The sequence below is a fragment of the Osmia bicornis genome, chromosome 9 (genome assembly GCF_907164935.1).
Source record: "Osmia bicornis bicornis chromosome 9, iOsmBic2.1, whole genome shotgun sequence".
NCBI classification, from domain to species: Eukaryota; Metazoa; Arthropoda; class Insecta; order Hymenoptera; family Megachilidae; genus Osmia; species Osmia bicornis.
Window position 1 is genome coordinate 6,026,007 of NC_060224.1, and position 106,449 is coordinate 6,132,455.

General features: G+C 44.7%; 19 protein-coding genes across 20 annotated transcripts; 3 read left to right on the plus strand and 16 right to left on the minus strand.

The window, feature by feature from the left end:
- Window positions 1–423: 423 nt before the first annotated feature.
- Window positions 424–1,396, minus strand: LOC114879340. Its single transcript, XM_029194172.2, has 2 exons — window positions 886–1,396; window positions 424–803 (listed from the first exon to the last, which is right to left on the minus strand). The coding sequence occupies exons 1-2, from the start codon at window positions 1,394–1,396 to the stop codon at window positions 424–426; spliced, it is 891 nt and encodes a 296-aa protein (XP_029050005.1).
- Window positions 1,397–5,599: 4,203 nt separating this feature from the next.
- Window positions 5,600–7,618, minus strand: LOC114879348. Its single transcript, XM_029194180.2, has 2 exons — window positions 7,252–7,618; window positions 5,600–5,934 (listed from the first exon to the last, which is right to left on the minus strand). Exons 1-2 carry the CDS (start codon window positions 7,616–7,618, stop codon window positions 5,600–5,602), a joined length of 702 nt encoding a protein of 233 aa, XP_029050013.1.
- A 1,401-nt stretch (window positions 7,619–9,019) lies between these two features.
- Window positions 9,020–10,595, minus strand: LOC114879341. Its single transcript, XM_029194173.2, has 3 exons — window positions 10,373–10,595; window positions 10,054–10,239; window positions 9,020–9,455 (listed from the first exon to the last, which is right to left on the minus strand). The coding sequence occupies exons 1-3, from the start codon at window positions 10,593–10,595 to the stop codon at window positions 9,061–9,063; spliced, it is 804 nt and encodes a 267-aa protein (XP_029050006.1). The 3' UTR covers window positions 9,020–9,060.
- Window positions 10,596–13,024: 2,429 nt separating this feature from the next.
- Window positions 13,025–14,042, minus strand: LOC114879347. Its single transcript, XM_046287134.1, has 2 exons — window positions 13,856–14,042; window positions 13,025–13,350 (listed from the first exon to the last, which is right to left on the minus strand). Exons 1-2 carry the CDS (start codon window positions 14,040–14,042, stop codon window positions 13,025–13,027), a joined length of 513 nt encoding a protein of 170 aa, XP_046143090.1.
- A 2,515-nt stretch (window positions 14,043–16,557) lies between these two features.
- On the plus strand, window positions 16,558–17,302 carry LOC114879349. Its single transcript, XM_029194181.2, has 2 exons — window positions 16,558–16,819; window positions 17,115–17,302. The coding sequence occupies exons 1-2, from the start codon at window positions 16,567–16,569 to the stop codon at window positions 17,300–17,302; spliced, it is 441 nt and encodes a 146-aa protein (XP_029050014.2). The 5' UTR covers window positions 16,558–16,566.
- A 1,080-nt stretch (window positions 17,303–18,382) lies between these two features.
- LOC114879345 lies at window positions 18,383–19,138 on the minus strand. The gene has a single exon (XM_029194177.2). The coding sequence runs from the start codon at window positions 19,136–19,138 to the stop codon at window positions 18,383–18,385; it is 756 nt and encodes a 251-aa protein (XP_029050010.1).
- Window positions 19,139–22,343: 3,205 nt separating this feature from the next.
- Window positions 22,344–23,498, plus strand: LOC114879350. The gene is made up of 3 exons (XM_029194182.2): window positions 22,344–22,626; window positions 23,081–23,263; window positions 23,353–23,498. Exons 1-3 carry the CDS (start codon window positions 22,344–22,346, stop codon window positions 23,496–23,498), a joined length of 612 nt encoding a protein of 203 aa, XP_029050015.1.
- Window positions 23,499–23,656: 158 nt separating this feature from the next.
- Window positions 23,657–24,863, minus strand: LOC114879335. The gene is made up of 3 exons (XM_029194166.2): window positions 24,411–24,863; window positions 24,276–24,335; window positions 23,657–24,179 (listed from the first exon to the last, which is right to left on the minus strand). Exons 1-3 carry the CDS (start codon window positions 24,775–24,777, stop codon window positions 23,923–23,925), a joined length of 684 nt encoding a protein of 227 aa, XP_029049999.1. The 5' UTR covers window positions 24,778–24,863; the 3' UTR covers window positions 23,657–23,922.
- Window positions 24,864–29,754: 4,891 nt separating this feature from the next.
- On the minus strand, window positions 29,755–30,692 carry LOC114879334. Its single transcript, XM_029194164.2, has 3 exons — window positions 30,427–30,692; window positions 30,151–30,323; window positions 29,755–30,074 (listed from the first exon to the last, which is right to left on the minus strand). The coding sequence occupies exons 1-3, from the start codon at window positions 30,678–30,680 to the stop codon at window positions 29,755–29,757; spliced, it is 747 nt and encodes a 248-aa protein (XP_029049997.2). The 5' UTR covers window positions 30,681–30,692.
- Window positions 30,693–35,580: 4,888 nt separating this feature from the next.
- Window positions 35,581–36,565, minus strand: LOC114879333. The gene is made up of 2 exons (XM_029194163.1): window positions 36,082–36,565; window positions 35,581–35,873 (listed from the first exon to the last, which is right to left on the minus strand). The coding sequence occupies exons 1-2, from the start codon at window positions 36,563–36,565 to the stop codon at window positions 35,581–35,583; spliced, it is 777 nt and encodes a 258-aa protein (XP_029049996.1).
- Window positions 36,566–39,195: 2,630 nt separating this feature from the next.
- LOC114879336 lies at window positions 39,196–41,059 on the minus strand. The gene is made up of 3 exons (XM_029194167.2): window positions 40,803–41,059; window positions 40,503–40,678; window positions 39,196–39,590 (listed from the first exon to the last, which is right to left on the minus strand). The coding sequence occupies exons 1-3, from the start codon at window positions 41,057–41,059 to the stop codon at window positions 39,196–39,198; spliced, it is 828 nt and encodes a 275-aa protein (XP_029050000.1).
- A 5,192-nt stretch (window positions 41,060–46,251) lies between these two features.
- Osi6 (Osiris 6) lies at window positions 46,252–47,203 on the minus strand. Its single transcript, XM_029194178.2, has 3 exons — window positions 46,868–47,203; window positions 46,683–46,785; window positions 46,252–46,598 (listed from the first exon to the last, which is right to left on the minus strand). The coding sequence occupies exons 1-3, from the start codon at window positions 47,201–47,203 to the stop codon at window positions 46,252–46,254; spliced, it is 786 nt and encodes a 261-aa protein (XP_029050011.1).
- Window positions 47,204–52,910: 5,707 nt separating this feature from the next.
- On the minus strand, window positions 52,911–53,971 carry LOC114879352. The gene is made up of 3 exons (XM_046287170.1): window positions 53,537–53,971; window positions 53,351–53,483; window positions 52,911–53,179 (listed from the first exon to the last, which is right to left on the minus strand). Exons 1-3 carry the CDS (start codon window positions 53,969–53,971, stop codon window positions 52,911–52,913), a joined length of 837 nt encoding a protein of 278 aa, XP_046143126.1.
- A 3,891-nt stretch (window positions 53,972–57,862) lies between these two features.
- On the minus strand, window positions 57,863–58,964 carry LOC114879343. Its single transcript, XM_029194175.2, has 2 exons — window positions 58,457–58,964; window positions 57,863–58,224 (listed from the first exon to the last, which is right to left on the minus strand). Exons 1-2 carry the CDS (start codon window positions 58,962–58,964, stop codon window positions 57,863–57,865), a joined length of 870 nt encoding a protein of 289 aa, XP_029050008.1.
- Window positions 58,965–64,257: 5,293 nt separating this feature from the next.
- Window positions 64,258–65,520, minus strand: LOC114879342. The gene is made up of 4 exons (XM_029194174.2): window positions 65,406–65,520; window positions 64,954–65,269; window positions 64,693–64,886; window positions 64,258–64,622 (listed from the first exon to the last, which is right to left on the minus strand). Exons 1-4 carry the CDS (start codon window positions 65,518–65,520, stop codon window positions 64,258–64,260), a joined length of 990 nt encoding a protein of 329 aa, XP_029050007.2.
- Window positions 65,521–68,186: 2,666 nt separating this feature from the next.
- Window positions 68,187–70,947, minus strand: LOC114879344. Its single transcript, XM_029194176.2, has 4 exons — window positions 70,383–70,947; window positions 69,146–69,319; window positions 68,745–69,037; window positions 68,187–68,609 (listed from the first exon to the last, which is right to left on the minus strand). Exons 1-4 carry the CDS (start codon window positions 70,945–70,947, stop codon window positions 68,187–68,189), a joined length of 1,455 nt encoding a protein of 484 aa, XP_029050009.1.
- Window positions 70,948–74,032: 3,085 nt separating this feature from the next.
- On the minus strand, window positions 74,033–76,564 carry LOC114879332. The gene is made up of 4 exons (XM_029194161.2): window positions 76,184–76,564; window positions 75,514–75,781; window positions 75,180–75,434; window positions 74,033–74,830 (listed from the first exon to the last, which is right to left on the minus strand). Exons 1-4 carry the CDS (start codon window positions 76,394–76,396, stop codon window positions 74,751–74,753), a joined length of 816 nt encoding a protein of 271 aa, XP_029049994.2. The 5' UTR covers window positions 76,397–76,564; the 3' UTR covers window positions 74,033–74,750.
- Window positions 76,565–82,141: 5,577 nt separating this feature from the next.
- Window positions 82,142–84,440, plus strand: LOC114879338 (sideroflexin-1). Of its 2 annotated transcripts, XM_029194170.2 has the most exons (5): window positions 82,142–82,321; window positions 82,385–82,605; window positions 82,954–83,130; window positions 83,582–83,970; window positions 84,066–84,440. In XM_029194170.2, exons 2-5 carry the CDS (start codon window positions 82,421–82,423, stop codon window positions 84,308–84,310), a joined length of 996 nt encoding a protein of 331 aa, XP_029050003.2. In that variant the 5' UTR covers window positions 82,142–82,321; window positions 82,385–82,420; the 3' UTR covers window positions 84,311–84,440. The 2 variants fall into 2 exon arrangements, with proteins under 2 accessions (XP_029050003.2, XP_029050002.2); XM_029194169.2 differs by having other exon boundaries at window positions 82,142–82,605.
- A 496-nt stretch (window positions 84,441–84,936) lies between these two features.
- LOC114879339 (39S ribosomal protein L2, mitochondrial) lies at window positions 84,937–86,216 on the minus strand. The gene is made up of 2 exons (XM_029194171.2): window positions 85,952–86,216; window positions 84,937–85,674 (listed from the first exon to the last, which is right to left on the minus strand). The coding sequence occupies exons 1-2, from the start codon at window positions 86,181–86,183 to the stop codon at window positions 84,986–84,988; spliced, it is 921 nt and encodes a 306-aa protein (XP_029050004.2). The 5' UTR covers window positions 86,184–86,216; the 3' UTR covers window positions 84,937–84,985.
- Window positions 86,217–106,449: the final 20,233 nt, after the last annotated feature.

The window sequence follows — 106,449 nt, forward strand, 5'->3', positions numbered from 1 at the left end:
ACATATAAATAACAATAGAAATCATGTACATGATTCAAGGATGATCCTTGTGCAACGACGATCAGCTGGAAATCGTGACTGCGAGAGGGAAGAGAGGATTATGCTTGGCAATAATAAATACCTACGAATCTATGAGCATAACTATAACGGTGATCAAAGGGGGGAGGATGAAATGAGACCAGGTAAGACGACAGAAGTGACAGACCAACAGCACGAGTAATAAGAAAGCGAAACGAAATTACAGTAGGAGAGAGAGAGAGAGAGAGAGGATGTCGAAGAGAGGAGGCTAGATAAAGATCAGAGAAGGAATCGTGAAGTGTGAAGGAAAAGGAAATCGGAAACGAGGTGTAATTCGGTGAGGTAGAGACGTGCTACTAGATGTCTGCTGGTACCAGCGGTGAGCAGCTGGTGCCTCTCGATGAATTAATTTTGCCGAAGCGATCGGCGGTCCCTCGCGTTTCCGTACTTCAATACAGCTTGGTGAACGGAATCTTGAATGGCATCCAAGGATCTACCGTATCCCGAATGGCCGTAACCGTGACCGTGATGTTCTTCGGAGCTGTGCGTGTGAGAGGTCGAGTACACTGGTTTGCTGACGATCTCGTAGGTGGTCTTCTTCTCGCCGCCGCTTGTCAAACTCTTTAATCCAACGATAGCTGACAACATAAGAGCCATCAGACCGGTCATCAAGGCTTTACCGGCTAGCAGAGCAAGAGCACCAAATCCGACAGCACCTAGGGTGCCCTTCATCATCAACAATCCAGCCATCAGTCCACCGTTGCCACCCTTATCCTTCTTCCGTCCTGTGGAAGGATCAATTATAATGAAATGCATAGTAATCTTTCGAATGGATAGTTAATCGCTTGATTAGATTATTTCTCTTACCAGTTCCGACGCTTTGTCCTCCACCCAAACCGAGTTGAGCCAGCGTCTCCTCGTTGAAGTTCCTAGCAGCCTCGAAGGTCCTCGGGTCGAATAGTTTAATGGATATCGAGTGACTGTTCAGATAACTGCCGACTTTATGAACCAAATAAGCGTCCAGCCTTTTCTCCACGTCGTTGGGGAAGTCCCGGGCCAAATTGGCGACCACCTCGGACGCTGGCACGTTGGCCGTGTCATTTTCCTTGATCACGGACACCCCAGGTAAAATGCTGATGTCCGCTTGCTCGGACAACCTGTCCAGGAATGAGACCACGTCTAACTTGAGGCAAGTGGCACTGTAGGACTTGCCGCAGTCTTTGCTCAAAGTCGAGGCCAAACTTTCCGGCGACTCCTCGACCATCTGCTTCGAGGTACGTCTCTCGATCTCGCCGGTGACGCATCCGACGATCAGCAAAAGTGGAAGCACCAGAGCCTGTTGACGGAATAATTGTGCGAGTACCGCGAATCCCTTCATCGTGATGTTATATGCGAGCCTCTTGGATCCGGACGCGAAGAGCTGGTCTTGATCCTGCTGGACGTCCGGCAGCTACGGCACAACGCGGAACAAAGTTGCTCGCGAAGACGATTGGACCTCGTTGAAGCTGACGGACGAGACGCGTACCGTGCACTGGACATACCCTCGGATAGTTGCAGTATATATAGAGCGAGTCACCGGGTAGTCCTTTTTCCTTTTTGCCTTTCGGCCGTTCCATACATTCTCCGTAGTTCGAGAGCAACACGCCGTCGACGTGCTCTCTTCTTTCGCGGCCTAGCAAGAGGAGGCGAGGGGTCCTATCGCGGCCCGGCGGCCACCGCCTCCACCGCCACTGGCTCGCACCAGGCGAGAGGGAGCGTCAAATAGAGCGGAGAATTCGAATCTCTGTCGAATTTGCGGAGAAAAAAGGATATCCGGAGAGACGTCCTAATGAGAGCGAAGCCAGCTCAAAGGTGGGTGGTATCAGACGCACAGGTCCACACAATTCGCCTCTACGCGACCTTCTTCTATATTCATTCCGTTTGCTCCACAAACCTTTAAATAGCCAAAATTTTTCTGCTCTGTTGAAAGATGAATGCTATCGTTAATTGATCAACTATCTCATGAAATAGCTAAGAAGATAATTATTAGGCTGTTGCGTATCAAATGAAGTTTGACGGGATTTCATGAGATAAAAGTATCCTTAAATAATCACAGTTCGATGAGGGGTTGTCAATCGTTTCGATAGCGACCGATAGTCGACCCAGCCGGAACCACTTTCCATCTCGACGACGAAATCGAGGAGGTCGGTGGCCGTCGATCGGACAAAATCGAACCTGAACATCCGGCCGAGGAAATTGTTCATGGACGTTTCAGAAAATCGTTTAAACAAGGAGGAGAAGGACGTATTATTTCCCTCGACTGAGCGAAACGAGACGGAGGCCTACTTTGAATTAGCCCAGTTCGCACTCGGGAGATCGGATTTTCGCGCTCCACGCTCGAACGACGACGCTTCAGACGGATCTGACGGCGAGAAAGTGCGCAAGCAATTTTCACGGACGCCTCTCGCGAGCCGCGTCTAACGCTTTGGAAATCGCGTGAGCAACTCGCTTCATCGCCTGATCGATCGTTTAATGAATTTTATCAACGTTAACAGTTGCATCGCATGATGCATCTCTGATCCACTTTGCCACGCTCGAGAAAGTATTTCGTGTGTTCGCGTAAATCGATGGCCTTCTTCTATCGACTCTCTAATTCGACTTGAAATATCAACTTATCATTTTGTTCAATGAAACGATCTAGGTATTTAGATCTCCTTGTTACCTCATTTTTGTCCACGAATCCGCGCGCAAATTAACGCCACTCGCATTACAGGAATTCTAGACTGCGCATTCCTTTGAAATTACATTTAAGACACGCGTCAAAGGAGCATGTATAGTTTCGAGTGCAATAAACGCGCATCGTGAACGTCGCTTAAGGCAAGGCGGTATTTCACGCGGTCAAAACGATGCGCTCGCATGCTCGGCCGTCGAGTTTGGTCGGAAAAGAGCCGGTTAGCCTTCTTCTACGAGCATCTATTTCGCTACTTGTTACTACCTTTTACCGTAACGCCTTCCTTTCGTTAATAATCGAGCGATCTCCAGCCGGGTGTTCCTGTTTCGCGAAACGATCCGGCACAGAATCGGCCACTCGTTCGAATTCCACGATTCCACGCGCTGAATCGTCATCGAATTAAAACTTTTTCCTCGCGAATCATTTCAATTAAATTTCGAGTTTCGTAGAAGAGATACTGGAAGGGGATCCTCTTTGTTCTGATCGCTAGTTTTTATTATTGAAAATGATAGAAAGTATGGTATTAGTCTGGTTACGGTTTGCAGAAACGTTTCGATAGACTCGGTTTTCATCGATCTATCGAGGCCCGCCTTTCCAATCGCCATCGAGACGATCGATTGCGCGCCAATTGTACCGCAAGTGAAACGTGAATGGGCGCTCCTCACGTTCACCATAACTGTGCCTCGTATACTGTTACTATCCTTCTGGTATATTTGATACGCAACTCGATGGGCATAAACCATAACAATACCTTCAACCAGAACACCCCCACGAATTACCCAAAATTTCAAAGCTACAGAAAAATGCAAATAGGAAACTTGAATGCTACTCTTTTCATTCATTTTCGCAGGCTACTTCTAATCTTATTGCGGCAATAAAAGAGTAAATCATGGTTATCTATGGGAAATCGAAAGCGTCGCGTACATGCAGCAACACTTGCAGAGGTGTGTTAATTCTATGTTGACATTTCTTCAATAAATTCGTCGGCTGCAAATCAACCTGGGTTAAAAGCAAGAAAAATAAGTAAACACGTCTTAGTCATCCATTCAATGATTGAGTTTGATTTTACAAGACTATCCCTGTCTGTCTGGCAATTGGGTCAGTTCGTGTTCCAAGTTGCTCGCTTTTTTACACCTCGACTCGCGATTTTTCTTCTGATTCGTCAATGGTATTACACATTCGAAACGGTGAACGTAATTGCAGGTATTTAGCCTATTTTCCCTCGAAAATTTAGACAAATCTTCGAGAAAGTTGGCGCGAAAGTTTCTTGAACATTAGTCGATGATTCTCAAAGAAAACCTTTCTCCTCAAAGAAAAATCTCATAATCGTCATTAATTTTCTTCTATAAGAAAGTTTAGTCCTTTTAGTACCATGAATCTCATGAAACAGTGCATTGCCATAGAATATTGACATTTTGACAGCTTGCGTTAAATGAAATTCATTTTGCAAATTTAATCAGCAGCACGGCTTTGTAGCTGTTACAGATGCCGCGTATCCAGGTGTTTATAAATGCATTTAAGAACAGTTCCGTGCAAATGTGTTCGCGTTATCGAGGCGTGGGTCCGGTGAAACGCGAAAAAAAAACCAGAGTGCTTCGACAACAACCGATCCCGATTGCTGGCCGAGTGGCTGCGTAGACCTCGTTAATTCGAGAACGAGCATCCGTTATGCGCTCAAAATGCATCCTGCGCATTCATACTTTCGCATTTCCTTTTGCAGGGTCAATCCGGAGCGCGCCAGAATGTTACAAGAACCCCTAAGTAGTATAAATCATCTTCCTGTCGAAAGCTTTTGTTAAATCATCGTAGAGGAGCTTGTGAAAATTTGAAAACCTTAGAACACTCGTATCAGTACATTGCAATTTTTTTACTGACTCAAGTGCACTTCGATTTAGAAAGAAACGACGTCTAAAGAGATAAAAATAAAATAACGATCTATTTGAAGAACACTGAACAGTATCCCAAAGAAGAGTACAAAATATTTAATAAATCTACCCTGTGTCAAAAAATGAAGCTCCAAATCTGCTTAGAATCTTTTCAAAGTTCCTGGTTCGTTTTGAAGTATCTGAAAGGAAATGCCTAATCTCGATCAAATCATCTTGCTCGAGAGATCCTCAAGTTCGGTCTAATCTCATCGAGCGTTCTTCAGCTCGAGTTCCATGCGACTCTTGTCGGTGCTGTCCTCTCGATCGTCTCGTATATACCCGAGGACTCTGCCCTCTCCATGATTGAATCACAACCGATACCGTTGCTCGACGTCTCGCAGCTTCGAGAAGGGGTAGGAAACAGGTGGGAGTCCACGTGGAGGCAGTGACCCACTAACCTTGATCCTGAAGATCCATCAGGTGGGAAAGATGATCGGCCAATCGGCTGCGAGACCAGTTCACCCACCTTTCTCGTCACAGTGACCCCGATTCCTTCCTCTTCCTACTCTCCCACCTGTTCTCTCCCTACCTGAGCGGACGTGCATTCTCTTCGGCATCGCCTTTTATTTAGGTCGTTTGCCTTCTCCTCCGGCTAACCTGCTTACTTACCCGTGATTATAGTCTTCGAATTATTTATTTCATTATTTTCGACACCGAATCTGCCAGGAACGATCCAGGGAAAAGAAAGTGTTCGATCGATGAACGATTGATTTTAACGCAGAAATTCAAATACAAACTTAAAATTTTACTTCGGTAAAAATGGGGCAATCTTTTTTTGCCAATTGAATACTTACGATTGGAAGGTTCAAATGAAAAAAAAATCGAGATCGTAGGAAAAGGAAAGGCGATGTCTTTATTCAATAGCTCGAGCGTAAAAAAAGGTGACAATAAATAAAATGAGGGGATGAGGTGGCGAATGGTGACGAAGGTATGTTAGATCAGAGGATTAAGGGATATCTTGGAAGGGATATTGTTCGGGAGCGAATTCCGGTGCCCAACCCCTGTAGGGTTGATTCACTTCCTCCTGCGATCTGTGCCAGTGTTCGTGATGAATGTCGGGCTTGGCAACCCCGTAAGTGACTCTGGCTGGATACGGGGGCGGTGGTGTCAACAGAGCTTTCAAAGCCACCGCTCCAGAGAGAAGAAGGGACAGGAGCCCTGCGCCGAGACCCTTGATTCCTATTAAACCGATCAGAGTGATGACAATAGGCAGGACGATCATGGCTTTCAGTTTCAGGGCCAACAGGAGCGGCAGCATGATTTTCTTCAATTTAGTTCGCGCTGCAATGAAAGAGAAACAGTGTCGAATGAAAGATTCTGATCAGTTCGATGGTGATTGATTATGGTTGTAATTATGATAAGTAATTTTGTGTCCATTTTCGACGGATCTTTCAATGGATCGAGTGAAATTCATCAGAATGATTGGTTTCGATGCTTGGAGGGGGTTTCTAGGAGCCTCTAATGACCACTTATCGGTGAGTATCTACTTTCTTCGACATGTGGCACTCTCGTTCAAGGTCCTCGGTGGTCGTGCAACCGTCCCAGAAACCCGGAATCCCAACGACGGCCCACTTTGTCCCGATCCCTGCCACGACGATCGGTGTTTTCGCGGATGCGTCGCAAGTGGGACGCGTCTTCTCGGCTTTCTACGCTCGGCTCCGCTACCTTTCCGTCTCGCCTCTCTTCCACATCGCTCTACCACGTCTTCTTCGTCGCTCATCTCGATTCGGGGAGAACGAGAAAAAATCTGGCGGAAGTTGAAGGAAAAGAGGGCAAGGGAAAGAGGAACGAGGTGCCAGTTCGTTGGCGAAGCCAATCGGAAACCCCGTCACCGGAAGTCCTACATTTTGGCCAATCGTTTCTCGAGCTCGTGGCTTACTTTCGTGGTATTGGAGGGACTTTAGAAAGGCGAGGTACTATAAGTTCGCACCCGTCGACCGATCTATTCAAACCGAACCGGCGTCGAAGATCAAGACGTCTTCTCTTGTTCGCGAGATAAACGATCCTGTGGAATTCGTTCTTTGAAGAACGAATAGAATGTTGCTCTTTTGTAGGTTTCAGGTGAAAAGCGACGGGAGAAATGTGTCAGCGTAGAAAGTTCCTTCGAGCTTTTCTTTTAAATGCATTGGTATTTTTTCTTTCAGATTCTATTGGAAGAGAAAGGGATTTTGTGGGTGTTCTTCTTTTTGTTGTTTTAATGTTACATCGTGGAATTTTAATGTTTTTAAAAGATCCCTTTCTCTTTTAATAATGTACCAGTTTTCCCTTTCTGTTTCAATGTTGAAACAATGGACACCATAAAGACAAAACATAGATAAAAAGACAGAAAGCTTCGTATCTATCATACATTATAACAAAAGTAATAATTGAAATACTTCTATCTTTAATCTTAAACTTTCTTAATGAAACTATATTCAAATTCAAGAATTCTATTCAAATATTACATAATAAGCATCTCCATAAATCTCACTTTAAAAGATTAACACGTCAATTATCATTGGTGTCACCTGTAGCTATTATTATAAACTGAATAGAGAAGAAAGGGAAAGGAAATTCTGAATAACATAAAGATTTCAATTTCTCCAGAAATAATCTCACCTTCGGAAGCTCCCTTGGTCAGTCCCTTGAGTTCAACCCCCATGTCTTTTTGTCCCAGGGCACGGCCAAACATGTCAGCCGAAGTGCCATCGTTAGGTAAATGCAGCTGAATTCTTCTGCTCCTGAAAAACTGTTCGATTCTGCTCACTAGAGGATCTTGGCTGGATCTGGCAGTTTCAACTTCCTCATCGACGTGCATCTTCTCCAGGGTAATCATGTCCCCATAGATCTTAATGGTGTCCATTCGATTCAGATTATCCATCGCTCTCGACAGTTTGTTCTCCATTTGTTCCAGGGCTGTGGCGTCCTCTGCGACGACGAACGCCAGCAGGTTCAACGTTAATGCGATCAGCAACTTCGCGTTCATCGTGATGGTGTTCAATCGATATCGCGAGGCAGAAACAAAGATTTTGACTGTTCGCCCCGGGGCAATTTTTCTTTTATACGTCGAATGGTGATCGATGGTGGGGCCAGTTTGAACCATTTGGCAAGCGACGTGCAAGCATCGTGGTGTCAAGAATTTTAATTTCGTCTCTTGCCGATCGCTGCACACCACAGCCCCGTCTCGTGACGTGCCGTCTGCCTAATAGAAACTAATTTTCCTTTTACACGAGATCACTTTCGAACGATCCTCATTTGCTATTTCTTAGATTTTCTACGGCTAGTTTGAGAATGCACAGAGGGTGAAAATTAATCACGTTCTTTATGATTCGTTTATTAACCCGTTCACTGAGAGTGCAACTGCTTCATTCTTTAGTTTAAATTATTATTTACTCCCTTGCGAAATATTTTCTACGAATACCACTTGGAATTTTCATACAATCGCCATGACAATTAAACTGTCAAAAATAGTATAATATATAGCTTGTACGACGACAAAGATGAGTTTGAAAGGCAAATTGAAGGCTTTTGAAACGGTCCTGGACAATCAGACGAGTTTCCACGTTTCTCGTGTACATCATATTCAGAGGACGGTTTTGTTAATAAGTTTCTGGTGAAAATTAGATTTCCGTGTCCGTTCGTGTGACACGGAACGGCATGCAAAACCGGCGTGTCCCGAATGTTGTGGGTCGGAAACAAGAGAAACGGAACGCGCGACGAGCAGGACAAAGACGCACGAATAAGGTGGAAGGAAAAGAAAGGGAAGGAGAACGCGAGAAAAGAGGGTACAATGGCGGTGGGAGTGCAAACGAAGCGTAGGTATGTCCGCATCCGAACGGAATCGCATATGAGCCAGACCGATTGTCGTCGGTCCGCGCCGCGATAAAACATGTCGATATTTCACGTTCCTTCAAACTAATCACGTATTTACCGAGCGTTTTCTATGCACCTTCACGCCTCGGCCAGCCCGAACGCGCATAAATAATCTCAGCGAAGTAGAAATCGTGCTTTCGACTCGCTGTCGATCGAAACGTAGGACTAAATTCATCTCCAATAGAAAAGAAACCTCTCCTAGATGAAATGGATAATCACTATCGCTCTATAATTTATCATAATAACTAAAAATTAGAAGAAGCAATCTTTCCTTTCAATCTTATCTTAATTGCAATGCACAGATTTACTAATTAGATCATGAATTTGACGAAATAATAATATTAAGTGTGGTATGTTTGCAATGATTGTGTCAAAAGGTTCGTTTTGGACATAAATAATTTATTAATCCACAAAATCATCGAATAATTTACGTGATCGATTAGCAATAAATATTAATCTAACAGTCGAGAGGGAGACTGGCGATCATCACGAAACGCACCAGACTTGAATGATAGATTCATTCTTTTTCGTTCATCAGGAAAAAACAGAGTAGCATTAATTGGCCTCGTTGGTGGCGATGGGTGCCTGGGCAGAGTACGCCATCGAATGGGCATCTACTTTTCCATTCTGAACGTCGAAACTCCTCTGGTAGTATCCCTGAGGTTGAACATTGGTTGCTGCACCAGCTGACCAACCTTGGTTGCCATTGTCCAACCATGCGGTTGGTTGAGTATTCTTGCTGAAGAAGTTGCCGACTCCGGAACTGCTGCCGCTACCGAACAACTTCTGGAAGGCGAGAACACCGGCCAAAAGGAGAGCGATTTTGCCGACGAACAAGGCCTTCAGGACTAGTAGACCTAAACTTCCAAGGACCAAGGGTACAAGGGCGAACAACTTTATAGCTGCTGCTGCGATCAGAGGCAGGGCCATTTTCTTGATCTTGGCACGGCCTAAAAATTATACAAATTATTTGAAATGCTTGTCACAAAATTAAAATAGTCAACACTTTCAGATACTTGGAATTAGAATTTATCGGAGCTCCGTTTTTACATCTTTAAATCGAGGAGCCTAATAAAACCTGGAATTTGGGACAACACTGAATAAATTCTAGATCCCAAATGAATTCCTTCGATAGCTCATAGAATTCGGAAACTAGGAACCGAGTAAAAAGTCCGAAATCTAAATTTATCTAGGCGATAAATTCTTGGCAAATATGCGTACATAAAAGCAACTATCCGAAAGCATATATGCGTCTCTGTTAGAGGACGAATCTTAAATACCGCTAATGAATGAACATGAAGCAGAAGATGAACGAGTGTCTTCCCGAAGTAGAGGTACAATTTCAGAAAGAAAGCGAATCGGTGTTGAACGAGGAACGAGTTTATCCGGAACAGGTTGTCGCGGTGAGTATAGATATCATGAAGGTGAAAGGCTTGGTGAACAGTTTATTCGTTCATACCGGTGACGCGTCGGGACATCATCGGGACAAGGGTGGGAAGGATTGCGTAATAGGCGAGGCTTCTATCATAGCTGAAGATAGAAAGTTACCTTCGTTGAGAGCCCGAGAAATTGATCCCTCTTCGGGCATGCTCAGCTTCAGGCTGTGAGACTTCAAGAAGGACATTGCCGATTCGTACAGCATGGTAGCCAACTTGATGGCCCTATCGGACGTGTCTCTAGGTAGCTCGTTCATGATGTCGACCTCTGTTTTCAGGTCCTTTCCATTGCGTTCCACTGAAATTGAAGCTTCGTTTATTTATTTGTCAGGTGCACAGCCATCGTGTTTGGTCCTCGAATCTCCGAAGATGAAGAGAAGAATAAAATGAAGGACTCGAATATCATGAACACCGAAGGGTTTTCAACTCACTCGGCGTTTCCCGGACAAACTTCACACCATCGAGGATCTCGATGTCGCTCGACCTGGCCGCTCTGTCCAGGGTGCCGATGGTCTTCACGAAGACACAGCTGAACAACGCGTTCTCTTGCTCCATGCAATCGAGATTCCTGTTCAGTTGCACGTTATCGGTGTCCGGCATGGGCACAGCCATCGCAGACGCGGCGATAAGTCCCAGAATCACCAACTTGTTCATCTTCGTTTATTAAAGTGTATCCACTTGCACTTGGTACCGCGAAACTACTACCGTTCGATGAGCACGTCCTTCGGAAAATTTTCGGAGCAAAGTGTGATCTGACCCTCCGTAGCTTCTATCTTTATAGGTGTGCACCAACAGGGACCCTCCCCAATATCCCCACTCTAACCGATGACGCGTGTGACGACGACAAACGGCCAACGCACACCCAGCCGTCATCGTTGGTACACGTCTGTTGTCCGCCTCTTCGCGGAAGCAAACTTTCTTCGATAATTTTTTAAACAAACGTCCGACCGACTCTTTCGTCACTCGACTACGACTTGGCGGTAGGGCCCCGATTCGTCTAGGCGGTCCTTCGATATTCATTCACGGATGTGTCGAAATTTGGGTCAGTAGGGGAGGTAGCACGCTTCGAATGATGAAATTTCGATGGTCCAACGATGCATTTTCAGTTTGATGCGTGAGAAACATTGGACTCGGAAACGGGGTCAGATTTAATCAATCCCTGTAACATTAAAATGGTACTTTGATTTATTGAAGTCAAAGAGCTTCCTCGAAATCCTAAGAATCTTGGTGCAAATAACTTTCATGGGACTCCATTGACTTCAGTAATTATCAAACAATTTTCATTTTCAAGCTCAATCAGCTGTGCTTTTAACAAACAGGTAAATGCACTGTTCTAGTGATTGAAAATATTCCTCCTCCAAAAGTAGCTCGTCTCCCATAAGGAATTCAAACGGGACCTAGAATTTAATTCAACCTAATCTCCTTTGGTATTGAGAACGCGGTTGTCCCTTAGAAATGTCTTTGAAGGAAGAGATGCATTCAGGTGTGTCCACGTGCACCTGAGCTGCTCACCTTGACCCAGAGACACGGTCAACTGTCGTCTGACGCTAAGGAATTACATCGTCGACGGGTTTTCTGATATAATACTCATCTAAACAGTTTCCCTTTTGTTTTGTTTCAATGCCTTGGTAATTATCGCAACGAGACCCTTCCTGAAACTCTTCTTAATTACTTGTTCTAACGAAGGAAACGTTAGAACAAATCCAAATAATCTGATCAAGTCGGCCGAAAATTAAGTCTCAAGGGTTTAATCGAGTCAGTCATTTAAGAAAGTATGTCAGAGATCGAATGCCTACGGTTCGAATGCGATTAACCGAGTGGTAGCAAGTAGTATAACATACGAAAGGCGCGACTACCGTTCATTTTTCAATTAAGATTTACCGAATGATTGTAATTCGACGGGCAATCAAAAGTGGCCCAGGTAATGTCATTCGTGAACAATGTACAACAATGCTTCTCTGATCGGGGTCATTTTTGGAACGACGATCGGCTCGGAATGGCGACAGCCTTATTTCGCGAGAACCGCGCTATTGTCTCGGTCCCGAGGCTCTTTAAATATTTAACAGCCGCGCGAAACTTCGTCATCTCTCTGTTAACGGTATCCGTTTACAAAGCAATGAATTTTCGCGATTAATTTTCTAGGTTACGCCTGTGCTCGAAACGTCCACTTCCGATCGTGATACTTGAGAGAATCAGAGGGATGAAGAAGGAGAGTTGAGGATCAGGAATGCTAATAGGAAGTATCGAACGGTGACATTTTTCCATGATTACTCACGTTGCTTTCGACGATGATTCAATTTCTATTGCGTATGAATTACTTTCCTTCGATTGCCGACTCTGTTATTTCGACTTTCCATCGACGGTCACGCGTAGGATATTTAAAGAAACTGACGATAAAAATTGTTTTCTTCGAAGACGTTAATTCCTCCTTTTTATTTTGGAAAAATACCAGAACGTATTGGAACTAGAAGGGTTTAGGTCGATGATCTACTGAGACCGTTCTATTCAACACTGGTCCATTCCACGCTTATCTTTATTATTTCTTGACTTACCTAGACTGCTGAAGCGTTTCTCCGAGCTGCTTTCTTTCTTCCGTGTTTTCTTTGACATGTTCTTGCTTTTGGAAATGTAAACGCAACGTTACGATCATTGCAGTGGAACACTTTTGTCAGTTCGATGATCAGTGTCAAATACTTTCGCAATAATGAAAGAAGTGTACCTTTAATTTAGCAAATATCGCAGTTTTCTTTGTATTATAGAAAAAAAAACATTTTTTTATATTTAAAATAATACGTTTTAGTACTTTCAGTAGTGAGTCACAAAATGAGGGTGATCGAGTGGAAACACTTTCTACGGTCTGCTTCGTTTCTTGTTTGCTCGTGACTCTAGAGCCACTCGTTTCGTGTAACAAAGCAATTAGCAGATTCCGGTGCTGTTAATTCGAGAGGTGTTTTGCAAGAGCAAAGGAAATGAGAAATTACTTCGAGGTTCAAGTTTCTTCAAATAAAACAAGGTTCTGTTGAAAGGTATAGGAACTGGGGTATGAAATATACAATAGACTTTCAATTTTTAACAAGAATTTTTTACTTCCTTTTACGTCGTTCTCTATAATATTTATAAGGCTCCGATTCGATAGCATCCTCCGTCATTTCGAAAAAATCCTGCCTTTTGTATTTATTCGCAGGCAAATTCACCACCTCGTAACCACCCCCGGAATGACTTTGAGCCACCTTCTTCAATCCCACAATGGCTGCCAGAATCAGGCTCATCAGGCTGAGGACCACAGCTTTTCCGCTCAAAATCGCCAGGGTTTTCAACGCGATGGGTAGCAGGATGGATTTAATTAGCATAAATCCGACGATCAGGGGTATGAGGTACTTGTTCAGTTTATGCTTCTTTCTTCTTCGAGCTGCAAAATATATTTCTTTTATTTAAAAAATGACAAATCTTTATATTGAATTTTTCTATTCTATTTTTATGGAGAAACAAAAGATGCAACGAGTAATTGGAGACATTAGAAACAAAAAGAAAACGCTTCTTATTAGTCAGATTTACAAAGTGGACAAGGTAATAGAGTTAACTGGAGTGGAAACAGCTCATGGCTTTGATGCCGACCATCCACGTGCCGTGAACGTATTATGATATGTATTACACGTTGCTAACAAGCCAGTGTAATTACACGGTTATTTAGCATCTCTTGATCGATGCACTACCGTGACGTTCTTCGATCCGGACGACGATTGGTGTGCAATTTTAATTGTTATTTATATGAAACATAAGCTAACGGATAAAATAGACGTCAAACTATGAAATATGATATTTCTTTAAATCCTCTTTTGATGTCATAGACCGCTTTTCGAAATTGCATAATTTTCAAATTTTATCTAATTATTCAAAAGACTCGATTTAAATACCTTCGACAGAGAACCGTCCAACAGGAAGAACATTATCCACCACATTTGAAATCCCATCACCGACCCAGTCCACAGGATCTACCTTGTCCTTCAACTGCAATTTCCATCGTTCCTGCATCATCGTAGGTTGCACGGTTTCTGCTGCAGTTAGAAGAGGCAAGACGAGCAACGGAAACAGCAACAGCATCCTCTTGTAGCATCTGATCGTTCACCAACGATACGATCAAAAAGAAAATTAATCCTTTTGATGAAGAATGAGAATATCCACTCTGTCTCACGAAAGATTAAATATACATCACTTAAAATGAATAACTAAGATATTGCACTTGGCGATCATTAGATTGTCCGAGATTCGAAGTTGAAGAGGCTGAAGCACCAGGGACCGGCCAGCTGGCAAATGAAATGTTAACTGACATTCGTCCTAGACCGGACCATTAGTTTATATAGGAGGAACGTGAAAAGCCAGAAGAAGGAGACCACCATCTAAGTTGGTACTGACGCGTGACGAAGGATTCGCCGTCCATTCCCGTCCACCACCGTCTCTATTCTCACCGATCATTGGACGACGGTGTTCCTGGACGCAGGGGGGCCGATACGGACACCTGAATATTTTTATGGGTATTGTTCATCATCGTTGTTGACTACCGCTGTTCTTGTGGAAAGAGCATGCCTGGTCTCGATAGTTGATCGAGGTTCGTTTCACAGCCGAGTAATTCGTCGAACGAGTTCCTCAGCTGAGCCGGATTATCAGACGGCGCGGCGGCCTGTTTACGGGAACAGAAACCGCGCAGAGGGTGGCAGAAGGAAACGGAAACGATCGGGAATCAATCGCGTGGCATCGTCGAAGGAAACGTTGGATAATCGTGAAAGATGTCGATAATGATTCTGGATCAGTTGTTGCAGTTTTCATTGATTCCTAGAATAACTATTGTTAGCCAATATCGCGAGTCTTAGAGAAATTCTAATAGAGATCAATTGTTTCCTTTCACGCCAGGAACAATGTTTTCACGATTTCTTGGAAAAATCTTTTCCAAGCAACTCCGTGTCCCACGCCAATTAAACAATCAAGATCTAACTGTTATTTTTTTGAAAAAAAAATAAATAAATAAAGCGATGGTGTCGATGATACACCACGACACGCAACATTCGAGCATCGAGAGAAAGAACAAAAAGAGGACCGCAATGATAATAGTGATTCGGTCTAGCTAGGTTTTCGTCCTCTCCTCCTCTCTATTTTCCTTGATCCCTCCCCCTCTCGTTGTTCATTGTCCCGTTTCTCGTGCAATTATTCGTGTCCCTGTGTACGCGCAGGAAGCAGCGAAATTGTCCTTACAATGCTCTTTCAGCTGGCACATGAATAAAACTGTCCCGTCGACATCTAGGTTGCCTCGCTTCATACGCGAGAGACTCGTGTAATGTGACCAACAACGTTTCGTTCGACGATTCTTCCCTTTCGCCAATTTTCTATTCTCTTTTTTGTTCGGCTAACTGCTCGAGAAAAACGGCACGCCGGCTTTGAAGTTGGCGGAAGTTCAAGTTCAAAGTTCTTATTAATGTTCTAAGTAAAATAAGTACCTCCGAAAGATAATGTTCTTCGAAATTCTAGTATAAATTTCTTTAATGAAAAAGAAAATGGTAAAAGTGTGTTTGACAAGAATCTGAAAGAAATTTGAAATTATTTGGATGCTGAAATTCTAAACGATAATTTCAAAATTACCCTCTAAAATCATCCAAATTCTCTCTACAATAAATGGTACCTTCACGATGGTACTTTACATCCGCCCAGATTCGAGGAATCGATCATAATTCGCATTAGCTCGCGATCGGCCCGGTTAGCAGCTTAGCGTAACTCAAAAATCAGCCTGCTTGTCGACAGGTTGCTCTGCACTGTCATTAAGTCCCTCCTCGATGTCGCGGACCCACCCTCGCGAGTTCCTCGAATCCGCTTCCTTTCCTCGGCCACGCGAGCTGTACCGTTTCACAATGTTACCTGACACATATATCGTCGACAATTTGGATCACAGTGCTTACCGCGTTCATATATTGCCCGCTCGTCACGCGGTGCTCATTTTTCACGGACTGTCGATCCTGCTGGCAACTGAAGCGTGCCCGGCGTCGTACCCCGGTCAGCCCCCCTCGGAACGTCGTCGAGGAATCAAGAACGTACCAGTTACCTCGCGGTCGTTCGCTGTTACAGTCCGTTCTAACATTGAACGTCCATTAACATTAGTTGATCCTGAAGATCGCGTCGCGACCAGAATCGGTTCCATCAAGAAAAATCAAAGAATCACTGTAAGTGCAGGTGGACCAGGATCTTCTTCGTCGAGTGCCAAGCTGAAACCTTGTAAGTTCATTTTCTAAGACGGTGTTTTCATTTTGTTGTGTTATGTAAGAAATAATGTCCATGTCTATGAGTTTGGGGTTGCTGTCTCGGATATTATTGACATTAACCCCTGGAAATTGAAATTGGAATATCTGATGGACATTTTAGACTGCACATTTTGAAACTAATGCTTTTTCAGTGATATATTAAAAGAAGATCGATAGAAATAATGACGCTGGAATTATCAAATCTATCAACCCTTTAGTAATCAGCGGAGAAAGAAACGAAACCTACTGTAAGGTGAATATTTTCGGTGCTCATGACCTGGAGAGCTCGCGAACACCTCGAGGATGTAATTGAGAGCCGTGATTGATCGTGGACAGCGAAGATGAGATCGAGAGTGAATCTGCTTGCGATTCTGCTGACCTTAAGCTGCGTGGTCCGCTTGTTGGAAAGTGCGAAGGCAGCGGAGAAGCATACGAGCCACAAGGAGCATCCTGTAGGGAAGAAGGTCATCAAGGAGGTTCACAAAATTGCTCCGCAGAGTGCGGTTCTCGTACGAGGAGAGGAGAAAACGAAGGTAGTGAAGACTTTAACGAAGAACAATGGCCTGGCCGTGTCGAAAGACTTTGATAAACCAGGTAACGTAGAATTTAATTTGAGGAGCATTCAGGATCGGAAGGATAAGAAACCTTGCTAAATAAATTTTGAATTCATTTAACAATTGAGCTCAGAGTAAGAAAAGGAATAACAAGATCTGAAGAATAAGAAGCCTTGCTAAATAAATTTTGAATTCATTTAACAATTCAGTTCAAAATAAGAAAAAGAATAACAACCATTATCATTAAATCTCATTTATTGTATTAAATCTCAACGCAATCGTTACAATCATCCGAAGAAGAAATACCAGTAAACGGAATAAATGATTGCCTTCAGGTCATCCTCGACGAAAGAAACGGAAGATGGACCGTACGATGATGGCGTTGTTGATGGCCTACAAGATGAAGTTCGTCGCGTTGATTCCAACCCTGATCGGAGGCTTGATCCTGTTGAAGGCCACCGCGTTGTTAGCAGGATTCTTCTTCGCGTTATTCGCTGCGGTTCTCGGTCTGAAAGTACACTGATGGAACGGTTCCATCAAAGCGTCGCGACGTTGAAACGACAACAGGAAGCATCGTACGCATCGTGAGACTGACATGACACTTTTATCCCTGGTAGTAGCTTGCGAAGCGGTTGCTTCGACAACAGTCTTCGTCTATCGTTATTCAACGCGTTAACTGTCGTGAATGTTGTTTAATTAAATAAAGAGAAGGTCTACTTTGGATAATGTTATATAAATTAATGTTAGGTATCAAACGAAAATGAATGTTCATTTTCACAGTGGCAGTTAACGCGTTAATCGTAGAAAAATTAACAGTAAGTTCGTGACAATAAATACCATGGCGTTGAACGATAAATACTTTGTGTCTTACTGAACTAAATTACTCGAGCGTGATGAGGAGACGATCAAGAGGTATGCGACGAAAGGACTGTAGGTCTGACTCGCGAGTCGTTTCAGTCGCAAAAATTACTTCGGCTCGGTTCCGCTAGAAACTCGCGTGTTTGGAAACGTTTGACGTCCAGATTATCGCGTCAAATCGTATCCCGGTTGATGAAGATTGAAAATGAGTGGCAGCTGGGGCATTCCGTATACTATCGATGATCGCGTGACTTCTTGCGGACATATTTATCGTCGTTCGTTTTGCTAGTAATTATTGCTCGTTCTCGACACGTATTCTTGACATCCTCTCTACTTTCTATAAACGCGAGATGAGGTCGCGATTTTTCAAAGGAATCCATTTTCAAAAGAATCTGATGATAAATAAATAAATTTCTATTTCCCTTTACAATTGCTTAAGAAATATACATAGAGTTTCGTCTAATAATTATCACCTTTGAAACGAAAAATATTTTCATAGCAATCACGAGACGGTCTATTAACTTCAAAAGAATCAAGAATGAGTACAAGAGATAGAATCCTTAGCAAAAATATCTAGAATCCGCTGATGCTTATTTTTATTAAATAAATTACTATCCCCCGCTCGAGATATGGCGGTCTAATGATTACGTTACAAGTCCCAACATGCACTTTAAAATTGCATCGAACGTGAAACACGGGGGTTCAGAACCGCAAGACCTCCTCAATCGCTCGAATCAATTTCCGATCATTGTTGATGCCGCGCCGAGTAGGCCAAGTTGTGCGCGTAATCCCGGCTCGCCTGTGTCGTTGTAGAGACAGGAAGAATCTTCAGACTCCTGTCCCATCCACCGCCTCCTTGTTGCCAGCCGCCATGATCGTGTCCTTGCTTCTGACTCAGAAGCTTCTTCAGTCCGATGATCAGAGAAAGAACTAGAGCGATCTTGCTGACGATCAGCGCCTTTCCAGCCAGCAAGAAGAGTACACCAAGTGCCAACGGGATCATCATCATCTTCATAGCGAATCCCATCATCATCATGCCCATCATTTTCTTCATCTTACCTCGGCCCTCTTCCATCCCTCTCTTCAGTTCCCCAGGTGTAGTCTTTGGTAAACGAATCTGAATATTGAAGCTGTTCAACAGCGAGGCCACTCTATCCAACAGAATTTCGTTCAGTATTTCATCCTTGCCAGTAACGGTCCTACCCAAACTGGCCTCCAGCTCGTTCACCGAACTCTTCGTGGTTACTTCCGCGGTTCTGATCAGTTCAAAGTTCTCCGATAACGGCAGAATATGCATTCTACCCAGTCTTTCAAAGAACGCTATCGCTTTCTTCTTCAGACACGGCGATATAGCTATATTACGAGTCTGACAGTCCTCGTAGACCCTGTACATCGCTCTGACACCCTTGTCCACGAAGCTGTCCTCGTCCTTCGTCGCCGAGGACGCGCAGCAGACCGCACTGCACGCTAACAAGACGATCACACACTTGGACAGATCCATCGTATTCGTCTTCCTTGGCACGTTAATCCTTAACGAAACTGGAGGACCTCACCGGATATAAGTACGCACTGAAACTTCCGCGGTCTTCAGGATCCTCGACTAGTGAGAACTGGCGACAGGACCAGGTGTACGGACCGATATATACCATCGAGTCATCCTCCATCCTTCGCAAACCAGGGTGAACCGTCTCCCACGTAAAGAAACCATACGGATTGTAATACTCGCAACAACTTTAACGCTCTAAACAAGTTCGTTCGGTCTATCTCTGTTCGTTCAACGGTTACCCCCTTAGCTCGATCCTTTCTCTACGATGCTCTCGTAGAGCGAGCATGCGACCCATCTTGACACACAGACCCACTCAAGCATCGAGATCGAGCTAGAAGGTTGGCCGTGTGCAATTCGCTCGTTAAGTTTCGCTGATGTTTAGCTGGGATTCGCTCGAGCATCGAGGAGAAGGGGGATGATGCACAAAGGAAGTATCCTATTGGAGTAGCTGACACGGTGACCCTGACGACCTTTTCGATTATACTCGTGACGGTTGGAAGTAGTTTTAGGTCGCGGACGGATCGCGGCCTTACTCTCGCGTCTTCCTTCCACGATACTTTGATCCTCCTCCGTTTTCTTCTTCCTTTCGACAGCTAGCTTCTAAACGAAAATCGATTCGATTCCTTTTTTATTTTTCCCTTTCTGCTTATCTTATTTCATCTTCGTCACTTTCTCTTTCGATGCACTGTTAAGAGCGAATCGCTTCGGTTGCACCTTTTTCGCCCATTGCACTGGATTGCAACGTTCACCTTCACTCGTGGTCTTCTTCCTTTTTTCGAAGTTACCCGGCCGTGTGCGCGTCGAGGAAAACAAGTATCCTGGCAACACGATACGCTGTAATAATCCTGTTTCTCGTTAATTCCTTTAATTATCTTTTTCCGTCTTTAGTTCTGCTACCTGAACATTGTTGCAAGGCTATGTTATTAACCGCCCGAGAAATTTATTCTCCCTGCCCTGTTATTTATAAATTTACCACTTTTTATCATTTCACGTTTGGTTTGAGCTGATTTCAATTGCTTTCTTTGCTCGTTCGTTCGAGTCCGTTGTTTAATTTTCATGCGGTTCAGATTACCGATATAGGAATAATTTGAATTTAATTTCGTTATTTATTCGTTGTGTAACGAAATTAAATCAAACCAGGTTGGGGGCAGGATGAAGCAGGTGGAAAATATGAATTTTTTGGAGCGTTAATAATCAAAGGGTCAGCTGATGATTATGGAATCGAACATAACAGAATATGTCACTATGACGATATATCACAGCGACTCTGGCAGCCGTTCGATCGAGGTTAAACGCATCTCTAATGCGACTACGACGCATCCTCGATGCTGGTTTACCTACTTATCGCGATTATCCCATAGCGAGGGCCTCGTGGTTGTACAACGTTAACGCGCGTGCCACATTCGCGGCACGCAGCGGAATTCACACAGGCGCCGCGAGAAACGGATTCCACGATGAACAATAATGACTTGCGTTCGCGGATCGCGACAGAAATTGAATAGTCGGAGACGTAGACGAACGAGCGCGAAGGGACATTTCTCGATGGTTTTGTAGGTTGAATTTAACCAAGTCTAATAACCATTACAATGGTCCAGATGGTAAAATAATCAGGAAATTTTCACATGTATTGTATTATAACCCTACACCGTGGTGGGATATATATTTGCGATTCAAAAGCACACGTCATCTTATTAAAATTAGGTAGCAGCATTCGAGAACGCGGCACGTTCGCCATTGTTATAAAAGAAAGTTCTTCATTTGTTCGCGAACGAGGACAGCAGGGATTAATCCACGAATACATATTGTTGATGGGACATTAGCCTTCGCAATTCTTTTCAAACTCTTCCATGTTCCTTGTAATTCGTTTCCATTCTTTGAGTGCAAAGTGACTTTCAAAAAATTCAAGAAACACCCGATAGCTTTTTTTTTAAATTGAAGAATCTTTCGAACTATCATTTCGTTTTTCAACTAGCGTTGACGGAAAAGTGTTACCCTTGCATAATTAGCGGAAGTACGATTCTCCAGGTTAATAGGAGCAAGGAAAGCGTGGTAATGGCCGAATAAAAAAAAAATGAAAGGGATGTTTGGTAAGAGGTCGTCTTTGTATTTTAATAGATTCGGGTCAACGATTCGCAACAGGTTGTTCTGACCTGGCTCATTAGCGCCGCACGAAAGCCACGAACATCTGAGCATCGTTCCTGGCCTTAACTACTATTCGGTTTCGCTGCCGGCTAATTCTCACCAAGATTTCAGATTATCCGGTCGAAATTGCTCCGACAATCACTTTGGTAAAAAATTCTGTCGGAAGGTATCTTAATTAGCAGCTCGTAAACGAGAAGGTTTATAGATCTATAAAATTGAAAGAGATTTCGATGTCCTTTGCAACGACAGGATGAAAAATTAGAAAACGATGCACGATTGAGATAGTAAAGTACCATAAAGGAAGTCGAAGATGTTGATGAACCATATAGAGAAGCTACCGTATCTCGTTTTCACGATTTCAAATCGCGTGCAACCCGTGACCTTCGGCAAATATATAGTGGAAGAAACGAATCGAGGATGCTCGATCGGCCCAGTGGCATACAAAGCTGTTGCGAGGAAAAAGGCTCAGCCTTTTAGGCCTTATTTTCTACTTCTCAGCGTACGAGGAGGAAGCGGAACTAGCGAAGCATCTTCGGTTCGGTGACAGTGTTTCATTGAATTCTTGACGAACCTTGACTTTCCAACAGTTAATCGATTGTAATAAATTACGTTAATCAATTAAGTGTTACAAGTCTTTGATGTCACTGTTTGGGTAATCCTAGGAATTTTAGAAAGGTAAATTCAATTAAGTCAAATATTCTGAAGAATAATTTTCTTGATTCATGCATAATTATAAGTTCTTAGCCTCGTAGGTTTCAGCCCTTGCAATTAGCCCAATTCCTTTTAGTTTCGATGCAACAGGATATCGTGCGTATAATATCACTTCACAGTAGACGAACACGTTGCAATTAGCGGGGATGCAGCTAACCGTGATGCAGCTCGCGGACCAAGCGTTTCGCAGCTGCATTTCCGAAGCTGATCCACTGAATCGAGCAAAACATAGCAGCTGCGAGAACGATCCGTAGCTGCATTCACGCTCTGTATGTCGTAACCGTTAATTGCAATTGCCTTTATAAAAATGAACACCACTTTGGTCGGCCAGTTTCGCTCGAACATGCATCGACGTACGTTCGTCGTGCTGCAGTTGTGCAGCCTCCTAGCTGCCTGCAGTTGCATCGTTGCTCATCAGAGAGATTACGATAGTGTATCGATATCAACGGATTGCGATCAGCGACAGAATTCCACTGAATGCGCAAAAAAGTCGCGAGAGATTGGAATTAATAATAGTCAGACAAGGGAGAGGGTGACCAGGGAAATTGATGAAAAAACTTTTGAGGGTGAAAATGAAGGAACTGAAGAAGGTACGTTCTAAGATTCTAAGTTGTAATTTAATTAATTAAATTTCAAAGTGAAATTAAATAAAAATCTGATCCTTAATGAGCTAAGGTGGTTCAGTTCTAATTAGAAAATTTTCACTGTGACACTTAACATATTAGAATCATCGATGAATTCTTGAGAAAATACACTTTTTCTCAGGAATATACGTTTCCTGAAAATCTAGAGTACCGTTTCCTGGGATCGATTCCCCATTTTTACTCACGCTGCCGGCTAATTATCCGCTTACTCATCAAATTAACGCAACAATGTGTGTTTCCTTTCAACGTAATCTCTGCGGACGATCTTAGACGTCGCGTGACAAAGCATACTTTTCGTAATTTAACGTTCGTTCCTTGCGGTAAACGGGCGCTCAAGTAAATTAAACGTTACCGTAATTTTGTTAGAACGAACAGTGGACATTACCTTCCCCTTTTCCAGTCACATCTCGCAAAAAGAAAGACAAAGGGTACGGACAGATGTTGTTGTACTTCCTGGGAGCATCGAAGCTGACTATGCTCTATGTGTTGATTAACGTTGTTGCTGCGATTGCTGCAAAAGCACTGGTCGTTGGAAAAGCTGCTCTGGCTATTGCTACTGCTATTGCCTTGAAAAAAGCCTTCGGTAAATGAATAATTTTGATAAATTCATCGATGACGTGTCTGAGAAATTATACGTATGATACTTGGTTGATTTTCTTCTTCTTTTTGCAGAGCACAAGGAAAAGGTGACGTACCAGATAATCAAACACCCTTATCATACTTTCGAAAATACCCATAGTTCAAGCATCGATTATGACCATCATGGTGGCTACGAAGAAAATGAGCTTGGTTATCGGAAACGACGAAGAATTTATTAAAAGAAGAATTAATGATTAAGATTTTGTATTAAATAAAGAGAACTTGCGGCATAAATATAAAACATAACCACCTTTGATTAGTTTCAGTATTAAAAAATCTTATTTAAAACAAAAGGAGAAAAATGTATTCTTCTGATAACCTTTATTACTGTCCATTTTTACAACAATATACAATTCACTGTGCAAACTTCTCACGCTGTTAAGTAGAAAATAAATAACATTAATTTTTGGTACAATTGTCTCTGCTAGCAGCTCTAAATAAATAATTAATCAATCAAAAGCATTAGAACTTTCAATAGATAATTTTCTAAATCACATTTTACTCGTCTATCATAAAGTTTTATTAAAAAGTTCCTCTCCTCGCTCGTAGTAAGAAATAATATATAATGTACATCTATATTAATTATCGCGTGATTAGTTTCATTCAAGTGGGAGGAACACCATCGATGGTTCTCTGCCAGCCGCCACCACCACCACCACCATAGCCACCACCGCCACTGCTGTAGCTTCCATGGTGGTCGCCTCCGGTAGCATAGATCACTTCATGGCCACCACCACCTTGATGCGACACTAATTTCTTCAATCCAATGATCGCGCTTAATACTAACGCTATTTTTGCTGTCAGCAGGGCTGTTCCAGCTATGAAGGCGATTTTCCCATAAGCCAGTTGTGCCATCATTGCTAAAAAAGGAAAAATGGTAAATAAATAATTTTTGCAAATTTTGCATCTATCAGGTTCCTAAATTTTTCATCAATTTGTTGTTGAAGAAGACCTACCTCCTACTGCCAGAGCACCCATCATGACTGCCCCGTATCCTTTGTCCTTCTTCTTTCTACCTGGAAATATAAAAGAAGGAATGTCACCAAATGAATAAACGTTTAATTAAAGAAGCTTTGCCAAAATTCCTCTACCTTGGAAAACATCGCCAGGAATGGTTAACTTTACACTTCTGGAAGATAAGTATTCATGAAACTTGTTATCCAACTTCTGATCCAAGCTTAATTCCGTTCCATTCTCATCTTTAAAGGATCGATCCGTACTTCTCGTCACCACAGCAGGGTCTTTCTCGAGCGACACGTAATCGTTCAGCACGTACACCGAATCGTCCCTGATCGCCGAGTCCAGGATATCAAGTGCTCTCTTCTTCAGACAGTCGAAAGCGTTCTTCTCGCTGGCGCATTTGTCAAACAGCTTGGTGTACTCGTTTTTACTGATCGCCAGATCGAACAACATCAGATGAAGAATCGCAAGAACGCTGATGATTCCGGTCCTTTTCATCCTGAACCTGCGAGATCCTGTTACTATGAACTGGCACGAGCTGCAACTGTCTAACGGCGATCTAATCTATTTTACAACGAACGATCCGCTCGAAAAATGCCACAGACTAATAAGAATCGTTCGGCCGCGGCTCTTTTATAAGAGTATTTCGCGTTCTCCTACCATTCGGTCAGTTCGTCCTTATAACAGGTCGGCTAACACCTGATCCACGCGCTGTTTAACGCCTCCTCCACTGGGAGGAGGGACTCCGGAACCAAAACAATGTCGTACAGCCCCGTAAGTAAGTATCCCTCTGACCTGGTTGCTAAGCGAAGCCGAAACCCTCGCGGAACAACCCAGGAATAGGAATTAAAAGGCTGACTTTAAGCGACAATCGCAGGAAGATCTCTATTGTTTCACTTCTGCTGTTCGAATCGCTTGTTCATCTTAAAAAGATATTGAAGACGGTAGGAACCAATGCTAAAACTAAATGTTCTATTAATTTAATTTGATTGCTAATATCAAGTTTCTGATAGAGATTATTTGAATACCTGCATCGCGAACCCTCGAATGAACAGTGAAAGTTCATTCGCATCGGCGAAGATCGATCTTCACGCGTGAACCTAAAATCACGCACGGTAATGGCGGAAAATCGTCGTCGGTAGTAACGTCGTGAGGATACTGTTAATCCGACACAGATTACGAACCGTGACGGGCCACATCCGACAAATGACTGGAGCAATTACTGCTCACACGAATTTGATTAAAAACGTCCAACGTTTTAAGGAGATTCGAGGGCCGGCTGAAAATCCAGGACACTCTTCTCCGCGTTTATCGTTTCCTCTCAGCTTCATCGGCGCTCCGACCGGCCGGCGATCGCAATTACCCTACTTCCGACAAAGGGGAAGAAGAAACTCCAGCGACACTGAAAAACAACATTCCAGCCTTTCGTTGTGTCCAGTTTTATGGCGATTTTCGGCTATTATAAAAAGAGGAGATCAATCTTTGTCGCGCCGAAGATAAACGCGCGGGTAAATTAAAAAGAAAATGGAAACGCTACCAAAAAGCAAGCAGAAAAATTGATCTCCGTTGCATCGAGATTCGTTCGATGGCTGAATTTCTGAAACTGAATTAATTTTAAAAGAAAACCGAACCGTTACGAAGCAGACGGTCTATCGTCACGCATGTTCGACGAAGCCAGCCGAGTGTTGACGACTCGAATCGAAACACGAACTGGATCGTCTCTATGGGAATCTTCAGCCCGTGAAACAGCGAACTTTTACGGTCGACTGTCCTCTCGCTGGTAATATATGCTCACCTTGCTCGTTACACTTGACATAAACAGTTGCGAGCACGTGGACGCACGATCAGGGGACCATGAACGCTATTACCTTTACGAGCAAACGCATTTCCTGGACGCGTTACCATCGTTCCTCCTTCCTCCAAGGAAGCCGCTTATACAGTTAGACGACCGAAAGAAAGGACGACACGATAATGAACCGAGATTAATTCGTTTGCACAGTGAAAACGATTCGCATCTTTTTACAAGATATTCAACGCGGTTTAAAACGATTCGCACAATGGAAAATGGAAAATCTCGGTTCCGTTACAGCTTTCTGAGAGTAGAATTCCTAAATCATAGAATTCGTAAGAATAACTCTTATTTCAGACCCGTGATTTCTAGAACAGCTCGCTTTCTTGCGATCGAGGCTACTGGTTTACACCTCATTCACTTTTGTCCATCTATCATCCACGAATTTCTCTAATATTCCTAATATGGATGTCATAGTTCATTGACTCAGCCTCGAGCATCTTCTCGAGCTTCACAGGAAGTAGCGTTATTGAGAATTAAATTCAAGATGAATAATATCCTGGTCGCATTTACGGAGGAAAGAGGAAATTAAGGAAAGAGGGAAGGAAAATTCCGCGTAATGGGAATGGAACGTGTGATGAGGTACAAGGGAAGGAAAAAATGGTTGTGCACTGAATAATTCTTCTAATTTTATTCAAAAGCATAAAACATGTCGTTAAAAGTACATTAGCGAATGTAAAATAATACTGCATGAACCATCTTTGGACATTTTATCATTTATGAAATATACAAAATTTTTGTGTCCACTGCATCAGTCTCAAAGCATCCATTTTGAAAGAGTTAATTACACTCTTGGTTCAACTATTTTTCATCCAAACGAAATTCCTTCCACTTCGTTTGTTCTTTCCCTCCTCTTCCCTGTTATCATAAACATCGACGACCTCTCTGATCACGTGCTGTGTGTACGGTTCAAAATCACTGCCGTAGAAACCTTTGTAGGGTCTATGATGAAAATGCTGCTGTTCGTAATGAGGGAATCCTCCAGCTGGTTGCTCCTGTCCATACGTATGAAATCCTGTCCCTGGATAGGGTGCAGAGGCGGTGGAGAACAAGGAGTTCCAACCAAGAAGACCACTAATGAACAGTGCTATCTTGGTCAGCAGCAGCGCCTTCTTTGTGAATAACAATAAAAGACCGAAGAGCAGTGGAATCAGCGAAACCAGATTGAATTTGAATCCTAAGAGAAAGGGTATCAACAAATGTCTCAGCATTTGTCTTCCTGGAACCAAAAAATTCACGTACAATTTGTATTTATCGCAATATTTATGCAAAGTTACATCACGTATATGATTCGATAATAAAAGATCTAGAGTGATCCAGAATCTCAGAGAACGCCTCGATTCTTCAGCATGAATGGCCTTGGCCGTGCTGCCTACTGGAGGTAGTTGCTGAAAGCAGGTGGCGAACGCCGCGTCAGCAAGGATTCAAACCTTGGAGAACGACGGGTTCGTTTCCAAGCTGACAAGGTAAATGGTAAATGGAGGATACCATGACTACTCGAATCGAATCACTTACGCTTATCAAGGTTAAAATACCCTTAAACCCACCTGGACCAGCATGTCTGTCACTAAAGGTCGCTGCCCTTTCATCGATCACAAACTCTAACAACCCATTTCCATTTAACATCGGCCCAGCGCGTAACTGTAGTCCAGGGTACAGGTTATCCAGATTCCATTTCAAACTCCTACGTTCCATTAATCTAGTAGCAGCTTTCGCGATGTTCCCAAAATCCTTGGGATCATAATCCCAGTCTAGAAGCTCTCTGCCATAACCATCGGCTCTCTCCAAATGAACCTCGCCGAAATCAAGATCGTCTTTCTGATTGAGCAACTGAAGGGCGCTCAAAGTGCCTCGATTCACGCACTCGAATGTACCGAATTCTTTTCTCGCCATGCACGAACCAAATGCTTCGTCGAACGTCGCCGGATCGTCGTTGTTCAGAATGGGCACCTCCGTCGGCTCCATGATCACCGTGATCCCCGTCGACACGAAGACCAACAGGCAAAGGCTACGCAACTCGCGTTTCATGCCGATGACGAAGCAGCCTCGGGCGTTTCAAAGCGGATGAAAATAAACTCGGGGAGGATGGCCGGTGAAAGTTGATAAGCTTTTCGTGTGAACCGTCGATGAAAGTTCCACTGCGCGCGGGAAAGAGGAATCAATTAAATCCATTGCTTCGTTCGGGGGGAAAAAGAATCCGCGTGGCAACGGACTCGTCCAGCAAGAAATACTTTGATCATCGATCGTTTGGAATGGAGTCGAGAAAATTAAAAAAAAGAATGGGAAAATTAAACTAAAAAAATTTATAATTTCTCTTGAACTTCATTTCACCGATTTTTATCGATCCTATACTGATTTTCTGTCGATTCTCACCTAACGAAGACGCTCTTCATCCCTCTCATTCCACACCACAAATTGCCACATTATCGACGCCGAGATTACGCGACAGAGGAAACTCAAAACGAAGCAGAAGAAATACGATCGAGTTCCGAAACAATACTGTTGATCCAGCAACCACGATCACCGGGCTATATAGGCGTCAAGGGGGCGTTCACACGCGACGAAACAATAGGTTTCACTCGGTAGATCTCTGCGATCAGCGAAAGTACCTACACTTCCTTCGTCGTATTTCGTATACATGCTCGATACACCGGATGCACCCAGCCAGACCAATTTCCATTGGATCATCCGGTGAATCTTATTAACCCGTCAAAACGTCGAGAAGCAAGAAAGAGAAACTCAGATAAACGACATTTGTGGTCAGAAAAGACCTCCATGGACGATCAATTCGCACGAAGAAAGTACAAACTAGATAGACAAACACCGATGGTGTTAATGCAATTGCGACTAATTAGCATATTTTAGTGATGTCCCCGAGAGACATCAACGCATGGACAGCAGAGGAAGAAGCATTTCGGGTATGGTTTTCGTATAAAATTAAGATTTATTTATAAATAATTTGATAAGTTACATGGCAACCCCTTTGGGGCGGTGTATAAATAATCATTGGATGAAATCTGGTGGCCCTGTGCAGGTACTGACTACGAGTCCGGCCGCGTTGGACCCGGTATCTCCGATCGAGATCGTTCCGAAGCATCGACCTCTGAACGATTACCGCACCGGTTGCTCGAGACTGCGCGACTACCACCATTCACTGTCCTTACAGTCCATTCTGTATTCTGTTTCTGTCCTAACGTCACCGTATTAAAATCCATTCATACTCAACCGTACCGTCATCCCAGTTACCGTTCTCTTCGTGTCCATTCAAAGGATGCGTGTTCACTTTCCTTCAAGGAAAATGAGACATTAAATTGACGATACAATTGAATATAAACGGAGCCCAATAAAAATTATTCGAACGACACCGAGAGTGTCTGATTCGAACAGCCTCTCTCACTGGTGAACAGAGTCTATCGTCACGGTTCGTCACGTTTGGTCACTAGTCACGTAGAGTTCGCGTGTTTCCACGAAACGAATGCCGATCGTACGGTCGTTCCTGGGTCGTTTCCGTACGAATGTCGAGGGACTTAGTCGCGCAGCCGTCGGGTGATCGCCACCGGCTGAACGATCACTTTGGCGAACGAAGGTAGAGAGTTGATGAAACGAAGTGGTGTCACTGCTGAGAGCTATTCAGCTGGTTTGTACGCGTTGTACGCCAGCTCGGATCCAACCGATCTCGCCCAGCCGTGATGATCGTGGTGTTCTTCGTGGCCGTAGGAGTGGACAGGGTGAGCGACGACCTCGTAACTCTGCTGCTTGTTGCCAAGAAGCTTTTGCAGACCGATGATCGCGCTGATGATCAAAGCGATCTTGCCGATCACGAGGGCTTTCAGGGCTAGAAGAGCCAGACCACCCAGGGCGATCGGGATCAGAGCTGCAGCCTTCAGTTTCAAGAGCAGCAGGATCGGCAGAAGGGATTTCACGATCTTCTTCTTCTTTCCACGTGCTGTAGCAGGATCGAGAGGTAATTAGATAAAATGATTTGGATAGATGATTATTTTTGGATTAAGGATAATAAATACCTTCATCGAACGAGCGGGAGACTTCCTCGGGAAGACTCAGTTCCACGGTGTGGGTGGAGAGGAACTTGCCAGCTCTGTCCAAGATAGCTTCATCGATCGCAGCTTCCTTAGCCACGATTTCAGCGGGCAGGGTGCTTTCGATGTCGTTCAAGGACCTCGCGTTGTCTGCCCGACTGGAAGGTAAAATCCTCGATTGAATTGCGAGCGGATCGATTCCGTGAATCTCACTCTACCGCGACCACCGAAGTCGATCACTTTCACCCGCTCGATTCTTACCTGTTCTTAGCCTCGTCGGTCTGCACGATCTTGAATCCGTCGACGACTTCGATGTCGGCCGATCGGGCTGCTCTGTCGACGAAACGCAGCGCCTTCAGCTTCAAGCACACCGTGACATCCTCTTCCCCGGAACAGGAGGAGTAAACGTCCAAAGCTTCCTCGAGGATCGACGGCTGATGGGCGACGTCCTGTCCGGCTGGTGCAGCCGTGACCGAAGCGGCGATCACCGCGGCGATTATCGCGTACTTGAACATTTTAATCACCCGAATGGAGATGAATCGAAGGGGAGCAAAACGTAACCGGAACTTCTCGTTATCGATCCTCCCTTCGCGTGCTGACTGCAACAACAACTCTGCGACGATCGTATCGACACTGACCGAAAGAATCACGATTGCTGCCTTTTATCCTCGTCGCGAAAGGGGCCCGCGTACGTTTTTGAAATTTTGATGGCCCCCACCGGTTGGCCACCGCCTGACGCTGGGTTACAACCCATACGAGCTATTGGTTCTCCTCCAGGCGGTTCGTCCCGTGTTTCTCTGTCGCGCGCGTCTCCCGTTTACGCTCCTCCACACGGTCAGGCGAGCGCGAGCGTTCGCGGTCCTTCTCGCTTCTCTCCTCTCCGAGGAGAGGAGAGGTAAAACGAACCGACTTACTGACCATCGGTGTATTCGAACCAGCCCTGAGTGTGCACGCGCGCACCACGGACCACCGATGGGTCCGATGAGAATGGGAGAGAGGAAAACGCTCGGAAGATGCTTGCCCACTCGTCTCGGCCCTTTTCCAACCGCGGAGATACGACCACCTTCGAGTTGGAAGGTCCAGCGCGGGGCCAAAGGTGGGTTTCATTTTAAGGGGACATCGATGGAACGCGGTTTTCAGCTTTAGGCGTTTCCGGTAAGAGCGGATTCATTATTCAATCATGGTCTGTAGGCAGGGGATCCTGATTAGATTCCTGTTTCAAAGGAATAATCTTTTTAGAGAAATTCTTTTCCAACCGATTGGTATTGATAACTTTCTTCAAATTCACATTGTCCGCGGACAGCAAAGAGAAATAAATTTCCATAGAGTTCGGTTACTTTCTCGTTCCGGGGTACCATATTTGTTCTCAAAGAGAGACTTGGGACGCAAGGTGTATTTAGAAATCGAATATTCAGGGTCAATGATATTCACGGTGCTGGGAACTCGATCGTAATGGATTCTCGCTGCGTTGTCGCAAAATCGTTCTATAAATATCCCGTGGGCTCGTGTTGCTCTCTCATCACTCTAGAGAGAAGACATTAACGCAAAAGTTGTGCGTTTACAGTCCTTTCTCTCGAATCGATTAACACTGGAACTGGAAACTCAAAAGTAAACGTGTCATGAAGATCGCTGAAACGGATGTACGATCGGCTACGAGCACACAGTGTCCCTTTTCGAAAGGTAAGGTGTTAATTACATTCACAGAGAGAAGTCTACTAATTTTGTCGGTCAGTAGCACTCTACGGATCGTTCTACGAACGTGTCGCTGATTCGAGTAACAAGAATATCGCGTTGGTACATTGAATCGATCCATTTCTTGCTTGAAAATCGAAACGAAAATGTGCTAGGACCAAGGACGATAACCGTGTCGCGATTTCCCTTTCAACAGGCCAGCAGAATAAGGCCTCGCGTTGCGTAGAGACGATGCTTCGATCTCACGCCTCCGCAACTTTCTTCGTCGCGGCGGATCGCGACCTCCTATCGAGCGGATTGCACGCTTTCCGCCCGTGTAGCTTCGAAATTCCTATGCCTCATTTGAATTTCATTCAGGACACGTCATATACTGGATTCGTAATCTGAATCTCGATATCCTGGAATTTCTTAACTGTAATTCCACGATTAGATGGACATTTCCATTTGGAAAGGTTCGAAATTACATTACCGATGAAATGGTAAAATTATGATTTTAAAGAAATCATGTACCGCTAGGAATGTTTAATCATCAGACACGATCACCTTCCTCAGTATTCAAATTGTGTTCTAAAAAAGATTTTCGAAATTATTCGATCGTTATATCTGGTGCAGTAATTTGTAATTTTTCAAATTGCCTAAAAATGGCCCCTCCGCATAGAAATACCCCCTCGAACGACGCATTCCCATGCTGTTTCTCTCTCTCCCCCGTCCCCAGCCTCTCATTCATCAGTATCGGGGCGTAGTCGAACACTAAAACCGTCGCTTCCTCTCTTTCTTTGAAATCAATGTATTTGTGCGACACTCGCGAGGAACGTTTAACGGTTTTTCATGGAATGTCCGTGGTGCTTGGTGGACGAGTTGGGTTCGCGCCAGACCTCCTCAAGGGGAACAAACGGCCGCGCCTCGATGTGACCCCGAAGACGTCTCGCCTAGAAAAATGTATATGAAGAAAGAAAAAGATGAGAGGTACGTTATTTTCCCATAAACCGTAGGTACGATTACGAGCGACTTTCTCCCTGTTTAAAAACGTTCAAATTCCTTTGAATCCACATTAACTTAGTGATCTATGTTTTAATTAGATTAGACATTCGTTAAAATCTCACAAGGCATTCGAATAGTATTATTTATACGAGGTGGCAAATGGAAAGCTTAATTTAAGAATGAAACGACTGCAAAATCTCCATTTTCTTTATGACAATCGTGTGTTAAATCGAAAAATGAAATAACATATTCCGAATAATTGGCGAGCAGAAATTTCCATTAGGACAGTCAACGCGTTAATAATTCTCCTTAAAGTGTGCCGCATTATATACGTGTCTTTTCTACTGCAACATCGAACGTCTGAAGAATCGATTGAAATTCTAATACCGCAACTGACCGAAGGAAATCGCTGTCACGAGTGACAGGTACAACTGTCTGCTGTGTAAATCGAAAGTGTCTACGACAGTGTCGGGGTATCAATGAAAAAGAGGATGAAATAAAAGAAGGAGGATACGAACGCAGAATCACCGACGTTACAGAAGACTTTCACTTTATCTCGATCGCTAACGAACGACGATTTCGATTCTTCTTTTTGGCGAGACCGGTGATCGAGAGGATCGAGACAATCGATCGACTGATCGACGAATCGTGTCACGAACGAGCGTGCACCACGTGACAACACCTAGACGGGATTAGGAACGGCTAGGATTGTTTTTAATTAGACGATTTTCGTGGACCGATACGCTAATCCCGATGGTATAACGAGGCGTGTACGAGCTTCTACGCGGCTGGTAATGGAACACTTTCCTCTCGACGACGCCGGCGAGAGTGAACTCAGCCGAGGATCGAGGTCAGGTCAAGGCCCCCATGGAGCAAAGCCTGCAGCTTCTCGTTCTTTTCTTTATTTCTTCCTCCCCTTCTGTACGGGCGTAAGGCGCCTGGTGGGTGCAGTCGCTAACCCACTCAGGTTAGCTTTTTCGTCCCAATATCAACGTTCCTTACGCCGACAAAGTGTTGGGTCTTCCTGGATCCGAACACAATGATTTTCAACCCCCTTGGTGACTGCTGAGAAGTGGATATTTTATTTTTGCGCAATTTGCACCCTTTACCACCGCCGATATAAGCTGAAGCTTCGGAACAGCAAAGGGTGTTATTAACCCCTCAAGGCTCACTTTCGACAATAACCTCCCCTTCTGTAAACCCTCCTTGTATCAGGTATATGCAAAAATAATGGTAATTTTCTTATTACAAGTTGGTACTGATTTGAGAGAATTGAAATTTGATTGAAATAATGGTAATGGTATTAATTAAAATTTCTAGGGTGGTGATCAACGCGTTAATGACTATGAATGAACGTGATTGGAACTTTTTAATTCCCCTGTAAAGAACAAAACGAAGACAGCCGACTGGCAGAAGAAGGAGAAAAATAGAAGTAAAACTTTCCATTACTCGAATGAACGAATTTCAATCTTTTTTATCGTCCTCTTATCTTCCAACTTTTCCTTGGTTTCAGCTCAGACGAAAAACGGGAGAGAAGAATGTCAGGGAAAACTCGAACGAAATCTAACGCATTCCACGTGTCAGAAATGATTGACAGGAGCTGGAAGAAATCGGGAACACCCGCTGAAAAGCCGTAGTTCAATCGGAACGATTACCATTAATTACCACCGAGTCCCGATTCCGACGTTCCACTTGAAAACACTTTGACCTACTTCCAGATCGATCCGAATCGAACCTCGATTACCAAACGTCGGCCTATAAGAAATCAAACGAAACGTTTCCTAGCTTCGAGTCCTTTGTTACGTCGGCCCACGTGTTGACGGTTCGCAGCGGAAAGAAGATAGAGAAAAGGAGGTGAAGGATTCCAGGTGACTTTCGGAAGTCTCTAGAAGGGCGGAGAATCGTTCGGAACGGGACCACCTGACCCAAGATCTTCTCCAGGATCGATGAACCTGCTCGAGGCGAAGGTAGAAGGGAGATCGATCGACGAAGAAGAGGGGAGTTGAAGACGAAGAAAGAGACACAGCTTTTTCTCCGGAATGGTAGAGAGTGTTAGGCGCAGCTTGAAAAGGCTCAGCGCGGATGCTGACTGGCCTGGTCGGCCTGTTCGGCCTGGTTTACTTCCTCCTGTGTCTGATCCGCACGTGTACTCGTGTATGTAACCCACACACACGCAGTTAAGCTTCCAGGTCCCGAGCAAGTGCGTAAGGTGTTCGTGCGTTTCCAGTATGTAGGTAACGAGAGACTCTACTCTCCTCGCAGGAGGAAGAAGGCGGAAGCGCGCCTGCTCTCCTGGCCTGCATCGAACGATTAACAGGGTAATCATTATGAGCGTTGCAATTGAAATTTTCTATTTTCTCTCATTTCCGCGATTACTTTCGATGAATCTTGAAATTATCATAATTGATTCATCGCTAAAGTGCGTTCGATGGAGGAAGGGTGTATAGAATCGCTGACACAAACGTGTTAATCTTAATATATTTTCATATCTATAAATATACATAGCTGCCTCGCGGCTGCACGCTGAATAATAAATACTGAGGATGATACGATCGAGCGATTGTCGCTCGCGAGAGAGGAAGCCGGGCGTCGTGGAGAGTAACGAGAGGAAGAAGAAGTGAGGATGAAGAAGAAGGTGAAGAAGGCGAACGATCGAGGAGGAAAGCGACGCCCGACGAGGATCACGCGGGTGCTTCGTGAAAGCGAAGTCTAATGAGATTACGACGGGTCGCCTTTGTTTTCCTAGGTAGACGCCGGCTTGTAAGCGGAATAAGCGAGGTCGTGACTCGATCTCGCCCATCCGCTCGATCCGTGCCCTCCGGCCACTTGAACGACCTCGTGACCCCCGTGATCCCCGCCACCGGATACCAGCTTCTTCAAGCCGATGATGGAAGCCAAGACCAACGCCAATTTGCTGACGATCAACGCCTTGCCGGCTAGAAGGGCGAGCGCACCCAACGCCAAGGGCACCAGGGTGCCGCCGATCAGCAGGGGGATGGCCAACAGACCGCTCATATTCTTCTTCTTCTTGCGACCTAGAAGAAACGTACGAATTAAGTAATAGAATATGTTTCTCATGAACAGTTCCATTCGAAGAGTGGGCCACACGGTCTACTGGACTGGGAAAACGGAACCGGAATCATTATTTCGGATGACTGCGTTAACGAATCGACTCGACCGAGTCTGCGAACTCATTGCTCGAACGTCGACACGGATTATGGATAATTAATCTCGCGATCTCACCTTCTTCCACGAGGCTACGTTGAAGTTCCTCGACGTTCGGTAACTTCAGCTTCAGCGTGTGACTCTGAAAGAATTTCACGACCTTGTCGTAGATCATGGCGTTCAACGCGTCCTCCTTGTCGTCTAACGCCCTTGGAAGGTTGGCTTCGATCTCTTGGAAGGATTTTGGCGCTTCTTCCTCGCCTGAGACAGGATCCTCTTGAACGAACGTCACCCCGTCCGCGACGTTCAACTGGGAGCTCCTGGACACCCTGTCCATCGCCGACAACAGTCTCACTTTCAGGCAGGGACTGAGCTCCTCGTCTGCGCACTCCTTGTAGATCTGGTACATCTGTCGTAGATCTCCGAACACGTTACTGTTGCCGGTAGACCTGGCGGTTTCCTCGTTAATGGAGTTGCTGGTCGGGTTGGTATCGGCTGACCTTGCCGAGGCCATCGCCACTAGCAGAGCCAGGTACACGGAACAGCAAGCGATCAGTCTCATCTTTCTTGCGCAAGAGAACCTAGAATCGTTCGAATCTGTTATATAAGAATCGTCCACCGAAGCTGTGTTCCTCGTTGGTTCATCAAATTATCCCATCGTAGGCTTGAAACTTTCCTGAAGTCACTTTGTTCGTCACAGTACCTACCAAAAGAGGAATACGATCGCGCGATTCGATGCGAATCAGAGGAGGGCAAAATTCGTCTTCTTCTACTCCTTCACGGACGATAAACCTCGAGGATTTCTGAATAGATTAATAGCGTTAACCACCACAACTTTGGTAGCTCGACGCCGCGAGATGCGTGCGTACTGGAGAGCACTGAAACTGGACTGTCCGTAACGGAAGCCCTGCCCTAGCTCTATATATCTGGTCAGGTGTGCGTGGCTGGCGATATTCTCCCCACCGTGGCCACCGGTACGAACACCACCATTGTGGGAGCATTTTCATTGCCAAGGATCACTTTAGAGAGGATCGAGTCTGGTTAACCACCTGGGGACGGAAGAGTAGAGAGCAGAATTCTTACCGATCAGGCCCTGGAATTCGTTCCCTCCTTTTGCTAGCGGCACCCCACCAGTCCTGAACGATAAAACCGACGCGACGATTCCAACGAATCGTTTCGCTGCTCTCGAGAGGAACGACGCTGTACTCGCCCTTGTCGTACGACTCGTTAGATCCGACCGGTCTAACCACATCGCGAGCACACCGCTTCGGACTGTCCCTCGCTCCGAAGCTGGTACTCGCTCGTTGTCGCCCACGTGGACGAGGAACGAGTCCTTTTGTTTGCGATTTTATCCATGGAATCTCGATAAGTATGAAATCGAAAGCATGCTCGGTTAGATTCTCAAGTGGAAGATCGAAAGATTTCGAAGTGGACTATTAACGGTAAGGTCGTTAAAACCGTGGTGATCAGAGATTCAAGAGTCTACCCACGGTCAGAAATAGAAACCTCGTTGTCTAATCGAATGCTGTACCGTTAAACCAATCAAACGATCTGATCGAAGCTTTTCCCTCTTATCCTGCGGCGCCTCCGCATCCTTACCATTTTCGTCCTGTCCGACAGCGGCGTGCCAGCCTCTAGGTAACTGGGTCACACCAAGTGAAAACACGTTACACGTAGATACGCGTAGGCATGGCTTCTGCGTAGAGGTATGGGGGTCAGGGGAGATACGGTTCTCTTAATGTCCAGGTTCATGAGCGCAGTGAAGCATCGGAAGGCACCGAGGCAAGACTGAAATTTTCGGTGGGGAACTGGCCCTGTTCCGATTTCTTTTCTTTTCTTTCTTAACAGCCATCTTTGCTTCTCTTTTTTCCTTTTTCTTCTCTCTGTCCCACGCTGGTCGACTCATCGAATCGACCAATGATTCGGCAAATTCATGATGCGCCGACAGGATCGAACGAGGACACCCGAGGACGATAAACAAACGTTCGACGAAAAATACGCGTTTTACCGATTTCTCGGTCACGTACGTGACATGGAAATCATCCTGCCGGCGAAAGCGAGATATCGAACACCCTCCAACGTCTGACCATTTCCGGTTCAACGATCCGCGATCTTGAATACTATCGGACGGTGATTTTCTGCATCGCGATTCCGCTTGATGAGACTCGTCACGAGTCACTTGTTCCCCAATGAAAACGGTCGTTATTGTGTTCGTTGGCCGCGCGCGGGTAACATTATTATTCCCGGTATGCAGGTTACCGGTTTGAAGTTCACGGCATCGAGCATCCGGTTTCGCCGTCCCGCCACGGTAATGAAGGCGGTTTGCGGAAAAAAACGGCAGCTTTTACGAGCCATTAAGTGACCGATCAACGTAGCTAGGTCAGTAGTGGCAATCTCGAACGCAGCGGAACGGCCATCAATTTCGCCGGGCATTAACCATCGAGGAGCGTCATAATCGAAATTACGATTTTCTTATGGGATAATCGAGAAGTTTCACGACTTCTTTCTCATAAACGTACACTATAATTAACCTGGGCCATTATCGACGTATACTTTCTACTCGCTTCGCGGTTGTTTTCCCCCCCGTTGCTTGTTAGATGTTATCTGGTTCAGGTATCGAACGATGCACCGATGCGTTCCTATACTACTTTCACTCGTTTTCATAGGTATCGATGAAAAGAAAGCACGTCGCATCGGTGCAAGCGTTTGGTAAATGGATGACACGTGATTGGAAACGTTCTCCGATAGATTATACGTTCCTGTGTCCTGCAGGGACATTGTTTCTCTTATGCATTTGAGTCATATGTTTTTCTTTGGGACAAGACGCAACGCGCCGTTCGTCATCTCTTTATTACAAAGAACAATGTGAGGCAATAACAATAGCACACGATCGAATGGATAAAATTAAATAAATACTAGAACAGGCGTTAGGCGCAATGAATAAATAACAATTTACGCTATACATGGGGAACGAGTATCTCGCGGAGGTACTGGTTCGTTGTTGATCAAGAAGAGAGCGACAGAGTGATAGATCGAGAGGATTCGAGTTATCGAGGAGGATAGGAAGAATAAATATGTATAAAATAGAGAGGAAGACGGGGAAATCGAGGAAACGAGGAAAGTGGTTAGGAAAAGAAAGAAGAGAGGAAAGTGATAGACGCCGAAGGACAACGGAACTCTCTACGAAATTCTTCATGCTTGTGGTTGTGGTTGATGAGCGCGGTAGGCCATTTCGTGGGAATCCTGTGGTAAACTCCTTGCCCAGCCGTGGCCACTGCTGCCAGAATAGCCGCCACCATAGTCGGCGCCACCGCCACCACCACCGTAACCACCATGGCCTTCGTCATGGCTGACGACGTGGCTGCTGCTATGATGAGGATGCGACACCACCTCGTACGTCACGTGCTTTCCGCTCGAGCTGAGGAGCTTCTTCAGTCCGATGATGGCCGATATCACCAGGGCTATTTTACCGACGAGCAGAGCCTTACCAGCGATCGCCGCGATCGCACCCAAGGCTAGTGGCAACAGGGCTGCGGCCTTCAGGGCGAGGGCCATCATCAACGGGCCGAGAATTTTCTGGGCCTTCTCTGTAATCGAGTAATGGTAATTAAATACCCACGTCGTGCTTTAACCGTCGAATGGCGGACGCGATAAAATTTCGGAACGAGCGAAGATAAGAGCGCTGGGGATAACCTGGTCTGAAATTTCTCAGCGAGTACAATCGTACGATTAAACAACGTTCCCACGAGAAGAGCGGGAAGTAACGCGACCCGACCTTTCTCAGGATGACTCCGGGGAATCTTGAAGTGGAATAGGCGAAGGTCAAGGCGAAGTACCCCGTTGCAGGATGGAAAGTATGTCAAAAATCTCACGCGGCGAGAGATCTCCCGCAGAGGTCCGTCTCTCTTTCGCCTCGCGTGTAACCCTTTCCTCGTTCTACGCTCTCGAGGAGTTTCAAGGGGAAGCGGAACCAGTTCCTCAGTGGGTCAACGTCTCGCGACCAGCTTCCCCAGCGTATCGTCATCGTTGTCTTCTCGAATAGAGCGACCACGAGAGCCGAGGAACTCGGCACGATGCAACTGTTACCGACAAAGCGAATCCCGGTTAACCCGTTCCTCGCGTTAATTACCGCCACCGAGCGTGTAATTGGTCGGTCACGTGACCCCGGATCGAACTCCTCAATGGCACCTTGTTTCTGGTAATTAACGATACTACACGAGAGGAAACAATGAATGGGTAATTAAGCACACTAGTAAGATGGTAATTTGAAGAAGTTAAAAGATAACCAAGTGTCCTATTGTCTGACGCTTTTACGCGTTGATGACGATGGGGGTCAACCGTATTAGGCATGCATATTATTAAACCGAGCTAACCTTAATCTCGTACTAATGAAATCAATGATTCGTAACTTGTCCATTACCACCGCGATCCGTGTCTATATATGTTTGAAGGTTTCGTTTAAAAATTGCAAAGAAATGTTTCTTTGAGTTTATACTCACTTTTCTTGCCACGACTCTCGACAGCATTGTCAGTGAAGTCTTCGAAGCTTCGACCAGCTGATTCAATGGCGCCAAGGATGTCGGTACCCTTGAGGTCAACCTTGACCGTGTGGGTCCTGAGGAACCTTCCTAGACGATCGAACAACAGCGTATCCAAATCGCTGGACTCGATGGATCTGTAAAATCGCGTTAAAAATTAATTACAAAAAATCACGACTACAAGATCGAACACAAGATCAACGAAGTTCGATTTCATTCCTCGAAAGACATTTCCCTTGTCTCAGGAAAAATAAAACCAACCTAGGTGCGCCTTCTTCGGTGTTCAAAGTCCTGACCACGGTGATGCCGTCCGTGAGCGTGATATCCTCTTTGTCCGCGAGCATTTTGTCCACGTATGAGAATACTTTGTACTTGATGCAGTTGATCGATTCCTTCTTCAGGCAATCGGTGTAGATCGTCGCCATCAGGTCATTCTCGTTTCCAGGCTTGTCGTTGGCCGGCAACGCGACAGCCAGCACCGGAAGTAGCCACAGAACGTTCACAAAGTACTTGCTCATTGTTCCGATCGAATCACCGATTCGTATGCCGAACGGATACCGACGTTTGTTGACAGTTTTGTACCGAGGAGGCTGTATATCCTGTGCGCGAGTAGTATCGCACCGGTTGTTGTCAGACGGTGAACGTGGACGCCAGGATGAGCGTCGATCGAGGCCTCGTGTGTTACATCCAAAAGAGGTTGCTTTGCTTTTATACCGAAGTATCGCACGAGGGGAGACCTCGTGGGCACGGGCCACCAAGAGTTCGCTCGAGCTCGCTCGTCGTACGATCCCCTCTATCTCTTCTCTCTCTCCTCTCTCCTACCCCTCTCTTCGATCGAATCCTCCGGGGCCTCTCTACGATCACATAAGCCTTCCTCCTTCGTTCGTTCGTCATCCCTCTCCTTTCTCGAATCTCCTTATTTTAGCAGGACAAAAAAAAAAAGATGTCCGTCTTTCCGAGGGAAAAGAATAAGAGCAGAGGGAGGGAGATATCAATTTCTTTTTTGAATCTGTGCCTTCGTAGGGCATTCTTTAACCCTTTCGATGTGACTCTTGAAAAGGTTTCTCACCCTTTACTAATTTTCCACAGAAATTATTTAATATATGTCATCGTGAATTTCTTAATTTTAAGTGAAATCGTGTTTTTACGATTGAGACCTGCAAAAGTGGATGATGGTCTGTAAATTTAAAAATTTCTGTAATAGCGTCTTTTCTATGGGCATGTATATCGAGCAACCTAATAGAAGATGGACGCACTTGCATTTTCTTTCTGGTACCCATCGCGTTCCCCTGATTGAATCCTCGTTTCCTTCGTCTGTGGAAGACCTACTTCGCTCTCCGTTAAGGTCCAATGGCAGAGGTATACCTCTCTTCCGTCCCCATCGAATCGCTCATTGAACGAGGGAAATCTACTCGCTGGAGGTTGCGGGGAAGGGTACAGCAAACGAGCTCCCTTGTGATTTCTCGCACGACTTCACGTGTCTCTTCCCCGTTCCTCCTTCTTGATCTATCATTACCATGAGAGTGATTCAAGTGCACGGTGTATCCCTGTCGCGAATTCTGACAGGTCTTCTTCAACGGAAATTCGCGGTTGACAACGTTACCATGTCAGCTAAGGAGAGACGGGTGCAAAACGAAACCTTGACCCAATTTTCAACGGCTAACGTAGCCGAATGGTGTCTGATATGAAAATTTTCGAATTCGTATTCTTAGAAGGTGTCAGAAAGTCGTCTGACACTATTTCTGATTCGTCTGAAGCCACCTAGACCGGTCCGAGGCTGATTACAGTTATACGGCATTTAATGTCGTTAAATTCTTTACGCGAAAGACGCTTAGAACCGTTCCGAGATCTTTATTTGCGACCAGCTGTTTGTTTATAGATCCTTAGCTGTCGTTTACGTCATTTTACCTCGGAACGTTTCAATATCCTCTATCGCTGTTCGTTAGAATCCTGTTGCAGCGACTAGAATCGTAGCTAACGATATCCAAAGTCGCGCACAACTGTTCGTACCTACCCATCTTCGTCCGCTGCTTACAGTTATACGACTTTAATGCCTTGGAATTCCTGCTGTGGGACACACTTCGAACTCCACTAGGCGATTTATTTACGATTTCAAGTAACTGTGTAGGATATTTGAAGCCACACAAATCTCAATCGAATTGATTGCTTTAGATTATTATCGAAGACCATCGGGTTAATTAGAAACCTATGAACATCTGCAGTTTACTAATCCTCGAAATTATGTTCAACGAATATAACTCGTTTTTTTTCGGACGATTCGCGGTTCGATCATAGACGATGGTCAATCGTTGTAGTCAGCATCGAAAAACCTTCATCGGCAGATGATGGACGCGAGATATTATCAGGGGAACGGGGTCGCTCACCCATTTACAACTGGGTCGAGTGCCGGGCGTTCATTTCGGCTGTTTCGTCTCTCTTCCTCGCGCCTCGTCCACCTGTCTCGATCGGTTCCCTTCCGTCGGCGTCCGATCGTCTCTGTTGCACCTCGAGGAGCGTCCAAGAGGACGTTCTCCGTTCGGCCGGTTTCGGGGATCAAGATCGAGCCCGGTCCTCGAGAGCGAACGTCGCCCCGGGCGAAATCATCCACCTGACGCGCGGCTCGAAGCTTCGTCGAGCGTTTACGTGCCGATACACGCGTGCACGTGAACAAAAGCGAACGTATCCCAGGCGGCCGGTATCCTGAATGAAATCCTGCTTCGACCATTGTGCTTTCTTTCAAATTATTCTTATCCCAAATGGCAACGTTTGCTTTCGCGAGGATTTAACCAGAATTTTCTTGGAGTAGTTTAAAAATTTATGTATAGAATTTTATAACTATCTATCCGAGCGGAATGAAAAGTTACGAAGCTGATGCGAGGGGAACAGAGGTAGCAGCACACTTTCGGGTCGATCAAGAAAGTCGCTGAAAGTCGAGATCCACGCTCATCGAAAGTACACGTGCACGAAGATGAGAGATGAAAGAAGAGGTTCACGAATCGTGGGTCAGATCGTATAGATTTCTGGGTGGATAGAAACGGAGGAACCGTCCGAGAGTCTAGCTCCACGCGAACGAAACCGCGGGAAAGAGTAACGGTGGACGATTGTTTCGAAATCCTCGTGGCAATGTTGAACGCATCGCGTGTCACCGAATTAAGACACGCGATCGTACCAGTTCTTCCTCGAGGACCTCCTTTCTTCTCTAATATATCGATTTTGATTTACGAAACGCGGAATGCGATAGATCGAAACACGCGTCCGACGCGGTTAACCCCGTTTCGTGGACGCACAGAAAATCGAGCGTCGTTTCGCAAAACTTTCCAATTTCCAGACTCGTTCGGGAACAGAATGTTCCACGAAAGAATCCGTGTCGCGCTTTTACCAGATTTTTACAGGTTCACGTGATTCGAATCACGCGATCGTCGAGCGACCAAGTTCCGAAGGGCCCCGTTCACGTATCGATTGAACATCGATTTATCGGCTCCGTTGGAGCTGGTATGCGGCTAATAAGGCACTAGGAAATCCAACAGCGAGCAGGGAATCTAGTAACCCAGTGACGCATGAGAAACTGCCGTCTACTAATCGTGACGTGAGAACCGTACCGAGATTCAGATACGAGCTCGTTCGGTTCTGGCGCTTTTACGACTCTCTAATAATGAGATAGAAGGACTCGAAGCTAGGTGAAATTCCGCTTTTGTGAATACCAAAAGAAAGTCTCTATTCATCAGCATCGCGAGCCGAGGCTCAGCGCCAATTTTCATGACATTTTCTTTCTCTGTTATTCTTTTCCTTGACGTTTGCCTTGCTTTTACATCGGACGACCGTTTAACGGGGCGAACGCGACGCGTTCTGATTTTTCTGTCCGCGTTCCCGTCGACGTTACACGGGATCGAAAGATTTACGAGGTCGACGGCCCGTGTAAACGTCAACCGGACGAAAAATTACGTTTCGAACGGGTTTCCCTTCACGTTTCTTCCCTTTATCACGATTAAAACGACTACCGCCATGAAAGTCCGTCGAACAAAAGGATTAGGTCTCATACTTTCTCTTGTACGGCTCCTCTTTAATTATGAATCGGAACATTTCGACGCGTTAAATACCGCGCGTCTCTTTGTGTATTCCTTCGTATTGATTCCTGTTAAAAAGGGATGGCGTAAAGAGAGAGAGAGCGGAGGGGACGAGTTACCTGAATACCGAGTCACGATTAATGTACCTCTTCTCTCCCCGCGTCACTTCGCCACTAACGAAAGTCTCCTCTTCCTTTCAAAATAATACCGCATCTTTTTTTTCCTCCGGATCCCTCACGATCCTGTCGCGATACAGGCGAACGTAACGAGCCGTGACACGAACGTTCTTCCTCTCTCGATTCGTTTCACCTTCGTTCTATCGAATAACATAATACTCGGAACATTGGACATAATTGGTACCTATCAGTGGTCCACTTATTTTTGTCACCGATCGAAGCCATCGTCAACTGTCGTCAGGTGTCACGGATCGCCTCCAGGCAGTAAGAAACGATGGAGAAAAGATTTCCTTTCCGTTTTACGTTCGCACCTTCCTCGACCGCTAATCAGCGGCTGTGCAAATACAGAGTTGTTCAGGTAAAAAGGATTTTTACTATCGGCCCCGAAGCAAGTTCCTCGCGATCGCGACGGAAGAAACGAGAATTTTGCGTCAACCTCCTTTCCACTCGCTCATTTTCCTCCTATCTGGGACTTAAGGACATCGTTCGCGAAAGATTTACTAGAATGTACGTCCCCTCGACCCGATTCGGAATGACGCGAGCCACGGTCTGTCGACCCGCGCGGGTCCCGAGGAAACCGCATCGCACGACCGGATGTGCACCTTGCCGGTGCACTTTCCCCTCGAGGCGCGCAGCCATCTGGCATTTCCATCTCGTCGTCCACCTCGGCCGGCTCGATTTCGCCCGCGAGATCGCGCCGCGACGAGAGAGCCAGGCCGGTTTCGAGGCCGTTGAAATTTCGCCGGTGAAACAGGAACAGCGACGGGCAGGGACGGAGAAGAAAAAAAAAAAAAAGCGATCGTTTCGGAGGTTCTCGGAAGGTTGGAAAGTCGGCGACGATCGTGATTTCTCTTTTCACCGTGGATCCGGGATGATTTCGTACGGAAGGAACTCGATTTCGACGGAAATCGATTGAGAACGAGACAAACTCTTTGTTATTTTTCTTTTCTTTTTCTATAAATTGTATTTGACGGTTCGTTGTCAACATTCGTTACAAATTAAAAAAAAAAAGACAATGATGATGAGAGCACTTCATGTCATTCAGGTAAGAGCACTTGAGAACAGAGTTCATCTAAATCGTACTGGACTAGATGGTGTTCAGCTTCGTGGTATTCGTTAAGAGATTAAACTGTGGTCGTGTGATTGCGCTTCGCAGCCGCGCTTACAAAATTCGTTAAGCTCGGATTCATCGAGCTAGAGCGCCGCGACTAGCCTCTATTCGTTTTCATTCTACACGCATAACGAATAATTATGATACGTATTATTTACACGGGACCGGATGGTCCCTGGTCCGCTTATTATTAAACAGAGGATAAATAAACAATAAATACAGTCGAAGGAATCGTCCCGATTCTATCGTGTCCTCGTGGATCGATGAGAAACGAAGAGGAAGAAGTGAGAAGGATAGGAAAGGAGGTAAGGAGAGTATGAAGAGAGAAGAGGAAGGTGGTGGAGATACTAAGAAAAACGTTAATGATGGTAGCCGGAGTACGCTTGATTCTGCGCGAAACCATGCCCATCGTCCCACGAGGCGCCGGACGACCATCCTCCGCTCGCAACTGGAGCGGACCAACCCCCGCTAGCTCCGGCTCCGTTCCATCCGTTGTAAGGAGTCATTTCGTGGTAAGAGTTCTTCGACCACAGAGACTTCAGCCCGATGAAAGCGGAAATGGCGAGGGAAATAAGGGATGCGAAGATCGCTTTCTTCGCTATAAGACCGATCGCGAAGTACGCGAGGGTGGCCAACGCTCCGATCTTCACTTTCGCGGCGATCAGAAGAGGGAGGATCGATTTCAGCATCTTCTTCTTTCCTCGACCTATAGCGAAGAAGAAAACAACGTTACGCTTGGACGATTTTGAGGATTCAAAGTAAGAATTTCGATAGATTTCTTTAAGTTTACCTTCGACGATTTCGTTGACCGCTTGACGCACCTCTTCCGGTGCCGAGTCGCTGAAGGCGCGAGCCGATTGCCCGATCTTCTCGAAAGTAGGCGCGAGATTGATCTATAGACACAGAAATATGAAAATTACATCAGACAATTTCCATAAGATCGATTACATCAACTGAACGAAATGCTTCAATTACCCTGAGACTACGTCCACTTAAGAATTCACCGGCTTCCTCGGTCACGAAATTCTCAAGAACGCTCTGTCTGTCGGCCACGTTATTAGCAGCGTCGATCTCCTGATCGTGAATCAATTCCTTGCCAGTTCTGGAGCTTCTCGTTTGTCCGTCTTCGTTCTTCACCAGACTAACACCACTGAACAGTTCCAAGTTGTCCTTGTCGAAGAACTCCTTCGCTTTTCTGTAGAGGCTCTTCTGCACGCAGGATATGCTGTCGCTCTTCAGGCAATCCTCGATGCTCTGCCCTGTCGTTAGGACGACGGCTGTCGTTAGAAACACGAACGCGAATAACTTCATGGTGGATGGAAGCAACTAAAGACGAATATCTCCGAACGGTGATACAGATACGAGTGGATAACCGACGTTTTCCGAAACCAGTCCCGTCGGTAGTGAAATTTCGTGTGGTCCATCGTACGATCTCTTAAGCTTATATTTGGCGGGCCCCTCCTCGACCCACGGTCCGCGTCGCCGCCCCACCTCTTGCCGCCTTTTGGTATTTTTTATTTCTCTCTATTTGCCGTGCACGAGCGTGTGCGTCGTCAGAAATGCTCGTGCACGTCGTCGGTGTCGTCGTTGACGAAAGTGCTTGTTCGAGCGACGGAAGCGGATAGGTGTTCCTCTGCGACGCCCATCGAGCCCCGCGACCTGCGACCTGCCCACACCAGACACGAATACGGTACCAAGGTGGGCTGGCCGACATATCTTCTCTTCCCTTTTATCTTTCGTCTAGGAATATTCCTACGGCTTTCTTCGCCCTACCTTCCCATCGCTCGTTGAACCGAGACAAACGAACATCGTGGACGTGGATCTGGAAGGAGGAGGTCCTAAAGGTGATTCAAAGGGCGATTTAGGGTCAATCTAAGTTGGAGATTAGACAGGGGAGAGTTAGAGGTGACCTAGATTAGAAAGCCAACCGAAAGTGACTAAATGGTACTATAGAGATTTCATAAATATAAAAGTTTTCTTTATAAACATTTATATTATGTATACGCGCGGAGTAGCCATCAACGCCTGTTTTCTCCCCGTCAAAAGAGAGTTTATGAAGGCAGGTAATTAACGAAGATTCTCCAATTAACAATAGCTCGTAGAGCGGTAAAACGTGTACCAGCTAACAGCACTAAACGCTGGCAGATAAAAGGTTAGCAGAAAAGTAGGGAACAACGGTAGAAGAAGACTAGACATGCAAATTCGGAACGGTCTTCGATCATTGGAAGAATCGCGGTGAACGGTTTACGAGTCCCGTCAGGCTGGTGATTTTTCCCAGGAAGTGTCGGAAATCGGAGGAGCTCGTACTCTCTCCCGCGAACGACGAAATGGCGATCGCCATGAATGAAAGAAAACTGGTATAGATCAGGTTCAAACATCCCGGATCCGACCTTCATCGAGGCGAACACGCGGACACCACTTTCTACTTTGACCCCTCGCGACTCTCACGCCGATAACGCGTACGTCGCTTGTCGTTTTCGTTTCGTTCCTTCCGACCTGAAGCGATTACAAAGCGGCCGTGGAATTTCGGGTTGCGAAATCCTGACCGTTCTTGGTGGCTGGAATTTCGTGGCTCCGAGCTTGCCCATCGAAATTCCGGCTTCGTTCGTCCACATCGTGACTCTCTTCTACGGATCTAGGAAATCGAACGATTTCGTGTCGCTTCTTCACCTCTGGACTTTCTTGGTTTCTTCAAACTAGATCAATCACCTCCGTAGGAAATTTTTTAACCCACGAGTTTCTAATTCGAATTGTCAGAAGACAATTTCCATTTCGTATTTACTATTTTTAAATTTGAAGTGTGGGAATGGAAGGGTTATGAAAGGCCTCTATATGGTAATTAAAATAATGAGAAAAGAAATTGAGGAAATAAAACATCATCGACAGGGATGAGAGTCAAGAGTGATCGCGTAACTCGGTTAACCGAGTTGACATAATCGTCTGGTCGGGGAAATGTTCGTGAGAAGAACCGCTGGCAATCGTGCTAATCAAGCTTTCGCCGCGCTTGAAGGGACCGGATGAAAAGGAAATTCGCGCGATCTTACGTCACTGTTCATTCATCCTTTCTCGGTCATCTACCGACCGCCGTCTCCGGGATCCTTTCCAGCCGATCCTTCGTTCTCGTGGCAGAGGAGAGCCGTTAAAAAGTAAAACCATGGTTTCTCCTTCGCCGCGTGCAGCAGAAAGGAACGGCCGAAGCCACCGACACGCCCCGACACGGTAAAATCAGCGATGCTTAGAAACGATCATCGAAACCGGGATGAAAGGAGGCTGCTGCCATTGCAGGATCGCGAAATTAACCATCAATGATATCGTTCGTTAAACGTATTATGTAAACTTTCACCGTGATATGACTTATTTACGCTCTGTACAGTTCTTCTTTTATTTCCTTCCTTTACCGGATGTCGATCGTTTCTCGCGTTGCTTTTCACAGCATTCATTCGTGTTCTTTTCTCTAAGAATTTCTGCATCATTCAAGAAATTTGTGGACTAGGTACATTGAATTTCAGGAGGCACTTTCAATTTTAATCATTCAAAATTTTCATACAATGCATTCATGAATGACTGATATGACTCACTAATTTTTGTTCAGTCATTAATTAATCAAGAAGAAAAATATTCTTCTTTAAGAAGTCCTATATTTGGTAGCTGCGTATCAAATGGCCGATTTTGAAGCATAGAAAGTCTGAATTTTTTCAATTCCTTTCACGAATTCCACGACGTTTCGCGAAACGAAATCCCGAAAAACGAGGCCCAGGTGTCGGTAAATAAACTACGCTACATGGGACATTAACATTTTTCTTTTTCTCTTTGCGCGAGCACGCTTAGCATACGACCGGTTGAGTTTCACTCAGAACTCGCGGAGAAACGTCCGATGACAGCGGTCTGCTAATAGTGGACTATCTTAACCCAGAATGAGATGACACGGGTATTATAAGCAAGATTTCTTGCGAATCCCCTGTGATTTACTCGCGGTTCTAACGATCGTTCACCGGCGAATGACAAACTTGGACGCGAAAGTATACACTCGTCTCGTAAGTCGGTCAATGATTCATAATTCCTGATGAACAATTTTACTGAAGTATTTCCATTCACAGATGAATACTGGACGTAGAGATCAAGGTTACAAATTTTGCAAAGTCATTGACGATTCTGTACGTACTGTCGACACGAATTTTATTGATTATCCGCTCGTTCGAGGTGCTGTTCTCGTCGCCGAATGGGCCATTGTGCAGTTGTAACATGGTGTTTCAATTGCGCGAAGAAATTTCGTACGAAGGTGTGCTACTTTCGAGGTGACTCTTCTTCTCGTTGAAAAGCGGATTAGTTTTCTAAACGATTTTATTTTTAATCGAAACTGGGTCACATCGAGCGAATAATCGAGCGAATGATCTCGTCCCATCTTCTGCAATTTCAAAAATCTTCAATTTATCTAAGGAATTCGAAACATTTCCATTTTGCTTGTAAATCATTGCTCGATTCGAGTCACGAATTCCAATATCACAGGGTCTTCAGCTTAGAAAGCTTTCGGTTCAACGTTTCGATCATCTAACCTCAGTCAGCGACCCGCTGCGCGAGGAATTTCTCAGAGAAAAGAAGCGGCTTCCGCTTGACACGCGCCCGATCCGAAAAATCGGTCGTCGACGGATTTGAATTTTAAATTTCCATCGGTAATGAGCGTGGAATGTAACGGGCCCCTCTCCCGATCGTTACCGTGCCAAATAGTGGATATTAATGGCCGATCGGGTCAAATCTGACCATCAAATCCTCCGTCGTTCGACGGAACGTTGCAACGATCGGCAGGCACCTTCGTCTTTAGTGAAATCTTTCATAGTAGAAATTTGCAAAAATTGAAATCGACTATCGTGCACCGATTTCGCTGGTTCATTCACGAAATCGTTCTAACTTTCGTTTTTCCTTAGCAATGACGTCAGTCGTGTCGCGCCCGAATTTACGGCACTATAAAACTTTTAATCTTTCTGGTTGCCAGTTGTTTCTGAAACGGCAGAAAACGAAAGCAGAGTAGCAATCGGGCATTGATAAAGCCCGGTAATCGAACAGAGGGATGGGTGTTAAGAGAAGAAAACGAAAGCTGAACAACGTGTAGACGCGAACGGTTTTGCTTTTGAGTTACTTTCTTTTAAGTAGGTCGAGCATTTTGACTGGACCGAGTGAATTTCGCGCTAATGATCTTGTCGGACTGCTTTCTTGTACGTGATTCATCAACAACTACGATTTGATGGAATTTCATTTGTTAACAGGAGTTGACATCAATTTTCTTTGGACAATTAGTGTATTTGTTAATAGATGATTTTCTATTAAGAAAGAGAAGCTACGTATCTACTTTTTTACACGTAGGGAAGAGAAATGACTTTCTCTCGATCGAAGAATCATCCGGTTGACGCGTTAAAGAAGAGTGTAAGCTGGAAATTGGGTCAAAGAACTCTAATTTAATGCAATCTGTAACGAGCAAACAGAGAAGGAAAGAAAAAATTCAAAGTTCGTGAATTTAATTATCCTCTATTTGTTAGTGAAAGAAAGAAAGTGAAAGTGTAACTCCTGAGCAAAGATGAAAGTTTCCATTTTTGAAAAATTAAAATTCTAGAAAAAATAGTATTATTACCATTTTAATATATAGGGGTAAAATACCCCCTTCACAAGTTGTACTTAACGACACCTTAATAAAAAAAATAAGAAAAAATCTGGAAAGAAACATGCTTGCAGTTGCTTGATTGCACTTGCTCGAGCTGTCGGAAGTTCATCGTTCGCCAGATGCGCCTGCGCAGAAGTCGCGACGCGATCTGAGCCGATTTCAAGCTGACTCTCCCCGTTTTATGATATTTCAAAGGCAAAAAAGGAAGCGTCCGGAATGTGTGCCAGTGGGTCTCGGCCCCCGTCGACGATTTTCCTCCCTCCAGATCGATGCTAACGAGAAGAACCGTGGTGAACGGGCCTAGTTCGAAGGAAATGGTAACAGGTGGGAGAAAAGATCCGTAAGAGGGGAGGAAAAGGTGCATAGAAAGAGGGACCCTTCTCGAACTCCGTCGACTCTCTCGATCGAACGCTCCAACGACTTCCATCAACGCCTTCCCATCATTTTCCATCGGAAAAATAAACGAAAATTGAAAAGAAGAATCACGAGATACGAACTGTTAACTCAATTAGCGTCGAATGAAAAATTTTCCAGGAGATTAATTTTCCACCGAGTTTAAGAGAATGATAAAGAACCTGTTAATTGGACTTAATGGTTAAATTGTACGAAAGCGTAGAGCAATTAATATCACTCTTTAGACACTGTTCCTGGGTACATGGTTCCCTGAACAACGTTTCACTTAGCACGATTTGTTACACAATCCGTGGCATCGTGCTACTTGTGAGACACGCTTACCCACAACCGTCCCACCATCGCCGACATCCGGATCATCGAGGCAAGAAAGAGCTGCAGTTTCATGTCGCTTTATGCTTGTTAATCCGTTCGATTAGGAAATATACGGGGAGAGTTTGAAATCGCGAACACCTAAGAAATATGCAACGCACGGTGACTGGTTGGCACACTTTTCCTCCTTCGATCCTCTCTCGTTTCGGTTTTCCTAAACATCCGGATCTGTTCAGGTCCATCGTTCTCGATACCAACCGATATTCCCCCTCTGGTGGCAATAAATTCAACGCTTCGAGATATTTTCTGATTCGTTGATTATTCGATATAATTTTATTCGATTGCGCAAATAAATAAATGGTACAAAAGAGAGGGTAAGATGAGTATGGTAGAGGATGGTGTAATAAATAACATGGTTGTACGTGTACTTTGGTTTCCTCAGCGTCCGTCTCGTCCACCGTTCGTCCCGTCTTCAAACGCGTGTCACGCGCGGCAAGAAATTTTATCAAATCGTCACTTTCGTTCGTCAGTCCCGGTCACTAAGTCTCAACTAATGTCATCGTCACTGTCGTTCGAACGGCGTCGTGTCCATCGTCCGAGGATCATCGGATTTTCTTCGAGATGATCCGCGCGTCGATCGCATCAGAGCACTCGTGAATCGGCGAACAGGTGAGCGTATCCTCTGTACGGTAGATCGTGGTCCTCCTCCCCGAGAGATCTCTTCTTGCGGTAGTGGTGATGACCCACGTCCTGCGCGTACACCACGTGGTGGCCACCGCCGCTGTCATGGCCGCTGGCCAACTTCTTCACGGCGACTATCAACGATAGCATCAACGCCAGCGCGGAAACCATTAACGCCTTCATGGCCAGCAGACCGAGAGCACCGAATCCCAGTGCTGCCATCATTTTTCCTGGGGAAAGAAGAGGAAAGGTTAGTCCTTTCAGTGTTAGGCGAAGGCAACATTCTTCATGGTGATATTTTTATTTTAACGATGAACTAATCATTAATATTGATGAAATCTTTACGTAGGTATTTTCATTCAAAAAAAGTTGAAATTGAGCTGAATTCAAGAATATCTTACCCATCATCAGCGCCAAGATCATGTAACCACCTCCGCCGCCCTTCTTTCCGCCGCCACCACCCCCGAATCCGCCGCCACCGCCGCCTCCTCCTCTTCCTGAAAACAAAATAAACTTCCTCAGTTCGATGTACTCCTGGATACCCACAGATACTCGTCTGCGAGGATGTTCAAGCAACCTTGATCGACCGGCAGGCTCTCTTGAAGAGCGCTCTCGATGTTCTGCGGCAAGATGCTGGGCAGCTTTATTCTCAGCTCCCTTCCCTCCAGGAACTGCACCAACGTGCCCATGTTACCGAATCCCTTCATCAGCCTTCCCTTTCTGGCCGGTCCGGAACCAGGTACCTCGACCAGGCTGACACCGTCGAAGATCTCGATGTTTGGCTCCTTGCTGGATTTCTCCAGCAGCTGTTGAACGATCTTCCTGACGATCCTGACACCGTAACAGGAGACGGACAGATTCTTGGCATCCGTGCTCGAACATCCCGTTGAGAATCCGCTCCAAACATCCTTGGTGTCGTTCGTGTCCGCGGACGTCGCGGTGGAAAGCACGCAGACGATCAGTAGACACAGGGCCAAACGACGACGTTCCCCGTGCCCTGTGCCGTTCTCGAACCAATCCATGGTGTCTTTGTCGAATTATCCTCCTAGGATTTCAAGCCGACGACAAACCTCGCGCCGAATTCCCGTCAAGTATTACGATCACGCGACGCGACACGATAAACGTTAAACGAAGCCAAAGATACGGTAGATCCTGCGGAACCTACGGTGGAGGTCCGAGTGGTGCATCTAAGCGGGCTTCAAATCACGTTTATATAGTTGCACGAGCTGGTCGGCGATTGTACTACGAAAAAAGCAACGAGAGCATCGACGTCAGACCGGGCAGACCGTTCTCTGTTCGAAGCGTGTGCATTAGCCGGCAATTTTTCGTTCGGTCCGTCGATCCTCTCGTGGATTCTTTTTAATTCTTGTTTCCGAGACGTTTTAGAGCGTTACGCCGCGGTTGGCTGCGAGGTCGAAGCGAGCGGGTGCGAGCCGAGCAGGCACGCTACGGAGCAACCAACGCCTCCGCCTTCCTGTCTTCCTTCAACTCGTGCCGATTTTCTCCACCAAGCGTATTCCCGTAGTCTCTTTGTTCTAGATCAGTGGATATCAGTGCACGCGAGGTCTCTTGATACCATTCAATCCGTACCGTCTCTTCCTTTCTCTCTTTCCGTCACTTTTAGTGGAGCAGAAGAGAAGGTGGCCGATTTCGAATCCACCGATACGCCGAGCTGGCTGGGCTGGCTGGTCAGCCCAGCCGGCTACCTGCTTTCCTCTGCTCATCTTTCAATATCGCAATTAACGGATTCCACGAGAGTCGAGGAGCGACGCGAAACCGGCATGTCCGCGCCAGATATTAGCTACCATGAAGTCTCTTTTCCATCGCATCCTAGACGGTATCTATTACTTAGACGGAAAGGTAATCGATGTGGAACCCTTTCAGTCGGTTCCTGTTCCTTCCCGATGGAAAACGCAGACCAGTGGGAGGAAGGTTGATCGGTCTGGCCCGATCGACATCAGGCCAAGATCGCTTGCCGAAAACTAGTTCATCTCGCCGCATACCTTTCTCTTCTGTTCCACTTCCCCTCGTGTACTCGCCGATACACCGGTATACGTATATACGTAACATTGGCTGGTAGGTATAACTAGGCCCGGTTCGAAACCGTTCGCTCGTTCCTCGCGACGACACCACGCCACACGGACGATCGTGTATCCCTGAAGCACAGATCGACCCTCGTCAACACCCTCCTGTTCGAATCTTCACGAAAATTCTACCCCTTTTTCTTTCGTCCCTTCGTTCTCACCATGTCCCTTTGGGGTATTCGCGATGTCGAGAGCGAGGTTCCATTGCTAGGCTTTTCTAATATTTCTACTCGGGCTGCAACTAAAGATGCGAGTCCTAAGAATGTATAAATAAAATTAGAAATGACTAATCATTTTTCGAACAACCAATTAATTTCAAAGTCCAAGTTGACTCGTATTTTTCCTTAATTGCAATATTATTGTGGAAACTATGTTTGTTAACTTTCTTCTCAGAATTTTCTTCCCATAAGTTTCTAAGATAGCGGGTGTCGAGTATTTTTCTCATTGCAATTAAATTCAACCTAGCAAAAGCTCGCAATCAGAAAGCCTAGATCTCTAATTGATCCGAAGTTTCTCTAAGCACTTCCGTAACCGCAAGGAGAACGTTAGAATCCATCGTATAGAGAGAGGTTTTCTCCTCTCGAATGTGTGTCGACCCCGAAACGTTCGATCATTCACAGACTCGTCGACACCGTTACCAATAGTCGTACGTTAAACATCCTCGTGTTAATAATAAGAGGATTCGATCAATATTCGATACTTTCTCCTCTCCCGACGAATTTCTCCGAATACGTCGAAAACGTTCGATCGAAATGAAACCAGGTCATCGTAAGTCTCCGCGGATGATTCTTCTCGTTAACGAATTTTCCAAACTGCTCTCGATAGTCGAGCAAGCTTCGTTTTATTTCTTTTTTCCGTCTACAGGACACGAGGCTGAATCCACGTGTCGATTTTCTTTTTTTCCTTCAATTTACGAGAATCGAAAACTGGGTCAACGATGACAGCCTCCTCTTTCTCCCGGTTGTACCCGAAACCGAAAGTTGATCTCCCAAGAAGAAAGACACCTTCTTTCTCCTGGGTGTCCCTTATCGAACCGTCATCTCCTTCCCGATCCTTCCCAATCGAGCCGGAGAAAGCGACTGAACGAAACGAGGCCGACTTATTTGAATGAAGGATACCTCGCGCGTTGTTCGACCAACTTGCTAGTTTTCCCTTCGTTCCGATCATCTTTGACATTTCCTAACATGGAAAGATCAAAATCGAACATCGAGCGACATCTATGTCCTAGGAATCGTCTCATCGACGAATATCAAATTTGGCATGATGATTTATATAATAAATTGAAAATTAAAATAACAGAGCAAGAGTTGTATCGCAGCAATTATCTCATTTTTCATTAGCTACTTTGCCAATTACCAGTGACCTCCACAGTAATCAAGGTATTAATGAAAATCACGTGTTATCGTTTTGATAGCCGACAATGATAAGACACGGATACTTGCTATAACTGGTATCCATCTTTAGCTATTTTATTTTCCTGCATACCAGGTCACGTTTCATAACGTGTATATCATTTGAAGGAAACAGCTGATTATATCCTATAAAAATAGAGCTTTTCTTATTTTCGAAAAGGTAATAATGGAAGTATCGGTGAATTTGCAAATTTCGTTAAATGAAGAAGTAGAGTTCTTGAGAGGGGAATTACATTCCTAGAGTAACTCGATGCTATCGTCACACCTGTCGTTAAAGTCCCGCTAAGTTCCGCAATGCGGAGCAACGAACATGGCATATTTTTCGTACAGAGAAACTTCGAATACTCCATCGACCGCGATCATGGCATATTGAACAATTTTATCCGAAGAAAATCAAATATTTCGTATTCTTGAAAAAGAAGTTTCAATATTCTAAATTTGAAACGAATATACGGTTGATTAACTGTGCTTGACCGGTAAAATCGTTGGTAACGGAAACGTAAACGATTCTTAATAGAAAGTCGATTCTGACTATTTCTAGATCGTAAACAGACCAAATCCGCGGATAACGAGTAATCTACTTAACTCGTCGGCTTTTCGTATTCGTTTCATGTTCGCTTCACAAATGTTACGAGAATTTGCATTATGTTTAAATGTAATAAACGCGGGACGCGTGTCATTTCCAATTCAAACAGGATAATTGCGATAAACTCTCAGTTATTACTTTTAATTTACGGTAATTCGAAGCAACTATACTCGGTTAAAATTTCCTTTCAATTATCTTCACTTGCATCTTTTTATCATCTCATGATTTATTCACCCGGTCAATTATGTAAATTGTGGGAAGGTAGATGAAGATATAGTCACGTTACAAAAAAGAAATAAATATTTATTTATACAGGTAAAAAAAAAATAACATAAAAACAACATTATTGTACAATCATTATCCCTCGTTGGAGGGACGGACAAATAAGTTAATCATAAATTAATTAATAAACGAAGTGTAATTAGAGAAAAACGTATACGTCCGTTTGTCGCGTCGATGGGAATGTCTTGTTCGTCCGTCGGTCGTTCGAAGCATGATTGAATTTTTCAACATTTCTGGAAACAATGGATGAATAAAGTCAAATGTTGTGTCAGTCGAAACATAGTCCGGTCAATTGTCAGTCGGTTGATGGTCAAAGAAAGCAAAGATATCGTTCGAGGAAGAAAAATGAAAACGGTCAGTGAGAAAGATCGAAGAACAGGTAGGAAGAAATAGAGAAAGACTGAGTCAAAGAGAAAATGAAATACTAAATCTAACGGCAAGAACGTGTTGGCAAGAATCGATGGACACCGAGGACCCGACTCGGTCTAGCAGACGAAAGCCAGTTAGATTCGAATCAGGTACCACGAATTCAGATCTTCGAATTCGTCATCATTTAGCATGGGCCGAGTAGGCTAAATCGTGGGCGTCCGTTTGCCCGGAAATCGTGCTCTGACCATGGAAACTTCTGGCCCATCCGCTCGAGTAACTGTCACCGTGTCCATGGTCCGAACTGTAGGTATGGCTGGAGCTGTGATGAGGGTGTGCGACCACTTCGTACGTCACGTGCTTCTGTTGCGAGAACAATTTCTTCAGGCCGATAATACCAGCCAGGAGGAGAGCGATCTTGGAGAGAAGAAGCGCTTTGCCGACCAACAGTGCGAGTGCCTTAAATGCCAAGCCACCGATCAGACCGATCTTCAGCACCGCAGCAGCGATCAGCGGCCCCATGTTATTGTTCTTCTTCCCACGACCTGAAACGAGATATCAAATGAGATTGCTGTCGCTTTCGTCGAGGAAGGTAAACGTCGAGGACTTTCTATGGTAGTAAAGTTTGATGAGGCGTGACTAAATTGTCGGATAAAGGAATCTTTGTTTTGTGGCGGAGGTTTAATTGTCCAGGTGTCAAGGTGAATGTTCAATCTTGAAAGAAAGGATCTGTCACCATCGATAATCAAAAGAAATTCTAACTTCTGTGATAATTACCATCCTGAACAGGAACATTATCCGCTCGTTCGATGGAGAGGCCTAGATTCAACGAGCCATTTTCATCCTCCGAGGCGGAAACAACGACGTCGTCTTCTGGAAGAATCCTCCATTTGATGCTTCTAGACTTGACGAACGCGTACACCTTGTTCGCTACAAGGTCGAGGACCTCGGATTCGTCGTCTTTGCTTCTACCAGCTTCGAATGTGATCACCTCCTCGGACGCTTGGCTAGTTTTTCTGATCTCGATGTCGTCGGTCAACTCGATCGACGCCTTCTTCAGCAGTTTGTTCATGTACGTCACAAGCTTCAGCATCACACAGCTACTCACGTCGTTCTGAGAGCACTTGGAGTTCAATTTACGAAGCAACTCCTCCTCGTATTTCGCTCGATCCGTTAGCGTCACAGACTGCTGCTCGAGGACGCTGATCTTGTCGAGCTTCTCCAACGGATTCGCCAGACACGCGGACAGGTAGGAGATCAACAGGAATACTAGAATCCTCTTCATCTTGTTGCTCTGTAAAATGATTCTTTGTTCAATGCTAGGGACCGGTTAATCGTCTAACAATTGCTATTTTAACACTAGAACTACCGAATCAGTAAAAATGACTGGTTTCAAGTTTCTTATTTTAATTTATAAACATTATCAAGGCATTTTTGCTGAAATGTATGTTGGCTATTGTCAAGATAAAAAATGAATATTTTCTATATTATTTTCAACTTAAAAATTAGTGTGCATCAAACGTCAATAGTTCTAGTGTTAATAAGCAGACCATAAAATCAAGGTCACTGTTAAATCTTGAAAAAGGAATGATTTAAAAAATCATTGCTTGGACACCCTTTGATATCAACCCTCAAAATAATTTGCAAACTCAACACAACAGCTCTAATAAAAAAAGAATAAAAATAAAATAATTAGCATCCATCCCCAAAGGATCAAATAATCAGAATTTAACGAATCCAAAGAAGAAACGATTGAATGACAACGAGGAACCCACCTGAATTTCGATCCTCTGTTTGAGAAAACGGAAGCTGGGTCGAGGGCACGCTGAAGGGACGGCGCCTCTTCTCTCTTCCTTCCTTCCTGGCTGAAACTAAGGCACTACGCAAGCGTCCCTTTAGCGCGTGTGTGACCCGATGCGTGGATCGAGCGTAGCGAGTATTCTGGACCCGTCGTCTCGCCCCGGCCACTTTATATACGTAGATCTGAACGTCGTATACGTACGGCATACACGCGTAAGCAAACGCGTAAACGCGCAACACGCAACCGTCGAGCCACCACCATCCCGCAGGAGGGAGCGGGCCACACGAGGGCGGGTGGTGTGCCCACTTTTGCCTTTGATACAAGCTGGCTGGCTGACTGGTCGATCGGAATCCTGGTGGTGGTATTCGTGTTATACGACTGTTTGCCTCTCCTTCTACGCGCGAACTTGCTGAAAAGAGAAGCGACCTGATATCCCAAGGTGAAGGCTCTCGTTCTCTTCGTCGTGTAGCCGTGCAAAACTGGTTCCCCCTGGACACCTTCGTGGGACACCATCGACGGACATCGCTTCCACCGTGTACGGACTGTTGTTGTTGTTGTTGCTCTTACCTGCCTGGCTTACCATCACACACTCGCGAGCCGGTATTACACGCAGAGAAGCATTCCTGGACACGTTGGGGAACCGCCACGACCCACCACGAGAACCGTGTCACGGATGTGGAGCACGCGCGACATCGGCCGAATGAGTAGCCATTTCGGTACACCGACTGCGACCCAACGTGCAACCAGACGCGTTCAATGGAATCTTTACGGTTCGGATGCGATTCATCGTTTACAGGTGGGACGGTTCGTGTATACAGGGTAGAGAGATATTTCTACGTGACCTGACCACTTATTCCTGTTAAGTAGATTATGAACCAGTGTCGGACGAAAATTCATGCAACCGTTGCTGGAAGAAATCTAGACGATTTACGTGCTTTCAACGGGCATGACATTCATTCTGTTTCTTATCGCTCATCAAGGATCTTCCCAGCCGTTGATTTTTCGCGTAGAGAGCGTAGAATGATTTACGTAGACAGCTGATGAACACCGTAGAAACGACACGCCTGGGTTAGGGGGAAAAGTACGATTCATCGATGCCATTTCACGGACTCTTTACTCGTCTAATTTCAGGACAGACACATTTTCCTTTGATTCTAGACTCTTCCTCTTCGTTTCGTTCGTACGACGCGTGGGAAAGATGGAGAAAAAGAAAGAAGGAAAATTCGCGACACGTGCACGGAACTGTTCCGGTGCTGGCACACGATACGGATTCAAATCGAGGTGAAAAACACTCTAGAAAGCAACGGGTCAGCGTTATATTACGCTCGTAAAGAAAGTAAATATCGCGGCACAGCGTGCCGTAACAAGAAACAATTACGCCAGGAAGAAGGCGTGTGTGACGAAGTGTGCCAAGTTCGTGGCGAGTATTCGCGAGAGTCTAGAAAAGTTCGAGTACCGAACCGATTCATCCGATACTGTTACGAAGAATCCACCGTGTAATCTTCGTCTTGATACGTCGAATAAATATTTGCAAGAGAGCTTGTGGAGTGTAACGAATGATAAATGGTACTGTCCGAGAATAGTTAATCAATTTCAAAGTTATTATCACGATATAAATGACTTCTGAACGATGCTACAGAGTTACAGTTCAGCTTTAGCGGTGTCGAGATCGGAACCAGAAGAACCGGACAGGGAGAGCTCGTAGAAAAACAACGATATCCGCTTTTCATTCTTGAATCGAACCTGTTTTCTTATGCAGGCTGCTTTCGCGAGAGACAAGTGGCCGATGCAATCCTCAGAATTTTTATTTTACGTCTAATAATCACCCAGGGTTAATTAAACTTCTTCGATCGACAACCGAATGACCTGGGTTCGATAACAAATAAGCAACGAGACGAAAACTTTCATCTCCAAAAGGAATCGCGACTGCAATTTGAATTTCAAATATGAAAACATATCGCACGCGACTCGTCCTCATTTTTGAGAACCGACGCAATCATAAGCGCGCCATCTTCTTCCCGCCATTTCTAATCTCCACAAATATCGTTACAAAAAATTCAGAAAAAGTGTGCCGGTGTGGAATCGAACATGGTGACCGATTATTCGCAGCGACCATCGTTGGATCTCACGGTGTACGATGGAGATGTTTTGGTAGTCCACGAACCGTTACGTCGAATTCCACTCGAACGATTTGTCAGAGTACCCAGTCGTCGTGGGTGACCGATTTCCGGTGAAATTTCTGATCGTCTCTCGATAGATTCGGTACTAGTTACGAGGAGCACACTAAAGCTATTTTGGCGTGAGAAAAATTAGGAACAAATATAATAACACACTTTCGCGCTGGAGTTCCAGCGACTCAACAGAACCGATCGTAATCAACATCGACGATTAATTACTCGGCTGATAGCTCCTACAGTTAGACATAAGGTGTGTACGGCTAATTAATTTATTGAAAGATCCTCATTGATAATAGAAGCTTCCATATCCATAATTTATAATAGAATTGAAATTTTATATTAAAATTTCTGATGTACTAAATTCCTGCCTGTTCCTAGCAAAATTTCTGCTAGCCGAAAGGATCGAAGGAAGATAACGCTTGACATTCCCACGTCTCATCAAGAACACACGAACCCTATCCCGTTTCCTTCGAACCGTTCGGAGCTGTACAACAGGAACCATTCGCCGGTCAAACGATGAGAATTAAACGATCGACCACGGCGAGAAGCGGAAAGAAACATCAAAAGAATCGGTCACGTGCGAATCTTGGCGATTTGCATTGCTCGAGCGCCGTTGATATCTACCTGTTTCGTTAACTTTCTCCAGGTAACCTTGTTCCCTCATTCTTTTTCCCCTCGCGCACGTTACCGTTCATATACACGATTTAGCGCGATCGTTCGACCATGCAGGCAGGAAAGTTCGCATTCTACCCTCTATGTGACGTAAAGGACCCGCCGTTATCAAGGTCATCCTTGGGCGTTCGCCACCGTGGGAGGCCCATTCACGGCCTTGATTTCAGTCATTGACATCCACGGGGTCATCCGACTGTGCAAATTTATTAAATAGTAATTGGTAATTGGTATAATATTAATGGTCCAAAATGGTAAACTTGAAATTTAAATTTGGAAAGTAATCGATCGTCTCGATATTAATATCAGTCGAACGGATCGATCGACCGCGATATCGTGGCGTGTTTAATAGCGACGGGTTTAAAAGTGAAACTATCGCGAGAACGTATAGAATGGTGCGGTTGCGGGTCGCGAGAGCATCGGGAGATCGATAAGGATTTTCACTGATCGTTACTGTGAAACAGGTTTGCCCCGTTTGCGGGCCTTCGTTAAATCGTCGGAGGTTTTTCGGTATGGAATAATGAAATATTATAGAAACCGAGAGAAATCGCGTGATTTCTTGTAAAAAATTCTGACCGAGAAGACCGGGAATGAGGATGAATGAGTGGGAAGGATTAAAAATTAATTACTCGATTAATGACACATTTATTTTTCACAATTTTCTATACAGACAACTGAACGATGCGATTCGAATTTTTTTTTTCTTTGTCGAACATTCATAGTGTGTCGGGTTCGTGATTCTCGGTAGCCCTAAAGAATGTCAACTTGAAGGAAGTGCACGATTTCATAGTGGCTCGTGTACGATGAACTGGTTCGCAAAATCGAGTGTTTTTGCCTCGAGTGCTACTGCTTTCCGTGTTTTCCGTGCATCGCCTCGGGACGGCAGACCGCTTCCGGTCTTCTGATCGAATGAGGCCACTTGGTCAACGGGTCCGTTCCATCCGATTCTCTGGATCGCCAGTGAGAATCGCGTTCAACCGGTTGTCCCGTGCACGTTCCTTCCATCTTTTGCCGACACCAGAAAGAGAGAATCAAGCGTGATATCCTCGCGACACGAGATTTTCACGCTTTGAACCCGGCCACTTGTCACGCGGTGAAACGGCTACAAGAATCTATGGACGACGTTAAAATCCTTCGACGTGAATTTCTTTCGATTTATTGAATTTGTTATTGAAGAGAAATGGAAGAAATGGAGACAAGGAGATGGCATGGTGATTAATTAAAATTGAGGGATGAAAAGTTACACCTGTGTTGATACACAATTCAGTTTCAAGGGACCAGAAAGAAACTACAAATTTTCAATGACAATGTAATTTACATTGATGTACAATAATCAAAATAGCGGTAATCCGTTTAAGCAGGCTGCAGAGGTCGATGTCCTCGTTTTTCCGCAATTTCCAGCTCGAAACATTATTATTATGATGAACCGCAGAAAAAATACAGAAAATGGACAGCTTAGAGAGGTCATCAATTTTCGTAGGAACAGTAGTTTATTGTTACTAATTGCTAACTTAAGGCTAAGCTGACAATATTCCTTAAACACTGTCACAATAAATAATTCAAAACGTATGATAGAAAAATATACCTATATACATCACTAACGAAAATATATGAAAAACGTCAGCGTCTTTTTAACTAATTATAAATGATCTATGACGGTCTATTGAAAAATGGCAACGTAATTTGGCCAAGAATCTCCAATTCCCGAAACGTTAATTCAACAACGCTTATTGCTATTAGAAGAGAGCTTATGTCATGAAAGTCTAGAAATATATCTTCAAGAACAAGAATGACTTAAATATCATAAATATTATAAAACTGGGAATAATTATTTCAATCATCCTCGTTCTTAAAGGCTTAAATAAATCTATTTAAAAAATATAAAACTATCAGGTTCTTTACAAAACCTGAGCAACGAAGAGAGCATTCGTCTACGATTGATACTCTTGATAGCCTCGATAAGCAAGGTCCTGTCCAAAGGACACAGAATCACCGTGAAAACCACCATGGTACTCCGGACCATGATGAGCACCCTGCTCGTAAGGATTCGAATTATCCTTGTAATAAGGATAAGCGATTCCGCTCTGGCTATAAACCGGAGGATGATAATTTTGCGTGAGAGGTTTGTACAATTTTAAGAAACCGATCACACCGGGAATCACGATCGCCAGGAAGCCAAGGAACTTCTTAAAGGACGCCAATCCCAGGATCAAAGGGAGGAACAACAGCAGTTTCAATTTGAAGAGCTTCAACACGATCAGCATTGGAATAAACAGCCTCTTCAGTTGATGTCGAGCTACAAGAAGATTAAATTAATAATTTAATCCTGATAGTAGCAACAATTTATAAGGATGAAGAGGACTCACAGAAGAGAGTATCCTTCTTATTTTCAAGCGTGTCGATCTCATCCGCGATCTCGTCTAAAAATCGAGGAGCATACACCTCGTTGTCTCCAGTCTCTTCGGATGGAATCTGCAGCTCGATGGCCACGGTTTTCACGAATTTTTCCGCTTTTCTTAACGCGAATTTCATCAGCTGGTCCCATTCAGAGTCGCTGGACCTGAATTATAAAAAAATGTTAGCAAAGGAAAGGATTAAATCGTTGAATTCAGCAGATTTATGCGTACCTCGCTTCTCCAGAGTATTCGTACGGCTGACGACTAACTTCTTTCACCACGTCCCTGGACAACCTTACAACCTTCACGTAATCGTTCAAATTATACTGCGGCTGATCAAAGAAATCGGAAAAGTAACTGAGAGCCTGGGATTTGAAGCATTCCGCCAAATCGCCATTCAAACAACCCTTGTTCGTTTTCGCTATGTACGGATCTACGTTTCGTCCTGTTCCTAGACCAATCCAGTCGAAGAGACCCTTCCCTTGTCGGGTCTTATTATAAGGTATTTGCTGCTGAAATTGTACCTGTACCTCCGGCGCATGATTTTCTAAAAGAAAGGAAATGGCAATCACCAATCGAAACAGAAACGAATATTCATCTTTCTGAATTTGCTATCGTTAATTACGTAAGATTATTAATAATCTCCAAAGTCTGCTATGAAATTTTGAATTTGAAAAACATACCGCGTCCTTCAGCCCCGTCACCGGAAGTTCCGTCTTCGAAGGTGACCGACAGACAGGGTACCAACAGTATCCAGAGCACCAGACCATGGTTTACCAACAACTGCACTAGTCGCATGCTGCTCACCTGAACGTTGCACCTGCAGTCACGTAGCTTTATCGACACTCATTTTATTATTTGTAAACAGACAGCTCTGTAAACGTCGTTTAAAAGAACGACAGAAACGAAACGGATCGAATGATCGAGAGCTGTCCTGGTACTAGCGCGATCTCAAAACAACTCTGTCCTTTTTCGAGCAAAATTTCAAGAAACAAATTATTAAAAATGAAGGATCAACTCTTACCAAACTTTGTCAAGTAACTGGTTTCCAGAACGACATGGCGCAACGATTTGGAATTGGAAAAGAAAAAATGACGTTGATCGTGATTCACGAACCGCACTCGAGTGTCTGCTGGAGAACAGCTTCGATCGTAACCGCGCCGTGGATTCCGATGTTCCGTTAGTTAGACGGACCAATCGGAGCACGATATTCAAAGGAACCGGGTCCGTAACCTTCTATTCCGGTCGCGTGTCCGCGGTATTCGTTACACCGATCACGTACACTATTAATCAACCATCGATCATTACCGAATTTTCAATTTTCGTGTGGTACCGTTGCAAAGTTCTCTTTTTTAACCCTTACACAATGGATCGCTAAAATGGCGATGATTTAAATTTAATTTTACACTATTTTGAGTGTCGTTATAAGTGATATTTTTCAAATACTCGAAGGCCTTTCGTTGAAGAATTTGAATGTCTAATTTTAGTCGAAGCACCGTTGCGTGGTTTCGTAATGTCTGAATCACGATTGACCTGGTGTTGCCATTAGAGGTTTAAGTCGAAAGGTTCGAATTTTATTTTAAAGGATTTAGAAAATTTGGAAACTGAAATTTTTTCTGCTAGGAATCAGGAAACTGCAATTATATGATATAAACATCGCGTACAATCTATGGTAGCCATAATCTCACATATCTCAATTTCTTTTTCATATATCAGAAGCACGTCACAATCATTGCACGATTACGAAAAGTGATCGATCCAGGAATTTCAGTTTTTAATCGAATCTATCGAAACAACATCGTTAACAGTATCATCGCGATAATCCGGGAAAAATGTTGCGCACAAACGATTCTCACCTTTTCAATGGAAACACGATGAAAGAACGGTTCCGTCCACGATCCCGATTCAATAACACCGATGCATGAACTTGAAGAAATGCGACGCATCCGCTCGCGTTCGACCACCTCATTTATATGAACTACCAACGTTCCTACGAAGAGACAGGGAGAGGGTAAGATCGTGGGTTGTTACGGGAGAAGAAAAAAAGAGATGTTGAAAAAAATCGAAAGTGAAAGCAGTCCGGCCGGATATAGGACCGGAATCGGGCAGTTTTCAACAAAGAGAGACGAGCAAGCGCAACGAATCCGACAGAGTCATTGGACTTTCCTTCGTAATTTTACGATCGAACGTGCGTCATAGCCTTGCTCCTTTCGTTTTCTCCCGTGACCCATACACACCCACATTTACACATTCACACTCTGTCTTTCTTCCGGCTTACCACATCAACCCTTTCCGTACTCCTTTCGACTTCTTTCGAAAACAAAATTTCACCGAAACCGGGATAACACGATTCACTGGTTCCACGTGACGAAACATTCAAGACGCGTTCGTTTGCGTAACTATTTACCGTTTAAGGAGAACTAATTAGTATTCGCGCAGCGTTTTATTGACGCACTGTACAAGAAATTCTTTGACGAGAGCCGATTATCCGACCCTGATCAAATAAATAAATATAATAAATAAATAGCTAATCGATAGGAATTCGAGGCGACGTCAATGTTGCCTCGAGCTCCTCGATAATTCGCTACGTTATTACAATATTACGCTAAATTGCTAATCACTATGTGTCGTCTATTGAAAATCAAAGCATCGTCGACGTCGCGACGCGATGATTTTCATAGGTGTTTTCGATCAGCGAGATTCGAAGGACTCCGCGTAGTCCGATACAAATGTCTTCGAGTTTGTTTTCGATTATTCATAGTTCGTGTACGGTATAAATTAAAATATGCAGATACTGTGAACTTCTTTTGGACTTTGAGCTTGTGATTCGCAATGTTTCACCAAATAGTAGACATTTAAAACGATAAATATTTAATACTTTGACTCCAGTATAATTAAACAGCAATAAATTAAAAAATTATAGCATAAAAAGTTACATATTCACATTACGAATGCGTGAAATAGCTATTAAAGTGTTAAAATCAACGCGCGGCGCCGTTTAGCTGGTGATTTCAATGCCTGGTTGGTAGTGTCTTCGCGCCGGTAAACCTATTATTCTCGTCTCCACAAAACTTCCCAAATACTTGACATCGAAATGCTCGAAAGATGTAGAATAAATAGCAATAAATTAAAAGATAATAGCGTAAAAAGTTACAGTATAAAATCACGAATGCGTGAAATAGCTATTAAAGTGTTAAAATCAACGTGCGGCGCGGTTTAGCTGGTGATTTCAATGCCTGGTTGGTAGTGTCTTCGCGCCGGTAAACTTATTATTCTCAAAATTTCCCAAATACTTGACTTCCAAATGCTCGAAAGATGTAGAATAGAAATGAAATGATTGATTAAATTTCCTCAAAGTCCCCGTATCTGCATATCATCGACAAGAAACACCAAACTATCTCGCGACGATGCTACTCGAGACTACATTCGATCGAATGGACACAATTCAGTTCTAATAAATCTTTTCACAACTTTCTCGCGTGTACCAGCTTGTCGATGTCCTGATAAGTAGCCAGCATCGCCTGGTTTTGTCTTAGAGTCTGATCCTCCCGCGCAACAGCACACTTCGAATAAGCGTCCTCGCATTTCACTCCGTCCTGGCCATCCTTCGCTGCTTTCATGTAACGGAAGAACCTGAGGACATCCGGGTTGTCGCTACTGGGTCTCCTCAGTTCGTTCAGTTCCCTGGACAACTGTGCCGAGACCAGATTCGAGTAGGGCGCGAATCTGGCCGGGCTTCGGTACATCGCGCACACCGCGTACTCCCTGCAACCCTCCGTCGTGTGCCCGAGACGGGAAAACACGGCGTCGAGACGCGATAACAGCGGGGAATAGAAGGGGTCGTAGTTGGTTAGCAGCAACGAACTCGTGGGAATCTCGTGGAAAACCTGTGAAGTTTATTAATTCAATTGAACGGTTTTGATGTTGTACTGGTCGAGCAAGTGGAAAGCTTATTAAAAATGAACGTGCGTGGATTCGAGATACCTGCAAGATACTCGGATCTCCATCTTTAAAGATATTACCTTGAAGTCTTGCTTTTTAGAGAGTCCGTTGGCAGCTACGTGTCTAGTGTAATAGCGATCGGAAATGGCGTTTGCGTGAGTGATCCTAGGATCGACGAAGGAATATCGCGAGGCTATGTCTGGGCTCTTCTGCGGCTGCATCATACTCTCGTCGTACATCGCGGAAGCTGGCAACGTTCCTACCGGTTGTCGTGTCAGGTAATCGTCGTTGTACAGGTCGGAATTGTCCTTGAACTCGAAGCTCTCTTCAGGTTGTGCCGTGGTATGCGCTGACTGAGCAAAAGACGAGACACCTAGAAAAATGATAATTATTTTTATTATCAAATTTCTTTAAATGGAAATATTCATACAGTAAGACTGGTAGAGAATACTCCCTAAACGAAGGGATCGAAGATACGTACCTTTACCAAGGATATTACCGATACTTCCAATGATACTGGGCAGGAAAAGTGCAATGAGAACGCTCTTAAAGATTTGTACACCGAAAATCAGAGGTAGCAGCAGCTTCTTCAGGCCAAACGCTAGAAAACCAAGTCCGAATCCTGTTAAAAAGGTACTCTTTCCCTGAAAGATGGCTGAAAGCAAAAGTACCAGCACATTAAAGCCCTGCGGTTAGTCCTGTAAGCCATGCTGCAGCCAGCATATTCTCACGCCGTCAAGTATCTCGTACTCCAAATCGTTGCGGACGCGTGTAAAATTTGCTGTAAAATCATTGCTGAACGTGAAATTTTTAGCAACGGCCAATGCGATTGACACGCACGCAATGACCGGTGATTCTCGTGAACGAAGCCGAAGAACGGGGATTCTCGTTCTGTGCCAATCAGCGGTTACCAAAGCCTAAGTTAATCATTTTTAGCACGCAAAAAGCCAATCAGTAAATGTAATAAGCATTCCATTTTTATGTTATAATTTTTTCTCGCTCCGTCCACGTAGAACTGCGTACACCAATGTATCCTCTTTCGATCGAGACGAAAACGTGTTTTGAGTCTTGATGGTAATAATTTTGAATCCTGACAAACCTGATCTCCTCGAAGAATTTCGACTTCGAAGTAAGTCAAAGGAAAAGCAGGTTTCTAGCTTCTTTGACTCCTGTATTTCCTGTTTCGGGAAAGTCGACTCAAAAACGTACGTGTGGACATAAACATGCCTACTTTCTCGGTGATCGTCGAATTCTAACAAGACATTTTTCTCTCGCTCGAAAGTTAATTTCTGACCGGCATTTCATCGGCTACCATCAAGACCCAATTGTACAAACATCACTGGCACGTTTCAATTCCGATCGCGTTAACACCGTTCAATTTTTATCGAAAATTTATGAAATATTTCAGGTTGCCGTCTTTTATCTAATTACTATTGGAACAACATTCGAAACGTGCCGATGAAGTTTACCAAATTTCCTCACGAAACACCTGGTTTCTGGTATACGATCCCGAGGAACCATCTTCCACAGCACACACAGAGCGACAACAGCGAGAAGCAACATCGAACGTGGTACGAGTGGAGCAACAAACAATCAGGTACATAGCAACAATGCAACATTCTCGCAAAACATGCGGCGCGGGCAAGTATCTCACATTCGAGACGCTGGTACGGGCAAGTTAACGAAAGCGTGACTCGAACAACGTTCCGTGGACTCACCGTTGAAGAAGGTTCTAGCTTTTCTACCGGGAATTAAATCCTTGCTCAGACGTATCTTTATTACGTGCTCTCTTGCGTACCGACGAACTTTATCGAGTAGGCTCGCGTCCGAACGGACGTTACCTTTTTCGTCCGTCCTAGCGACGTCCCTGTTTCTTATAATCTGCACACTGTCGGTCACATTGTAAGCGTCCATTCCAGACAGCCTGTCCAACAGATCTGACAATTCCTTCCGGACGCACGGCGTCGTTCGATCGCCCTTGCAATCGGTCCACCCGATCGGAGACGACGTCGCGTTCTCCATTTGCGACGCCTCTATTTGATACTGTAGCTTGTCGTCGGTTTGTATCAGCTGATTCATGTTCAAGTCGAATTTCGTAGGTTTCCCAGGTGACTGGTGAGGATGTTGGTCATCCGGGTCGTAGCTGGTGAACGATACCTCGTTCTCGTGCACCGGGCGACCGGTATCGTTCAAGGCCGACACGTGTTCCTTGACCCCGACCGCCGGTTGGAGCCACGCGATCGCCAGCACCGCCAAGATCGCGCCTCCTCTCGATACACCCATGATCCTCCAGACTTCCGTTTCCCTAACAATCACTCCAGTCTTGACTCTCTCTCTTGGCTAGCTACTTTTACCACCGAACGATAACTGCATCTCGATCGGCCGTGATCGTTCGCTGCTCACTATGATGATAAAAGAAGATTAATCGAGGTATCGCTCATTAAGACACGCAAGTGCGCAGGTATTTTTACTGTGAAAAGAGGAGAAATTGATTCAACCTTTGATGAACACAGAGACTATTGTCAGATCTTTTCTCAAATAATCAACTTCTTATCTTTGCGCTGTACAAATGGACGTCGTTTTAATTATTCTTCGTCTGAAGAGGGAGAAACAGGAACTGGTAACAGTGAACGGTAACAGTACTTACCAAGGTTGCGTTTAAAAATCGAAGAATCTGAGTGAAAGATTATATGGTAGCTTCGATTGTCACGACAGAACGTTCCCGTTCGAACGGCACCAGGTACACGAAACTGTTCGTGTTAACGATCGTCCATGTTGCGATAAGCTTCTCGATCTTGGTCCAACGATTGTGAATGAGTATTGGTTCGATTATTTCGGGTTCGAACGTGATCGGAAACGATCAGAGTGAGAACGACACCGTGTGAAATGAAAGTTCGAGACGACGGCCGACTCGATACTGGCGAGTCTCCGGAGGATCGGCTGGACTGATCCGATCTGGGTTACCCGGCCATCCGTCTGTTCGTCCCTCTGTCCGTTCCTTTCCACCTTCCACGTTCGTTCATTCGTCCATTCCATTCCCACCGACTGCTCGCTTTGAATCTCCTTCTCTTCTTATCGCGTCGACGGTTCGTCGTCCTCTTCCATTCAAATCCGATCGAATTCGAGGTGGGTCTAAAGAACGACCGGACCGATTTCACCGGTTGGAATTTCGGCTGATGACGCTCGACCAGAATCTTTTTTTCTTTTCCTGTCTTCCCGTTGCTTGTTTATATTCTTGTTCCTGTTCCCTGGCAACTGACTTGTGAAATATAATAGTACTTCGATGTCTATGCAAAGGGAATTTTAATTAAAATAGAATTTATGGTGTGGCGTTATCAGAAACACGATTTTAATTATTTGGTCATTTCCAGGAATCGTAATTGTTTGTCTAAATAATTTTTAGAAATTTCTAAGCTCTCGACACTTGAAAGTGTGATCCTCCTCGCACGGAAAATTCGACGCGGAAAATCGCACGTATCCAACGCGTGCGCCTCCGATGTCGTTGCACCGACGGCATAAATATCGGCTTCGCATTTTCAGTGGACGTCCAAGTAGGCCACTAATCCGGTTTCGACTTTATTTTGTTCCCTGTCGAAAAGATCGCACGGATAAAACCCCGGTAACGAAGATGATTTCTTCCGCGAACGAACCGCGTCGTCCCTCATTAACACGAAGAATTTCCATGTCGACGCTGTTCGTCGGGGAAAAGGGTACTTTGACAGTGTCCGAACAGATCGATCGAGCTGTGTTTTTACCAGCGATTTCACCGTAGTTCGTCCCGAATTCAAAGGCCGTTCGACGATTCCTCGAAATCGCCGATCGTGATCGCGTTTACTCTCATATTGAGCCAGGAAAACTTGCTGTTGAATATTGATTCGAAGGTCGTCCGATCGAAATAGTCACAGGTTCATTCGAACTCTAGATACGTACATGGTCTATTGTATTCTTAGTACAATTATTCGAACCACTGGCAAGTAACATATTCGAGGAACAAACGGGATACCGATGACGAGTCGCTGACGTTACCACATTTCACCGGCATTTCCGATTGATACTTAATAAAAATACGCTTGGATGTTAAAAATATGTTTCACTGGAAAACAGGGTCACACCATTCATTTTATTCTTTCGAAAAATCTCAGGTTCATAAAGAGCTGAATTTCTAGTAATGGTACTTTTTTCCAGAGAAGTACATGGAAAGCATAAGGTCGTTGAATTCTTCGAGTCTTCCTTTGCATTATGCAAAGCTAGTAGAGAATTGAATCGACAAACTTTGTAGACTCTCTACACTTTCTCGAAATTGAGGATTCAGATAGGTAACCTACTAAAATATTTAACCGACCAGTGATTAATTATAATCCGATTGCACAGGTTGAATTTGATTAATTGTAAATGAACTTGACACTTGAATCGAGAAAAATACTTACCTTCCTGCCGGACCAAGACAAAGTAAACCGACCCGTTCGAAAGAGGAATACATACCAAAAATAAGATCAAAACATAAAAGTGTACCGATTTTAGAAAGTACTCTATAATTGCCTGCCACTCGAATCTATCTGTTGGTGAAGATCTTTCGTATATGCATCAATTGTACAAGCAACAGTGATATATCGAGCTTCGGGTGTACGCATGACGTGCCGTTATGTTAATACTCGCTTCTTGCTCGGTTCTAACGTAACGGTCGAGTTCTGGCGAGGCGAGTGCAGGTTCGCGCACCTTGGATCCCCGTCGATCGACTTCGACCGCTTCATCCGATCCACCTGGATCATTGTTATTAGCGTGACGGACGGTTAGCGGGTATCGAGTGGAACGGCTGGGAGCGATGCTCACTCGCGTCACCGTGGTCACCGCGGACGCAAGTGCACCATATCCGCCTCGGCTCGTCCGGGGATCGATAACGGTCAACGTGTCGATCGTGCGTGGGTCAACACGCGTGCGTGTACGCAACTCGGGGCGGCACTCGTCCAAATCTGTCAGTAGGTCACTCGTGCCAGGGGCCGAGCAACGTTCTTTCGAATGGTTTCCAATGGGTCGACCTTGGCCATCGTCTTCTACCTGCGTGAATGACCGATCGCGTACTGGCTGGACTTTTTCAGCTGGGAGAAGATTCATTTTAATTTATACTAATTATAATTGTAAATGATCAGATTTATGATGATGTCTCGATGGTTTTAAGATTTGGAGGAAAAATTCATAAAAATGGTACGAATTATGGTAAAATGGTAATTGTGATTTAGGGTACAAGGTATTCGAATTATGATAAGAAATGGATTTTAAAAATTAGTAAAATGGTAAAATGGTAATTGTGAAGGTATTCGAATAATGATATAGAAATGGATTTAAAAAATGTATTGTATATTCACTACAGTTACAGTAACGCGTACCGTATATTGCCTAAGTAATCTTCAAGGATCTTCCTTCACCTCAAACAACTCGAGCACCTTTTTTATTTACTATCACAATCGCTGTACCAGCATATCGAAAATAAATCCTAGAACAAACGGCCAGTCACCACATACTTGAGCATACGTATCCGTTACGATCCAGGAAGTAAACGGCGTTGACATCACGCGAGCTGCTCCGATACCACGAAAATCCGTTCTCGTAACAACGGATTTACGGTACCTAACGTGCATTTCGATATCTGAATGCTCGCGTGCGGTTATCGAGCTGATTCGTGGCGTTTTCTTTTATCGTAAGGCGTGTTCGTGACTTAATCCGTGACTTTTGAAAGCGTAGCTCGCTGATCGCTAACGGTACGCAAACAGTGTGAAAGTCTCATGGATTTTTCGCGACAACGAACACGCCTCGATAATCGCTTCGTTAAAGACAGTCTCTCTCTCTCCCTGCTCGTCTGTCGCCGGTCGGTAAAGGGTGTTTAGGAGCAAATAAAGATGATTAGCCGCGAGGAGGAAACGATTGGCACTTGGAGAACACGCAGTCGAAAGTTGCTAGCCGAAGAAAGAATACACGGAGCAGGGTCATCGTTCGTCAACTCGAAGATTCGTCCGCGACGATTCCGTCCAGGATACTCGCAGCGACGAACGAGAAGCTTGCTCGACGATTAGCTAAAAGTTTCCTAAGCTTCATCCGTAGGGATTACGGAAGCCATAGTAACCGTAAGCTACATCGTTCCTATGCGCCCACGCGTCCTCGTGACCGTATCCTGTGGAAAGACAAAGATTCTGAATTAACATATTTTTGAAATATTCCAGTCAGTCGACAGAAGCGAACAGACCGTCACATTAAAATTATCCTTCGTATATAAATTACTGATATTATCCTCATCGAGTCATTGTTGATGACTCGAAATATACCATTGGAATCCAGTGTTACGTAACTGTAGTTGATTGATAATAAAAAGAAAGAAAGGTTACTTCGTACAATCGAACGTTGATTCGATGTCTACAGCCGGCTGAACTCTGTAATCGCGTTTCGTAATCGATTATAATTTACCGCCTATCGAAATACCGAAGCATGACGCGGGTAACGTAAACTTGACCCGGTTTCCTTACCTGTTGGATAATCAACAGGAGCCTCGGCAGCGGTGGCCCATGTCTGATAAGGGTGCTGTGGGTGTTGAGGGACCTTGCAGATCTTCAGATGCGAGAAAACAGACGGAGCGACCACCGAAGCGAGCAACAACAGCTTCTTGATGAAGTGCACTCCTAAGAATATAGGCAGAAGCAACAGCTTCAGCTTCAGAAGATTCAGCAGAATCAGAATTGGGAGAATCACGGATTTCTTCTTTTTGAAGAGCCTCCACTCGTCTGAAGAGAAAAGGAATGAAAAGTATATCAAGATCTCTTCGAGAATGTATTTATTGAAATAATATGAACATCAAATTACCCGCTGATTCTTTTCTGCTTTGTATCTGAACCAGTTCATCCTCGTCCATGATCATGGGCATGCTACCAAAATTCCTGCCCGTCACGGAATTGTCAATGGTGTAAACCAGAGCACGTTTCGTCAGCAAGTCCTCGACAAGGTCCCTGACGAAGTTCAAGGCCTCGATCGCGTTGGTTTTGAACACCCGAGACTGAGGTAACTTCGGTAGAATCGACTGGCTCGATATGGACGGTATTCTTATTATACGAACCGGGCCATAAGTGAACTCCTAAACAAACGAAAGAAATTATAAAACAATCTTTTGGGACGTTTAATTCTATTAAGATTAGAAATTAACTTTCGAATCCACACTGTTTAATGGACACGATGTGACTTGGAATCGAGATGACTTGGAGATATAATAGCGAGTATATAGAGCATAATGAAGAAGTCGCAGCGATGTTAATTAAAAAGTAAAAGTTTCTTCTATGTGTCGACACTCTCGCTGTTGCAGGAACGTGCATGATAATAATAGTCTGCAACGCGATTCGTTACGCTGTATTTCAGACAAGTGCACGCTCGTTCTACTAATACGCCAAGTGATTTCTCGCGAAAAGAAAATGAACTTATTTGAAGGAGAAAATTCTGTCAACGATTCCCGTCAAAAATATTACAAAGGGAAGAAACGTACCTTATTCCTCACAGTATCGTGCAGCCACATAACGACCCTGAATTTCCCGCAACTAATGAAATCCTTGTGGAAGCTGCAATCCGCTCGACATCGTTCAACAAACGTCGAATTGCTAAATGCGAACGTCTGATCCGATAAATAAACAATCACCAGAAGAATACAACCGATTCGCGCCGATCGATTCGGTCTAAAATCAATAGTGATGCACCGCATGATTTCGCGACCTAAGATCCAGTCCAACGATCATCAGCACCATTGATCATTCCTTATCGATCGATGAATTTCCATGACGTCCCTTCGAGTGAAAATCGGAATACAATTCGCGGAGGACAGATGCACCTGTGAACGAACACCTCGTTTGACCAGACATAAACACGAGCTTCGGTCCACAATCTCACTGACAGTGGTTAGATGCTGGTCTTGACCATTTATACGGCGTGTATTTAGGTCGGTGGGGGTACCGGTCCATGGCTTAGATAATACTGCACACAGAGACTGGTGCATGATTCCGCGTGTTGCATCCGAACAGACGCAATGGACGAGTCTCGTGCTCTATATGAAACCAGCTCTGTCGTACTGGAAGAGTCGGAACCTTTTTCGAATAATCGAACGAACGCGCGGAACCTTGACGAAAAACACACCAGATGCACCTCGTCCATTGTTCGCGATGAAAAGTGGAGCAGCACTGTGTTTACGTGCGAGGAACAATGGTAAGCAGAAGGATGAAGGATTCAAGGGTAGGCAATTGATAATTGCAATCGATCAGGTGTCTCATTTTTGTCGTGGATTTGTTAAAATATATAAGACATTTTTCAAACTGTCCAAATGGATCAATTTTTCAGAGATCTAGTTTCCTAAACAATCAGAGCAGACGTAACGTTCTGACATTCCTGACGAGCCACCGGTTCGTTCGCTACTTTAAAGCCTTTTCCACGTGATAAGCAAGAAAATGCACGGGTACAGGTTCAGCCTCCTTTTCGGACCGGTTTGTAACCCTTAGTCATCGAAGAGGCGGTGTTCCGTTTTACGGACGAATTGTAAATCGAGCACGGCTGTCACCTCGTTCGCCGCCTCGAGGAAACAATATTACAGATAACTAGATCGTTCGAAATAATGTTCGAATAAACGAGGAGCAAGGATCATTCGGAGAATCTGCATGGAAAGGCGGAAATTTGCAAGATACTGAAAAATAAATGATGCAAAGTGCGAGATGTACAAAAACCAGTTCTGCGAGGAGATCTGCTTTCTCGTTGTTTCTGAATCTTTACTTTTCATTAGCCAACTGGACCTAATTAATGACATAGATTCCGTAACGAACGATATCGTCCTCAAAAGTTGAATAGGTTTGCAAGAATAATAAGAAAGGTGAAAATGGTATTTTAAAAAGTTATTATCTGATTTAATTTATCTACTACGATGAGTAAATAGCATCATTTCATTAAATAGCGCGATGCAATATAATTTCTCGATCTTGATACAGGCGATGCTCGTTTAATTTATGTTACCACTATATTACTCGAGGCATGCCATTTCGATTTTGTCGCGATTTCAATGCTCTATCTAATCCACGAATCTGGCACAGACGCACCCTTGTTTTTTGTTTCTCGTTCGCTGTTCAGTATTGCGAGATTAGAACAGGAAGTTGCCGATCCTCGATGCACGCGGCACGACTCCATTTTACTGTCTTTTAATTGACACACTTCAACTTATCATATCACCGAACTAATGATTAGCTTCATTATCCCCAAAACTAAAACTTGAAATTCTAGAAATTCTAGATATTAGAACGATGAAAACATTACGATTAATTTACGATTATTGTACACCTGTGCTTTCTTTCTACTACACTTTCCTACTCGTTCGTTCCACGCGTGACGCGGTTTTTGTTCTACATCTCATTTATTTATTTTCAATCCAGCACGTGGAATAATATTTCACCTTTTATTTGAATGTTTCGCGAATACCTTGCCCTCTATATTTCATTTTCTCGTACACTTCTAAGATATTCGATTTCTCTTCTTGATAAGATCGCGGGTCATTCCCAAGCACGTACCATTTTCTGCATTGACGAGGAAAGCCTCGAGCATTTTCAGTATAAAATTAGTTACACTATTAATAACCTTCGTTACCATCCATGTTAATCATAGTAATCTAGAGAAAAGGATTGAAAAGTTTGATGCAGGAGTGGTTGAGCTTTCAAAGTCCCAAGTGATTTTAAGTAATAAGGATCGTCATAACGATCAGAATTCTCTGTACAAAAGGGAAAAGTGCGAGCTAAGCAGCGCTAAATGAAAGACGTACAACTTCAAAGGCGGGAATATACTATGGCGCCTTTCACTCGTGGTCGCGAGCCACTTCCAAAAAGTACACACGGAAATTTGTTCGCCGTCGATGACGAGGAGATTAACACCCAGATACCGATGCCTCGAAGCTGGAATCCTCGTAACCCAGAGCTGATCATTCGTTGACCCAGTTCTCGCGTCATCGACAGGATATGAATCGATAATTTCGTTGCACCCGATTCCCGATCCACATATATCCTTGTGTTGTCCGGCAATTAGAGAAAATGTTCACCGGTACGACATTAAATATAAAAAATATACTTAGATTAATTTGATTGAAAGATCCAGTTTAGATAGAGCTTTAAGTAACAGTGTCATGAACATGAGGTTATTAGGAATTCTTTTATTTAACTAATTAGAAATACTGGTACCAGGTAAAACGTTCGACAATTTCAGAGTGGCAATCGATCTGTTAGTTTGTGATTGAAAAGTTCGAATCATTCGAAATGATAAAATCGTGATAGATTAATTATGAAGAAAATATATTAGTCGAATGATTCACAGGTCATAGGGTTAGAGAGGAAAATCATTGAATGGCTCGAGAAAGTATCTGCAGAGAGCGTGAACTGTTTCTTTCGACTGATATTAGCGTAATAGAGAGCAATCTTAAAGTGTTATTATGTTCAATATACGTAACTGAAGGAACAGAAATATTATCTTCGCTTCGTTCATCTAAATCACTATATTTACGATCAACCAATCGTTGGAATATCATTTCGATGGACACTCTTTTAGATAAGAACGAAGATTTCTACGATATCGAATGTTAATTTTATGGGGGCGGATCGAAACGTTTTATTTTGCTTTAATAAAACAGCAATGGATGGACATAAATGAAATGAAACGAAAATGAACATTTAATTTCGCTATTTATTTGCAAACTTACATAGTTTCAAGCACAATATGTGACAAACGTTTGTTTCGTAAACAATTGTAAATACACAGATGTAGCCCAGACTTAAGAATGGACATGAAATTGCACCGTGTTTCTAAGGAAACAATAAAATTTCTAGTCTCTCAATTGGCATAATTTTCGAGCCTCTGTTTTGCATAATTTTATTGTTTCAAGAAAACGAGTAATTGCGAGAAAACGCGAATCAATCGAAAGAAAAAAGAAACCGCAGTTTGTTATGTCAAAGTAAGTACTTTTCCTTCGTTCACGGTTCGCTTCGTGGCCTCTATTTCGCACTTGGTCAAGATCATTTTTTCCCCCGATGACGTGCAATTACCTATTGAGATTCACTGGAACACGAAGCTGAAAATCACGGAAGAATGATTTAGATCTATTCCGGTGAAAGTATCAAATTCGCTAAAGCGCGGACTCGTTTGTCAGATATTCCGATCGATCGATTGACGGGAAGAATGTTACTCGTTTTATTTTATTTTCCTGTCTCCATAGACGGGAGCTTTCAACTTTGAAATTATGTCACTAGGTGAGGCGAGATTGCACCTCTCGTTATGATTCGATCCAGGCTCAACCGGACCTATATAAAATAGTAATGTATATTATTAGTTTACGCGGAGACAGCCAATAGAAAAAAGAAATATAACGCGTCGTGAAACTATAATAACGTTAAAAATGGTTGATAAGCGTATCGTAAACACCGTGAAAATTATTCCATAAGATAGGACACACGTGGCCGAGAGTTTCGAGCGAAGATTTCACGGCCTGAATACCTTTTTCATAAAAACGAGACGAGTTCGAGCTTGGATCTAGAATGCTACTTCGATGATCATTCAAAGTCGAAAATTCTGAAAGATCTTGAAATTTTAATATTTTTAAAACTCGAATAAAATTTGGTTTAATATCAAGAAGACTATCAATATTTTTTTTTTCAATGATAATGAGATGCCTTAATTTAATTGGAAAAATTATAGGAAAGTTTCTCTGAATTAGCGAGTTCCCGCGAACGATTAGCATAATTGAGCGTCGATTGAGCGTAATGGTGCGAACTAGACGTTTCCGCGTGCACGACACATCGTGGCTTTCGTTTTCGGTTTCGATTGCATGCGCGAACAAGTGGGCCACGTTGCATTTCGACAAATAAATGAGACTCGTGTCGACACTTGAACCTATCTAATAAGAGACAAGTACCATCGGTGTATAACCTTGTTTCCATCGAAGAAAAACGAACAACCATGAATCATGAATTATTCCACGTGCATGAATATCCTGCGTCGAAGAAATGCAAATGAACCAACAAGTGTTCCTCGATGAGTGACACTATTAAAATTCAAAAATTTCGTAGCAGCTCTCCTATGAAAGGTTATTAACCCTTCTTCGGATCAGGAAGTTGCAGCAGTCTCCGGAATCTTTCAACTGAGCAACGAATAATTTCCTTCGATTCCTTCGATTCAGTAATGGATAGATTTAGATTATTTCTGTTATCTGACGACAGAAAGCAGTTAAATGGCGCCGGATGAAAAAGTCGGGCGGCCGCTAGTGGCGAGTAATTATACGACAGTAAACGGTATGAAAAAAGTGGAAGTACTCGTGAGATAAATTATGATATCGGCAATTAGAAAGCTCGAGATCATAAAGTGTAATTATTGTCCAATAAACGACGCATTTTCGTCGCGGACTGTTGCTACTGATTAAACTGGATCGTCGTACAAAAATTTAGAAAGTTCAACAGTTCGAATGCACTAAAATCTTCGTCGTCGATGGATGACCCTGTTAAAGCGACAACAAGGCCAAATCCGTGTTACTGTGTACACAATATTTGCAAGTGTGATTGACGTTGTCAATCAGCTGCACAAAAGACAAACAATTAGCATATTGATCAAGTTTCTAAATAAATACAACGTTCGAGAGTGTTGAATAAGCTGGACACTTTTCACGACGATTCGGCTTACTGTACGGAACCAGCATTTCTCTTTGGGCTCATTAGAATCAATTCAAAACTCGATGCCAGACATCGTTATGGTTGATGTTCGAGAGTAGCCATCGATGACAAGCATAATTCGTCCCCTCGTGACATAAATATTAATGCGACCAGTGTTTTTATTAGCGTCACGCGAACAAAACCGGAAACAAGAACACGGGATCGCTTCTACTTATTTTAATGAGAGGGAATACGAATGTTCTTCCGAAAGACACTGGTAATTGGTCAAGATGGAACTTAATGGGTGAATGAGAAAAGAGGGAGAAATTTTCCAATTTCATCCAATTTCAAATCAATTAACCACCGATGCCATTCGAAATACGGAAAGAAAGGGGGACGAAAATAAAACATTTTTATCTTACTTAACGATTGCTCTCGGAATTGAGTGCAATCTGCCATCTCACGGAGGGTGAAAGAAACAATTCTACAGGGTTGACACGCGTTTCCACCCCCAGTCGTTCACCCTAATCGATATTCCTATACCAGTTCAATACACTCTGAACGTGAACAAACGTAAGAAAACGTTTAATTAACTTTTTCCTTCAGATAACATTATCAATCTGTAAACAATTTCAGAATTTCATACAAAACAAACACCATCTTTAGGCGAACGAAACAAACGGCGTTACGTGGGTGGTGGTTGCGCACGCGTGCACGTTATCGATAAGGCTGCAAGGGGGTGGGAAGTTAGAGAACGGATGGGGAAGGTCGAAGAGGGGGCGGATGAAACGATCAAAGTGTCGATGGAAAGATAGAGTGCTCGAAACGATTCAGTCGGCGTCGAGAAACGCAGCGCCCGAGTGTCCTCTGCCGAGGATCACGCTGCTAGGAATCATCCTCGAGCACCAGGAACGAAAGGACAACGCCTGTCGAGGTTACGATAACCTTCGTGAGATCGACAAAGTCGCGTGGTGGGGTTCGGGACGTGGTCTTGGTGGGAGACGACCAGGTGAAACGAGTTTTACTGATCACAGAAAGAAGGAGTCGCGAGAGTGGAAAGGATCAGCAATATGTCGGGGAGCAAGGATGTCAGCCAACAGACTGACGCTCGCAGAATCGACATCGAGAAACCTTACTGGGATCAGAGCACATACCGTGGAAGGGCGTTGCACTTTCTCACCGTCACTAACCCTTTGAATCTGTTCGTCACTAGCGAACAGCTCGAACATGCTCATGACATCGTCTCCAAATACAGGTATTCAATATGTTTCTTCAATATATCATTTGATAGTGACATAAGTAAACAAAATTGCTCCTTTTGCACAAATGACATCTGTGCCATCGTTAGAACTTAGAAACGGTTGTGACGCTATCCTAATAATATAGAAGAGCCGGAAAATAAAGTGAAGATGTCGTAAGATTAGAAAAAGTTATCTTGTTATGATTTATGCCACTATCAATACCGAGAACCGACGTGATCGACGATGATTTCCTCGACAATGTTTGCACTGATGTTCTTTGAACTAGAATATACATAAAATGTCTTATGTGAAATTGGCTCGACATATTAGAAATCTGAAGTTGAATTGTTATGATAATGTAGGAAAGGAGACAGTTTGCAAAAACTGGGTATCACGGAAGAGGAACTATGGAAATGTAAATACTTGTACGACAGTGCGTATCATCCTGATACGGGCGAGAGAATGCTGTTGATCGGACGTATGAGCGCCCAGGTTCCAATGAACATGATGATAACCGGCTGTATGTTAACGTTTTACAAGTATGTATCGCACACGTTAATCCTCTTGTAATACAATTAATTGGACCGAGAAAACGAGGACGGTTTATCGTGCGACGACCTTGAATAATCCGTGCTTAACGCTTAACTATAACTGGCACGATAAACGTAATCGAAACCTTTCACCCTGTTTAGTTTTGAAATCCATCTAATTGTAAACAGAAACAAGTTACAGTCACGTTTTCGAATGGTAAGATAAAAGCGAGTCTGGCTCTAATCGAACGTATGTTATAAAATTACTTTTAAATTATAATTAGTATTTAATAAATAAAAAAAATAAAATAAAACTAAAGCCATCAAAGCGTTACTTACGCACGGCTCATAAATTTTGAACAGAGACCACACGCGACGTAATTATCGCGAAATGACAGTGATGGAGGAGGCACAACCGGTTTGTGTAGAATTAAACTAACATTGTTGTTTTATTCTTCAGAACAACGGCACACGTGGTAACCTGGCAATGGATTAATCAATCGTTCAATGCCATCGTTAATTACACGAATCGTAGCGGATCGAGCCCGGTACCGATGAACACGATCCTCCAGAGTTACGTGATGGCGACCGGAGGAGCTGTGGCAACAGCCCTTACCTTGAACCGGCTTTTCCGAAACGCGCCACCCTTGATGGGTCGTTTGGTACCGTTCGCGGCTGTTGCAGCTGCCAATTGCGTTAACATTCCTTTCATGAGGATATCCGAGCTCCAAAACGGTATAGAACTTCAGACGGAGGATGGCAGAAGGGTTGGCACCAGCAAAAAGGCTGCTAAAAAAGCCATCATCGCTGTGACATTATCACGTATCCTCATGTCTTCTCCAAGCATGCGTAAGCAATTCTTCCTCCAGCCTGAGGTCACTTTGATCGAATTTCAAATTTACCAGACAAATTATTAAGTATTTCTATCCGACTATCTGTTGCAGTATTGTCGCCAGTTATAGTGAACTTCATGGATCGAAGACAAATGCTACGTAACGCAAAATGGGCAGTCACGCCAATACAAGTCTTGATTTGCGGTGTTTGTTTAACATTTGCAACTCCTCTCTGCTGTGCTTTGTTCCATCAAAGAGTACCTATCTCGGTAGACGAACTGGAGCCAGAAGTACAAAAGGAAGTACTTTCGCGCGACAATAGTCTACGAACAGTATACTATAACAAAGGTCTATGAACAGTTATTAAGACTATATAAGAAAAATGAAAATGTATCGTAAGTTTGAGACGCGATACAACAGTTCCATGTCAATGTAATTTTTTCACGCAAAAAATATAGTGTTCGGTTAGGAGTGGGGATTCTTTGAGAGGGTGGTAGCTGGGGTGATTTTTAACAAGTTTTTCCTTTACCAAAATGCTCGATAAAGCTTAGTTTTCGAATTATTATTTGAAAACACCGCGTAATCGGAGCGCGCGAGGTGCGCATGCGCGGCTGTTGGAGCGCTGGCTACGAACCGACGCGGCGTGTAGTTTGTTCCCGACCACAACCGAGCGCGTTTCACGTGGTCGACACTCCTGCAGTTTTTCATTAATAAATTAAAAATTACGCCTTAACGAATATTGTGTTAGAGGAAAAAGTTGTTCACAATCATCCCAGCTACCATCTCCTCAAAGGATACCAACCCGGTAGTCGAACGCCCTCTACAAGAAGTACATTCCGGTGCATTGTAGGCTTCTCTTTGTTGAAGGTAAGTGTATTTGCCTAAGCTTACGTTGCACATGACCGTACAAACACATCCCATGTGTGAATGTTACAATCGTTTGCAAAAGCAGCCGAGAATCAACAACAGAGACAATAAAAAATAGTACAATACGTAATCATTTATTGAATACAGATTTATACACTCAGCTCTTATTCGTTCAATGCTTTTAAGTTTAATTCAAGTTTTCCTCTTATTTCATCTCTCGTATGCGGATCAAACCTTCGAACTGGTGGTAGATTTCGAAGTTTTCGACCGTATCGACCAGTCTTCCTTTTCCAGAGACCGCTTCTCGGTCGATTACCAAGTTCCCTGTTTCTCTGTGCGCTACCAATGGGTATCGAACTATGTTTCTCGTTCGATAATCTACCAACCGTCGCCATACACGTCTCGTGTAAACTAAATTCCTTCTTGCTTGGCATTTTTATCACCACTCGATCCTCACCATCGCGTTTCATTACCGTGCCGTACGCTCCAGCAGCGTGGATAAGGGATCCTCCAAAGCCTGGATATTTTTCCACGCAACAAACGATGGTACCTTTTGGGAGGGCACCCAACGGGTAAGCGTCTCCTTCTTTAGGTCTGACAGGGTTTTCGGGAACACCTCGATGAGTACGGAGTATATCGCCAGGTTTCATATTCTGCGTGGCAAGAATGTAGTATAACTCGCGTCCGCCTCCGACCAAAGCAACGAAAGATGTTCTACATCCGTCCTTGAAAATCTCCAGAATTTTATCTTCCCTTGGTGGTTCTTTCAGGTCGCTTGGTCCATCTCTGACCCATTTGATCCAATGGTATTTGTGCTTGATACCTCCGCCGATACCTTTTGCTACTATTCTTCCTGTTTCGATAAAGAAAATTATAGGGTTAATTTCGAACCAATAGTTGACTGTGATAATTTTATTTTATAAAAACAAAAAATCGACGTCGGTTAGGCGCTATTAAAAAACTATTTTATCAACCAGTGGCTCCACCATCGAAGGAAAACAATCCGCATAATGTAAATATACACTCCAAAGAAAAGTAATTTATTTCAATTCATATCGATATTATTGGGCATGACGTGTGCATCGAATAGTTGATAAAGAGGTTCAAAAGATATTAATTTAAACGCTCACCTGTAACAGGATCTCTGCCTGCTAAATTCGTAACCTTTAAAGGTTCGACAGTGTATTCGTCTTTGAAATGAACGATTCTCCGAAAACTTTTACCATCAACTCCGGGGTCAGGGACTTTCACGAGATTCCATCGATTTCTTTTCGGCTGCACTTGACACACCACTGTTGTTTTGCAACAAATTTCTGCAATTTCTCTTGCAAAAACACGACCTAACAACGACATGACGGACATGTTGCCACCGAACACACGGTGCTGCTATCTGTTTAGGCTTCTAAATCTTATGTTAGTCGACAGATGTCGCTACAAATGCGTTTAGTGGAGAGTCAGTTTTGAAACGACAGTGCGTCGGATAAAGTTTACTATTAAATTTTGAATTTAGAGTTAATTAACGTTAATAAAACAGTGTTTGGTGTGTTAATAGTGATACAATTTGGACGAAATGATTTCCGGTTTGAATTTTGAAGTCAACCACTGCTATTGGTGCTGATAGAACATCCTTCAAACAGATTTGTCATTCGCGACGCCATCGATCATCGATTTCCGATAAAAATGGAGAAGAACAGAGTGTGCATCGTAACGTGAGTAATTATTCTTGTTTTAAACTATAATTAAAGGTACTTGTGGACATATGTTTCAAACTTAGAAAAATATCTGATAACCTCGACTCGCTCCTTAGCTATTACGTTTCAAAACACAATCTTATTGATAAAGGAAACAGCAATGTTTCATCGGATACGTCAGCGAATCCATTATATTTATACGAAAGATGAAACACCGTTATCGGAAATCGATAAATTATTTTTCGTGCTGACGAGCAATGCACCGTCATTTCGTGCGAAATTTTCGTCGGTGCATAAATATAAAATGCATTATCGCGGACAATCGCGTTAAATCTTCGCCGTACAAGCGAAAAATGCGAGTAGCCAGCCGTTAAATAACGATTCGCGCGTATACAGTCTAAAATGGCGGGAAATTGTAGGAACGCAGAAGCGCCCTCATACTTGTTACTTCCATAAGTATATCCGTATTACATTATCATCCTTATCGAACTAATATTTCATAACGAATACGTGAACTATCCTATTCTATCTAATTCTCGCGTTTACATCAAAGAACTCGAGTGCTCGACAAAAAAATCATCCTTTTAAACGGTGGCACGTTTAATCGCGCTTGAATAATTCGCCGCCTGTTAATCGTATTCTCGACAGTAGGCTTTTTGAAATAATAATAGCGAGTAAACGTTCGTGTAAGTTGTCGACTCAAAGAAGGTCGCGTTCCACTCTACCAGAGTAAGAACGTGCACGGGTTACGCGATCCTTCTTCGTGACGAGGGTTGAAGGAATAGAGAGGAAGCGAGAGGAAGCGACAAGAGACGGGTTTTAGGGAGGAACGGAGAGGGAGAACGCTTAATTGGCCTGGGGTAATTATTTTATTAAGTGAGAAGATGGCGGATGGAATGCTAAGAGAGAGCATGCTGGTGCGGTCTGGCGGGTAGGCCGACGAGGGTGTCCGGGGATGGGGTTAGAGGTAGATGGTGGAGGAGGGTGCGAAGGGAGGAGTCGAGCAGTGGCGGCGGCAGGTGACGGTGCGGAGAACGTTTAAAATACCTACGTACCGCGAACGTGAATACGACGGAAGGCAGTTTTACGTGTATACGCGAACCACGGCCGCAACTTTCGAGCGTGTGTGTATCCGTACCTCTCGCGTGATTCTCTCATCGTCGCGTACGTTCATGCGCGCTTCCACGGACGGAAAAGCCGCGAGAAAGCTTTCCGCGGGAAACCGAGGGAAAGAGAAAGAGGGAACACCGTAACCGAAGGGGTGAGAAGGAGTCGAAGAGGGAGGTGGTGTCGCTGCTTGCGCGCGCGTTCAACGTTTCTCTGTTGATCGCGAAGGAGGAACATCCACTGGGTGTACCACTCGATCGGGACAATCTATATCTTTCAAATAATTAGAAATTTTAAATACAATTAGACGGCGTTACCTGTGGATATTTTAGAATCAAGTTTATGCACTTTTGTGCATTGCTGCATTCTGCATCCTAGATCTCAATATTTTTCTAATAGAAAATCGATAAGAATAAAGAAATATTCTGATTGCATTTAATAAATATGACGAAGATTTTCTCACTATGCAAATGTCACGATTGATTAAAATCCACCGATAGCAAAATATTTTATATCGATTGATACTAGCAGTTTCTAATGCACCGATGCACAAAAGTGCACTCGACACCATTTAATTTCTTCTTATAACATTTCTTTCTCATTCCGTAACTATTATCAAGATACAGTTTCTCCTAATTGCATGGTACACCCTGTATTAGTTGGTACACGGACCAGAGGAAGAGGGGGTGGAATCGTCGAGGGAGGGGTACGGGCAAGAGTAGTCGAGCGGCAAATTGTCCGCCATCTTACCCACCTTATACCTTATCTCACACCCTCACCGTAACCACCCTTATCCTCCTTCTTTCGTGGTCTCCTCCTCCAGCCGGTTCTTCTCATCCTACGCACCGTTTTCTCCCTCGCCACCCACTTTCTCCCAACCCCCCCCGAACCCCCGTATCCTCCATCTTCCTCGCTTTCTCTGACGTTCCACCCTCTCCTCGCCGTACTGCCGCCTCGAAAGCTTTAGATTACCTACCCCTTATAAGCGCTCGTGTTGCCCATTTATTACCACGACTCTCGCGACTACTACGAGACCACCACCACCACCACCATCACCTCTTCGCTCCCTTCTTTTTCCTTTCTTTTCCCTCTGGCTAGTTGCTTCGTTCCTTCGTCGTTCGCACCCTACCCCCATCCACCACGTTGTTCGTTTATTTCCACCTTTCTTACGTCAAGCCGCGGTTCTCGTTACACTTAACGCTCTCCGCGTTATATACGCGTACAAGTACCGCCAGAAAGTCGGCTAACACGATTAGTCGAATTTGCCGGAAACAGTATGTGCATCCACGATTCGAACCCGTTTAAATTGGACGTTGAACTTTCGCACGAGATAACGATACTTATTTTCCTTTCCCCTGTTTCAAACAGGGTTTATATGCAATTATACTATAAGTAGTTTCAAATGAATCGTCGGAAAGAATTTTCTTTCGCTCGAGAATGAAGAGGAAAGTTTCCGTTTATCGGCTTGACGCGAGATACCGTCAGAGACGCTTCTCGATATTAGTCACGCGAGGAAAGTTTCGGGGGTGGTGAAAAAAAGCCCTGAGGAGAGTTACGAAAAAAAAAAGAAAGAAAGAAAGAAAGAACGATGGTCTCGGTCGATGAAACGTTTCCGTAGGGACGAGTTGCGGATGAACTGAGCGCGTTGAAAAAGAAGGAAGAAAATAGCCGCCCGGACACGGCGAGGGACAGAGATCGAGCAACGTGGAAAAATAAAAAGTAAAACGGTCGGTGGAGGAAAAAAGAAAGCCGGCCGTAACGGGGAACGAGAAACCGTGGGAGGATGGGGGTTGAAAAGTGCGAGGCGCGGAGATGGCATTTCGCATCGTAAAGTTTTGCAAGCGACCGCGGAACAGAGAGGGAAAAGACGCGAACGAAGAGAACAGTGAGACAGAGGAAAGTAGAAGGACCCGATAGGGAAGCAAAGCGATAAAGAGAGAAACAACCACCGTTGACGAGTGGTTGCTTCGGACCTGTTCTCGTTCGTTTCCTCTCAATTCGCCGAGCGTAGAAGAGCTATCCGCTTCGTAGAAGAGCCGGAGACGAGGCAGGAGGAGAGAATCGAGTTTGATCGGGGAGGATGAGTGAAGAGGGTGCGACAAGAGAAGAGGGAAGAGGAACTGAAACTGGAACTGAGACAAAGAGGGAGCGAGATAAAAGCAGGAACGTAGTGCAAGTATCGCTGGTTCGCGGATGGTAACGCGAATTGGCGAAAGAAAGACAGAAAGAGGGAGGAGAAGAGAACGGTAGGATGAGAGAGGATTGCCAGGAGGAGGTGAGGAGTCAGGAGGATGCGGTCGAAGGAGGGTGCAAATAATAACAATAATCATATTTCCCGGCAACATGGCCGCTGAAAGAGGGTGGCCGCGCAGCCTGGGTACGCGTAGGAGGGAAAACGAGGTAGGGGTGAGGCAGCCAGCCAGCCAGGGAGGGTTATCATAATATTACAAACCACCGCCGCAGGGATGTATCTATACAACCCCTCGCCCTCGCCGTAGTTCACCAATCCCCACCACCCTCTGTCTCTCTGTCCTTTTCGTGACAAGCACGTATCTTGCCGATCCTCATCCTCCAGGATCTGCTGTTCCACTCGGCCTCGCACGGAGATTCACGTACACAGAATAGCCCAAGTCCTTGTACACGATTCGCGTGAATCGTCGGATCCGACAATTGTCGCGTTATACACCCCCACACCCCCTTGACTGCATCAGCTCGTTCTCCGCCTGCCTCGTTCCCTGAATACGATCCCGTAGAAAATCTACATCGGCCAGACATGATCAGCCTTTAGTTTCCACGCCCAATGCTCGCTCGCGTTTCCACGTAGATATTCGCTTGACGAAACACCACCTCCGACCGACCCCCTGAAAAACCACGAATACGTTCGAGAAAAATAATTACCTATAAATCCAACGCGACGGAATTCAATGCTTTCCCGCCGTTTGTACCGTGGCTCAGCGGTTCTTTTTTTTTATTCACCACGCAAGGTATTGTCCGCCATTGCTTGTACAGTCTTTCAGCGTCGATTGTCTTTGATCAGAGAACCGAATCAGACATTTTTTTTTTCACCCTTACCAATGGGCTTGAATTCGTAACATTCCGTCGGGGTTTCTCTTTCTCCTTTAATTTATGATAACTCGTATTAATATTGAAATATCGTAATGGCTGAGGTATTTAAATATCGACTGCATTGATTGATTTGCCGTTCGATTGATTGCGAAAGCTTCGGGTCTTTACGTTTCGCCGGCGTTCGTTCGTAATCGAGCGACAGTCGATTTCCAGATTTAATGGGTCGCTTAATCCCCGATGCGTCGGTTTGTCAGCGAGCCGAAGGATTCTTCGGAAAACATCTTAGGAGGCGAGAAGCTGCGGTAGACAGTCTGTCTGTCGAGTTAATTTCATCCAGATGTTTTAAGCCGGCATCGAACGGTTCGTTGACTTTTCCGCGCGAGGAACATCGGCCCTTTTCTAATGGCTTCCTAGATATACTTGTCGACGAATAGGTGGAGGTACAAGTCTGGCCGTGAGCGGAGAACAACAGGATTATTTTGTTCGTCGACGGTGTACGGCCGCGCGAAAACCAAATTGCAAACACTTCCGAGCGGAAAACTAGGTGTTACAAAGTAATTCCTGCTAGGCGGCACGAGGCTGTGCGATACGCGAGCTCATTCAGCGATAATTATGTCGTTTACCGACTACGCCGACGCTCGAGTGAGCCGCGTTACAGAAATTACGAGTCTCGCGTGTGCGGCGATATTATTCTAATTACGAAGCGTGCCGTTTCAAATTGCGAAAGTAACGCTCTATTTATGCCGCTATCACGCGTATCTCGGCCCGCGCGGAGAACAAGTAAATCGCTCGAATTTCCTGAAAATTATTTCAACGGGAAATTAAAGTTCTCGTAAGAACGAGACTCGTTAAAAAGAAATTGATAACCCTTTTCTAACGAATCTGTTGCTCGAAAAACGTACCGAAAATTTGATTGCTTGAACTTCGACCGTCAGAATTTCTCACCCTCCTTCTACATAGATAATTAATCTACGAAGCATCGTGCGCGTTAGACATCCATTCGAGCCTATCCGATTATCGAATGCATTAAAGTCGACGCATCCGGAGCTCCGTCGACGCTTAACTTCGCGTTAAGAAGATTAAGGGGCTGTCTGAGGGCGATTCCTCGGGTGCTGTTCAAACGGGACGGCGAAACGGATTCGTACACACGTAAAATTGCTAAAAGCCGTCTGGCTGGCAGAAGAACCATCAAAAGTGACAAACCACTTCAAAGAAAAGAAAAAGAATCATTACAATTCTTTATTCAACCAAAATGGTCCCAGGATCACGCTACATACATAATTAACAAAAGAACCAAATTTTTCTTTGAACAATAACTTAACGCAATTTTCTTATTCTTCATCTTCGTCTTACGTTTAATCTCGCTGATTTCCCTCGTACCACGAATTACGGTCCACGGTGTATACACAGTGCCTGAAACGATAGTACCGCGAGCGCATCGGTGCCGGGGTGGTTGATAAAAAGGGGATGAGAGAGGGGCAGGGGGATAGGTGGAGACCGAGGATCGGCCCCCGGGTAAGAGTGGCGAGATCGGAGGAAGCGCGAAGGGGGAAAGGAAGCACTTAAAGAATTATCCGAACTCGCAGGAGGGATGGGATTCCTCGCAAGCACGTGCAGCCTTTCCCAGGCCAACACCTAATACCTACTAATACCGTGCCGTGTATCTATCTACCCTTTTACCGCTCTGACGCGAGTCCTACGAGGCCAGGACTACGGAAAGAGTAAGTAGGGTCGTGTTTATAAGTGGATACCTACGTAGCGGCGGCCTGTGGAGCACCCCCGACGACCGAATGGTCGACCCGGATCTACGAATCCTGGGACCATCCCCGAGGAGGGTGCTTCTTTTTGCGCGACAGTATAGGCTGGTGACCGATAAAAAATACTTTTCCATGTCTTTGGCTTCTCGTAGCCTGGCCTATCGTCTTTCGTGTACTGTACTTTCGAGTCGTTGACACAGGGTTCAGTGATAGGGATGGGATCGAGTTGAGTGTGTACTAACTAACTTCGAGTTCACTTAAAATTGATTCGAATGTGCTTGTAATTATGTAATTTCTAATCGAGTACAGCTTCCTTCTTCCACGATAAACAGCTGAAACGTTTCACTAATTTGTTGTAAGGAAATCTGAAATGTAACCATCTCTGTTAGAATTTATTTTGTCACAGTGTCTAATTCGAATACAATTAACGGACATTTTTACGAGCCCAATGGGAAGGTTAAGGAAGTATGCAAATTAAATCCGACGAAATGAACGCTTGCTCCTTCCAGCAGTCGATTTTTCCATTTGTCAAGCATTACTGCAATTCGTTTGCATTTCCATCGGATTCCGTAGCTCGAGAATCCTTACACCCTGTTTCGCCCCGTTCCCTGGCACCCTCTAATTTCCTAATTTTTCTCCATCAAGTATCCCCGTTTGCCCGTTAACCTTCCAGCACATGTCACGGTCTGGCCGGTGTCGTTCTTTCGGAAATCCCAGTCCTTCGCAGAGTTTCGGAGGAGACCGTTGGTCTAGGCCGGCTCGAATCGTCGACCGGCTAATCGTCTGGCTTTTTCGTGGTATTCCACCGCTCCCTCGACGGATCTTGTCGAGTTTTTCGGACGGACGTCGGTGATTTTGTGGGACAAGCGAAAAGAGGGACGTCTGTCGAGCTGGCGCACGTGTTGCCAACGCATTCTCCGACAAATTGACTTCAGACCTCGACGCGCTTCGCGGCCGTTTTCCTCCCATCTCTCTCTCTCTCTCTCTCTCTCTCTACACCCCGGTATAGCTCGGTCACAGTCCCTCGTCGTGGGTAAACCCTCCGAAAACGATCCTCTCGCTCCCCGTTAGACTCGATCCACCGGGTCCGTGCACACGACGACGGCTTTTATTATTAGCCACGGCGAAGCTAGTTAACCGAGTTAGTTAAGTGAGAATTATTATTTAGCTGTCCCGTTCCGTTTCTCAAGCCTCGAGCCTCTCCCCCTGGTCGTCGACGCTCCCGTCGACGAGGGCTGAATGAAGGGAAACTCCTCGTCCCCGAGCGTTCTCGACGATGAATGCCGCGTAACGTAAGCGTCCCGCTTGTCGTCGACGCTTCGTCTTCTCCACTCGCCGTCTTATTTGTCCAGGAGGCTCGAGGTGACGAGCACTTTACGATTTCCGACTACTTTTCCATGCCTTGCCTTTATTTCGTTGCGCGCAGCACCCTTGGCTCGCTTGGCCTAGCGGGGAATCAGCTGCAAACGTGTAGTCGTTCGAGTTGTTTGCAGTCTTTGACAAATATTTTTCGGGTAGACGAAGCTGGAATTGGTGGCGCGAGTTGTTTTAGAAACAAAAATCCAATACCATGGTTCGGTGGAAAATTTATGCAGCTTTAAGAGAATTTTTTTAATCTAGGCAGAAAGTGAATAATTCGCTGTATTTATCAGGGAGAGTGAAAAATTGATAGAATTAGAATTCAAGGGTGTCGTTGACGATCCTGTAAACGCAGGGTCGCTCGTAACTCTTAAATCGAACGTAACACGCTTTCAATGAGTTCACGTCTGGTCGCTATTCAAGCTGGGAATCCTTAGAATCCTGACCGGTCACGGTTCATCGAGGATCACCCGCCACTTTAGGAATATACGCGGATAAGTCGACTCCGGGGAATCCTCTTGGATTCTATGCTTTCTAGAACACGACGGACCGAACGGAGACGGTGAGCCAGGGGGAGAGATAGAGGAAGAAGGAAATGGAGACGGAAGCAGCCGATGCTCTTATCTGTCTACCGGTGTACGTCGTAACGATTACTCGGTCGGTCTGTATAGGTACACGAAAGTACTCCTTCTGCTCGAGTTCTCGGGTCCAAGGGTCAGGATACTTACGTTCCGTCGGTTTAGAGATATTTTGCACTGACGGCGGAAACGTTCCCCGAACGGGGATGGTAGCCGTCTCTTAATTAGCTCTTAAGCGAAAGGCAATTTGCACTGTGAGATATAAGCCGAAGTACAAACTTCTCGTGGTGGTGTTTTAAGCGTTTACGTAAAGTTTGAATCACGACGGAAGATCGTTACCGCACGGAGAATCTGGAACCTTTCGATCCGTTACTCGAAATTTCCTCAGCCTTAACCTGGAAAAGATGCGAGAAGAGAATCAACGGAGAGAAAAATTCACGAAATTTTAGAAAATTCTAAATAGGTGAAAAAAAAAAACGATAAAAGAAACACGAAATTCATCGATAGAAAAGTGTTGGAATAACACGATCGAGCGAAATCGTCGAATAGAGATTAAGATCGAGAAAATACGAACGGATAAATTACCGGGCCGAGATTGGCTGGAATGAAAACAGGTAATAAAGATATCGCCCGGTGAAAAGGGGGATGAATACCCTGAGCCAGAGGGGGTGAAGCGTGTCTGGTTCGGGCTGGAATCGAGCTTCGCGGGGAAAGAAACTTTCGCATTCATACGAAACGTCGTTGCGATAAAAAAATTCGTGCTCTGGGCAGGTTCGCTTGCCGCGATGATGCGAATAGAGGCAGCGCCCGTACGGTGAGCCTCATATCGTATTAATAGGCAATCCGGACAGCCGAGGGGTGTCATAAACTCAAACCCCTAATACTCGCCTAAACTACCTCGGTTAAATAATGGAATCCCTATTTCCACCCGCTCGTCGCTACCTCCTCCGCATTTCTCTTCTCGCCTACTAACCGGAACCAGGGGCTTTGTATTTCTCGTTGCGGCTTTCGTGTCACGTCGAGAATATCCGTGCACTGGGTATCACGGCAATAATCGCGGTGCAAATTGAATCGATCGACTTTGTCGAACAATTAACGAATCGTTTCGACGATTTCTTTCCGAAGGGCGCGGTAATCGAAGGGGTTGATAATTATAATTATCCACAGGCGGCGTGTTTCGAAATCGCGCATCTTTTTCGATCAATCTCAATCCAACGTATAAACAAGTCCATTGAATAGGGTATGCGTTAACAAATGCCCCAGGAGTTTACAACGCATTAGCGAGCAATTTCGAACGACCGGCCCGATCCCACTTTCAACCGTCCCCATTGGTAGCCGGCTCCCTTTCGGCGTGGCCGATCGCCGATCGTTTTCTAATTTGCCGAGCAAACACTCGCGTGGAAACCGAATAGGTTAGCCGGCACAATCGCAGGAGCCACGATAGAGAGGCTAGCTTCCGCAGAAAGGGGGTTGCGCGATCGTCGACACAGGACAAACGGGGAACCTCGGCTGATAGAGGGTTGGAAAGGGAGAGAGAGTGGAAAGCGTCCAAAGTAAGTACCGGCAAACGAGCCACCCCCCCTTGTTCTCCCTCATTTGCACGCATCTGTGTGAGTAACACAGTCGTCTGGTGTATCCGTGTGTATTCACGTGTAACGGGTAAACGATCATGGTACCCCCCAATGGGAAGACGGTCTTGTGTGCCCTACGCTGCCATGGCTTTCCATTCGTGGACAATGTTTGGTCTCCCTCGAACAGGTTCGCATCATTCTCGCACAGCGGGACGAAACGATTAAAAATGTTTAATCGTGACGCTAAATATTTTAGAATTATACATTAAACTATTTTATATTTAGCTTTCAGATTCAATTATTCAACTCGCGAATCAAATTAACCCCTTCGCCTATGATTTGCTCGATAGTAGCATCAGTCTGAACTAACTATTCGTCGCTTTAATTTAGCAAATTAATTTGAGCAAATTAAAATTAAATTCAACCATATTGAAATTTCGACTGTAAGTTGCGGTCACGAGTGCGACACGTTATTGCAGGGCCAAGGGGTTAATTCTCCCTGAAAAGGCATTGACTTATCTTCAATTTCGAAAATCAGTAAAACGATCGATTTTTGATCACCGCCAGTTCGTTCTGTCCCACCGTGGGTCGCAGACGTGTGGGTGTGTGTATGCGAGCGAGTATAGGCCCCAGTGCACCCGGGGTAACAGAAGGCAGATCTCTCCCGGGAGACTCGACGCTTGTTTGCGCTGCTTATCATCAGTTCCCATTAATATTAAACCGCATTCAACGAACGAAGCCCGCCCCACGGCGGTTGGTCGATGTGTACATAGGTATAACCGGCTCGTACATACGCGGCCAAGTTTACATATATTAAACGCGTGCGCGTACACCGGCAAAGCAGCCGTTTCTCGCCGACCAACACAACCGTGTACTCTCGACACATCTATGAAAACGATTCGTCGCGAGTGTGTGCGGGTGTAGGTTTAACGAGAAGTTGGCAACAGAGAAAGGTACGTGCCGTCCGTGATGGTACGCGCGAGCACAGGTTCTCCCAATAGCGTAACGGGAAGCTGGAACCGCGCTGTCCACGCCGGAAGCCGCGCGCGTTACGAACGATCGAGCCTCGAAATGGTCGAGGGTGGGTGTAGCCGATGCGCTGTTCGAGGCGGGTTGCGTGTTCGCTGCCGCGGGGTGGACGGTGCTCAATTTTCACCCTTTGTTTAATCGCCGACTACACAGAGTCGACTACATTAATTTAATACCCACGCGTGCGCGCGGCACGTTGCTACGTTTAAAAGGGGGAATAACGTCTTACGGACGGTGATCTCGCGAAAAGGGAACCGAGGCTAACGTTGTTCACCCTCGAGTATTTTTTTGCACCACGATCGGAGGGGGGCACCTGTTCCGTAGAGACCCTTTTCGTTCGACCATTTGCTCGATCGTCGAGCTAAGAGGCTGTAGGTTTCACGGAGGAAGAAGAAAGAACGGTTTTATCGACTCACGGACGGAATTAAGCTTCGTCGAAACAGACAGAGAGAAATTCTTGGACGGTTTTTAAAAATAACGCTCGAAGCAGAGCGTGAACGAGACTCCTGCGTAATTGTGACCGACGTGGGCGGAAGTGGTGTTCATCTTCGTTTGTTTTTTATCTTGAAAGGAATTAATAAATTTGGAGACATGATTAACAACCGGTTGATAATTAATTCTCGTATGGTCCGTTCGATACGATGATAATTATCGCAAATATTTTGGGATGCTTCACTAATTTTCTTCTTCAACCATTCAATTTAACGCGTTTTGGTTCGCTATCAATTTCCAATACGGGAAATTAATTTCCAAGCAATTATCGCAACGATGGAGTTGGACGGGAAAAAAGAAACGACTGGATCGCGACTAAAATAAGACGAATCATCTGCTGTGGAATCTGCTACGAAACGCGTAATAGAAACCGAGAGACCAGGGTAGGGTCGGACGTATCACTCGTCAGTAACAGTGGGCGGAACTGCGATCGCTTAGAGGCCAAAGGACGATTCAATTAGAATCGACCAGAGCAATCCTGCACTCCAACTGGTCCCATTGACCGTCCTCTCTCTTTTGCCCGTACCATGTTACTCTATTCGATCGACCTCTCCAGCTCTCTTTGCCGCGATTAAAACATTGCCAGAGATCCTTTTTCTCTTTGAAAAAAAAAAAAAGAAAAGGGAAAAGCCTATACTCTCCTCCTTAGCTCAATTATCCTAACTAACATTTCAAATGATTCTGTGCAGATAAAATGAAGTTTCATCGGTAAAAAAATCCTCTTCTTTTTTCTACAACGAAAGCTCGTATACTTTGATACAAGGCCGGTCAATAACCAACGATCAACCGTTTTGTTCGATAATGCATTCCTGCCGCGGGTGAATATTTCACGCGTGCTAATCGTATTTTCATAACCGGATCCCGTCACAATTTGTTCGTGCACGGTTCCGTAAATGTTTCACAACTATTTTGCGATTTCATGGCCTTAAACGTTTGGTAGCGCGAGCAACGCGCCGATTACCGCGTGAAAGCGCGTAAAATCGACGAACCCCCGACGCTCGAACAGTAAAAATCTTCCTGCCCCTTCGCCCCTGATGTTTAACGAAAACCTCCCTTCCCCCCGTCGGTCGTGAATAAAAACGAGACGACGTAAAAGTTTCCAACAGGCGGGTCCTACGACACCACGAGCCCTCGTTTTTCTATCCGCGATCGAAACACTTATTTCCGTAACGTCCCGGGTCAAACGGCACGCTGACAAAATTACGATCCTCTTATTATTACTTGAAGAGCATATTTTTCTATCGTCAACTATGGCAAGACTGTTTCCAAGATATTTTAACCGCTGTAAAAGATCAGCTCGAGTATCGGATACTCGTTACTGAAACTTATATTGTAGAAAAATGAATGGAAGCTAATTAAGAAGAAATCAAAGTAGAATGAAATAGGATGAAAAAGCGATAAATAACTTCTTCGACTTTTCTGTCTCTGTAATGGGGAAACCAAAGAAGAAGGGGTTGTTCTTAGAAGAACCTCGATGCATCGTTCACTGTCAAAAAAATCTCCTCGGGGCGTGGAAGACCAACAGCGATCAGGCAGTGGAAAAAAAGAAGCGGAAGAAGGATACGATAGCGTAGAGATTTCTGCTTGATCGGTTTCACCGGTGCTCGGGTCCGGTTCGTCTCCTTAGTTGTCGCGGTTCCACGCGTACGAATGGGGTGACATCTCATTAGGGAGACAAATTGCTTCACCTCTCGACTCTCTATAACCGAGCCCCTCTCCCTCGTGTCTGTTCTATGGTACAGAAGAGCGAAGCTTACCCTATAAATAGAATGCTAACCACTTTCCCCTTGCACCGTGGTACGCGTTCAGAATGTGCAGAACGCGTGAACACGCAACGGGACGATTCGATCGGGCTGATCGTGATCGTCGTTGCAACAACTAACGAATCGCAGCATCGCCTCCGTCTCCCCAAGATGTTTGCATCGCCGGTTGGAAACGGTATAATATATATATTTGGATGAATGAGGAGGGAAGAAGGAGGAATCGCGACATAGGAATACAGAAGCAGAAGAGAAGGATCGGGAGAGGGTGGAAGCGAGAGAAACGGCTGCGGCTGGTAGCCGGCGGCGGCGTGGAAATGTATTAGGGCTCGCATAGCTAAACTAATTGGTTAAATCTGTTGGGCCGCATAACTGGGAGGCTAATTGGGTGATTTCCTGACAAATTATATCCACCCCGACGACTACGCCTACTCGGTAGCGGGATCGTTTGTCACTTGACACTTTGAAGAGGCGAACGTCCAACCCCGGGGGAAGGAGGATCGAACGAACGGAACACGGACCAGGGAGAGAACGGGGAAAAGAGACGCGAGTTGACGCGTTAAGACAGAACTGTCCGGGTTTATTCGCGACGCGGACTCGCTTGACGCGGACTTATAGACTCGTTCGTTTACATTGCCCGCTTATTCGCGTTTTTGTACCCTTCCTTTGCTCGCACGTTTTCCCGCCTTCGATGCTACAGCAGCTACCATGCACTGTGTGACAGACCGATCGTATCAAAATTTGAAGACATTTGCATTTTGTAAAAAATTGTTAAAATTGTCACGATAAAAATAACCTTCGACTTTCTTAAAATATTCAACATTTTTGAAAAATGTACATATTTAGACTTCTCTGCATTGCTAATACTTTGTTAATTTCACGCAAGATTAGTCGCCGATTGAACGCTTTTTTATTTCTGTCAATTTTCGTCCGAGTAAGATCCCTGCGCGCATCGCGCGAAGATTTCAACGTGCACCACCCTTTTAGGCTCGTTGGAATTATTTTTACTAACGAGCCCGCGGCCGTAAGTTTCGCACGAAATTGCCAGCGACCGCATCGTTAATACGCGTACAGTCGTTAAGAATTCAGACGTCCCGGAACGTTGCGTTTTCGCGCGGCGTCTCAGAGACTCGAGGACGAATTGAAAGTTACGAGGCGCGATGCCACGCGGTCTTTGTAAGCGGTTTGCATCCCCAGACTTCTTTCGCTCTCGTCCTGACTGACACCGACGGTCACAACTTCTTCAGATCACGATTCTTCTTTTCTTTTTATAGTTGCACCGCGTTTAGGTCGAACAAATTCTATTGCGTCAAATAAATCAATTTACATTGTTCCTAATTAGAGTTAGAATAAAGTTCAAAGCGAAATGGAATTCTGTTTGATCAATTATTAGAGGAGAAAAGCAGATACGCTCGTGATTGCTCATTATTCGAGCTGAAAAAGCGTAAATGTCCCGTCGCGTGGCTCGATAACACGACCGATTAGCCAGGAATCGTCGCCAAAATTCGAACGACGCTCGATCAGTCGACCACTTTGCGCGTATCTCGCGACGCGACGCGACGCGACGCTCGCTGGTAAAGCCTCGACGATCCGGGCTCGCGATTCTCCGCGTCGCGGCGGTGGAACAGCTCGCGTCGTTAAACAGCTCGACGGCTATGAATTCCGGGCGATGTGCCATTTAGCCACGAATTACACCTCGATCCAGCTTCTGTTGGCTTTGCTAAGATCGTACGGCGGAAATTATGCTCGCGAAGACGTCAAGCGGACGTGGTCGTTTGTTTGGTCGCTACGAGATATACGAGAGAAGCTATTTGATTAAAGACAAGGTGAACAATATAGAGGAACGGTGTCGGATGGAGATACGGTTTGTTAAACTGCGGCGTGCAATTTGCACGAGACTCGTATGAAACGACTAATATATTCGCATAGATTGTACTGCGTTCGGTGACCATAAATGGGGCATCGGAAGAAGGTGTCATCCTACTGCTGATGCAATTAAAATTCTATTGTTTCTATGTAAGATTGTAAAGGGGGTTGATCGAAAAAGAAAACTCTATCGTCTAAATTTCGATTTCATCGTCTCGCATCGAATTCGAAAATATTAGTTCTCCATTGATCGCGATTTCCATGACCGATCCGGATCGAACAGCATGAAATCCACAGCCGTGAAAGACACGGCTCGTCCCGTTTAGCTGGGTCATAGACGAAGCCCGGCAAGTGGATCAGATCGCAGTTAGGGAAGGCAAAGGAAGGGAATCTTTTAATTTGACGCACCATAAAGCACGCCTAGCCGGTTTCCATGGGATCCCTGGCTCTCGCCGATGGTGTGACAGTTGGTACCTACATTGTATATGATATGGTGCGCAGCCCCCATGGGAGGTCACGGGTGACACCGTAGCGTGTCGTATCGCTGCAATAATAACGCGTAAGCGATACCCGTTTCGCATCTCCACCCCCCCGCGTCTAATGCGATATATTATATATGGTATTACGTGTGTATGGCGGCGACGACCCTTTTGCCTCGGCCTCGGCCTCGGCAACACGCACGTATTCCAGCACGTGGGTGTCATCCCCGTCGAGTCGCGTAATCACCTCCTCTGGGCCCTATTCGCTGCTTCGCACGCGTCCTTTGGAAATCGTCCACCTCCTTGACATCGAATTATCCGGAAAGCTGTGTCGTCATTAGATCCATTATGATCCCCGTCACGGCCATTGTTCCCGATCTGCCGAGCATGTGGCTCATCTTTGATCCGACCGGAACTCTGCGGGGACGCGTAAATTCTACCGCGCTGTCCGCCTGATCGTAATCCTTTCATCGATGTCCCTGTTGGAATTTCGAAGATACGAAATAATTGTTTCGGTGATTCTTTCGATTGTACGCTAATTTTCATCCAGCGATTATAACCCATTTCCAGAAAGCGACGTTCACTTCGATGCTATAAAAAAATGAATCGTTTTTATATTTCTATTGAAAATGTTCGATTTCTCTTCTGAAACACCATGTATACTTAAATTGCTCGCCTTACTAAAGTTTCAATTCCCTTTGTGTCCCCTAATAACAGTTCGATACGCGGCGGCGCAATAATCGTTTGAAAACGAGCTTTATTAAACAAAGGGTGGCTTAGTAATTAACGTCAATCGATGTTCAATAGTCTATAGAAAATGTTAATTGCGAAACGGTAATTGCGAGCAATTAACGTTTACCCAATTACGCGTTATAAGTCATATCGTGTTATACGGTGGGCCGATAGGAAAGGCAAGTTTGAAACGTTGGACACACGAAAGGCAATTCAGTTGTTTCTTTTTTGTCGTTTCGAGCTTCTTTAAGAGAGCAAATGAAACATCAACGAGAACTATGCTTTTAATTAAGAGGATAATTAGCTCGTAGAAGAAACGACTCCATCGGAAATAGAGCAACCGTTAAGATACTTCTTAACGCGGTTGTCGCTAAGGTTACTGAAGTATAACGATCATACATCATTCTGTTCTTCACGAACCTAATTTCCGCTCGTGTCACGCGTAATTTCATCTACTTTTTCAAGACTCGCCCGATCTCTAATTAGGGATAAACAATCAATCACTCGCTTCTGGAATGAATCAAAGTGAAACAGATTTTTAACGACACGTACGTCGCGATTGGTGAATAAAGAAAAATGATAATTTTGCGTAAATATTTTTTATGTACAAAGAAAAATTAGAACATTATACAAGTTAAACATCGATGGTCAGCTATGAATTGCCTCGTTGCTTCGACTTGTCATAATCTGAAGACGAAGAGGGATGGTATCGACCCTTGGTAGCATAGGGTCCGACCAATCTCATGCCACCGTAAGTTACATCCAAGGGAGAACGGAGAAAATTCCCTTTTCCTCTCGCCGAGAAATCGAATCAATTAACATCTCAGCCTAACGAGCTGTCGATCGCTACTCGGCCGTTTCACGATTTCTCCATCTCGGATCAAAGGCAACGTTCTACCGGACACAGGGAAAACGTAGTCCAGGTAAACATGGAACACGGATGAACGCAGAGATCCGAGGAATATTCCAGTCATGCGTCACGGGGTTAAGGAGAGGGCGTGCTAGCCGCATTGATTTACGTAGAAGAGGACAGGACGTCGAAGAGGGAAGGACTCTAAGAGGGGTGGTGAAACAAGGATACCGGGGAAAGATAGAACGAGAGGAATCAGGTGGAGAGAAAGGGACTCGTAGAATCCAAAACCACGTAATCGGAATAGTCGATTCCGACAACCCCGTTTCCTCCGTAGGCAGCCTCCTGACTCCCTCCTTTCGCGTCTGATCCCTCCTCTCCTTCGAGCCGTCAGCCGAATCACCCTTTCCAAACACCCCTCCCGCCGTTTGGTCGCGTGGATACGTGGTTGAACCACCACGAGGATACCGTATAATTATCGGATGCCAGGTAACTCGAACGCTCTCGGCCGGTTTTAATTGGCCAATTATCGTGGCGCGAATAGAGGTGGTGGGTGCCGGTGTCGTCGGTCCAGATAGGCATGAAACTTTTGGGGTGACCGGTGTACAACGAGCGACAACGCATCGGCGACTTTTCTCTCTGACGGTTATCTTTTGGCATCGTTGACCCTGTCGAACAAGGGGTCCTCCTGCCAGGAAGATCCAGCTTGTCACAGGTCCGCGTTGCGCCCGATTCGTGTAGGTGCACAGGGAACGGGTATAGTGTGAGTGGACGGTGGACGGGATCGGGATCAGAATCGGGAGCACGAACGGGCGCAAATTGGTCACGGCTGGTCTGTTCGATCTCCGTTCCAAACTACCCCACCCTGCGGGGGTGAAGGACCACCTTCTATCTACCTCTCTGTTTCGCCTATCATCTCTTATTCTCTATAGGGTGTATCATAACATTCGAAAATAATGATAGTGGATCCGGTATACATAAATAGTAAGAAAATTAATATAAACGTTTCTTTTGTTTGATTTTCTTCCGAGTTACAGCTATTTCTGACTTTTAGTAAGGTTTTTTATTAATAGGACTCTTTGTTCAATTATCTCTTTTTAATCAGAGCTTGATATCTCATACACAACCTTACTTATTGTTATTAAATATTGTTTTTTTTTTTTTTTTTTAATAGGGATTAAATATTAATGTAAGATTTTAATATTATGATACACCCTGTATATTTACGTCTTCCTCTACTCGATCGTCTACCACTATCAACTCTTCTCTGTCCTAGCTCTACCTCTGTCTATAGATCTATCTCTATCCAACTTTCTACCAGTCTTAGTTCCTACCTCCTTTCGCCGGTCTAGCCATCCATCTATCCGCCTAGCTTTACTCCTCGACTCGTGTACCGTTTCAGAACTATTAGGAACGCTCGCCTAAACCCACATCACTTTGGCAGGTAGGGTAATCCGGTAGCGTGCTCACCTGCGACCTCGCAACCCTTATACCAAGATTACTCAACGATTAACAGTTGGTTTCTTTTTCACCCTACCACTTCAGATTTTTATTTATGAAATTATTTTACATAGAAAACTTCAAATTCGCAAAGTACCTAAGCCAATTACTAATTTCAACAAACCATTCTTAATATCTCCAGCATATTCAACGCCTCCGCTTTGCCGCTCTTTGTATTTCTCGATTTGTCGCTTAAGAAGGCTTTTGTCAGAGACGGTTTAAAGCGAGCAAGCACGGCACGCGCGGTAGCCGGCTCACACGCGGTTACATTGTCGGTGTAAATTTTTAATTAAGCTTTGGTGGCCGGCTGCAAATTGAGCTACAGCCTGGCACGGCACGGCACGACGTGGCATTGAATGCAGTAAATTCACCGTGCCGCGGCGTACGTGTCATTTACGAATTAAATTAATTTGTTAGTTCTTATGCGGTGGCCGGAGAGACCGGCTGAAATAAATTTACGATAATGCTCATTAGCCGGGGCCGGCTCGTACGCGAAAATTAGTCGGCAGCCACGGCTATTTGCGCGGACTGAAAATCATTCTCCCGGCCGATGTGCCAGGGAAAACGAGATACGATTACGTTTATATATTACCGTTCACCGGCGCGCCAGGAACATCTGTACGTACGAAGTAAAACGCGGCCGATAAAGCGACCGTCGGATTATAAATATTTGATCTGCTTCATTATGCTATCGATTCGCTACGAGAGAGCCAACTCTCACGCGCGCTACCTATTATTACAGCTTATTAACGGGGATCAGCGGAGGTGCTTGACCGCCAGCTTTTCAGCCGGTTAAATTAACGACCGGCAAAGAATAAAAATACAGAGAAAAGTAGCGTCGCTATCTACTTTAAATCGCTTAACACGATTATCAATCGTTTCCTCTTGATTTTATCATTATATTTTCTTCCTTTGATAAAAACCTGGCGTACGTGACCCGAGGTCGATAACAAAGCTTACGCAATTTTGAGACAAATCAGACCCTTATCAGTTTCCTCGGCTAATTGGAATCGCCCGTACGTTTCCGTAACCTTTCCTACATCGTCGCTTCATGCTTGATCGGCCATCGAAACGATCAGATGTGGGTGGACGTATCTATCCAATTTCGTGGAAAGAATCGATGATCGGCCAGCAGAGTAGTGGCGTCAATCTCGCCGAACGATTGGGCCCGAGCTAATTCGATGACGATTCGAGGGTAGCTCCGACATGAACGCGAATCGAACGGCAAATAAAAGGGACGGAGAGCTAGAGAGAGAGAGGGAAAAAGGGGAAAAATCGCGATGAGAAGAGAGAAGAGAGTCAGAGGGAGAAGGATAGCGAAGAGGGGTAAAGGGTGGGCTCGGTATTGCAGGCTCATCCGCCGGTTACGTTCGATTGGCTGGCAGGGCGGTAGGCCAGCAATTACCTAAATGGTCGGGTAAACAATATCCGTGCGCCGAGTTAAGAGCGGCGGCGGCGGTGGTAGCAGCAACAGCACCATCACTACCATCACCAGCAACGGCAACACTAACAACGCTAGCAATAGCTCGTCTATTCGTTGGTCGGTCGACTAGCCAGCCATAGGTACACAGTATTGGTCCTGGCTTGTTCGCCTTCCTTCCAAGTTAAAGACACCGTGGAGGAAGACAAGGAGCGAAATTACGTGCGAGGAAGAAGGTATCAAGTCAGACAGAGTCACGGATAACCAGCATAGCCACGATTATACTCCCGGTACGATAACTGTACACAAGGATCCTAGGAGAGAAGCAGGATGCGTCCCGCCTCCGCTGACATACACACCAAGATCATCGA

Bases quoted from the DNA above. Each gene is read 5' to 3' on its own strand.
- LOC114879340 (XM_029194172.2), bottom strand. From the start codon at position 1,396: ATGAAGGGATTCGCGGTACTCGCACAATTATTCCGTCAACAGGCTCTG. The intron at 804-885 runs GTAAGAGAAATA...ATCCTTCCACAG, and splicing joins AGGACAAAGCGTCGGAACTG to GACGGAAGAAGGATAAGGGT.
- LOC114879348 (XM_029194180.2), bottom strand. From the start codon at position 7,618: ATGAACGCGAAGTTGCTGATCGCATTAACGTTGAACCTGCTGGCGTTC. The intron at 5,935-7,251 runs GTGAGATTATTT...CTTTCATTGCAG, and splicing joins GACCAAGGGAGCTTCCGAAG to CGCGAACTAAATTGAAGAAA.
- LOC114879341 (XM_029194173.2), bottom strand. From the start codon at position 10,595: ATGAACAAGTTGGTGATTCTGGGACTTATCGCCGCGTCTGCGATGGCT. The intron at 10,240-10,372 runs GTGAGTTGAAAA...CTTCAATTTCAG, and splicing joins GTTTGTCCGGGAAACGCCGA to TGGAACGCAATGGAAAGGAC. The intron at 9,456-10,053 runs GTAACTTTCTAT...TATAATTTTTAG, and splicing joins TTCTCGGGCTCTCAACGAAG to GCCGTGCCAAGATCAAGAAA.
- LOC114879347 (XM_046287134.1), bottom strand. From the start codon at position 14,042: ATGCTGTTGCTGTTTCCGTTGCTCGTCTTGCCTCTTCTAACTGCAGCA. The intron at 13,351-13,855 runs GTATTTAAATCG...TATATTTTGCAG, and splicing joins TGGACGGTTCTCTGTCGAAG to CTCGAAGAAGAAAGAAGCAT.
- LOC114879349 (XM_029194181.2), top strand. From the start codon at position 16,567: ATGAGATCGAGAGTGAATCTGCTTGCGATTCTGCTGACCTTAAGCTGC. The intron at 16,820-17,114 runs GTAACGTAGAAT...GATTGCCTTCAG, and splicing joins GAAAGACTTTGATAAACCAG to GTCATCCTCGACGAAAGAAA.
- LOC114879345 (XM_029194177.2), bottom strand. From the start codon at position 19,138: ATGGATCTGTCCAAGTGTGTGATCGTCTTGTTAGCGTGCAGTGCGGTC.
- LOC114879350 (XM_029194182.2), top strand. From the start codon at position 22,344: ATGAACACCACTTTGGTCGGCCAGTTTCGCTCGAACATGCATCGACGT. The intron at 22,627-23,080 runs GTACGTTCTAAG...CCCCTTTTCCAG, and splicing joins AAATGAAGGAACTGAAGAAG to TCACATCTCGCAAAAAGAAA. The intron at 23,264-23,352 runs GTAAATGAATAA...TTCTTTTTGCAG, and splicing joins TGCCTTGAAAAAAGCCTTCG to AGCACAAGGAAAAGGTGACG.
- LOC114879335 (XM_029194166.2), bottom strand. From the start codon at position 24,777: ATGAAAAGGACCGGAATCATCAGCGTTCTTGCGATTCTTCATCTGATG. The intron at 24,336-24,410 runs GTAGAGGAATTT...TTATATTTCCAG, and splicing joins TCCTGGCGATGTTTTCCAAG to GTAGAAAGAAGAAGGACAAA. The intron at 24,180-24,275 runs GTAGGTCTTCTT...TTCCTTTTTTAG, and splicing joins GGGTGCTCTGGCAGTAGGAG to CAATGATGGCACAACTGGCT.
- LOC114879334 (XM_029194164.2), bottom strand. From the start codon at position 30,680: ATGTTCAAGTACGCGATAATCGCCGCGGTGATCGCCGCTTCGGTCACG. The intron at 30,324-30,426 runs GTAAGAATCGAG...TTTACCTTCCAG, and splicing joins ACCGACGAGGCTAAGAACAG to TCGGGCAGACAACGCGAGGT. The intron at 30,075-30,150 runs GTATTTATTATC...ATCCTGCTACAG, and splicing joins CTCCCGCTCGTTCGATGAAG to CACGTGGAAAGAAGAAGAAG.
- LOC114879333 (XM_029194163.1), bottom strand. From the start codon at position 36,565: ATGAGACTGATCGCTTGCTGTTCCGTGTACCTGGCTCTGCTAGTGGCG. The intron at 35,874-36,081 runs GTGAGATCGCGA...CGTTTCTTCTAG, and splicing joins ACGTAGCCTCGTGGAAGAAG to GTCGCAAGAAGAAGAAGAAT.
- LOC114879336 (XM_029194167.2), bottom strand. From the start codon at position 41,059: ATGAGCAAGTACTTTGTGAACGTTCTGTGGCTACTTCCGGTGCTGGCT. The intron at 40,679-40,802 runs GTTGGTTTTATT...GCGATTTTACAG, and splicing joins ACCGAAGAAGGCGCACCTAG to ATCCATCGAGTCCAGCGATT. The intron at 39,591-40,502 runs GTGAGTATAAAC...ACTCGATTACAG, and splicing joins CGAGAGTCGTGGCAAGAAAA to AGAAGGCCCAGAAAATTCTC.
- Osi6 (XM_029194178.2), bottom strand. From the start codon at position 47,203: ATGAAGTTATTCGCGTTCGTGTTTCTAACGACAGCCGTCGTCCTAACG. The intron at 46,786-46,867 runs GTAATTGAAGCA...CTGTGTCTATAG, and splicing joins TAAGTGGACGTAGTCTCAGG to ATCAATCTCGCGCCTACTTT. The intron at 46,599-46,682 runs GTAAACTTAAAG...TCTTCGCTATAG, and splicing joins GGTCAACGAAATCGTCGAAG to GTCGAGGAAAGAAGAAGATG.
- LOC114879352 (XM_046287170.1), bottom strand. From the start codon at position 53,971: ATGGATTGGTTCGAGAACGGCACAGGGCACGGGGAACGTCGTCGTTTG. The intron at 53,484-53,536 runs GTCGATCAAGGT...GTGGGTATCCAG, and splicing joins CTCTTCAAGAGAGCCTGCCG to GAGTACATCGAACTGAGGAA. The intron at 53,180-53,350 runs GTAAGATATTCT...TTCTTTCCCCAG, and splicing joins GATCTTGGCGCTGATGATGG to GAAAAATGATGGCAGCACTG.
- LOC114879343 (XM_029194175.2), bottom strand. From the start codon at position 58,964: ATGAAGAGGATTCTAGTATTCCTGTTGATCTCCTACCTGTCCGCGTGT. The intron at 58,225-58,456 runs GTAATTATCACA...ATCTCGTTTCAG, and splicing joins TAATGTTCCTGTTCAGGATG to GTCGTGGGAAGAAGAACAAT.
- LOC114879342 (XM_029194174.2), bottom strand. From the start codon at position 65,520: ATGCGACTAGTGCAGTTGTTGGTAAACCATGGTCTGGTGCTCTGGATA. The intron at 64,887-64,953 runs GTACGCATAAAT...TTTATAATTCAG, and splicing joins GAATACTCTGGAGAAGCGAG to GTCCAGCGACTCTGAATGGG. The intron at 64,623-64,692 runs GTGAGTCCTCTT...ATCTTCTTGTAG, and splicing joins TAAGAAGGATACTCTCTTCT to CTCGACATCAACTGAAGAGG.
- LOC114879344 (XM_029194176.2), bottom strand. From the start codon at position 70,947: ATGGGTGTATCGAGAGGAGGCGCGATCTTGGCGGTGCTGGCGATCGCG. The intron at 69,038-69,145 runs GTACGTATCTTC...TCATTTTTCTAG, and splicing joins CGGTAATATCCTTGGTAAAG to GTGTCTCGTCTTTTGCTCAG. The intron at 68,610-68,744 runs GTAATATCTTTA...TAAACTTCACAG, and splicing joins CTAAAAAGCAAGACTTCAAG to GTTTTCCACGAGATTCCCAC.
- LOC114879332 (XM_029194161.2), bottom strand. From the start codon at position 76,396: ATGCGGTGCATCACTATTGATTTTAGACCGAATCGATCGGCGCGAATC. The intron at 75,782-76,183 runs GTACGTTTCTTC...TCGTTTGTTTAG, and splicing joins ACGATACTGTGAGGAATAAG to GAGTTCACTTATGGCCCGGT. The intron at 75,435-75,513 runs GTAATTTGATGT...TTTTCTCTTCAG, and splicing joins AAGCAGAAAAGAATCAGCGG to ACGAGTGGAGGCTCTTCAAA.
- LOC114879338 (XM_029194169.2), top strand. From the start codon at position 82,421: ATGTCGGGGAGCAAGGATGTCAGCCAACAGACTGACGCTCGCAGAATC. The intron at 83,131-83,581 runs GTATGTATCGCA...TTTATTCTTCAG, and splicing joins TGTATGTTAACGTTTTACAA to AACAACGGCACACGTGGTAA. The intron at 83,971-84,065 runs GTAAGCAATTCT...TATCTGTTGCAG, and splicing joins CATGTCTTCTCCAAGCATGC to TATTGTCGCCAGTTATAGTG.
- LOC114879339 (XM_029194171.2), bottom strand. From the start codon at position 86,183: ATGTCCGTCATGTCGTTGTTAGGTCGTGTTTTTGCAAGAGAAATTGCA. The intron at 85,675-85,951 runs GTGAGCGTTTAA...TTATCGAAACAG, and splicing joins AGGCAGAGATCCTGTTACAG to GAAGAATAGTAGCAAAAGGT.